We start from the raw sequence: 144,179 nt of genomic DNA, 5'->3' as shown, positions 1-144,179 counted from the left end.
CAAGCCTTTCTGAAGGGCCCACTGAGCTCTCTGAGGGTGATCTCCAGCCTCCACTTCCAAACAGCATCTCTGCAATGAAATTGGAAAAGTGGATCTGGAACCTTGGCACGAAGATCCCCCACCCCCAAGAAGATAACAGCAGACTCCAAGAGGAAAGTGCTTTTCTCACCGAACCCCAGGTGGATACAGGCATGGAGAGGGAGAATGTGGAAACCAGCTACACATTCCATACCACCCCAGGAAGCTCCATGAAGATTCCTTAGGATTTACCACGACAGACACCACTATAATTTCTTCTATCCTCCACTTAAAGACACAAGCCTGATTCAGTTCCCACCCAAAAAGTCTGGGTTTGTATCGCTGCTTGGAAACCAATGTCTTCTCAAATCGTGGAACACTTAACTGAAAATGTCTCTATTTCCTTTCACTAATTGATTCACAAACAAGATGGGATTAAAAGCTTCTAAGTTCTGGGAGAAGGGGTGATGAAGGGGTCGGGAGTGGCACAGGTGAGAGAATCTTCCCTAATCTAATACAGTATTGACTCTGGACCTAATTTCTGTTGATGACTTGAAAAACAGTGGCTTTGGGACACTGTGATTTGGGGAACAATAGTGTCTATCAGGTGTTGGTTAGCGTCTTTTGAACCATCTGGCCATTCATTTATTCATTCCATAAAAACGTAACAAGTGGTTAGCTTATTTCCCAAATTATACTAGGCTCCAGAAATAGTGCACTTAATGAGACATGGTTCCTACCTGCATTTGGGCTTGCGGTGTAGAGGAGAAGGCAGATACTAAACAAAACTGAAAGGCAGGTGTTCAATATTTGCAGTTGGGTGCTATGACGAGTGCATAGAGCTGTGGGAACACACTAGAGGAGAGTTCCTAACTTCTTCCAGCTGGTAAAGAAAAGGCCACCAAAGTGATTCTCCTCTGGGTGTCCTGGGTGTAAATGACTTTCTTTCCCATGCACTAGTTTTCTCATATAAAGTTGAGAGGGCTTAGAAGAGATAAACTCTAAGGTCTCTTCCAGCAATAAGATGCTGCAATCATAGTCAAACCTCCAATATCATATTCCAGGTCTTTTTCTGCAAGAGCAGTTTGAAGATTTTGTGTGTGTGTGTGTGTGTGTGTGTGTGTGTGTGTGTGTGTGTGTTTGTGCGCGCGCTGGATGGTACGTTCTTCTGATTCATAGTGAACTGTCACATGCTTCAAAGGTGCCAGCTCAGAGAGTGGTACCCTCTCATTTTCTCCCTGATGTAACCAAGTACATTAGCAAGACCCCAAATTATTCTCCTTAAACCTTTCATTACCAAAATAAGGGAATGAGTAAAATACAGATATGTGCAAATAATCCCTACAGTTTCCATAGTTTCCACAAGTGGTAAAAACACAAGTGACCTCCAGTTGGTGCTGCAATCTGGCTTTTTCAAGACTTATTTCTGTTTTCCTCCCCTATTGAGATTAGAAAATGAAAATACTCAATTCTCAGGCTCTTTTCTAGGTAAGGGTAACTATACAATGCAGTTCTGGCCAGTGAGGTGTAGTTAGAATTCCTGGGGCAGTAAGAGAACTTCTTGGTCCTCTGCATTTCTTATTCTTCCTGCTTGGAACAAGCCCTTGATGGCTGGAAATACAGCAGCCATCATGAAACCAAGAGAAAAGAAAGGCATCACTGAGGTTGACAGAGCAGAAAGGGAATGAACTTAGTTCTTTGATGACATTTTAGAGAACCTGCCTCAAGCTTAGATAATCTACATTCCACCAAATATTTTAAATATTTACTGGATCTTTGGTTGTCAGAGATGAACATAACCCTAACAATAACAATAATAATAATACTGATTATATATAGAAAGGTCATATACGGAAACCTCAAGATGGCCTTGGTGAACTTAGCAGCAACCCCCAAATTGATCAGAACATCTTATTCCTTGGTTCCAGTGGTGTAAAATCTTATGAAATATTTCATAGAATTTTATCCTCTAGGTATAAAGCTTCCAGGACCAACTGTATTAACCAAGATGAATATACACTTAATTTTGAAAAATCCAGAGTTATGATCACTCTAAATTCAATGATGAGGTACTGTGATTCATTCAGAGAGACAAAGGCAGACTGAAAATACATATTTTTAAAAATATAAAGCTGCCTCAAGCTGCATGTCATGAAGGATTTTCCTAAAGTCGACATTTCTCATACTTAAACATTTTCAGAATATGTGAGGTTCTTTGTGCCTTATTAAACCAAGTGTTTTGAAAATGTCACCCCTGGAGCCTCTAAAGTCAGACTAACTAGCTCAGATCTTTCTTTAATTCTTACTGGCTGTGCAATATTGGACAATTTACTGAACTTCAAGAATGTTCAGTTTACTCATGTGTTAGTTTGTGTTTCATGACTATAATGAAATACCTGAGGCAAGCTAACTTTATAAGCAAAAGAGCTTAATTTAACTCACAGTTTTAGAGATTCAAGGGCATAGTACTTGCTTGGGTTCAATTCTGACGATGGTTTTTTTTGTTTTTTGGTTTTTTTTTTAACTGTCAGAGTTCAAAGGTGGCACAAGACACAGAGAGGGTACATCTGAACTCTGCCCCCTCTTCTTATAAAGCCACAGGATTCAATCACGGGGTCTCCATCTAATGACCTCATTGAAACCTAATCACATCCTCAAAAGCCTCTACTCGGAACACCATAGTTGGGTTCAGTTTTCATTCTCTCAATTCCATTAGTGTATTTGAGATTAAATGCCTGCACAAGGGTAACAAACCATATTCAAACCATAGTGCTTCATCTGTAAAAAAAAAAAAAAGAGTAATAATGCCAATTATTGCAGAAGACTAGATTGTATACAATTAAATTTTCCAGTAACTGTTAACTGTTATAATTACCAAGGAAGAAGCTTTCCCTGAAAATTTATGTTTCATTTTTAGTTGATATAAAGTTTCTTTCTTCATGTTTAAGTTATATCAGGTCTCTTAGTTCATTTTCTGTTTCTATAACAAAATACTCAAGGATGGGAAATTGATAAAAAGTTTATTTGGCTCACAGGTTTGGGAGGCTGTGAAGTTCCAAAGCGTGCTTCTGGCATCTCTTGGCAGCTGATGAGGGCCACATGCACATCTTAACATGGCAGATAAGTGGAAGAACAAGAACAAGTGGGGTCATGTCGAAGAAACAACTCATAAAGCTCAGCTTTGTTTTTTATAATAACCCTGCTCTCACAGTAACTAATCCTGTCCAGAGAGAGTGAGAATCTGGGGGAAAAGCATTATCCCTCTTAACTTCTCAAAGGCTGCACTTCCCAACACCACCGCAGTAGCAATCAAGTGTCAATATGAGTTTCAGAAGCGACAAGCCATATTTGAACCACAGTGATGGGGAAGAAGTCATCAGTAATACTTTTGATAGATGATATATAATCCTACCGGACTCCTTGGATTCCTTGGAGCTCCATGAAGTCAAGGAACATTTTTGCCCAGTGCCAAGCACAGTGTGTTTGGTACATAGTAGGTACTTGATAAATACTTCTTAAATTGACTGAGTACATGCTATGGAAGGAGGCAAAAGGAATTCCCTTTATCTCTGTGTCTCTTTATCACATTACATATCTGAGGGGCCAAATATAAGAACTATTTTTTAGATCTTAAAGTCCCCACTGTCTCTGAATACTCACTTCTGAACTCCCAGGTCTTTTTAAAAAATTTTAGTTTATATTTCTAGTACAATATTATTTGTATTACAAACAGATCACAAATTACTTGAGTTTTCTTTTGTTTACTTGTTAGTTTTGTTTATTGTGTTCAAGTGGGGTATCCGTGGTATGGGAATTCAATTTAAGCCCTTGAATTATTTATTAAAATTAAAATTTCAAGCAGGGACGATCACAGCCAAAACAAGAAATGGATTTCATCAAGTCTCAAGATGACTATTTTGTACTTCTGCTGACCCCAAGAATGGAACTAAGCACTTCGTTATCAACAGATGAATACTTTTGCCTTCCAAAAAAATGAGACGGTCAACAGCAGGTCTTCCCCTGAAGTTTTAGCTCGTAATTGACTAGCATGCATTGTCCACAAAACAAAACATCATTAGAAGTGAAAATGTAGACTGGTAAATTTTATAAACCCAGTTACTCTGCCTATATGTGGCAAAAGAGGTTCCATGCTAGATGGATCTGCATTATTGGCAGAATTAGTAGTTTGGGATGCATGTTGAATACAGAGCAAGTTAAACCACATGCAGGTTCTTTTCTGTGAAGTTTTTTTTTTCCTAAAGTGCTCAGGCAACATTTATAAGCAACCATGTTATAAAACTTATTAATATACTTATGTTAATGTCTGTATCCATATCCTTAGATTTATCTCTAAGTCCTGGTTTCTCAGCTGTAAAAGGCTCAAAGTTTCTTTATAAATAAATGTATTTGAAAGGTTATTTATATTGTAATAATAGGTGTATTAATGTCACATCATAACAGCTTTTCATATCTGAAGTGCATGCCTTAGGACACTGGAGGGAAATTAATTAAACCAAAAAGGAATGCTTCTAGCATGTCATTATTTTTGCAGGAGAATAAATGGCTTTGGCTGAATAGCATCTGTAAATAAAAGACACACAAGATCTCCTCCTGCTTTCACTCACAAAGATTCATCTCATTAAAATAAAACTAATGGATGCTTTTTAAAATTCTAATTTCCACAATTATCCACTTAATGTTGTTAAGACTTCCAAAGACACTGAACTAATTTTATCATTTGAAATCCTTTCCTTTTATGTCATGAAACATTTAAATGTCCCTGTGCTAGTCACTGTGGGAAACAAGAATAAATAAGATATGTTTCTTAATCAAAGAATGGTCCAAATCAGAGATAAAAACATGTAAAGATGAATATATCTTGACAAATGTTCTACTGGATTTTACATAATGAGGAGTCACGGAATCTTAGAGAAGGAAAAACCTTATCCTATACCTGGAAGGTATGAAAGTGCATCTGTGGGAGACTTCTCCAGATTCTCATGTTAAAGCTGTGCTTTTGTCCTGTTGTGTATGATGTAATGTATGATGTGTCGAAATACATTCTACTGTCACGTATAACAAATTTAAAAATTTCTTTTAAAAATCGAAGGGAGATGAGTAAAGAGCCCAGGAGGAGGGAGGAGGAAAAGGAAAGGGGAAATAATAAGGAATGATATTGGCCAAATTATATTATTATATTGTGTGCATATACAAACGTAACAAATCCCACTGTTATGTTCAATGATAATGCACCAATAGAAAATATGAGAAAAAATGTACAAAAAAAAAAAAAAACCACCTGTGTTTTCACAGGACAATATGTGAGAAACCGCTCAAATTCAGTACTAAACTACATGGAGAAACAAGTTGGGGCTGTCCAAGAAGGGCCTTGTATTCCATGCTGAATACTTCAAACTTTATCCTGGAGATGGTAGGAAGCCATTGAAAAATTTTAAGCCAGGGAGTGGAATTGTCAGATTTCCTTGTATGTAGATAAGAAATTTGAAGGGATGAATCTAGAAACAGAGGTGCCAGTGAGGAGATTATTATAATATGCTAGGCAAGAATATTTGCAGTCCAGATAAAGGGTTGTGGCAATAGAGATGAAGGTGGAGGTAACAGAACTAAGAAACATTTAGGAAGTAAAATCACTGGGGCTTGGAGACTGGTAAGATTTAGTCCAGTATGTGAGGGGAAAAGAGAAGTCTCAGTTGACTGACTCCAAGGCTTTTGGCTTTAGTGATGAGGCGAATAGAGGCGCCATTACCTGTGTTAGGAAGACAGGAGAAAAAGCAGATGTGAGGAAACTAATGAGTTTTAAATGCCTAAGGAAGTCAAGGTCAAGGAGTCTGGTGCCCAGGTGAGAAGGCAAGGTTTAAGAATGAGATTTTTGCATCATTAATATAAAGATCATGGTTGAAGCCACCAAAGAGCTGAGTATATATGAGGAGAGCCTGCAGAGAAGCGACCCAGGAGCTAAACTCAGAAAGCATGGATGTTGGAGAGCAACTGGTATAAGATGAAAGGGAACTGTCAAGTGAGGGAGAAGATCCCATAAGCCCAAATTCAGAATTTCAGTAAGAAAATATATGGAGGAGTCTGTGTGTATGTTTTTTATTTCTAACACCGGAGTCCCATTTAGATACTTGTAAGACAACAGTATTCACCATCTTTCCTGTTTAAAAGAATTCCTGGGACCTACCTTTTATTTAAAAATTCAAACTTTTGGAAGCAAACCAACAAAAGTTTGAAATTCTTGGGTTCATCTGGTTCTATAAAAGAATGAGAGCTTCATCTGCAGCTCATTTTCCTATTAGGCAGGAGGATGCCGTCATTAGTGCTAACGGCCATTGTTAATAGAAATGTTAAAAAGCTCTTTATGAAGAGAAAGATATCCCTTTACCCCTAAAGTCACTAACTAAAAATCCCCGCTATTACACAAATTGAAAACCAGGAGGCAAATCTTAATTAAAAATATTTATAGCAAGTGGAATAGCAGCTGCCAGTTTCTCTTGAATGTATTTTGCAGCTGGCCATAATTCTCCATTTCAATCAGCTTAACCAATAATCACAGCTGTTCATTAGGCAGGGGACATTTTATTAGCCCCCTTGTGGTATGTGGTACATACTGGTAAAGAAATCTTCATTATGAACGATTTTTAAGAGAACCACTCTGTGATTTGATGGATCATTGTCTGCAGGACTTTAGTTCCCCTAAATAAGTAAAAAATTTCTTTCATCTTAAAAGAGTCTCCATCTTCTGTGAAGCTCAAACATTTCTATGGATTTCCTAATTTATTCCTTTAAAACCACAAGAAAACTTTACATTAACAAAACCAGGAAAAACAACAGGAAAGGGAAGCCAGAGTTGCTAAAGAGTACTTAAGGATGAATTCGATGCAATATTTATGGGGTTTCTTAAGGGAACATGTTCTTAAAGATACTAAGAAAACTTACTGATGAATGCAAAACCCTACTGAGTTAGAACCTAATTACTTTTTTGGATCCTGGGGAGACTTATTTGGGTTTTCTCATTTGCTTGTTTACTAAATCATCAGTGTTTCTGTGTCTAGTAAGACATTCTGTTTTAGTTCACGAGAAACAGAAAAGTCAGACAAAAATAAAAATGAAATGAACCAAAGTTGCTTAAACCAATGTCACACACTATGATATGAAATCTAGCAAATTTATGAGATGTGTTAAGAAAGGGAACTGATGATTTATTTAGAGGAGATTAATAGTGGACCCTGCTGCCCAGAGCTTATTGGGTAGAGAAGACACAACACTTTTATTTATGTGGAATAAAACAGATTTGAATAGCACAGTCAGATAGATAAGAAAAAAAAGTGTTCTCTCTGGGGCTGGGGATGTGGCTCAAGCAGTAGCGCGTTCCCCTGGCATGTGTGCGGCCCAGGTTCGATCCTCAGCACCACATACAAACAAAGATGTTGTGTCCACCTAAAACTAACTAAATAAATATTAAAACTCTCTCTCTCTCTCTCTAAAAGAAGAAAATTATAAAAAGTGTTTTCTCCTAGAAAAAAATAGAAAATAGGAAATTATTTGAAATTCCAACAGAATGCACAGTCCTCCTACCAGGGAAAAGAGGAAATAAATTGTTTAATTACTATTTAAATTTCATGCTTATCAACAGACCAAATATACCCATACATGATTTTCAGTGTATTCAGAATTGCTTTGGTGCAATCCTTTCTTAAAATATTCTACTTAGTTAAAGCTATTATTTATGAAATTCAACTGATTATTAGAGGACAACTAAATTTCTAGCTTGATTCCCCAAAAGTCTTATGAATCTAACTTTTTAGTTGAATCATTTATTGAGTTATATATGTAAAAAAAAAGATGACACTAAAAATTAATACTTTTTTGTGTCTTACCTTTTTTTAGTCATAAATAAATAAGTAAATAGAAGGTATTTAGAGGTAATTACTTCCCCTTCCTATTTAAATCTGATGCTTCTGAGCATCCCTTTTTAAAACAAAATGAAACAGCCTCTGAGATGATATGTGAGACTAGACAGAGCAAGCCAGCTGCAGGAGGCTGGACCCTGGACCTGGAAACCTGTGTCTGAACCACAAGTTTCTTACAGCTGCCTTTTCACCTGCACAAAGACCCAGCTCACATTTTGAAATGGTTAATTACAAAAATCTGATTAAATCTGTAGCTGACGGTTTTCTCTTTACCAGACGTGTTTTTTTTTTTGAGGGACAGGAAATGAAATGGCTTTATTTTTATATTAAAGAGTAAAGAGAAGGGACTTTACCCAACTTAAAGGGCTTTTCCAGCTCTGATTTTCCTCTAAGGCTTTGAGTTCCTCCATATGAATTGCTGTACTAAATTTACATGGCAGGCATAGAAATAGACCGGAGGCCAAATTTACATCTTAAGAGATTCATCTTAAAATGGAAGAGAATTGGCAGAAAATAGGAAGGAAGCCAGAGCAATTCATAAGGGAGAGGAGTAACTGATTTTTATTTTTAAGATGAAAACTGGGAAATCAAAATTAAGGGGAATATGACAGAGGAATGACTTATTTATTCAATTGGATGCTTTTTGTGATTTCACTTGTATTCTTAGAATAAATGACTTATTTGATACATTTTGATTTAACCTATTTTAGTGCAAAGCAAAAAATACAAATATGGGCTTTGGAATGGCACCTTGAGCAGAAAAGATAGCAACAGAATGTCTCACTCTTTCTGTGACATTGCCCTGGACATCCCAGAGAGACTCTTCTCTGGCTGCTGTGCAATTCTCCTCAGGAGTTTCTAATCATGTTAGGACAGAATAATTAAAGTCTGCAAAGTGCAAGTGGTTATCCCAGCTCTAAGTCCATAAACACCATGAGGATTATCAGTTAAAGATGGTTCTCTTACTCTGCTGTGAAAAAATTTAGGTGGTAGAACCCAGTTGAGTTTAGATTATACCAACTTCCCTCTCTCCTACACATTCTTCCATCAGTTGTGTTTCTTGCTGGGAGAAGCTTTTATAGATGTGATATATATCTTGATTCATGAAGCTGTGAGCAAACCATAGTACAAGGAACAGAGAGGGACGTGGTTAAACCCTAAGGTCATCTCCTGTTATCATTTTGGAGTTGCAGGATGTTAAAGATTTTTTTTTTCTTTCTGTGTCCTTACATGTTTATTTTCTTTTAAAAGTTTTTTCTTTTTTTATGGCAACTTATTTATTTATTTATTTATTTATTTATTTATTTGTTTGTTTGTTTATTGGTACATTATAATTATAGAAAAAAAAAGGATTCGTTGTGATAGATTTTTATATGCACATAATTTGGTCAATTTCATTGTCCAGTACCTTTCCTTACCTTCCCCTCCTCTCTCTCCAGTTCACCATCCTCTACTCTCCTGGTCTCCCTTCTATTTTCATAGAAAAAAAACTAAAAAAAAAAAAACCAAAAACAAAAACCAAAAAAACTCCTTTTCCTTTTATTCTCACTAGCTCCCACATGGGAGAGAAAACGTGATCTCACAGCATTTCTGGAAGGGTTATCTTAAGGACTTAGTAGGGAAAAGGAGGAGGAAAAACTAAGAGGTCAGAAAGAAAAAAACAGTGTAAATCATTCCTTTGTTTTCCTTTCTTTTAACTTTTCCTTCTGGCTCTCTTCAGAGTAGTAAGAAGATGGGCTATAAGAAGAAAGAATCCCAAGAGCCTCAGTTGAAAAGAAACTATAGCTCTGCAAAGCAATTCAACCAGAAAGGAAGAAACATAATCAAATATAAGTTGATGATCGTTAATTAGCTTTCTCTTGCCCCAGTACTCTATTGTGAGGAACTTAGTAGAAAAAAATCGGAAATCTCAATTTTCCTGTATTACATATATCTTTCTTTACTCTTCAAACTAAAATTGAGACAAGCCTCTATTTTAAAAAAAAATTCTGAGTAAATTAGCTAAGTCCAATTATTTACAAAGAGAGGCAAGTGAATAGATCTGAAATAATAAATGGGCTTATCACTGTTGTTCTTGATTTGTTTTTCATGTAACTCATTCTTTGTGAGCCTTTGTGTAAGTAAAAGCTGTCTTTTACTCAATGGTAGGAAAAATATCTTGCTTTGTATTTCTGTCATGAGTTTTTAGCAGCTTGTGTTGTGTTTATTCGGTGAACAGCCAGGGGTTAACTCTTTTAAGTGAAAACTAGATATTTATGGAATATTTGACTTGTATACTGCAATTTTCTTCTTGAATCTACAAAAAGATAAAAGAAGGGGAAAATAGTTGAGGAGGGGAAGGAAAACAGTATTTTTGGCACAGACACATCTAGACTCCAACATTTACAGAGTACACATCATTTACCTAGAACAGTGCTGGGCTCTGGTTGGTAAGGAGAGAATTATAGGAAATGGAGAGTGTCAAGGAGTTCGCTTTCTATGTGGCGAGATATAGATACATCAGTTGTCTGAAAACCCAATGCACAAATGAAAATTGTTATTAATAAGAACTTTGGGAATTCAAAAGTTGAAGAAATCAAGCATGAGTCCTCATGGTGTAAGAAGACCACCAGGAAGTCTTGAGAAAAAGAAGAATGACTGGAACAAGGTTATTGTTGCTTCCTACGTGGAAGTGGAGAGGACAGTGCATTGGGTACATAAAAGAGAAAGTGAGGATCGTGGGTGAGCCAAGGGACAATAAGGAGTTGACCTGGCCGGAGTCGGGCATTTGAGCTGGTAAACAGCATAGATAAGGAAAGCAGGTCACAGAAGGGTTTGGGAGGACTTTGAAAGTCAGGTAGAAGAGTCTAGGGAGAATGAAGTCCAACACTTGTTTTGTTTCATTTGTTTTGGCCATGGGCCATTGCTAAGAGGGAAAAGAATTCTGCAAACATCAGATCTTTGATTTAGAGGAAAAATATTTTATTCAGATAAAAATAAGGGAGGTTAAATATTCAGGATTTCTTCCTTTGCATATAGTGAGACTCTTCAATAATCAATGCACCTGGATTTACTTAATAAATGTTATTGGGCACCAAGGTAAATTGACATGTACTGAAAATTTCAATGACTCTCATAATCCTCACAATTTGTGACACATTCGTGTCAGGAAGGAAGGATGGACTTTGTAGAAAGTCTGCTCTCTATGCTCAGTGTTTTCCAAGCTTGTAAATTAAACTAACAAAAGATTAACAAGAGGAAAAGTACACAGTCTTTAGTTTGCGTGCATTGAGTTGACAGAAATAAAACTCAAGAAAAGTTGTTAGACTTGGGGTTTGCATACCAATATAACAAAGGAGAGAGGGCTTGGAACTTGGAAAACACAGGGAGAAATTAATGAAAGATAAATGTTGGAGGTATGCAAGTTCATCTTGGTGTCAATTCTGCATCTCAGGTAATGAGAGTTACTCTCCTCTTCCTGGTACACAGAGGGCAGCTTATTTAAGGGAAATGCCTGCTTTTAGGCAGCTAAGGGAGGGCAGAAGACGCTTTCTGCGTCTGTTGGATCTCTCGCCTTTGGCTCAGAATAATCCTTATGCTAAAGTGACATATTGTGGGATGGCATATTCTGATGCCATTGTGGGATGGCATATTCAGGTAATGCTAAATTGATAGATGGCTAACTATAATTGCTCCCTCATGGTCACAACAGGTAAATTATAAGCAGCACTCCTTCCAAATGTAAATCCCATTGCCTTTCCACCATTTCACTCCATTTCCAGTCTGTGTCCACAGACTTTATTTTTAAAAGCAGCACTAATACACAGTTACCTATTAATATTTTTATTTTAAAACACATCTTCATATAGTTTGCTACAAACTAATTTAGAATTTTTAGTAATTTTCACCCAAATCAAGAACAAGTAATCTTTCTGTACTTAAAAAAAAAGTAAGTAAAAAAATCAAAATGTTTAATCAGTGAGTACCCATTAAAAATCTTTTAGGTGGCATGTTTCATAGAAATTATATTTTCACTAAAAATGAAAAATTTGCTATTTAATATACTTATTCAGATATATTTATAATTATATTAGCAAAGACTCCTTTTGGGTTGGGGTTGTAGCTCAGTGGTAGAGCGCTTGCCTCGCATGCATGAGGCATTGGGTTCGATCCTCAGCACCACATAAAAATAAATAAAAATAAAATAAAGATATTGGTCTGGGGTTGTGGCTCAGTGGCAGTACACTTGCCTAGCATGTGCGAGGCACTGGGTTCGAGTCTCAGCATCACATATAAATAAAGGCCCATCAATAATTAATAAAAATATTTTTAAAAAGAAAGCCTAAATTAGTAAATGTCATGGAAAATAAGTAAACTACAAAGATTGAAATAAATGCCTTCATTCTGACCCTCTTATAATCAGACTCTAAAGAAGTGATGGACACATTGTTCAGATCACTATGCTGTTTACTTTCCATGCACTCGTTTTCATCTGGCCTTTCCAATTTCCGAAGAAATAATAACAATTTGCTAAGAATGAATGGTTTTTAGCCATTTCCCTAAGTTTCCCGCAATTGTTCTGGGAATTGTGGGCTCTGTTGTCTCTCTGTCAGAGTGATTAATTAGATTTAATTTCATGCTGTTTTCTCCCGCGTCCTTTTCCTACCCCCCAAATGACTAATAACTCTTCTACAAAGTCCAAACAAATGGCCATGGTATCTAGTTTTTATTTTTGGAAGTTTTTCCCCCAGCCAAAATGCAGAGAACCTCTTCACAGACAGCAGTTTAGAAATTCCTGGCTAGGATTCCTGCCCTTAACAGCGGCACTTGATATGGCGAGATGGCCCGTTGACTGATACCCTAGGGGCATTTTGCCAGCACAAAAGTCGTCAAGGTATCCAAATCAAGAATAGGCACTGGCCGGTGATAAATGCAGACAGGCAGCCTGCAAAACAACTCGGCGAGGCCCATATCTTCTTCAGGAAGTACCTCTGTGCTGGCACTAGAGCATTAACACCACATGTCTTTTTTCTACACTTGACATTTGTGGACACTTAGAGTGTGTGACAAAAGGAGGAAGAGAATGAGAGTGGAAAGGAAGACAAGAGAGTTTATGGGTGCGGCCAGCAAACCAGAGAGAGAGAGAGAGAGAGAGAGAGAGAGAGAGAGAGAGAGAGCATGAGATGAATTCCAGCTGGGGCTCTGCAGTCCATTAGGAACCAAGCCTGACTATTTAGCATGTGATGCAAGCACTAACAGATGCCTCATTTCAAGGCCAGAGCTCAGCACAATTGGAGAAAGGGGTCAGGAATGGGCCAGTCAAACCTCTATTTGTAACCATGCCATGCACCCTCCAAAAGAGTCCATTCGTCAAAATGTCACACGGCCACCAGGTGAAACCGTAGGGTGGGAAAATAGTCACTCTCCAAGACATGGGCACAAAGAAGTGAGTTTCAGATGCCCTGAAACCAGATCACTGGCAGACTGAGGGGGCGAGAAATCACGGCTGTTGGGACAGTTCCAGACATCCAGACAAGCTTGACATAACTTGAGTAAATTCATCAGTGAAATAAAGATGTCTAGTGGTCTAAATATATGTGTGTGTGCATGGCAGGACCTCAGACTCAGGATTTGTGGGGCTGAAACTCTGCCCTGTGGCTAATTTAAGGCTCAAGGAGGTTAACAACTGGCCCAGTATCCTTTTACAGATAATCCTCAATTTCCTCATCTGTAAACTGAGAATTAAATTGAAATATACCTCATGGGGTTGTTATTCAGCCCATTTGAGACAAACTGTACAGAGCACTTATTAAATGGTAAAGTCCATACAAATGTATCATTAGGCCTTTTAGGGGGCAGCTCTCTCCTTTATAAGTTTGTCTTAACACCAATGTTTACCATTGGTACTTTAAAAACATCTATTATAAAACATATTTCATAGGTCATGACTCTGCTCTTGGTACAAAGATAGTTTTAAATGAGTAATGTTTTAGAAATCCTCATCTTGGGATACCCTATCTTCAGACTACAAGCAAAGCCATTTCAGTTTGAAAAAGTCTTTTCATTGAGTTAACCTGTAGCACCGATAGACAAATTGAAGGAAAAAGTCAGTCTCAAAAACCACCATTCATTTTTAACCTAAAATTGTATCAACTGTATGTATCTGACATACTTTGTGTGTCTTTTGGCTCAGATACAAAAAATCAAGTCCACAAAGGAAGATATTTACATTATGCTTCATGGTTACAATTTTATCTGATCTTACTATCTGAACCTCCTTGCCATTCTTTAGACTGGGCATGGCAGGGTAATCAAGCCTGGCTTGTGAAGAAGCCAAGAGGTAGAGAGAAAGAGACTCTGATGCAAGACATGCTTTCTCATCTCCAAAAGCATTTTTATCTGAGCAAGAAATTTCCCCCTATTTATTGGGTAGTTCCCCTATTCCATGAAGTGCTCAAATCATTAGGCCAGCAGCAACTATACTGTTGCAAAAAAAAAAAATACTGTAAACATTGGTGACACCATTGTCATATGAATATAGCCACCCAAAGAAGCCCTATTGAAATTTCTGACATTTTTCCAAGTGTTAACTTCTGATATATTCATTTGAAAATCAGTCTGAGTTTTTATCTTAAAGAAAACTTATATGTTATCTATTTATAAAGATTTTATTTTTCAGGAAGAAATCACTCAGAAGATTTAAAGTCTTTTCATCCATGTTGGGGTGAATTGCCAAGGTCAGACAGGAAGTCAGAATCAAACCATGAAGGAATAATCAATGAACCCAGTTGGCTTTTTAGAAAGTTGAAAACAATATAGTGGCTTTAAAAAGATGGTTCTCATATGTATATCACATTATCAGCAAAGGGTGACTTTCAAATTCTGTACCTATTTTTTTTTTTTTTTTGGTACCCAGGATAGAAGTCAGGGCATTTGACCACTGAGCCACATCCCCAGCCCTATTTTGTATTTTATTTAGAGACAAGGTCTCACTGAGTTGCTTAGCTAGCACCTCACTTTTGCTAAGGCTGGCTTAGAACTTGTGATGCTCTGGCTTCAGCCTCCCAAGCCGCTGGGATTACAGGAGTGCGCCATCACGCCCAGCTCTGGACCTATTTTTTAATCTTGGAAATTCTATTTTTTACACATTAATTCTATTTTTTCTTAACTTGCCAAAATGAACTCCTGGCAACTCATTGTTACTCATTTTGGAGAAGCCTTTATTCTTTCTCCATCCAGACCATACATGGTTTCTTCTTGTGTGTTTCACCAGAGCTTCCTTTATGAGTCTTTTAACACTTATACATTACTTTCTGGTCACTTACATGTATCAATCTCTAGTTTGCACAGTAAGGGGTCTTTGCAGGCAAGGACCCCTGCTGGTTCCTCTTTCCTAGCACTTAGTACCCTGGAAAGTACATAAAAAGTATGTTCAATAATTATTTGATAAACAAATGAATATATGCAGAAAAATTTAACTATGAGTATAAATAAACAAAAGATGTTTATGACATGTTAATGCATATCAAACCTCACAAAATGCTTGTGTATTTACTATCTTCTGTTTATCCAGGAGAACGTCAGGGATTTTGACTCAGTATTCTACATAGCATGTAGCCATAGTCACCTCAGAAAGACCTGAGCCGAGAATACCGCGTGAGGATTATTGTTGTTAATAGAATTATTTTTAGTCCTTCTGTGTAGTTGAATGCATTCCTTTGAGGGAATTTGAAGTGCTTCATTCACATGTCTGCTTAATTGTCACAACCCCATGAGCTGTGTAGGGACAGGATTATCACTTATTTCATGAATGGGGAACCTGGAAACGCTTGACACACTCAGGGCCACTCAGGTAGCTTTCAGGAGAGAAAAGATCCAGATGCTTTCCTTACTCTGGATGTTTTTATTGCGTGCAACTGCAACGAAGGTTAGCATTTTCAGAATAACCAAAGCTTGACTGCTTCAGAGAGACCCAAACAGTCACAAACCCAAGGGTCTTGTGGCTGCACAAATTAAATCTGCCACAATCAAGAACTTATTGGGTCAGATTCATTTTACCTCCTAGCATTTGGGGGCCTCGGACTCAGCATCTGTGAATCCTGTCTCAGAATGAGCTACTCAACTTGCAGGACCCACTACAAAGTAAAACCACTGACTTCTTGTTTGAAAGTTGTTAAGAATTTCAAGAAGGGGTCTGCAGAGTGTTAAACTCAGCACAGGGCCTTTCTGAGATTGCTTGCTCCTGAGAGTCACTTTGTCCTTGCTGTTCTGTCATCTTCCAGATAACTATCAACTTTTATTTAACTGCTCCTAACATCTACCTTCTCTTTACTTTTGCCAACATCCCATTTCTCTTTATCCTCTAGGCTGGCAGCACAGTGAACTTTCAAAACTGAAAACATTGAGGTCATTACCTTGTTTAAAATCTTTATAGGAGCTAGGATGTAACTCAGTGGCAGAGCATTTGCCCAACATGCATGAGGCCCTGGGTTCAGTCCCCAGTACTACAAATAAAATAAAAAAAATCTTTCAGTGGTTCCTCTCATCTCCTGTATAAAGTAAACTTCTATTTATGCTCTTTTGCTGCATGACAAACCATACCCAAATGACTTCAAACAATCACCCCTGGTTTGCTCTCAATGCTGGGTGTGACACTTCCTGGGACAAACTGTTCTTGCTTCCCGGGGTACTTGCTAGTCTTGCTTATGTATTTCACGGTCAGGTGGTGGTTCAGCTAGGGGCTGGCTGGCCCCAGATGATAGTTTACTTGGGCTCTTGGCTGGGGTGCCTCAGTTCCACTCCCCATGGACCAGCAGGCTGGCAGGGATCTCCTAAGGCAGCTCAGTTCTAAAGGAGTAAAACTGAAAGCTAGAAATGCTTCTTGAGGCCGCAGCCCTTACATTGTACAGTGTCACCTCTGCACAAATCGTGAGGCCAGCCCAGATTCATCTGAGCTGATGGAGAAGTAGATTTCACCTCCAGACGGAAGGAATGGCAGCCTCACACTGCAAAGGGGTGCAAGTGATCGCTGGCCGTATTTTACCATGTGCCATACACACCTTGCTGTGCACCCATCATGACCTATAGGTGCTGACCTCTGCTTCCCTGTCTCCCTTTGCTCTTAAAACACCACATTCTAGCCTTGATATAAGAGCAGATGTGGTCACTGAGGACTATTTTGCATCAGGCAGTGTAGCTGATGCTGTACATGTATGATTGCACTTTGTTCTCCAAACTCCCTATGCTGGAGATAAATGGGTATTTTATCTCCATTTTACAGATGAGGAAACTGAGACACTCAGAAGCTTAAGTTAGTGTCACAACAAAGAAGAACCTGAATTGGAATTCACCCTCAGGTGTGCTCAATGGCAATGTCCACTAACTCTTTTCCATACTATACAGCCTTCCAGGGTTTGATGTGCTCAAAGTGTACACACAAGCATCTGGGACTGTCCTGTGCTGTTTCTTTTGCCTAAAAAAAGCTGCTGTGTGTCTCCTTCCCTTTCTTCCTTTTTTTCTTTCAGCCCCTTCTCCACATACATGGAGAAAGCACCTCTACAACTCTTCTTGAAAGCCTTACTGGTTGCTCCAGGCAGAGTAGGGTGACTCACTATAATAACCTATGCAACTTTTTGCTTGTCTTTTTATTCTGCAGCATATGCTCTTTGAGTAGATTCTTATTTCTCTTTTTGACTGCAGGCATAGTGTAATGCTTGGCTTATAGTCATTGCTTATGAAATGATGAGAGAATGGCATTTTTTAAAGCACACTAATTTTGAGAATTCAGGCATGTTTGTAGTTTTCACTAAAATAAGCAATTAAAGTAGACGAAAGAGCCAAAATAATTGTCCCTATGACATTTCAGAAAATCTTCTGTATGTGCCAGTTTCATTAGGCCATTCATTCCTTTATTCAATTACCCGGGCTCCTTGGGGTACTTCAGCAGGGCATTCATACATATATTCACGCATTACAAAAATCGACCAGTCTAGATGGCACTGGTTCTGTTCTGCTTTGTTTTGTTTTTGTAATCAACAGGATCAGATTGACAATGTAGATTAGCTAATTTAGCACCCATTCCCAACCCTATTCTTTCTTGATTCTCTTCACCCTTGAAGGCTGGAAATACTAGATACTCACCTTCTTGGCCTCCCTTGCAGACATGAGTGGTCAGGTGGTACAATTCTTATTAACATCATATAATTTGATATATACTGGTTCGGTTTTTGTGAGCATTTTGTTTTCTTCTTTATGTAAAAGAGTAAACATAGCTGGCTTTGGATTCATCTCCCCTCCTTCCTGTGGTATCATACACATAATGCCAGGAGCTGCAGAAACCATCTTGTAGCTATGAGAAACTAGCACTGTGCTAAGAATGACAAAGTGTTAGGTTAGAAAGAAACTAAATCCCCTATGCCACAGCTGAGCTGCTGCATAGACTCCAGTCTATCTACACACAGACTCTGTGCCAAGTTAAAAAAGAGAACCCTATATGTCTAAACAACGCCTGGTCAGATTTCCTCTTACTTGTAGCCAAATTCATACCTATCTAATGTACACACTCAGTTTGACAATACAGGAGAGAAATTACCTATAAGTGTCCATGTTTGTTTTGGGGAGAACTATTTTTAGCTGAACAGCAACAGTACTGTAAAATAAGTCTATAAGGGCAGGGCTACTTGTTTTTGTTTTATTCGCTACATATAGTTCAGAATTTGGAGGAACGATTAACAGACTGTAAGCATGCAGTAAATATTTGTTGAGTGAAGACTGTAACTGTATTAAAAGTTGACTCCTGAAGTATGTGTGTCTTAGATTCCCTTCTGCAAGATGCATTCTTACCTGGACATTTTAATGGGTCTTTGAAACCTGACAAGCCGATATAGATCTTGCAACCAAAGTTTCATGCAACCTCAGAATAACCAGAAGAAATAAATCACAGGAACCCTACAAATTTAGTGCAATCTTGTGCTTGTTTTATTACAATATCAAAAAGGCCAGTTTAAGAGGATACCAGCAAAGGAATATGGACTCTCAGTTCCACAGCCATATGACATGTGCCTGCAGTCACCTGCTTCATGACTCTGGATGCCCGAATCTTTCCTGTTCTTCCTCAGGTAGGATGTTATCCAATAAGATTGCCCCAGGTACCAAAGTGTAGTCATAAGACCTTGTAGTTCATTGCCTCCTCTGTACATCTGTCCTCAAGGAGATGATGGGGGTTCATGAGGCATAGGCGTGTTACTTGTTAAACTTTGGCCTATGTGCATACTCACAGGTATTTTGTTCTTGTTCACATTCTGCATTTCTCAACAGACTTGAAATATGAAATGACATTTGGGTGAATTCAATATGTAAATAATTCAACATCACTCATCTGTCTACCTTCAACAGGTATTTTTTTAAAAAAGGAGAATTCTTCCTCCTATTGATCCACTCTAACAGAAATACTGTATTTTTAGTACTGAAAATACCTTTGAGAAAATACTTGCTGTATGACCAGTTACTTATAAGCTATGGATGTGAAAGAAATGATGTTAGTGGAAATCTAAAGAATGAGAAACAAGGTTCAATATTTTGTCAGAAAATAATTTGTCACTCTCTGGAAAAAATCATTATCAGAATCAATATCTGATTGATTTGATCAATCAATCAAACATCTCCTCCTTTTTACAGATGTCTATGAAATCTAGAAAACTAGCCCTTTGTCAGTCTTCATGATTCCCTTATATCAATAGAAAACAATACCAACTACATGACTTACGGTGCATTTTTGTGCTAGACTAGTCCTACCCCCAATGTCCAAGGAGCAGAAATTACTCTCTTAAGAACAGTTTAAACCAGTCCAACAATTTGCAAGAGCGAAGTCCAACAACTTATTCCCACTTTGTTTTTTAAAATAAAAACACATGTGATAATATGAGTTCATTTTCCATGAACATGCTAACTGCCCGCCAGAGGACATGAAGACCTTAGTTTTTTCACAAGAATTCATTCAATATTAGGAACATCTCTTAGTTTCATATTGTCTTTGGAGTTCATTTGTCTCATTTTGTCCTTCCTAATATTTTCCACTCAGGTTTCCCCCGACCTGAGGACAAGTCTATTTAACCTATCTTTGGAGAAGGTGTGCTGTGTTTACTTCTGCAAAATAGGAATAGGCTTCCTCTGCTGATTTTCGATCCCTGCTCCTCATACCCCTTCTCCAGCCTGAGGCAGCTCTGAGATTTATAGGGAAGGGCAGGAAAGAGTCAACCGCCAGGCCAGGGACAGGCAGTCATGAAATACTGGGATCAGGTGGCCACAGCTTCAGCTCCTTTCACAGGACACTGAGCAAGAATGAAGACTCAAGGGCACCTTTCAGGCGAGAGCAGAGGGGAGGATCGTCGGGGCTTGGCTGTGCCAGAGCTCCCATCAGTCACTGTTGTCTTGCAGAAACATTCCCAGCTCTGCAATTAGCTTGGCTTATGGAAGGCTGGAACCGTTTAGGATAGAGATGTGCTATGCTGCGAACTGTTTTATAACCCCGAAGGATTTAGACAGAATCTACAAAGCAATGAAAAGCATGAATGTTTCACAGATTATCTCCCAACCCTGGCTTCTCAGGAGTTTGCCTGCTCTGAGTCTGTGGCTTATGCTCCTTTGGGCACGGAGGTCGGATCACTATTTTGGGAACTGACAACAGGCACAGTCGATTTGGCTGTGTTCGTGCTCTTGAGTGTATTTAAGCATCCGCAAAATTTGGCTTCTTAATACGAAATGACACCTGATATGAAACTGTCCCCTAAGGAGGTGTCAAACCCAAAAATTCAGTGGAGAGTCGGAAGCGCAGGTTCAGCTGAGCACGCACAAGAAGCAGAGGCATTTTTATATGTAGTAAGAGGAACTAGTTAAAGTGAACTCTGGAACGTTTGTTCCACGCTTCAGTGGACAAACTATCATCTGGGGCTTGGAAGGAGGACAGAGAGCTTTCTAAAGGCCATGTCAAAAAAAAAAGTACAAAAAATATTTATGAGAATACCTAATATTTATTCAGTGTTTGTAAAGAGCCAGACACTATGTTAAGTATTTTTCAAGCATCATTTCATAGGTTCATGACTAAATTCTTTGAGGAAAGCAACATTGTGATTCCCATGTTACAGCTAAGGAAACCGAGGTTTAGAAAAACTGAATAATGAATGTTTAATACAAGTCTGTTTGAGTCTAGAGCCCCAAAGTCTTAACCAATAGATCTGTCGAAAAATTCATTCATAATTTCAAGCAAGCATTGCACTAATAAAATGAAGAGATAATAATCTGGAAAATGTGAACAGTCAGAACTATCCTATTAAGTAGCTAGCCCGAGCACAGATACAAAGACATTTATGAGTTTGCTACACATAGCAAGTAATTTCAGAATAGCCAACTTGTCCAAATGATGGCACTTCCTCTGAAATGCTGATGGTTAAACAAAACAAAACAAAACAAAACAAAACAAAACAAAAAACAGGAATTGTGCCCTTTTCATTGTGTTGCATCTTAGCCAAGACTCATTGGACTTAGGCTGTAGGACAAACCCTCTTCTTTCCTGTATTTGGTGGATTCTGATGATCTTACATTGCTGTATCGAGGTACATGCACTATCAGGAATTTTCTTAGTAAGATTTACTCTAACTCAATGATTAAAAGGGTCAGTATCCTTCTGGAGAAGCCCCAGGACCGGCTTTGGAAAGACATTTGCCAAACAGTAATGCTAGTTCTGAAAGCGCTAATATTTATTTCGCCACTAGAGAGCAGTGCTTGAAAGAATAAGGATCCTAACCCCAGGCGGTAAGGCAGCACCAAGAACTGGAACAATTGGGCATTGTGACTTCCCCTAACCCACGTGCACAGCACATAAAGATTTTATTTCTTTGGAAGAAAAAGGAGAAATAAATATGTTTGCTCTAACTTAAGGCAGAAATCAATGATGATGCTATCTTAACTTGCTGAGCACAGAGAAAGAGAAATGCCAGCAAAATTTAATATTCTGAACTGCCAAAGAATAATGAAAGAAAACATCCTTATAAATGTAGTTAAAATCCCTTTAAAATAAACTTTTAAAGAGACGATATTTGTTGAAGCTGTGATTAAATTCTCAGTAAAAAAAAAAAAATCCATTGCTATGATTTGACCATTAGAATTTACTATGGTGAACAACTTATTTTGAAAAATGCTTTGTTTTCCTTCCTTAGTACAACAGTCCCCCATATTGTGTGGTACAAAATAAAAACTCAGAAATATTTAATATTATGGAATGGCTAAAGTTCACCCTTTGATGAAGAGGTAAGCCTGGGAGTGGAGGGGGGTGGTTAAAGGTGTTTTTGAAGATGGATTTAAAGCTGTAAGACCCCCTTTGTGTTACCTGCTTAAGTCTTCAGGCAAGAGCATCACTAATTAGGTAGACTGCCAAAGTGAAGGCATTGTTGTCTTTAAACCACAATTAAAGCTCACAGTCCCAGGTCTTGACCTTTGCTTTAGATGACTCGACCCCGAGGGATTAGTGGAGCATGGGAGTTGGGTGTCAGATTGGAGGAGATAAGGAATATACATGTGAGACTAAAGAAGGACTTGATCAAAGGATACTAAACCAAAACTCACTTTTCTGGAGTCAGATCAGGCAATTCACCAATCAGCAAGGAGTGATTGAGTCCCTGCAGAGACACAGAATTGGAATATTGGCAAGTCCAGCACAGTGCTGGGTACCCCTAGAAGGTTATAAAAATTGCAAATCTTTCCACTGCCCTGAAGGATAAGTGAAAACAATCAATAAGACAAATGGTACAGGAAGGATACAGTGAAAGTGGAAAGAACTCAGACATAAGACTGGAAGAATAGAGGGTACTTCCACCCCAATTCAACAAAACAGGTCCCTTTTCCTCCAAAAGTTTACCACCTTGTGCAGATGACATTCTGACACCCAACTAGACACCCACTTCCCGAGTTGGTGGGTAGGCCTGAGGAACACTAGGTTCATTCTCATTCATTTCTGCCCTTGGCTTGAAGGGACCAGTTGAAGGATGCTGAAAGCAGGATTTCTAAGAATCATCATCATCATCTGGAAGATCAAGATTTTTGGACAATCTTCCCAGTGTGGTGCTCTGTGACCTTGTCCAAGACTAGTTAGCACTCCGTGCAACAGTGTTCCTCTCGGCAGAACAAAATGACAGATAACACCCATATCACAAGATCTATGTGTGCAGGAAATCAGAATAGAAGTCACTCTGATGCTCCTCACAGAGCTCGTTCTCTTATGCACCCCAGCCTGATCTCAGAGACTTGACTAATTAAAAAGGAATGGGCTCTCTTCAGCCTTCATTTTGTACACACAAAAAAATTAGCCACAGATAAACTGAGACCTGATTTTTCACATTCTAAAGCATCTTGAACTTTTAAAGCAGGATTAAAAACAAGAACAAACAGCCCCCTTCCTTTTATTGTTTTTCCTCAAACGAGTTTGCTGCAATTATAGAACCATGGATCTGGAAGAGATTTGGGAGAGCTTGGAGGTATCCCATCCCCACTCCTCTACTCCCATGTATAAACAAGAAAATAGCAATCGAAATGTTTTCCTTGAGTCCAGAGCAAATGTTTGGCAGAGCTGGTTTTCCAGTTCTCAGCCCTGTAGGTTGGTCAGCTGAGAACTATGAACACAAGATTAGGATCAGATACGAAGAAGATAAAGTGACTTTCAAACCATCATGTTATCCAGCAAAATTTGCTTGTTCAAGAATTCCACATTGTTTAATTATTCAGGAATATATTTATAAGAGATAATGAATTCCCAATACCAAGAGGAAAAAAAAAACTGTGTGCATGGATACTATTTATTATTTCAGTTTTTGGTCAACCAGATTTTTCCTAGTCTTATCAGAATCCACATGGCAATAATAGGTTTCCTTGTCCTTCTAACCTCCTTATTAAAATGTATTAAATTTGTTCTTCTCATATATAGAAAGATAAGGTTATTAATTACAGAAACTGCTTACAAGCAAAATGTAAAATAACAAGAGAGTCATCTGATGGTCTAGCTAAGAAAAAAACAGAAACGGTAGAAAGGAAGAAATTTAAAGTAAAACATTTGGGAATTAATATAGAATCTATATTCACAAAGAATTTAAATCTTAAGCTATCTTAACGAAAGCAGTCATATATTTTAAAAGAAAGACAATAATAACAGCCATGTATAAAAATATGCAAAAGTGAAAATCATCACTTAAAATTAAAGGGATAAATTGTTATATACAAATAAAAAATCAGCTCTGCTGTCGGGGGTGAGGGGTCAGTAGTGACATGAAGAGTGACTTCGGTGTCTGCTTCAGATGCCTGGCTTTGATTCCTGTATAACTCATCAATAAATAGATCTTTGGGCATCTTAAATTATAAGAATTTCATTTCACAGTTACGGAAAATTAATATATGGCAATTACACTGCAGGGGATTATCTTGTCTTCAGAAAGCAGAAAAAATGGAGCAGTGGATTCTATCAATTTTACCTGTGTTTAGAGCACTGCTGTTAAATAGGCAGCCAGCTCTCTGCTATTGTGTTTTCTTGCCTGTCAATCAGAGTGTTTGGAAAATGGATTCTCAACATTGGGTGTCAGGCAATAATGCCACTCTTGAGAAAAGGCCATAATCAATGCCGAATTCATTTGCATTTAATTTCTTCAACTTTACATGTCATGGTCACAGGTTTTAATTTCCTCCACAAAATAAATTAATGAAAATCACTTGTATTTGCTACAAACAAAAGGCCTCAGCCTTGTTCATCTGAAACATACACACACATATTCAATGTCTAAATTAAATCATACTCCCAAATTTAGAGGAACAGGTACTGGATATTAGGGAGCAATTATTCTTTTCTTTTTTCTTACTTTTTAAGTAGGAAGGAATTTTTTAAATATATTTGATTGGTGGTGAAAGACAAGGAACCTGAATTCATAAATCCTTATGGCTGATAGCAGTAGTTTTTGTAGAATACAATATTCTATGTATATATTATATATTATCTGTCAGTCAATCAGCCTATGTACCCATTTGTCTGCCTACCTATCTTTATGTTTATTAAGGGTAGTTTTCCAAAACCTTTTTCAGTTATAGAACACTTTAAAAATGTATCTGAAGATGTAACATTCAAAGATGTTCTGGCTATGTTTAGGAGAAGCCCACATCCAGACTAGCTCTATCTTATTCCCACTTAGGAGTCGGAAGGAGAAACGTGAGTTTGGGAAAGGGGCAGTAGTGGCCAGGGGAAGGGCCATGACCCTGCAGTGGCTGCCTTTGGAAATCTCAAGAGGAAATGCTCTCAGACCAGCCTGTGTAACAATAATACAACAGACTGCTCCAGCCTTTACCCACAGCAGTGGTACGGAATTCATTAAGATTAATTAACTGTGCATTCCCCCTTTTAAGCTATACTGACTAGAAAAACTATGGTAAAATTAACAAACATCCTAAATAATGAATCCTAAGTGTTAAATATCCCCCCCAATCCTAGCCCACGCATTAAAAAGGACATCCTCTAAACCACTGAGGACAGAATAATTCATGAAGCTTCCATCATTAGCCGTGTATAAAGGAGGTATCTCCATTGATGGTCTATATTTTATTTGCTTGCATTTTTATTATAAAGAAAACTATTCTGGTTGTTGTTCAGTATTTGTGCAACTAGCCAAGTGGTGTTAAATAACGGTTTGAGTTAGGGTTGGTTGGGGACTATAAGCTTTCAGAGGGTGGAACTCACAGCTGCTTAACTTTGGTCCTCTGCCCACTGCTGAGCATCTTCAGGTGTGTCTGGATGGCCGTGGGGCCAGGACTCTTTCTGTTACTTCCTTTTTCTCCTTGTTTTCCCTCTGTTCCCCATTCAGGCTTTATAATAAAATATTCCATATGTGGAATTTTCCTGTAGAGCATCTGTCATGCAGAAGCAATAACTACATAAAATGCAGCGGATATTTGGTTTTAGCCAAAATAATTCTAGGACACTTTGAAGCCATAAGGGTCCCATTAGCAGTACTATAGTGGAAAGTGTTGTTCTTTTTATTTTTTTTTTTAAGTAGAACTTAGAACCCTAGAAGTAGGTCAGCAGATCATTCCCCAAGAGTCCAGTTAATCCAATGATAACATTTTATAGAACATGTTAGGAACAGAAAAGATATAGATGGGTAGAGGTGTAACTATCCTCCATGATAATGCAGTTCTCTTAAATACAGCTCAACTTCAAAGTCTTTGTAGGTTGTATTTGAATTTCAGGTGCTTTCTAGATCCAGAAGGCTATTACATTGCTACTTCTGTCTTAGTAAATTTAGATCACTGCTTTGATCCCCGACATTATGGTAGTTTTGGTTTTGGTCAGCAAGCTCAACCCTAAATGGATTTCTCTTCTCACATGTATGTACTGAGAGAAGGAAAGACTAACAGATAAGTGGAGGCTACTAAAATATAATATTAGTTATTCTCAGATATTGGAGTCCTTAAAGCTTTAAACGAACACTTACTTAAGACAATTAGTAGCCCATTCATTCATTCAGTAATTCTTTCTGTAAATGTTTGTTGAGTGCCTGACATATGCAAGGCATAGGGTAGGATTGGGATATAATGAATAAGGAATATATACCTTTCTTTAGAGTTTATAGATTAGAGCTGAAGACAGAAATAAACACCAAGGATTGGTAATATACAGGCAGACAATACACAGGGTCTTGAGGAGAACAGAGAAGAGGGACCCAAAGCAGTCCTGAAGGCACAGGTGATTCGAGCTGATATGTATCATATATGATATCATAGGATATCATAGGTGATATAAGGTTGATAGGAGCTAGTTAGGGGAAGTGCATTTGAGAAGGTGTTGAGAAGTGAGAAGAAAGAGATAAACAGGCACCAGAGTTTAAAGGGCTTGGGTACTAAATTAATTTATCTGACATTGATCTACTTTTGCATTTCTCAGCCTTTGATATCCTGGTGTAGCCAACCTTTCAAAACCACAGGATAAACAAGACATGTCTTCCTGGAGCACAGCTTTTGCAAACTGGTAATTGAAAATATTTGTTACTAAAAGAGTAGAGTTCAACATTTGTAAGATAAATCATGTAATTTAAGATACTAGGTGCTCGTGGTGGACCACGTCAGGCTGTATCTCCAGGTCTGCTCTCTCCTCCACCACCCTAACCCTTGTGGAAAAGTTTGCAAAGCACACTGTGATGAGAAGCTATTTAGGAATTTTAAGCAGACCAATGACAGGAGCCAATTTGCACTGTTGAAAGACCCCAGGCTGCTAGGGAGATAATGATTTAGAGGAGTGAGAGTGAAAGCAATTAGAGGTGCTGGGAGGCAATGGCGGTCGCTGATAAGAGAAATTATACTGGCTGTAACTTGGGTGGTAGCAGCAGGGATGAAAAAAAAGTGATTTGCAAGATATTGATGTGATGGAATTAATGGAATAGTTAGTTCATCCATTTATTTAATAGACTTTTGTTGAGTGACTACCATGTTCTGGGCATTGTTCTAGGTTCAAGGCAGGAAATAACACAGGGAAGGGTCCTGTTTCTGGAGTTTATGTTCTCGTGGAAAGAGACCAATAAAAATCAAGCAAAAAAAAAATCATGCATAAATCAGTGATCAATGCTTTAAGGGTGTGTGCACTGGGTAAATTGATATTTCTTGGGGCAGATTAGGTGGTCAGAAGTGGGACTCAAAGAGTGAACACAGAATGAGGCAAACATGGTAAGTTGATGACAGCAGCGTCCTATTTTTGAAACTGGGATCATAAGGAGAAAGGCATTTTTGAGAGGGAATGAGTTCAATTTGGAAGATCCAGGAGGATATGTGCACAAGAGAATTGCTTTGGAATCTCTACTGAAAATATAAAGAGATGATAGATGATAGAAAAACATACATGCCCAAGAGCATGTGTGCACACATACACTCACAGATTCCACATGGAATCACCCCTCAGAGAAATGGGCAAGTGCTGAAACTTACAGATCAAAATAGCAGCAATATGAAATGTGGGGAGGGCCTAGTAACATCTGAGCAGGCCTGAGGGTTTGAATGGCAAGCTCATTTTGTCTTTATTAGCTTGAGATCATCATCATGGATGTGACGATGTCGTGTTCTCCTGCATTCTTAGGTATAGTCAGTCCATAGTTTGATGGTTTGATTTGGTCTGTATGCTCCTCTGCTTGTATTAGCGGACACTACTCTGTGTGCAGTGGGAGTTTTAGCCAAGGCTGGGCTTTAGGAACTACTCTAGATAGCACTTCTTCACTGTCCACCTGAACTACAAAAAGACACCTGCACAGTCCCCAGAGAGACTCCAAGTTATAATGAAACCCAGGCCCAGCAGTTCAGGGAAGCTATTAAGATAATGAGGGGGTCTGGTGTCCTTCCTTGCAAGGTCCCTAGAGCCCCAATTAAGGAATTTAAAACCCCAAATTCTAAGGATGTGTTGACATCGAAAAAAAAAACCCATTTTTTTCCCTCCTGGACAATATGAGACAATAAAACCACTGGAATGTGAAAGGAAGAAGTCCAAGAAGTCCTTTCTGGGAAGAAGACAAGGAACAGTGTATAAACAATGTTTTTATTCATTTTCCACCCGTCCTTCCACTACAGTTGAATATCTTTCTTCACCTGCTATTGCCTGATAATAATGCCAGCATTTACACTGACCTTTAGATTGGTTGTTTGGCTGGAGACAGTTTTGTGTGAGGCAGATTTAGCTGGGATATGCCCACTGGTTGATACCCAAATCATCCATAATTATAAAGGCCACAGACCTCCCTTGTGGAATCTTCCAACATCAACACTGAAGAACACCACACCTTCAAGGAAAAAAAAAAAAAAAAAAAACAACATGCCCAACATGAAAAGGCACTTTGAGTAAATGAAAGCTTCTTTCCTGATGTGCAGCTTTAAATAGGTCCTTTCATGGGTTATCCCATTACAGTAGATGAAAATGAACAATTCCTTCCCGGGAATGGGCTTACATGTTATGAGAAGGCTTAAAAACCATGATATGCCTGCCAAAGCCCAAGAAGCAGACATCTTAGGATGTTGATCTGTTAATTGGTGATTCAGGAAATGGGATCAGGAAGACTGAATATTAAGAGACCAGAATACGAAATAGATGACATATGTTATCCAAAATCCACCTTTCGGAATTAAATGTGACTTTTCTTCATGTTTGTCTTTCTGCGTTCTTCCCATCTACTCAGAGTGGTAGGAGATTCCTGGTGCAGGCCCAAATTCTGAGACTGCTTTTATACAAGTCTAGACTGCAACACCATAGGCACCCCATGCCCTAATTTCTAAGTCCAGACATGAGGGAATATCCAGTGATCAAGTATGTGTGCCCATTTGTGGGTTTTTTTTTTCCAGGAAAAATAGCAATTGGATTCTATGACTCTAATTCCATAATCATACCTTTCTAGATGCAAGATTAAATGAACGTGTCAATTTTCTTCTTAAAAATAAGATGAAGTCCAGACAGATGTATTATTGAGGGCTACTATAAATCATTTCCACATAAGGCTGATAGTTTAAAAACAGATTTAATTTGATAGTCAAAACAAAGCATTAGTTAGGTAGCATTTCCATTTAAAGATATGAAGAGATTGAAATTTTTAAAAATGTTATTTGTTTAATGTAATTTAACCCTAGTGGGAAGAATATTCCAACTTGGAATTCTTTAATTCCAAAGACCACTTGTGTGTGTGTGTGTGTGTGTGTGTGTGTGTGTGTTCCCTATTAGATCTCTTCATCTACTTAGAGGAACCAAAGAAAAAGAAGGTAGTTGGAAAAAATTGAAGAAGAACTACAGTAAGAGATGATGGGCAGTTGGTTGGCAGAGTCGGCTGGCTACTGTTAGGAGCAGGGGTGTCTATGGATTGGCTTTTGCCTTGGTGAGTTTTACCACTGCGTAATCCTGTTTTGAAATCTCTAAATCTTGCAAGCTCAAATATTTCATTTGGTCTACATTTTAAAGTCAATCCAGTTTGAGTATACCCTTCTTTTTCAAGCGTCACAACGATATGTATACAACCAGAGCAATCTTTGAATGTATGAAAGAAGAAAAACATCTTCCCCTATACACACACACACACACACACACACAAAAGGTGAGAAAAAAAAGAACAATATCCAAGTTGAGCGCACTATCATGTTAACCTGCCAAGCACATTCAATCTCCATCCATACAAAGATAAACTTTGTGAGAAGCCAAACTGTGATTAAATCAATCAAGATTTTGTATGTTATTTTAAAGTATGCCTCATCAGACTCCAATAGCCATACCATACAACTGGGAATTGATTACTAAGCCAAGTAGATCAACATCTGAGTCAGTCTTAATACTTAGATCTAACTTGTCAATGTTTGCCTCTGGTACTCCATTTTTCCTCTTTGGCTAAATAATCCCTCTTTGATTTATTTTATGAGCACAATTAATTAGACTATTGACAACACTTAAGGCTGAGGACCCATTATAATGTTTTTTTTTTTCTGTTAGGTGTCTTGAAATACATTGATTTTTTTTTAGCCATTATATGTTCACAGCACAGGCTTCAGAGAGTAGTCATTAATCTAATCCAAATCAAATACTCCAACCCCATCTAGAGGAGAGAAGAACCATTTGAGGACTTTAACTATACCAGGGACATCCAAAAAATTCAGTTTTCATTGGGTTTACCTAATAAATTAGACAACAAACCAAAACTAAGATAATAGTGATTCTACATGCAAACAATAGCTTATTTGGCACAACCGTCAATCTGATGCCTCATTGAGAAAAATTTCAAGCGGCTCATTTATAGAATAAAACTATCATTCTGGAGAAAATTTTTCTCATGAGTAATTATGCGAAATTTAAATTAAAATGCTGCTACCAATAAAATTTGTTAAATTGTGCTCTTACTCTATTGGGGCCTCAATTTAATTGTCATCTGTCTGTAAATACTAGAGAAGAATTTGCCATTGCTTTATGAAGATAATGACTGGCAGCTTTCCAAATATAATTACTCGAAGATAGGACAGCATTGTGTAGACTGCAAACACTTGTACAAAGGAGATGGTTTATGTACAAGGTACAATAAGGGCAGGATAGAGGAAATACTACTTTTAAACCCATTATAAATATCAGGGAAAGATTAAGAAAAGACAGGGCCATTGAGTTCAGGGAGGTTACATTCCGACACATAATTACAATCCCATTAACAGAGAAAAAGCTTCTTGGGCCGTAGGCATCATAGAAACCAATCAAATTTCCATCAGGCTTATAGAGGAAAGATGGATGAGAGAGATAATTAGTTACAGCAGATCACTACTTTCTATGATGAGATAAGGATGTTAATGGAATCAAACCTGCCTATCCTCAGGTTTGAGAGGCAGAACCTAAAGCAAATGGTGACCCAGAGAGCTGGGCTTACAGGTGGAATAGGCACTGGAGGGTGCAAGTCTGGAGCAGGAAGAAGTCGCTCCCTGCAACAACCCTGCCTTTGTTCTCTGCCAGGGAAATTCCCCTGTAGAATTTCTCTACGACGGCACTATTTCTTCTCAAACTCAAAATACCATTTGGAATGAAAAAAGCATTAGGCGCCTGCCAATTATTTACTCCTTAGTAGGAAAGAATTTCAACAACATTTATTTGACAAAAGATTATTTATGTGCCAGGTCCTGTAGTAGCTATTGGAGATTCAATATGGAACTAACATAGGCATGATTCCTTGTTCATTGATCTTGGAGTCTAGTTGGGGAGATGGCCATTAATCAAATAATTCCTAACTGAGTGTTTGCACGCCAAGATAAGGGCGATGCAGCAGCAATACCGGGCTTAAAAAGTATAGGACTTCATCGAGTCTGGGTCTCTGGGAAGTTCTAGGAGGAAGTGGTCATTGAACTGAAGGATGGAAAATCGTTCTGCACAAAATAACAGTATGCTAATGCTCCAACATGGGTGAACCTTGTGAACATTTTGCTGAGTAAAAGAAATCAGACATAAAAGACCACATATTGCATGATTTCACTTACATGTCATGTCTATAATAGGCAAATGTACAGAGACAGAAATCAGAGCAGGGGTTGCCAGGGTCTGGTGATAGGAGGGGTCAAGGAATGACTGTGTAATAGGTGTGGACTTCTTTGGAGGAGGATGGACATGTTTTAGACTTTGATAGTGGTGTGGTTATGCAACACTGTGTGTACTGAAATGCCACTGAGTGGTCCACTTTAAAGTGGTTAAAGTGATGCATTGTAGGTTATGTGTATTTTACCACAATCAAAAAATTTTTTAAAAAGCAGTAATTTCCAAGGTCTTCGCCTTGGCAGGAGAGAGCATGGCCCCTTCCAGAAAATGAAAAATGGCAGTGTGGATGGATGGCAGAAACAACAGGGGAAGAGAGAGACAGGAGGCTGGGACAAGAGCATGCAGGGACATGGAGGACAAGTTAGAATTTAGCTTTTATCTTACAAAAACTGGGAAGCACTGAAAGTTAAGTAAGTGTGTGTTTGTGTATGCATGTGCGTGTATGTGTGTAGGAAGGAGCATTGTCAAATATATACATATATTAAAAAGATAACTAACCGATTAAGAATGAGTGTGTGTGTGTGTGTGTGTGTGTGTGTGTGTGTGTGTGTTTTGGTGGTTTTTACCTCCAGATGTTGATTGAACCAAGGGCCTTGTGTCTGCTGGGCAAACCTCTACCTCTGAGCTACATTCCTACCCCCAACTCTCCTCCATCTCATTTTCCTTTGCTTCTTTCTTTGGAGCTATGAAATCTTACTCTTGGGGCTGGGAATGTAGCTCAGTGTATGGCATTTGCCCAGCATGTTCAAGGCTATGGACTTGATCCCCAGCACAGCAGACAAATAAATAAATAAATAAACAAACAAACAAACAAATAAACCACTGCCAACAACAAGAAAACAGAAAATGAGATAGAGGAAGGGCAATGAGCCCAGCATGTCTGTTCCCTTCTTCCCAGGTTTGGTAGGACTGATTCTGTCTGGATTCTTCTGCACAGATCTATATACAAGTATTGAGATTGGAATATGAGGATATTTTAGAGGAAGGTAATTCAGAAACTGATGTGTGAATGTTTTGTGGCAAATTCTTTTAATATGGGAAAGCAGAAAATGGATTAGCAGATATTCATGGGCTCTTATAATGAGAGTCCTGGTTGGTGCTCAATGTAGGAGTCTACCATTCTTCATGAGAGAACTATGATTGAAAGAAGGAGTGGCCAATGAAGAGCAGATCTCAGGTGCAGCTGGAACCATCAGGAATGGCAAGAATATGATTGTGGCTTCCCAAAGTTAGAAAAGTCTCAAAGATGGACCATGCTCTCTCCTGCCAAGGGGCCATGCTCTCTCCTGCCAAGGCGAAGACCTTGGAAATTACTGCTCTTTTTAAATTTTTTTCTAGACTCCAGGTCATTTGTGAAATCAGATAGGCTGGCCACAGGGACCTGGTTGTATTACATCTCACAGAACCAACAGTGTGTGCTACCTTGTGATATAAAAAAGACTATGTCTCAATTAAGAGAACGTCCTTTTGGAATAGATATGCCAACTGATATTAGAAATTTGAGTGCTGCTAAGCAGACAAAGCATCACAGGTTTTTCATTTTTTTCATTTCTGTGTTCCATCCTTTCCCATACTGTGTTTACTGAGTATGGCCTATTGTTGGACACTACTTTATGCATAAGTCTGCGAGATTAATAACTAAAATTAAGGCATCTTCTATGAAAGTTAAGAAATTACAAATCTAATTTTACAGATAAGATACACGAATATAACTTTTCTTTAGGTCATAATAACAGAACCTAAAAACTCTTTGTTTTCTTTCTAACTAAAAATCTATATTGTAAAAAATATTTTCTCAATGGAAATAGGTTTTGAATAAATGCATTTTATAAACTTAAATACCTTTTTGTTCTGATGGCATATTTCTATCAATTGCTATTTTTTTTACCCACATGATAATGTTTTTTATAACACTGGGAAGCAAGTATCAAGCAAAAATTTGGAAAAGTGGTAAAAAGATAAAGACTTTTATTTTTATTGATGTTCATGTAAACTTGTATTGTCATATTCTATAATAAAATATAGGATTTTGAGAACCACCTGATGATGGAAAAATAAATGTTCGGTGGAATCCCATGAAGCAATTTCTTTGTGATAATATTTTTTTCAGAAAGGAGAGCTGTTCAAGTTCCCATAGCAATAAAGCATCACTGCATTAAAAATTCCCAATACCTCAGCTGTCATCATGTATCTCTGTCACTGAGCAGATGGTGGGGGGCGGGATGTCCTTTCCGTGGAGTTAAAGGTTTGTCAGAAGATCAAGGAACAATCTAAATACATTTCCTATTGACTCAAAATATTCATAAGGGCAAAACTAAAAAAACAAGTGTAGGAATGAAAGAATATCCAGAACTCAGAAAGTTTAAAGATCCAAAATAAATAACAATGTCTTCAATACAATTCTATAGTTTAAGATTATCTGAGACAGTTGATTTCAAAGAAAAAGTACTCATTTATTTTATGTAATTAATTATGACTAAAGTCAATGACATATACAACAAATCTCTAATAATATATGCATTTGCTCAAAAAATTGGAAAACAAAATATACATTTTGAAAAAATAAAAGCTGGACATGGTAGCACATGCCTATCATCCCAGCAATTTGGTAGGCTGAGACAGGAGGACTGCAAGTTCAAGACAAGGCTCATCAACTTATCAAGGCCCTAAGCAACTTAGCAAGACCCTATCTCCAAAAAAAAAAAAAAAAAAACTGTGTGGGAGGGGGTGGGGCTGGAGATGTGACTTAGTGCTTAAGCACACTCCTGGGTTCAATCCCCAGTACCAAGAAAAAATAAATAAAGCATTGTCAAGAATGTTACCTCTTAGCAGCTAGAGAAGACTGACAGGCTTCTTAAAACACTTAATCTGTAATAAAGAAAAAATGAGTAAAGCAACATAAATTAGACAAAATATTTCAGCTGTTGGATCTCATTGACACTGACAGGTCTAAATTGAGACAGTAACGTTTTCTTAATTGAGTCATGGATACCATTCCTATTATCATGATCAACTAGAAAAGAGATTTTAATAATCAGGTTCATGAACCCCTACACTATCCATGAATGGTCTTTTCGGGTGAGGTGGGGTCTTTGAATTCCACATTTCTCACCAAATCTTGTGATAGATATGTACTATATCAATTGGCTAAGTTGGAACTGTTTTCCAGAACTCCTTTGTCCACAGATTGGAACAGTAGCTTTTTTTTTTTTTTAATACTGAGAAGGTGAAGGGTGCTGGGCTCTGTCGGAACTCATACGTGTTGCCATTTATCTACAGGCTCACCTTGTTGGCATGGGGCAGTAACTGGGCTCCTGCCAGGTTCTCCTGCTGGATCAGCTTCCCTCAATCCTGGACTGGATGCATATTTAGCTCCAAGATGGAAGGCACTAGTTTCTCTTTCATCAGCTCTCTGTGGACTTCAGGTGCCAGTGCCAGAGACAGAAGTAATAGCATACATCCTACTAAGACCTCTTCACCAACTTCCACAATACTCTAAGATCAAATACCTATAATGTTTAAACATATATTTATTTACCTAGAAATGTAATATATGTATATAAAACATGAATCATTTTACATATAATTGATGAACACAAAAATAATGTAGAGATGGTTTTGTTTAAACCTTAATGGACACATTGTGTATTAAAGCATTATTTTTAAAAGTTGCAGATGTAATTTCTTTAAATACACAATGAGTATAGTTTGGGAAAGATTTACTTATTAATGAGAAAACCAGCAAAATGGTAAAAATAATACAAAGAAGGATATAAGAGATCTATAAAAAGAAAGCTAAAGAAAGAATGATGGAATATGATTACTGAAATAGATTAAAAACTGGTTTGTGTGCTACATAAAGAGCAAAATACGACCTTTGAGATTATCTACCATTGGGAGAGAAATCATTTTGCATCTTAACTGGACAAAAATAATTCATATACTCTTAATTTTCTATAAGTTAAGGTATAATTTTAAGAAGTCTGTGTAGGCCCTAATCTACAGTAAAGAGTAAGTCATACAGTGATATCCAAGAGTCAGATGTTTCTTAGACTTTCAGACACTATAGCAAAACTTGGATATTTCACTGTTGTCTTTTTTATTTATTTTAGGATATTTATATGTATTTTTTACTGTAGAGAATAGCCATATTTTACATTAAAAGGATTTTTTAATTTTAAAAATGGTGAGAACCACTGAACAAAAGAGTAAACTAGAACTGATCCAATTCACATTCTGCAGTTTAAAAAAATAACATAGCTGTTTAATCCTGGAAGTTCTTACTTAGCTGAATTTTTTCCCCTTCATTTCTAACATCAAAATAAAATTGCTCAAAATTTCCACATTTTAAATAACCATAAAATCAGGCCATTTGCTATTATTTTAAGCAACTATATTTATTTTACTTTAAATAACAATAGCCCACATTTACTAAGGGCTTACTCTGTGGCAGGCACCTTTCTGAACATTGTCCCATTGAAGCTTCTGAGCCCAGTGGTGCCGTCCCTGGGGAGGTGCTCCAGAGGGGCGTGAGCCCAGAGAGCTCAGCTCTAACCAGCGCTGTCTGCTGTCTCTCCTGGGAAACTCCTTGAAGGATACATGTGTTTATTACGTACTACATATTTCACGGCCTACCTCCTTCTAAGGGGCTTTTAATGTTCCATCTACCTCTTTTCTCTTGCAGTGTCACAGTTTTAGATGTTATGACTCTGAATTCTCTTTTTTCAAATCCCAAACAATGTTCACAGTAGGTTGGCTTGTTGGGTTCCTCCGTGGACATTTAGCTTTACAAATTGTGCCTCAAACAGAACTGCTGCCTCCCTCGACCAAGGTCAAAAATAAAAACTCATTTCTGTGTTTCATGTTGTGGGTGATGTCACCATGAAACCCAAGCTTTTTTTCCTCTTCTACCGGAGCTGGGTACAGGGTACAGAAAACACTGATTTTAGTTAATGATAAATAAAGCAGAACATTGTTCCTCCCCTAAGATAGTTGTATGATTTATTCCCTTTCCTCTGAAATTTTTGATAAAATGCCATCCTCCTAATGGGACTGCTTGATCATCTCTCCAACGCCTACTGGGTGGCCCAATCCTCCCTATCCATCTCCATTTTTTTTCTTTTCTCTAGCACTTACCAAACTGCTAACACCCTATACAATTTACTTATTTATTATTTTACTGTTATTGTCAGTTTCTTTTCATAAGAATGTCAACTCCATAGGGCAAAAAAAATTTTTTGTTCTTTGTGTTTACAACATATCACTACTACCTAGAACAGGGCATACAGCTGGCACTATATAAATATTTGTTCGATAAATAAATAAATCCATTAATAAATTTTGTGGAAGAGCAAGCACAGCTATATTATAGTATGAACTACAAAACTCTTTTGAATTGAAAATGTCAAACATCAATGAAATTACTTAGATTTTTTTTTCTTTAATTTGGTGCATATTTTTCCACTGAAATAAAAATTAGAAAGAACACTCTTACTATTAGAAAAAGGCAAATCAGCATCCCTTGCAGTAAATACAAAGCAACCCTACCAAAATTCTGTCATTATTAACATAAATATAAATAGACCATCTAAAATCTGCATTCCAGTAATAGCACACATCCCATACAGTGAGAAATACCAGTTTAAGAAATTGAAGAAGATTCTAGATTAGGTTACTCACTTGCAAACCTGGAAGAGATTGTAGAAACCAGCTCACGATAGATATGCACTGGAAGTCAAGAGGGTTTTGGGTGACTTTGTTTTTAGCCCCACTGTAATGTTGGAGACCTCCACCATCTTTTCATACAGCCATTCCAGGACACTTACTTGGGTGCTTGCTGCTTGTACCTGTTATAATTATGCAGATCCTCTCTGACAATTACTTGCTTCTGAGTTTTGTTTCTTTTGGAGCCTACCTTTGTTTTTCTGGCTCCTTCACTCCCATAGAGCAGACTCATCTTAAGTGTCACTTTTTCCATGATCTTTGTGTTTCTCTTGTACTATTCATTTCTATTCTTTTGTATTATAGCGCTTTATTTTTGTAACTGTCTTATTTTATTGCGTTTCAGCACAGAAACAACGTTATTTAAAAATTTCCTCTCGGGGCTGGGGATGTGGCTCAAGCGGTAGCGCGCTCGCCTAGCATGCGTGCAGCCCGGGTTCGATCCTCAGCAGCACCACATACCAACAAAGATGTTGTGTCCGCCGAGAACTAAGAAAAAATAAATAAATGTTAAAATTCTCTAAAAAAAAAAAAAATTAAAAAAATAAAAATTTCCTCTCTATACCTAGCAATAAACCTTATAAATAGTTTGTGCTCAGTGAAATTTTTTTGCAGTGAAATGAATTGTGTCCTTCTTACTTCTTGGGGACAAAGCCCTGGAAAAGGTGATGCTGGTGGTCTTTCTACATTATGGGGCCCATCTGTTTGCTTTCACCTGTTTCCCACCTGCTGTCATTACTAGCACAAAACTCCATCTGCTACTTCTCCACCTCTTCCAAGTCTGACTTGGCACTAAATCTGTCAAACTCTACACCAGAGTTGCCTAGTCAGCATTACTTTTCCTTAATGATTTTTTACTAATTGCTAACATTCTGTTTTATTTTATTTGCCTCTTGAGGGTATCTTTGAGATATGAGTAAGGTAACTAATACTGAATCAGGACAATCTGTCAGAACTATTTGAAAAAAGCATTAAGCGACCATTCAGGTTTAGAAATGAAGTGGGGAGCTACAGATGGCAGAGCGTGACCTTGGGAGATCATTTCATCTTTCTGGTTCCTAGCGTCCTTGCCTTAAAGATGAGAGGATCAGGTACCATGTCTCTTCCAAATGTAACATCTCTTATAGCAAATATCCTTCAGGACATCCTCGATGCTATGTCCTTCACAAGTCTTTCCTGACCTCTATCCTGCTAAAATGAACCCTCTGATTCCTGCAGTGCTTAATTCTCTTCTATCTCACTATGACTCCTTGTCCTGTACAGTAATTAGCTGTGCCTGGCTCTATTATATCAACCCCTTCCAGTGAGCTATGGGTTCTTGAATATAGTAACAAAATCAATAATTCTCCCAAATGCATAGCAAAGTTCATTGTAGATGATATGTGTGGTATACAATAAATATTTATTGATTAAAAATGAGTGAATGAATGACCTGGAAAAATATAACACCATGATACTTCTGTGCTGAAAGAAATTAGGAAAATGCTGTGGAATGGATAGAATAATTAAAGAAATTTGAGCACAGGTAAAGAAAGTGACTCCAGAAAACAAATGCAATGCTTAATTTAAACATTATAATGCTCTTAATGTGCAAATATAGAAGCCTGTGGAGAAGATGAGTGATGGAAAATTCTGATTCTAGAATTGGATGCCTGGTTTTCATCCTGATCCTGATGCTTTGTATGACCTTGAGAAAGTTGTGTAACTTTGTCTCAGCTTTACATCAGTAACATGAGGGTGTCTCTTTCACTGAGTTATCGTGAGAATTCAGTGAGTTCCTGGTACCTATTAAGTGCTCGATAAGTATTTGTCCTTGCAACAGGTACTGCAATGGTTTAATATGTCTTGTCCTTTAGCACACAAAGTGGTATTAATGGATGATTTCTTCTAGAAGCACTGTTAGCTTTCCCCAGGTTTTATGACTATTGGATAAGTCCTACTTACATCTTTATATCAGTACAAAAAAATCTTAACTTAAAAATAGCTAAAAAGCACTGAGGCATTTTAAAGGTGACCTGGATTCTTGCTCATCCAAAGCAAGTTTATTTTTTGTAGGGTGAGAATACTGCAATATTTTTCTGTTTAAAAAACTGACAAAGTATGAGTTGAACAGTATACTTCTTAATAATGTGTGCACATTAGAGAAAAAAATTAATGAGTGCTATATTAGCTCAGGATGTTGAAATGAAAATACCACATATGATGGGCTAAAAATGTTTCTTTCTCATAGTTCTGGAGGCTGGAAAGTCCCAAGATCTAGACACTGACAGATTTGATGTCTGCTTGGGTCTTGCTTCCTGGCTTATAGATGGCCATGTTTTTGGTGTGTCCTCTTGTGGCAGAAGGGACAAAGGAGCTCTTTGGAGTCTTTTCTATAAGGCACTATTCCTATTCAGTAAGACTCTTCCTTAGAACCCAACCATCTTCCCAGAGCCCCACCACTAATTACCACAACATTGAGGATAAGTTTTCATATATAAACTTTGGGATGATGTAACATTTAATCATTAGCAAGCATGAGCATTTTCTCTTAAAACTTCAGAACAAAAATTCTACAATATTTTTATTTCAGAAACAACCAAATCATTTTCCAAAATCTGTCATTTAAGATTAATTCCTTGAGGATGGAGTTGGTGATTAGATTGTTGGCTTTGTAGTTGGACAAACCAGGGAATGCTTTCTAGCCACGTGAAACTGAACATTACCTCACCTTTCTGAACCTTAGCTTCTCCATTGATGATAAAAGAATAATAACATAACAGCTTCCTGACTCAAAAGGTCATTGTAAGGATTAAGTAAGATTACATAAAAGGCACTGGATATATTGCATGGCAGGAAATAAAGGATCAATGCATAAAACAGCTATTATGATTTCTAAAAACCCCTCTTGCAATTATTCGAACAAAATGGTTCACTTTAAGTTCATTTAGAAATACTGCATTTCATAAAGACGTTCCAAGTTTCTACAATACGAACTGATTGAACAATCAGAGGAATTTTTTTATATGAAATACAAAATTTTTGAGCAATGAATAGTCTTTTTAGTAAGGTGTTACATATCCTGAGATAATGATACCAGCACAATCAAGTCTCAATGTCACCTCTCTTGTTATTGAAAGACTGACAGGCCACAGAATTGTTATACTTCCAGAGTAACAGGAAAAACATTCTCTCCCAGGCAAGGATATGGGAGCATTCTGGAAGCCAGTGGCTCTCCACTGCTTTGCCCAGCTGAGGGAGTATGACCTCCAGCAGCACCTCTGCCTGACAGGATCCAGAAATGAAGGGGCTTCCCGGAGGTGAGCATTCGCCTTCGCATTCCTCTTCGCATTCCTCTTTGCATCCTTAACTGGCTTCACTCCATTGACCTCTGCAGGATCCACTGTAGGAAAGCACGTGAAAAATTCAGCTACGCCACACAACTCAGTCACAACACAAGGTGACTTCACAGGTAACTTCGGAAATAGAGGAAATGATATCCTAAGGGGTTGGGGGGAGTTTTATAAAAGAGTTATTTTGAAAGCACGTTGATGATTTAAGATCCTAGAGTGCCATGATGAAAACAATCTCATATCTGTTAATGAGGAGAGAAGCAGTCTCTGGTTCGGGTGACCCTCTTGAGCTCTGCTTTACTTCACAGCATCTCCCTGACAGCTCACGGAGCTGTGTACACCTATCTTTTCATTTCTGCACAGAAGTCATGCTCAGAAGCCCACAACAAGCTGTTTTAAAATGCCCAGGCTCCCAGCTGCCATTCTAAGACCCAGCAGCTCTGTAATTTCTTCACATATTTTCATCAATGGCTCCTACACATAAGGAAGCCTTTATGAGTCTAAGGTTATCATAAACTTTTGTTCTGAAACAATCCATTACCCATTATCAGCTCCATCACCTGTTCTTTACTCACAGAAGGAGAACATAGAGAAATGTCATTAAATAAATGGGAAATTGCTAAAAAAAAAAAAAAAAAAAAAAAGATCAAGCAACAATTGCTAACCATGAATTAAAGTACTGGAGTAGAACTGTGTCTCATTCTTATTAGGTCATTAACCCAGAGAAAGCCAAGGAACATGAAGAACCTTGCAACTTTAAGTACCATAACTGCTTAGCACTTAGTTCTCTCTCTTTTCTCCCTATCTCCCTGTCTCCTTCCTTTACTCCCTCTGTTTCCACTCTGTCTTCCTCTATCCTTCATGTTAAGATTCTATTATTCAAATGACAAACACAAACCTTTTGAGGAAAAGAAAAAAAAGGGATTCTTCTACAGTTGTGAGAGCTATTGTATGATTCTGGCATCACATAGTACCACTGAGTAATATAGCCACTCTGATAGCTCATCAAGTAGTTAGTTGGACTGTAGATACCATCTAGTGTGAATGACGAGATCTTTATGAAGAGGATATTTGTCCTTCATTACTCATGAAGATATACAAAAATGGGAATACTTGAAATTGTAAACTGAGTTTATTTCAGGATTTTGGAAAGTTAGAGATATGGATGAGGTACAGTTTGGCAGAACTCCTTCATCAAGGACAGAGGGGTCTTGGAAGAACAACTCATTCTGAGGATAAGCTGGGTCCAGAAGGTGGCTTCTAGGAAAAGGGGCCAGAGCACCCGGGTGAGGATAACTCTGGGATAAGATGGTACTTGATGCTTGGTTATCATTCCTTTCCCAGCACTCATAGACTTATTTCCTGAGAGGAGCCTCCCCGAATCCACAACTTAAACTGTGCCTTCTAGATTATTCTCCACAGTATCTGTAATCTTCCCTCCCGGTAAAATTATGCATTAGTCAATGTGTTTACCAGTTAATGGCTACTTTCTGTGCTTGACTATAATAGCTCCATGAGGCCAAGTACCTTGTGTGTTTTGTTCTATATTCTGTCCTCATTACCTACTCCATTCATTTTTTGAATGAATAAGCCAATGAATGCATAAGTACTAGAGGAAATAGAAGTTATAGCAAAGGGGAAAATGAAGATCACAAATCAGGTACATTGAGCACAAGCATGAACATTTCCATTAGCTTCAATTATATTAATAAGGGCAGACGTGACGTACGTTTTTGCAGATCTATGTCTCTTAGGTACCAAACATCAGGAACTTTCTCTTAGACATCAATGCTATCAGCAGCAGCTAAGATGCTGTCGCTGAAAAGGGGGAGGAGGACTTAGCCACTTGTGCTGTTGATAGGACTGAGAGAAAGCAATACAGGAGAAAGAGCTTAGTGCTTCGGAGAGAGAAAATGGCTAAGAGGATTACATTTGGAGTTCACATCTTGTAATCCCCTAGGAAACTCTCAGAACTGTTTAGGACATTTTTGAGAAAAACTCAAATCCCATTTTCATAAATTCCTTTGAGATTTACAACAATACTAAAGAGAGAAAAATAGTTTATCAGTGTTTGAATGTTTTGATGTGTATACACATTTTGGAAAGGACAGAAATTCATTTAAAATATTCTCATAAGGACAGAAATTTATTTAAAATACTCTTGTAGTGGTTACTTTTGAGATTACCAGCAATTCTATTTATATCCTCTTTACCTGCATTTTCTAATTTCCCCCATGGAATAAGGAATTCTATGCATAAAAACAACTTGAGAGTTAAAGATGTGCTTTCTTGTGAAAAGTGCTTTTCAAAAAAGGAAAAAACAAATTATGCTTATTTCAGCATATTGTTTTGAGGAATGGAGGAGAAAAAAAAGAAGTAAAAGAAGACAAAAAGTCACTTATTAAAGGGTATGATGACCTCACAAGGTGACATGAAAGCACAGCTCCTGCTTCCTGCATTCTTTCCTGCAGGTGAGCAACTGCACTCTTAGCTCATGTGAAACAGGAGGCAAGTTCAGATCTGTTCAGATCTGGGATTTGGGCTCTTGTAGTAATCCCTGTCCACTGCACAGAGAGAAGAAATGAGCACATCAACACTTCTGTGAGGAGCCCTTGCCTCCAACTTTGCTGTTTCCTTTCCCGTAAGACTCCTCTGTTGACAGCACTGCAGGGCAAATTTGAGCCACATTGGGATTCGGGGCAGACAGAATCATCAGCAATGTGTCCTAATAGACTTTCATGGTCAGACTTTTATTGTTGGTTCCATAGGAGAGTCTCATTTCTATATACTGAAAATGCTGAAAACATTAAAAACAGTAGAACAAAAATAAAACATTCCTGTTCATTCTGGGTTTTGTGTTTGTTTTTCAGATTTGTCTGCTTTGGCAGCTACCAACGGTTCTTCCTTAAGCAGAAAATAAAGGTTTTCCATGGCAAAACAGTGAATATAATAAGTGGAAAATGGAGTTGACTAATGAATACTAATAGGTAGCTTTCTATCAGGATTCCATAGAAATAGCCCATTGAAAGCACCTTCTTCCACTGGGCAACACAGACATGACTGGCAGCCACCTCTTTGCCTTTGCCCTGCTACCTCAAATATGCTCTTTGAGGCTTGCCTGGTTGCTCTGTCTATCCATAGGTATCTGCCCACTTTTGATTATCTCCTGAAAATTCATTTCTGTTGAAATGGATAACAATTTGAAGGTTTGAAAAGTAAAGAGAAAACTGCTTAACAGTTTCTCTTAGTGAAAGAAAAGTCAAAGAATGGCTATGCCATCCCACTCCTCTGATTTGGGCTTTCTCTCACCTTGTTCTAGTTTCAGTGGCATGATTAAACAGTGTCAGCCAGCAGCAACAAGCAGGAAAACAAACCTTTACCCAGGGCCCATTTTTTACCAGGTAAGGCTCTGGCAGAAGAATAATTTAGGATCCTTAAGGGCAAAACCTCAGGACTTCAAAACAAAGTGATGAGAGCCGGGTGTAGCTCTGTGGTAGAGCTCCACAAAAAATAATTAAGTTAAATTTAAAAATGCAAAGTTGTGAGTCACTGAAAGAAAGGAAGTGGATTTTACCAGAAATAGTTCCCAAATCAGATGCTCTCAGTTTCTCATCGTACTCTGTGGCCTTCTTCAGAATATTTCCTCTGCCCACAAAGTGGCTTCACATCCCAATCATAAAAGTGTCATTTATCCCTTTCTTGGTCTTTTTGGGAATCTCCATACTGCTTTCCAGAGTGGTTGTACGAATCTGCAGTCCCACCAACAATGTACGAGCAATCATTTTCCCCATATTCTTGCCAGCATTTATTATTATTTACATTCTTGATGATTGCCGTTATAACTGGAGGGAGACAAAGACTTCATATAGTTTTGGTTTACATTTGTCCCTGATTGGTAAGAATGTTGAACATTTTTTCATATATTTGTTGGCCATTTTCAGTTCTTCTTTTGAGAAGTCTCTGTTTCAATCATTTGCCCATTTATTGATCGGGTCATTTGTTATTTTGGTGTTAAGTTTTTTGAGTTCTTTATGTATTCTGGTTATGAATACCCTGCTGGAAGAGTAGCTAGCAAAGATTTTTCTCCCAATCTGTAGGCTCTCTCTTCGAACTCTTAGTTATTTCCTTGTTCTGCAGAAGCTTTTTATTTTGAGAGCTTATTTTGAGGTTCTAGCAGAGGAGAGCAGCTACTCATATATCCTTGACGGTCCTCCTGTATGGGGGAAAGTTGTCCTCTTCAACCTAACATGCAGCTTTGGGAGGGATTCACATGGAACACTGAGGGAAGAAGGGGACACCTGCCTGGCCAGCCAGATCAGCCAAAATCAATGCTGGGGATCAATGGGATGACAGATATCCCAGCCAGATTGTCCTCACACTGAAGAATCTTTTTATTTTGAAGCCATCCCTCTTATTGATTGTTGGTCTTATTTCTTGAGCTTTGGGAGTCTTATTAAGGAAGTCGGTGCTTGTTCTGCTATTTTAGAGTGTTGACCCCATGTTTTCTTATCGTAGTTGCAGTGTTTCTGGTTTAGTTCCTAGGTCTTTGATTCACTTTGAGTTAATTTTTGTGCAGTGTCAGAGATAAGGATCTAGTTTCATTCTTCTACATGTGGATATCCAGTGTTCTTAGCACTATTTGTTAAGAATACTATCTTTTATCCAACTATGTTTTTGGCTCTTTATCAAGGATCAGATAACTATACCTGTATGGTTTTGGCTAATTTTCTGGTCTATTCCATTGCATATGCCTGGCTATCCCACTCTTTGATATTTATCCAGAAAAACTAAAATCTGCATACTATAGCAATACATGCACTCTAATGTTTATAGCAGTGCAATTCATAATAGCTGAGTTATGGAACCAGTCCAAGGCCTGTTAGCAGACAAATGGAGGAAAAAAATGTGATTATACACACACACACACACACACAATGGAGCTTCACTCAGCTATAAAGAATAAAATGATGTCATTTGCTGGCAAGTGGATGGAACTGGAGAACATCAAGCTAAGTGAAATAAGCCAGGCTCAGAAAGTCAAGATTGGGAATGTTTTCTCTCATTTGCAGAAGCTGAGAGAAATAAGTAGTTTTAAAAACGGGGATCTCATGAACATAAAATGGAGAACAGTAGAGTATAAGAAGGGAATTGAGAGGAATGGAAGAGAGATAAGAAAGAAAAATAAAATGGACTAAATTATATCATACCTATAGGACTATATCACAGTGAATTCTGTTTTTATGTACAACTATTCTGCACCAATTAAAAATAAACAAATAAATAGATGATCAGAGAAAGGGATCTGGCAAAGGAGAAGGCAGGGGAAAGGGGAAATACTGGGGATTGAAATGGAGCAAATTATATTATATGCATTTATAAGTATGTCAAAACGAAGCACACGATTATATATAACTATAATGCACTAATAAAAACAAACATTTCAAAAGTGTCATCTGTTGATAATTTGCTTCATAATATCTCTACCTAGTAATAGCTGGAGACCTAAAAAATAAATAATCTCCATGGAGAAGAGGGGAAGATTAGAATGTACAGAGAGAAGAGGTGGAAGGGAGCATAAAGACCACATCTAATTATCATGCAGAGAGACTTCAGGGCAGCTTTGCAGAATGACCAAGTCTCTCCTGTCCTACCATTCTTGCAATACCTGGGAAATTCACCGGACAACTTCCCCAGCTCACCTGCAGCAGTCCTAGGCAGAAATAATCATTCTAACTTCGGAACTTCCATAGTACTTTGATCTTGCACCAGAAACACGGCTATAAATAATCCAACTCATATTACAGTTAGCTGTGCTCTCGCTAATGACAAAGCGGTACAATGCAAGCTCTTCTGCTAGGACATGTCTTATCCATTTTGGTATTAGCAGATTCTAGCCTAGATTCAGATACTCAGGAAGCTTTAATAAACAACCTTGAATGATATGATACACTGAAGAGCGCTTAAGTGATGTTTACTGTCACAGGGTTAAGTAATGTTAGAACCAAGACTAGAACCGCACCCCTGCTTCCTGAACCTGTCTTTCAACACTCATAGACGTCTATTGTCTCCTGGGAATTAAAGCTCTAATCATGCCATTTTCCTGCTCAAAAGCCAAACAAACAAAACCTAAATGGTGCTCCATCACCAAAGAAGTTTGGACTTCCCAACAAATCTGCTTATCCCTAGTCTTCTCCATTTCCATTTTGCTTCATAAACCAAAATCCTAGCTAGAACCTAGAAGAGTAGATAGCATATTATACTTGCTTAAAAAAAATCTGTTGAATAGTCTCTTTTCAAAATATTTTTTAAACATTGTTTTTAGTTGTAGGTGGACACAATACCTTTATTTTATTTTTATGTGGTGCTGAGGCTCAAATCCAGTGCCTCAAGCATGCTAGGCGAGTGCTCTTCCTCTGAGCCACAGAGAAAGGGAATTGATAGTGAGGTTGTCACTATAAAATTATTTCTGCATAAGAGAAGTTATTCTCAGCAGTTATGCTCAGCAGTCCAAGACTCTAAAACTTTTACCTTGGAAATGAAGAGCGTAAAATATATCCAGAGTACTTTCATATTGAAAATTCCCTTGTTATATTCTGATTTGGGCTAATTCTGAGAAATCCAGTGGATCACTAATCTTGGCAAGACAAAAATAGAGAGTTCTTCTCACTGTGAAATCTCATTCAAATTTACTCAAGTAGTGTCTCAGTACTTCTATGAGACGACTATAAGTAAAATAAGTATTCTCATATGAATAAACCCTCAAGAAAACTGCATCCAGCTCTGGGTGATTTTGTTCTATATTAGAGATTTGTTTTCTTTTATAAAATGTTCACTCCCACTGAAGTAAGAGCACAGTGTGGTAATTTATCATTTACTAGCAGTTTGGATTCTTTCCCCTCAGCACAGATACTACCTCTCCAAAGTTGGCAAAATGAATTACATATACTGTTTCAGTTCCAGGCAGCTGCTGAAAAAGAAAGGATTTGAGTCCAAAGAAACCCATCTCTTTATGAATGGAGCAGATTTGGTTTTTAGCCAGTAAGGAAATTTGATGATTAAAAAAAAAAATTACCTGCTTGGGAAAAAAGAAAAACATTTCAAGTTGATACATGTTCTATAATCCATGGCAAAGTGTAAAATGTAAGGTAGATTGTCAAGATTCCAATATTGTGCACATACATTTTTTGCAGTCTAGAGCCTTTTCTGAGAACATCTGGCAAGACTCATTTCCTTTCCCTTCTTCCCATTTAGCAGTAAATCGTGCTGTTTCTCATTTCCCCAGCCATGTGCCCCCTCAGGGAACTAACTGTGGCGCTTGGGGCTTAACATGGTGCTATTCTTACGTCACATTTGTGTTTTCACAGTTGCCCTTGGTGCTGCGACCTCAGAGATGAACCAAGGATGGGAATTACCAGCCCTGAAATGATATCACTTGAGGAGGGGTTTCCTGGAGACGCTCAGATCCACCCAGAGAGATGGAGGGAGTTAAGAGAGGCTTTGTTTATGAAAGAACAAACTGTATGTATGTGGAAAACCCATGAGAGGAAAATGGAATTCTGTGGCAAGTCCACACCCTTCCAAACAGTCAGAACCCTGACGCTCTAGCGGGAATGTCCAGATCAAGGATGCAGGATACGAGTTCAACATTGCTGAGTTACAAAAGCATTTTTAAGAAGAAAAAAAAAATCCCCTGAAGGGATCATTCAACACACATGCAGGCAATCTTTAGCACAGACTGCCTAGGAGGATTGCAGAGGTTAAGGGCACCAGGTGGTGACGAGATGTGTGTGTTTCAACAGAGCCTTCAGGAAAGCAGTTAAGAGCCGAAGTGAGGTGGGCCTCTGGCTAACAGATGCACAGTTCAAATGGCTGCTCTACTATGGCAAGGGAGAAAAAGGACGGGCAGAAGGAAGGAAAGAAGGGAGGGAGGGAGGGAAAGGGAGAAGTATGTGATCCTGTGATGTGAAATCTCTCAGAGAGTCGTCCTGATAATGTGATGTTTCAAAAGCATGCATGCTAGAACAACTACACACACACACACACACACACACACATACAGACCCACCAAGAATGACAAACTCAATGGTCACCTCAGCAGATGGAGTTCTTGAACCCTTTGATGTTATGGAACAGTCACAAGATAACACAAAGTAAATTTCCAAGTTTTAGAAGAAACAACTGAATGGACTGAGCTTCACAGCAGGACAGGGCAGGCTCCCACTCCCACCACATCCTAACACTGTTAGGAACACGCTGTTAATGAGCTTTCACCACTGTCTGAATATGCATATAGGTTTTCTTAAAGTTTCTTCCAGAATCAATAATAATGAATATTCCACATTCATACTACATAGAAACTAAGTGAATTGCCGGTTCAGGGAAATGTTTTCCACACCAAAATCCATATGAAAAAGGCTGATTGGAATTGAGTTCTTGAGTGGCTTAAAGACTAATGGAGGGCTGGGGTTGTGGCTCAGTGGCAGAGCACTCACCTGACATGTGCGAGGCTCTGGGTTTGATCCTTAGCACCACATAAAAATAAATAAATAAAATAAAGTATTAAAAAAAATTAAAAGGATTTGGCTTGTTCAAAAGTAGCTATATATACATAGAGCTGCCCCTTAGGGTTGGGTAAGTTGTGCAGTACACAACCTGCACAGCCATCTGGAACAGACTGTCAATAAAGTGGTGAATGTTAGGAGAGAGAGAAATGTTTCTTCCACTTGAAAGACCAGGAACAATGTCCTGAGAGAAGTGATGTGCATTGGTTGAAAGGATTTAGACACACGGATGTTGGAATGGTGGTAGAAGGAAGCTAGAGGAAACATCTGTCACCTGTGGCCCAGGACCACACTGACCTCAGGCCAGCATGATGTGGTCAGTGTGCACCTCTGCAGCCTGACTTCCTCAGGAGACTCCTTTTTGTATCTGCTGATGTCCTTACATGTTCTCTCCCACCCTGCCTTCTTTTCTCAGCTAAGCCACCTCAGGATCTCAGCTTAGGCTGTCCTGTCCATCACCCACCTTCTGTCCCAGCCTGGAGCAACGACCACTCCCACACATTCCTGTAGCCCCAACTGCTCTGTCACACTGCTTACCACATGTGTTTTGGATTTCTTATCTAGATCCTCCACAGAATTACAGGTTCAAGAAGGGCAAAGACTGTATTTACCTTGTTCACCACCAATTCTCCCACAATAACAACGTGCATGATACCTGATAGATGCTCAGTAAACAATTTTTTGTATTGCTTACATGAAGATATTTTGCCACATTAAATTAAGGTATGATTTTGAGAGAGATAGACCTGAGTTTCATATACTGGGATTTCTGTACAATTTAACATCTTTCAATGGTACGTTTATTTTAATTAGAAAGAACTAAATGATTGATGGTGAGATTGCTTATCCCTTTAATTTTTAAAACTTTAAAATTTTTGAACATTTGGGATTATTTTTCAACTAAAGAAGTAGATTTCCCTCTATTCTTATTAATCACCATGTGGCAAGAGTTATGAGTTCCAATTATTTTGAAAGTACAAAGAGCATATGAAAGGCTAAAAACTCTCACTTCATTCCAACTGTATCCCCAGTCTGAGCTTTGGGGATACAGTTGGAATAAAGATGGGGTGCAGCGTAGAGAAGAAAAACAGGTGAAGAAACCATGATTAAGAGAAAGATCTGGGGGCTTCTAAGTGCTTTGTAGAAAATAAGATGGCATTTGTAGCAAGAGATTGGGACGAGAGCCTACTGTAGGTATCAGAGAGGGTGTCTCTGAGGAAGATTCATTTAAGCTGAGGCAAGGATGATGGGAAGGAAGCAACAAGAATTTGGGGAAGAATGCAGAGGGGACTGGCAACCTGAAGTTTTAAAATCAAACTTCAGATATTTTACTTTAAGAAAATGTGTGTTGTTTAAAGCCAGGGAGAAGGATAATCTAGGCTTCTACAGTTTTCCCCTTCCTGCCTCCTCCCCATTCCACAAGTCAAGTGTGGTTTGCTTTCAAGCATCACCTCATGTTCAGGGGGGCATGAGAGGCAGGTAAAGGAATGCTACGGCTTGAATGTGTCCCTGCAAAGGTCACGTGGTGAAAACTCTGTCCCCTGTGCAAGTGTGGAGACTGAGGCCTTCGAGAGGCAATGGGTCATGGAGGCGCTGTTCTCATGAACGGATTCATTCCATTATCTCCAGGGGCTGCTTGCAATCCTGAGAGTAGGGATCCTACCGAGGATGAGTCTGGCCTCCTCTCGTGCTCCCTCCCCCACTTATGTCTTCTGCCACATCATGACATCAGACCAGCCCTTGGATCATGACTTCATACAGTCAATTAAGTTCCAGAACTTTGAGTTAAAAAAAAAATGTCTATTCATTATGAATTGCCCAGCCTGTAGTGTTCCATTATAGCAGCATAAAATGAACCGTGGCAGATGGAGAGCTTTAAGTTTCCTTTGAAATTCCATTTCCTATGTGTATACTACTAAAAGACTCCCCCCTCTTTGTCTTCCAGCCCTGAACCCGCCAGCCTTCTTGTTTGTAAACCGCTGAAACTGACCCTGCTTCACTTCAGATGAAAATGAATTATTGGAAGGATATGAGGATTTTATTAACATGATGAAATGCTGGAGAATCAAGATTAAACACTGACAAAAAATTGGGAGCCTAGCAAGCAGTCAATAGAGCCAGGACCTTACAGGAGTTCCTTCTCAGGGTACAGAGCAGAGCATCACTACTCCCTGACATGCTTTACTAGCACCACCATGATGGCTGCTGACCACAGGGGCTGCCACTCACTGGACCACTATTGCTTCCAGGAGTAATCTTTCCATACTCTTTTGTCTTCATTTCCCTCCCTCCAGGTTCAGATTCCTTGGCAGAAACCAAGGAATCCAGTTGGCCAGGTCTGGTCACATGCTAACCCTTTCCTTTTCTCATTTAGAAAATGAGCATGCCCAATCTATCTCTAGGTGCTACTGTCAGATTTAAATTAGATAACATAGAATATGAAAGTAGCTCTTATGGACGCTGTTGTTTTTTGCTCCTATATTGAGCCCACAGGGTTCTTTTGGATGAGCAAGGTAGCTAGTTATGCCTTTATTCTAATTCTAATTGTTGCTATTTTTATTCTCTCATTTCATCTCCCACCCCACCCCCCTTTGTCATTTCTTCTGTCTCCTGTCACATTTTCTTTAGTGAATGTTAATATTCAGACTTTTAGGTTGGCCTTTGATAAATATCACTGGCCAATCTGAGGGTGTTCTTTCAGTCTATGGCAAAAGAATGTTTCAGGCATAATTATCAGGACTTTCTTCTTTCCTGCCAAATGTTCTAATTGATGGCTTTGTTTTGTTGTTGAAGGAAAAATAGGTATTCTATTCTCGGTTTTATTTTATTTATTTTGTATTTCTAAGTCCAGAATTAGCCTGGAAATCTGGAGGTTCCAGAGGGTGACTTTCTAGAACTGAGTTTTTCAACCTCGGCACTGTCGACATCTTGGGCCAGGTAATTCTTTGTGAACAGGTCTGTCTTGTGCATCGTCTTATGAGCCAGCCGGGACCTTTCACAAACTGTGAGTCTAAGGAGAGTCTTGAATGTTAAGGGACATCAGAACCATCTTGGGAACATACTAAAAAAAAAAAAATCCTGACCCTACCCTCAATATATGGCTTTGAGGATGAGCAATGTACCCTAGAGATACAGTCAATTACAACCAGGCATCTCAGTTAATTCTGATGCAAAAGTCCACTATCATACATTGAGAAAGATTGGTTTAAGCCTCCTTCACATTCAGAATATAAAGATTTTCTAACTTACTGTTGGCTCGCAGGAGTCACATATATCATCAGAAATGACACACTGGGGTCTTCACAGGCTTGATCATGATCCCGAGACACCCTGGAGAGCACCAGGGATGCACTGCAGCTTTCTATTTAGCTAAATTTGTAGTTTTGCTTCTAGTAATTAGATGATGTGCCGCTGGGAATTAAATAGCTTGTCTTAGGAGCCAGCTGGGACTTTTCAACAGATAGATGTTTGAAGCTGTGATGCTAGAAAGATGTTTGAAGCTGTGATGCTAGAATTTAATAATACCTACATTGGCTATAATAACCCCTGCTGTCTTAAAAAAAAACAAAAACAAAAAACAAAAAACAAAAAAAAAACACCTCTCTACCTCTTCTCCCAAATTTGGCACTTTACTATATCACCTGGTCAGGTCTGTCTTGTGCATTGAAACGTATTGCAGTCCTACTGGCTGCCGGTATCTCCCCTCTCCTCAGCACCAGTGAGACAACCAAAAAACTGTCCTGTTTGAGAGCAGTTTATCCACGCTTATACTGTAAGTTATTTATATTTAGTCTAGATACTCTGGATTATAAAACATTTGTTTTATGAAGCTTTTCATCACCGTGAGCAAATGTCCTCCCATTGAATTTGGCCTGTGAAACATGATGATAAAGAAAACATGGAGTCTTTTCAAGGTAAGAGGCTCCTGGAATTTATTTCCTAGACTTGGAAAGCCTTCGAGTGCTCCTTAGTGGCTGTTATGGGACAGAGCAGTCCAGTAACCAAGGTACAAGTGCAGCCTCAACCTCCAGGGCAGCAGTGGACAGGACTGTAGAACCGAAAAGTAGCCCCTAAATGACTGCCATGGTCTAAATGTAAGGTAATGAGGGGCCAAGGGGTGGTGGCGAAAATTGGAATAAAAAGAAATAATTGGAGACAAAATTGCAAAGAAAGACTAGCTAAAATTTGTCCATTTTCAAAAGAAAGGAAAGAGAATGCAAAAATCTAAAAGCATTTCCTTTATGAAATCTAGGAGACTGTTAATATACCAGTGCCATTAATAACATTAGAAAAATCAGGAGGGCACAGGGTTTAGGTCTAAAAATGTGATTTATTAAATTTGAAGGGTCAGTTCAGCTGGAAGTGTCCAGTTGGCTCATGGAAGAATGGAAAACTAAACTCAGGAAAGGGTGTGGGAATCTGCGCCCAGATTTCATTCCACCGTGAAGAAGCACGTGTATTCTCTAAGGAAGGGAGCATGAGAATCGTGCTTCCTTAGATGGCTAAAAAGAAAAGCTTCAAAAATACTTACATTCAGCAGATAAGGAGAGGGGAAAGGCGCTGGCATCTGAGAAGCCAGGCAAAATGCCGTGACGGTGTGAAGGAAGTTGTGAGACAGAGAGGGCCATTTCAAGGAAAGAGCTGGTCCGCTGTGTCAGTGAAGTGTCTAAAGATCCAGGGGAAACTGGAGGGAGATGACATGTTGATGAGCACAGTGGAGAGGAATGAAAGCAGCTTGTGATAAGTTGAAGGCAAATTTGAAGGAAGATCATTTGGTGACAGTCCTCCAGGGATGGTGCCAGTGACACCTTATATTTCATCTCCAGCTCCGCCTGAGCAGATGGCACAAATGAGAATCCCTCCATGAGAGATTTCATCTGGATTCATAACCTCATCAGTCCCATTTCCTTATTTGCCTCCAGAAGGGCTAGAAGCAAACTCCATCTGCATTCCCAGAGGAGGCAGAAGAAGGCTCATTAGCAAAATGTTTGAGATAGCCCCGCTTGCAGGTTAATTAAAAAAAAAAAAAAACAACAACTTTAAGAATTAGCAATATGTTATATGGTACACTCTGTCACCACCACCAATCCAGGATTTAGTGCTTCATGGTACAGCTTTATTTTCAATGAGATATAGTTTGTGTCAGAACTTCTAGGTTTCAGCATCTTAGAATTAGCTATTAAAACTAAGATTGATAAAGTTATTTTCACACCAAATATTAAGATGGGTTATTGTTGTATGTGTATACGTGACTGTATGACCAATGTGATTCTGCAACCTGTACACTCAGAAAAATGAGAAATTTGATTCAAATGTATGATATGTCAAGATCATTGTACTGTCATGTGTAACTAATTAAAACAAATGGAAAAAAATAAAAAAGATGGGTTTTCTGTAAGAAGTGGAAAATTACACTTTCTTAATTTTCAAATTTAGCAAACCACAAACCAAACCTTTTCAAAATAATAAATCCCTATATTACACCAAAGTCCTCTCTATTCTATCCCAGAAGTTTGAAATAAAGTTCAAAATTAACACATTTTATTCCTATAAAAAAACTTCGAATTTCCTCTTGATGTATTGGCACTGCTCCTTATTTTATGTTTATGTCTTGAATTTTATTATTGCTGTTTCAAACACTTTATTACATTTTGCTCTCCTGTGTGATGGATTAGAAATAAGTGAAGAAATAAGACTACAATTTGATTAATTACAGTCCAGAGGTTATAATCATGTCTTCAGATTAATGAAAGTAATTCCTTCTGTTACAACAGAAGTAATCCTTCTATAGACATAATTTTTTATGCATGGTAATAACCTTGCATTTTATAGTGTTATATCTGATTATAAATAATGGAGCACTATTTTGAACTAACCCCCATATTTTTACCTTAATTAAACCAAACCAAGCTCAGGAACATGACTGGGCTTCAGAAATTATCTAGAATAATCCAGGTTCTGTCTGTGTTCCCCTTTGCCCTTCTATTTTGTTGTTTTCTTTTTCTGAAGACTGGTTTCCTCTGTTACTCAGTCAACATATGAGACAGAAACAATAGCTCCCTGATTCTGTATCTTAGAATTCAGCCATTATGGGAGACACTAAGATGTTTTCTCTCAGTTTTGATTTTAAAATTCCTAAGGAGAGGTCTGGCTTGGGTTTCATCAGTTGTCCATCCTTACATGAACCAAGGAGTAGGTCTAGAGAGGCAACAGGGATTTTTGTCACAACCTATCACAATGAAGAGGGGCCATGGGCTCATTGAACAAGATGGCTGCCCTGAACTGGTGGCCATTTTGATGAGGAAGTAGTATGTGTATGAGGTCACCTACACAGTGATAAAATAAACTACTGATCTTGCCACGTATTAAAAAATAATCATATTTTTTCTTCAAAGATTACGAACATGACTATTATTATTTGAGAATGTTTAAATAATTTTATTGAAATATGTTTATCAGGGCTGGGGATGAGGCTCAAGTGGTAGCGCGCTCGCCTGGCATACGAGGGGTGCTGGGTTCAATCCTCAGCACCACATACAAATAAAAAATAAAGATGTTGTGTCCACTGAAAACTAAAAAATAAATATTAAAAAAATTCTCTCCCTTTAAAAAAAAATAAATAAATATGTTTATCATTTGGATGATGTATAAACTCACTATAGTTAATTTTAGTTGCCTACTGGGAGACTCCAGTAGAAAATCAGCTGAGTTGGGGGACACATTTTTTTCAAACTCAAGATAGACAATGTTATCTAATCATTAATTGATGAGGAAGGGAGTTTGGGGCTTAGTGTTATTATAGAGTTGCATATTTGCTTTTCCCTAATGCAGAGAACAGGAAGTAAAGACTTACATTCCCTGCCTCCCTGGAAGCCATACATAGCTCTGTTAATCCATTGTGATGAACAGGACAGAAGGGGGAGTCTAAGAGCACTACCCCTCTGCTTTTCTTCTTCCTGCCTAGAAGGATATCTGAGGTGTGTCAGCCACCCTAAGGGTGGAGTAGGATAAGAAGAGAAGAGAAAAATCCATGGCCGCTTATGCTTGGATTTCCTGCTGTGTGAGGCAGATACATAACTTGTGATCCACTCTGTAGTGTTTTTGTGGAACTCACAGCTGAATACCACTCATTCCTAACATCAGAAAAGTGGCAAATAGAAGGCTAAGCCTTGGGACCTCAAGGTGGTCAACTTTTACTGCAAATCTTTTTGCCCTTGTGATAATTAATTTTATGTGTCAACTTGACTGATCCACAGTGTGCCCATATATTTGGTTAAAAATTATCCTAGTTGTCTGTGAGGAAGATTCTGAATAAGATTAACATCCTTTGACTCCATATACTGTTTAAACCAGCTTTCCTTCCTCAATGAATGTGGGCCTCATCCAGCTAATTAACCTGAAAACAGCAAAATGGCTGAAGGAAAGTCCTCCTGCCTGACAACTTGAGTAAAGACAGTCTCTTCCCGCTTTGAGACTAGAAATGAAAAATTAATGCTTGGGTCTTGATCCTGTCAGCTTTCAGTCTAGAACATAACACTATTGGCCTTCCTGGTTCTCAGAATTTCAAAAGTAGACTGGAACTACATCATCAGCTCTGCTGACTGCAGGAAAGCTTGCTGACTGCTGATCTGGGAACATCTTCACTTTCATAATCATGTGGGCCAAATCCTTCTCCCTCAGAGATGTGCGTGTTCCCCATTTTCTCTGAAGGACACTCCTCAGTAGGTGTGGTAAGCTAAAAAATAGTCTTTGCAAAGATGTCCACATCAGAATCCCCAGAACATGGGAATATAGTATCTTTGTAGTTAAAGGGAACTTGCAGGTAGGATTAAGTTAAGGATCTCAACCTGGGAAGATTATCTGGAGAAACCTAATGCCTCTTAAGGCAAGGAGCCTCTTAAGAAGAGGTAGGAGGGACAGAGACATGGGAAGAAGATGGAAGTACTCAGGTGGAGTTGGGAGAGGAAGAAGAGGCTACAGTGCTGACTATGAATGTCGAAGAAAGGACCTCGAACCAAGGAATGCAGGTAGCCACTGAAAACTGGAAAAAGCTAAGACAAGGGACTCTTCCCTAAACCTCCAGAAATAAGGCAGCCCTGCCTGTGGACCCAATTTCAGACTTGTGACCATCATAATACAGAACAATAAACCTGTACTGTTATAGTACTAACATGGTGGTAATCTGCTAGAGGAGATGTAGGAACCGAACAGAGGGGTTTTAAATGACAACAGTATCAACACAATGGGACTCCTGTATAAGTCCCCAAGGAGTCATGCAACCTGTAATCAACCCCCACATCCACTCAGGACATGCAGGGGCAGCCTAAGGCCATGCCCTTTTGGTAGTTAAATTTTCTTTTCTGAACTAATAAGAATAGTAATGTAGACTTAATGGCAAATCTGAATTATTTTATCCAAAATTGACTTTGAACTTAGCTATCCTGAAGTTTTTGTGATTAGATGTATATACGGAGTAGAAATTTCGTTCATGTGACATTTAATATAGAACTCTGTGAACGTATGATTAATTTTTTTGCAGATCAGATATTACCTCATTATCAGATTTATGGAAAGTAGCAATGTAATTATAAAGTAGCTATTTTCAGCACACTCTGCCAGGTTATTTCTCTGCCAAATCATTATGCCCTAGGAAATAGCACATGGTATTATTGAAAACAAGTTGAGTCTCGTGAGCAATCGGTTCAGATAATTGCATCTTTATTATTGACAGTTCCCTTAGGAATTTTGGGTCTCGAGATCTGCTCTGCTCTGGGACTGCAATTCATTTAAGGTTTCCATCCTGAGCCAGTTTTAATTAAAGTGTGCTCCTTTTCTCTTTAGTATCCCATAGCTCATTTTTCTTAGCAGGTCATGGTTATTGTAGAAATCCAGCTGCTGAATTAATCTTCGACCCCCCCCCCCCCCCGCTATTTTTCTGTCATTTCAAGGAACCTCCCCTTGGCTTATAAGGTCAGCAGTTTACTGAGCTAAATAAACATAAAACTGTGCTTTCTTTTACACAAAAAGAAATCCAAAAATTGAAAAGGAAAAAGAAAAGGAAATTAGGAAGGAAGGGAGAAAGAGAGAATAAGAGAAAAAGAAAGTGGGAAAGACCTGTAGACCAGTCAGTTTCTCAGTTTCTACGTTTTAAAAAAATAAAACTGGCATTTGCAGACATTCATAAGCCGACACAAGTTTATGACAACAATACTACCGCTGTTAAATGAATTTAATGTCCTAAATACAGATGGATGTTCAGATCTCTTCATTGAAATTAGAACTGTCTTGTGATTATTATAATAGGCACATTTCTGGAAAACTCATAATTTTCATCCCCTTTCCAATATGGTATTCTAAATTGCCTATGATTATTATTTTATGCACAAGTGAAATAGATTATTGTTTGTAAGTGAAAACAAAAAAAAGTAATAAACAAGTCTACCATTAACTGCTTCTCTTGTTAGATGTCATTGAGGGACAACTTTGTTTTGACAATCCAGGTCCCCCCCTCACTGTGAGGTTTAAAAAAAAAATTAAAAAGCGTCTTGTTGTTCATCTAATGATGTAATAAATATTCATCAAGTGTTTTCCTTGAGAAAGGCCTAGTCCAAGACACTGCCTAGAACACAGAATTGTCTGAGATGGGCTTCACTTTCTGATCATGGACTGAATTAATTTATAAATGCTGACTCTCCTCTTTCTCAGGATCTCAGAGGCCCTCCCACCCATCAGCATCTGAAGAAAAGGTAGTTGGTTAAGAAACACCATATAGTCATGAGATAATTTTAGAGACAAATAAGACAACAGGAATAAAGAGAAAAATAATATCATAAGATACATTAAAAAAAGTGTAAAGCCAGGCACAGTGGTGCATACCAGTAATCCCAGCAGCTCAGGAGTCCAAGGCAGGAGGATCTTGAGTTCAAAGCCAGCCTCAACAATTTAGTTAGGCCTGTCTCAGAAATAAAAGAGGGCTGGGATATGGCTCAGTGGGTAAGCACCCTGGGGTTCAATCCCTGGTACCGGAAAAAAAGGGAAAAAAAAGGAAGATATGAAAGAACCTGACAACTAATTGGCCATACAGATAATTATGAAGGTAAATTTGTAAAACTAGTTTGTCCTTTAATTTCTTTAAAATACATATGACTATTTAAAAGCAGAAATGAAAACAGTGTCTTAGGGACTGGAGTTGTAGCTCAGTGGTACAGTGCTTGCCTTGCATGTTTGAGGCACTGGGTTCAATCCTCAGAACCACATAAAAATAAATAAATAAATAAATAAATAAAAGATATTAAAAATAATTTTAAAAAACACTATCTTAGGGAGTTTAGTATACATAGATATAGATGTATGTAAAAACATGAAAGCTATACCATAAAGGAATGAGTGGAGAATGGATAAAGGAAAGGAATCTCATTGTTGCAACACTGTTACATTAATGTGAAGAGGTATACTATTTACTTTAGGCTCTGAAAAGTTAAAAATATGTATTTTAATTTCTAAAACAACCACTAAAAATTAATGCAAAAGGTATAGTTGAAAAGACAATCAGTAAATAAAAATAGAATTCTAAGAATTATTGATATAAGCAATAAGAGAAAAGAAAAGAAGGAACAGAGGAAAGAAAAACAGAAGATATGCAGAAAATAAAACAACCCTAATCTAACCTTATCAATAATTACATTAAAAGTTAAAGGATAGCATAGTTTATTAGAAGGCAGAGATTGTGCTGGGCGTCTTTGTGGTATGCGCATGCCTGTAATCCCAGCGGCTCAGGAGGCTGAGGCAGGAGGACCGCGAGTTCAAAATCAGTCTCAGCAAAAGCAAGATGCCAAGCAACTCAGTGAGACCTTGTCTTTAAATAAAATCAGTGGTTGAGTACCCCTGAGTTTAATTCCTGGTTGCCATCTCACCCCCTCCAAAAAAGGTTGGAGTTAATTGAAAGCAAAGCAAGATGCAATTATTTTCTGTCCATACAAGATACATTTTAAATATGAAAATGTAGATAGGTTTAAATTAAATAGATAGGAAAAGGGAGGGTATGTATACAGAAAAGCTGCAGTGGCTGTTTACTATCAGATAAAATAGATTTTAAGACAAAAGTGTTATCAGATTTAAATAAGGAAACCTCATACTCATAAAAGTGTCAGTCCCTCAGGAAGATGCATCAATTGCGCGCGCGCACACACACACATACTTTAGGGAGGCTGATGCAGGAGGATTGCAAGTTCAGGCCAACCTCTGTTAACTTAGCTCTAGGCAACTTAGTGAGACCTTCTATCAAAATAAAAACTAAAAGGGCTGGAGATATGGCTCAGGGATAAAATTCCTCTAGGTTCAATCCATGAAACCAAATAAATATATAAAAGGGCAACAAAATACATGAAACAAAGATTGACAAAGTTATAAGGAGAAATAACTCTACAAACATGGTTGGGGACTTTGAAGACCACTCTCAGCAAGTAATAGAACAAACAGGCAATCGGTAAGACTTTAGAAAACCAGACAACATCATTCATGACCTTATTGTGATTGCTGTTTACAGGTCAGGATATACAAAATCTGCTCAATAGACACTCTTTTCAAGTATACCATAGTATGTTGAAAAAGAAATCCATATTCTGGGCAAAAACACAAGTCTGGTAAATTTCAAAAGGATTCAACTATTCAGAGGGTGTTCTCTGACCACAATACAAAATAAATTAGAAAAAAATAAGATGTCTAGAAAACCTCCTAATATATGCAAATTAAACAATATAAGGCTAAATCAGCCAGAGGACCAAGAAGATCTCACAAGAGGAATTGGAAAATACTTTGATTTGAATAAAAACAATAACAAACAAACAAAGAGGCTGGGAATGGAGCCTAGTGGTGGAGAGCGTGCTGAGCATGTGCAAGGCCCAGGGCTCAATCTCCAGCGCCACAAAAAAATAAAATAAATAAATAGAATAAAATAAAAAAATTGTTGAGCACAACTACAACAGTGCTTAGAGGAAAATGTATGGCTTTAAATGCTTTTATTACAATACAAAAAAAGTCTAAAAGCTAGGACTAAAGATCTACCCTGAGAAACTATAAACAACAAAGTATAAGAAAAGCATACAGAAGGCAGGAAATGATAAAAACAGAAATCAATAAAGAGAAATACAAAAGATAATAGAAGAGTAACGTCAAAAGTTGGTTCTTGGAAAAGTTCAGAAATATTTATAAACAGTAGACCAAAATTAAGAACAAAAAGAGAACAAATGATCAGTGTCAAGGAAGGAGGAATGCTGTATAATAAGGTGAGCCCAGAAGAGCAGTGGAGGGTTTTAAGAACTTGAATCTGACAACAGGGAAATTGAATATCCAATTGGAAACAAAATAGAATCTTAACCCTCTGCCTCCCACCACACAAAACTCAGTTCCAAGCCAGGCTCAGTGGGGCACGCCCTTAATCCCAGAGTTTGGGAGGCTGAGGCAAGAGGATCACGCTTTTAAAGCCAACCTCAGCAAAAGTGAGGCACTAAGCAACTCAGTGAGACCCTGACTCTAAATAAAATACGAAAAAGGGCTGGGATGTGGCCCAGTGGTTAAGTGCCCCTGAGTTTAATTCCTGGCACACACACGTACACACAAAATCAGTTCCAAGGAGACTTTATACTTAAGTATGACAGAAAAAAACAAAACAATGAAGTTTCTAGAGGGAGACACAAGGGAATATTTTCATGATCTAGCTACTTCTGAAACAGGAAACAGAAAACACTAAACATGTAGAAAAAATAAAAAATTTTGTATTACATTAACACTGAGAAAGACACTTTAAGAATATGGAAACAGGAGATGATATTTTTGAAACATAACTAAAGAAAAGGTTGTATCTAGCATGTGTATTTTAAAACACTTGAATTTAATAGGAAAAAGAACAGGCAGCATGATAAAAGAATGAGCAGGAGATTTACATTAAATTGGTATTTTTTTCAAAATAAAATATCCAAATGGCTCCAAAAATGACCCATGAACACAGGAAAATATATTCAACTTCATCAGGAAAATGCAATTAGTATTGTATTGCGATACCATTATAAACCCACTAAAATGGGGCCGTTAAGAAGATTGATAATACCAGGTGATTGCAAGGATATGGAACAACAGGAATTCATGCTGCTGACAGGAGTATCAATTCTCACAACCACTCTTGAAGACTGTTACCCACTAAACTTGAAAATATGCAAAACCAATGACTCACCATTTCCACTCCTACATTCATATGAAATATAAATGTATGCACATGTGTAGCCAAGAAAATTCATAGTAATATTATTGCTTAGAGTAGGCAAAAATTAGAAATATCTCAAATGCTCATATACACTGGAATAAATAAATGTGGAATAATCATGCAACTGAACAGTACACAGCAGTGAAAAAAGAATTAATCATACCTACTTGTAACAGTAACGATGAAAACTCACAAAATGTTTCATAAAAGAGATTATATGCAAAATAATATATTGCAGACACACAGCTTCTAAAAAAAGGTAAAAATCAAACTATAATGTTTAAAAATGCATTCCTGAGGTCAAAACTGTAAAGAAAATATAAGGAGTAATTACTATAGAAACTAGCATAGTGACTATTTTTGAGCTGGTTTCGATTGGAAATATTTAAGAGAGGGGGTTTGAGGGATGTAAGAAATAACCTAGGAGGTGATTACACCAGTGTTCTTCATAATAAACCACCGAGCTGTGTTCTTTACTTTTTCCACTTTTCTGTGTATTTGTGTATTATTTCTGTGTATTATTGCATAATGGAAAAAGAGACCAAAAAATTAAAAAGAAGCCGAGGAAGTCTTTCAATTCATTTTTGAGGGCTACAAGAAGATCAAATGGAACCACAGGGGGAAGAGCTTTACCATTTGATAGTTGCAGGTCAAGCACAGCCTTTGGAAGAACAGGGTCAGGGAAGTGAGTGGGGAGAAGAAGTCAAAGAGCCAGGAGTGAAGAGTTAAAGATGAGCAGGTAACAAAGAGAGTAAATTCCACTTATTCCACTTTGGAAGGAAAGAGAGAGAAAAAAAAAAAAGGCAAGATGATCACAAGGAAGAATCATGTCATTTTTAAAAAAATTATTTCTTGGCACATGTGTGTGGTGAGAGGGGTGGAGGGCACATCAGTGGCACAGGGAGATGAGACAATGGAAAGGGAACTTGTGAGAAGCATGACGAGGCAAGGTGATGACCGTTGAATCAACATCCCCTACTCTGTGGCCGCCAACCTCCCACCAGGTCACATGGCCTCCTGCCCTTTGCCCCAACACCAAGCAGAACATACAGGAAATGAGTGGAAATATAAGAAACCTGAAGGCAAAGCCAATTCACGACTCACACTCTCCATTTTCCATCACAGCCCTGCCCCTAAGGGTGGACTGCAGCAGAGAGGAAGGTGGGCGTTTAACACAAACATCCTGTAATAAATTGTGCTAAAGCTTTGAAGGCCTGAGCACAGAATGTCTTGCCTACACCTGAGACGGTCCTAAGAAGCAAGGAGAGCCGAGACCCGTTGGTGGAAAGGCAGCTGGGCAAGCAGGAGGCAAAGATACCCCCAAACTAAAGGACAGACAGGAGGAATCAGCGACAGCCGTGTATTGCACAGAATGGTGACTGCAATGAATAATAATGTGTTGTATATTTCAAAATTGCTTTAAAAAGTAGATTTTAGTCATTTTCACCACAAGAACGTTAGCATGTGAGGCAACGCATTTTTAATTAGCTTGATCTAATCACTGCTTTATGTTAAACATTTGTCAAATATCATATTACACCCCCCCAAATGCATAATTGTTATTTGTCAATTAACATTCAAATTTGAAAAACAGAGACAATGGTGAAGGGAAATAAAGCTAGTTAGTGATTTCCCCTATGGCAGATACTGGGGTTCACCACCCAGACTCTCCCTCCATAACCTTCCAGAGCTGAAGCCCCAGTTTGCCCAGTACTGCAGGGGCCGGCAGCCCATGCTGAGTCCCTCCCTCAGGACTGCCTGCAGCCTAAGGGAGCCACTCTGCTGAGGTGCTGACCTTCCCAAGCACAGCCTGTGCTCCATGATGGGCCTGCTGGATACAGGCTGCCCTTATAGGACACTGAAGGACCAGAGGTCCCCACAGAGTGCAAGGAGGCCTGGGCTGGGATTGCCACCCAGTGTCTTCTTTTTTATCACGGTTTCTCAAACTCATCCTAGTGACATATTGAGCTTTTTATGGTGGCCAACCTGTATTTAGCAGTGTCTTTGGTCTCAAGTAAAGGCCAGTGTCTCCAGAGGTTGCTAAATATATCAGTGTGCAAAATCCTCCCCAATTGAGAACCATGATGCAATTCTGCTCCCACAGGTGTTGATTCTAAGAATATCCCCCAATAAACATCCTTCTGGAAAATCACTGGATCTGTGGCACACCCCATGTGTGGTTCACTCAATAAACACAGTGTTTATTGGTAAATTATACCTGTGCTTCTATAATTATATTATGTACTCTATAGGGGAAAAACAAAAACAGTTTAGGGTGAGACAAATATAAACCTAATTGGTAGTTCTAGCATTTTCCCCTACTCCCCAAAGGAATGTTTATTAGTACCTCTCCAGGAACCTAAACCCGGTTGTGCACACCAGTGAGCTGGGAGGGAACAGAAGAACGTAGGTGGGGGCACAGTTCTTAGTAACCCTTGAGTCAGGGGGAAAAGGGAAGAGAGTTTAAACAAGGACTTTGGGGAGCTGTATCCATGGGAGGCAAGATAGAAAAAGCCAACAGTGTCTATCCAGATGGCATGAGATAGAGAATAGGTATAAATAGGTATCCGATAAAGAAGGTTCTGGACAAACAAAGGAGTAGACCAGGCATGTCTGCAACAATCTTTATGAGCCACCCATTAAAATTCCTATTTAAAAAAATGCAACAAAAGCTTAAAAGCTGCCAAGCATTGTAAAAAGAAAAGATAAGGAGAGACCATCAAACAAAGGTCAGAGGGAATTTCTTCTGATTGTATCCTTATGGGACTAAAGGTAAATTCTTGAACTTCCAACACGTTCTTATATCTAAACTGAACTAGGCCATCACACACTGTTAGGAGCTTATTAAAATAATATCACACTGCTAGAAAAGAGGAACATTTTTAGAAATTTATGCAAAAATCAGCATATGATTGTGTAAGGGATTTCATTTTATTATCAGTCTGTTTTAGAGGAAGTAGTAAAAACAAATGACATGGAGATTTAAATAAGTAATAATGTTGAAAACTATGCTTTCTGCATTTGCACATAAGGCCCAAATTTCTAACCTTTCCTGGAGCAGCCCTGAGCTTTTCCTGAGAGAGTTTCAGAGAGACAATCCACAAGTCCTTAAGACCAGGTTCCTCAAGGATGGGGAGCTACCAGCCTCTGTGTAACCCACCTTAAAGCATGGGACAGACAAGCTCTTTCCTCAAACACTGCAGTGGATGTGAAATGTGTGACTTTGCACAAAAAATAAAGAAGAAACAAAAAGTTCAAGAAATGTAACTAGAATAGTTTTTTTTTTTTAACTAAAAAACTGGGATAGTTGAAAAACAAAGCAAACAACAACAAAAACAAGATTGATAAGCTTAATTACCAAAAAGTAACCCACAAAAAAATACTAACATTTATTGTGAAAAGTTCTAAGCAACCTAAAAGCCCATTGAAAAATTATTTAATCTCAATTTAATTCTCCAAAACAGACTTGCAAAAAAACCTTGTAAATATCATAACCATTAAAGAAACTGAGTTATCATTTTTAAATCTAGAGAGAGAGAGTAAATGAGCTGAAATGGATTTACAAGTGAGCTCTACCCAGCATTCAAAAACCAGATCATCCCAATCTAATTAAAATCCTTCCAAAAAGTGAATATAGTAGGAATAAACATTTTCCAATTCAAAGTTTTAGGAAAACCCAAAGATGTGGAGGGCCAAGCTGCCAAGAAAATGCAAATACAAATAAGCATACTTTAAAAGCCCCAATTGCACTAGTAGGCAACATTTAACTTAAAACCACAATTAGATGCCATTTTTTCTTCTCAAATTTGCTTATTTTGTAGGTTGTACCGTGAAAACTTCTAGAAGATCAAATTATTACAACTTTTATGGAAAACAACCAGAGAAATTTGGCAAGATGAATCAAAGTCCTTAAAACATATATATTTTTACTATAATGATTTCTATTTTAGCAAATAATCAGAAGTGTGGACAGATAGGGATATGTTTATTACAATATGATTTAAAACAAGAATAATGGATTTATATTAAAACATACACTTATGCAATATTGATTAAATCTATTCTAGCACATGCATTGAAATGAGTGGTTGACACCATATTAATAAAATGAAGGCCTGAAGTAATTCAAAGACTATTTAGTGACACAGAAAAAAATATAATAATATACAATATTATATATACACAGTGAAATTCAAAACTGGATATGGAACATAATCCCAAGTTTGTACAAGACACACTGAAGAGAAAGACACAGAAGACATCAATGTATTTACAGAAGTTATTTTTTACATTGCTAAGATTGTATCTGATATTTATTTTTTATTCCTTTGTTTTCCCAAGTTGTCTACAAGTATAAGTCACTTTGTAACCAGAAGAAAAACAATAAATATTGTTTTTAAGTTACCAAGTGAACATATCTCTGATGTGGAGGGTTGTAATTAGAATAGGTGTGAAGTGGAACTAATATGAAAACTTTGACGTCATTTTAGGAAACACTGCAGAAGAATTAACAAGAACAATATAGAAAGCACAAAATATTTGGAACTGGAAAGACACAATTTACCCTTGGGTCAGCCACATAATATTTATGTCTTATTTGGAGCTTCCTTATCTACCAGCTACAGATCCTTTGTGATCTGACATTGATAAGTTAATCTACTCAATGTTCCTGGAACAATATCTAAAATAGAGTAGGTTTCATAAAAGTTAGGACCTGTCACCGTACTGAAACCCTAATCTTATGCTTTGGCCTCTCAGTTTTGATCTTTTGCCTAAGATCATATTGATGTTGTCATTATTTTATCTTGTATAAGGGTCTAGCATGTAAGGTAGATTTAAAATGACATTGGATATGACTAAACACAAAAATACCTCTCCTCCAAGCACAGTTAGTTAAGAGAGGAAATAATTCATTCAGAGAAGGCTGGAAAATATGTTAGCTGAATTGACAAGTATTTGACTGATCTCACAAATAATTTCATATAGAAGTCAATCTAGTAGTATGTAGAAATGATTAAAGTGAGTCAATTTCTTAATGAGATAACACCCTAATTACCCATTTTATTCTCTATTGGGAATGTTAAAAATGAACAACAAAAAAAATTCACAATACGTTGAAGGGCAAAGTAAAAACGTTTTCACTCAACTGTTTCATAAATTATCATGTTACCATGTTCTTATTGAACATTAGAGGTATTAATAGAATCAATAAATAGTGATATGTAATCAGTATTTACTGTTGATAATTTTTTGTTGATTTTACTGAGTTGATTATCAAGAACTCATGGGAATATGAGGCACCATGTTTCCAAAATACAGACATATTTAAATAGACACAAAATACACTACACATTTGTACATAAATATTCTAGATCTTAATAACTGTTTGCACAATGGTTTTGCATTGGCCTATATTTTTATCATCTCAAGTAAACACTGCATGCCATGAAACCTTGAATTAACCAAGAAAATAGTTTGGTGTGAAAAAAATAAATGTTGCCTTTTCTGACATTGTGTTCTGTTTCTATCAAAGTGAAAAAATCGAGCAGCAATGTTTGCCTGCTTATTCTTTTCAGCTGAATGGAATGGAAAATTACAGAAAAATTGAACAAAGAAACTGCCTTGACCTTCTCAATTGCTTGGAAATGGAAGTATTTATTCAAGTATTTACTTGGTGGCCCTGGCTCATGGTGCCCTTGAATTAATAGAAGTGCTTTTCCAGAGATGTTAGATAAGCAGCTCAAGGCATATGCTTTCTTCACTTTGCCTCCACTAAACTTCTACATCTTGGGCCTGAAGGAAAATCCTTTGTAGAGTCTGTTCTATCTCACCTGAACTCCTGAAGCAGGTACCAAACATGTTTGCTGGTTTTCACCCTGATCTTTTTATGATCCATTTTCCATGGAGCTCCAAAGCCATTTTTTTTAAAAGTGTGAATTATTTCCTCTCTCTTCCACAAGTGTTGTCAATTGAGCTTTGAACCCCACTGAGAGTCTACAAGACCCTATGAGATTGGTCTCTATGTGACTTCTTCTTGCACCACTACCCCTTTCCACACCTGGTCCAACTACAACTGTTCAGTCATAAGTCCAGTCCTACTGGAGAACCCTTGCTCTGCTACTTATTCTGCCCTTAGACCTTCCCATGGCTGTCTATTTTTTGCATTCAGGCCTCAAGTATCATTTTTTCAGAGAGATCCTCTAACCTTCTAATTCTGCTCACTAGTTAGTTACTTTCCAATAGGTCTATTTGTATTTCCATACCACTTATCCCTGGCTGACACTATTTTATTCACATATTTTCTTATTTTATTGACTTTCTACTCACTGAAACTTTATCTCCATAGAGGCAAACAATCACATTCCCTGTTGTATTCTTCACCCCTAGAACAGTGACTAATACATAGTTCTCAGTCCATAAGTATTGTTTACGTGAACAAATCAATTCATCTGTGCCACTGGTCAATCGGGATTTCTATTTGCAAGCAATAGAAACTGACTTTAGTAGACTGCAGCAGAAAGGTATGGTAGTTAATTTTATGTGTCTGGGTCACCAGGTGCAGAGATATTTATTCAAACATTATTATGGATGTTTCTGTTATGGTGATTTTAGATGAGGTTAACAGTTAAGTTAGTAGACTGAGGAAAGCAGAAGTTCCCCCGTCTCCTCTGCCCAGTGTAGATGAGTCATCTAATCAGCTGAAGTTCTGAATAGAACAAAAAGACTGATCTCCCCTGTGAAAGAGAAGTTTTCTACCTGATTGACTTTGGGATACTGTTTTTTTCCTTCTTTGTCACTTCAGTTGAACACTGAGTCTTCCTGGGTCTAGAGTCTACTAGGTTTCAGACTAGACCTACACCACCAGATACCCTGTGTCTCCAGCTTACTGACTCACCCTCCAGAGCTTGGTACTTGTTAGTTTCCATAACCACATGAGACATTTCCCATTTTGCGCGTGCACACACACACATACCTGATTTGTTATTTCTCTGAAGAACTCTAAATAAAACAGAAGGATATCAAGAATCTCACAAAATAGTCAGGATAACTCAAGAAATAAGGTTAGATCAAGGCTATAAGGCTATAATGACCACCAAAATAACATGAAGTAACAGTCTTGCCAGAATGATGCTACTTCTAGTGGTGCTGCTAGTCACAGAGTCATGGCCACAGGACATCCTACCAGCGTTACTACCACCTCAACTGTTACTTGGTGCTAAACTCTCACTGACTCTGATTCTTTCTTTTTCTCTATGCTTAAATTTCCTTGCATTAGCAATCTTGGCCACATGTTCACAACCCTAATTGAAGGTAAATAATGAAAAAATAGTCTCTAACCTTTGAGGCTTTGTAGTGGAAAGTGGGTCCTATCTCCATAAAATCATACACTGTGAAAAGCAAACCATTGCTTTTTATATTTTATGATTAGTCATGAGTTGAAAATTCATTGGATCTTGCTATGCCCATAGCAAATCTTTACTTAACAATCCTTCTATTCTCTCCCTGATAAATATTTTCTAAGCCAATGACTGGTTAAAAAAAAAAACTTGACCAATCTCTCCACTGGTTAAATTAGCCTCATAAAATATAAAGAGCTCTACAAAAAATCCTAATGCGCTCAAGTGTCAATAGGTAGCTATAAAAGAATGATGAAAAGATTTACCTCCAAGGCAAAGCCAAGACTTCATAACCACAAAATCTCCTTGGTGAGCACCCATTCTCAATGGAGAATCCACTGAGATTCCTGACCCAGAAGTTGCATTCCCTGGCTGAGTGATCACAGATGGGTCTCTACATCTTGATTCCTTTACCTATAAAATGAAAATAATAATAAAAGTATAATAAGAATCTTATATCACTGCCTCACCAAAGTTTCCTGGGGATGAATAATAGGCCAATACATGAGTAAGCCTAGGATAAAAGATGTGCAAATAGAAGAAAACATCAATGTTATTGTTTAAGTAGCAAGACAATTTCAATTGAAGGTCATTCTATGCTAATTATAAGAGTTTCTATCTCAGTCCATTTTGTGCTGCCATAACAAAAATACTTAAGCTCCTTAAGCACAGTGATTTATTTTATTTACTTTATTTTAATGGTAATGGGTAATGGGTAGTGGGTGGAGGGGTACTAGGGATCAACCCAGGGCCTTCTATCACTGAGCTGCACTCTCAGCCAGAGACTGGAACAGAATTTTTATAGTTTTTTAAAAATTTGTTATTTTTAGATATAAATGACAGTAGTATGAAGAACAGAATTTTATTTTCTCATAGTTCAAAAGTCTGGGAAGTCAAGATACCAGCAATTAGGTTGTCAGGTGAGGGCTGGTCTCTGCTATTAAGATGGTAATTTATTGCTGAATCCTCAGGAAGAGATGAACACTGTGCTCTTACATGGTGTCAGGCAGAAGGGCAAGTGAGCCAAACACTGTGAAACCTCCTTTATAAGGGCCTGAATTCTATTCAGAGGGGAGGACCTATAACTTAATCAATCATTTCTTAAAGGCCTCTCCTCTTAATACTATCACATCTCAATTAGGTTTCAACACCTGAATATGGAAGGTGATGTATTTAAACCATAGCAGCTACTATTTATTTATCTCTTGCTATGTGCTCTTAACATTCATGTGCCTTCATTCTTTCATTCTATCACCCTCTGACAACTTACTAAGTATAAGCATCACTCATCTATATACTCTCAAGGCCCTCTCCTTCCTTGTTGGCCTTGTGTTTCATATAGAGAAATTCCATCTAAAGTAGCTGTGTTAGTTAGCTATCCATCACTGTGACAAAATGCTTGAGAAAAATCAACCCAAAGGAGGAAAGATTTATTTTAGTTCATGGTTTCAGAGGTTTCAGTCCATGGTCACTTGGATTCATTGTTTCTGGGCATGTTGTAAGGTAGAACATCATGGTGGAGCAAACTTGGAGGCCAGGAAGCAAAGAAAGAGAAAGAAAGTGATTGGAGGTCCCACTGTACTCTTCGAGGGCCTACTTCTTCCAACTAGGCCCCATTTCCTAAAAGTTCACCACCTCCCAATAGCACTGGCTGGTGACGGAGCCTTTAGCATATGGGCCTTTGAGGGACATTTCAGATTCAAACCAACAGTAACCATACTCTGGTGTCCCTCCACAGACAAGGAAAGAATTTATTTGATTGATGAGTTTAGGGTAGAAAGGTGACCGTGTTTGTACTAATAAGTACAAATAAGTCACTTTTGCCCTATATATCATATTGGCCATTTTGTCCTAATACTTGACAATACCTGTATAGGGAATTAAATGTATATTACCTATGATTATTTATTAAATGTATACTACCTAGGATTATTTCATGCTCTGGCAGCCTAATTAATACATGGCATATTTGATGTATATTAACTGCAGGCAAACTCACCCTTATAGTATTTTAGCAGTTCTATCTTCATTCATAATGTCAGAATTATAGACTTTTTGCACCTGTGATCCGTTAAAAACACATATTCATTTTACCTTGCTAGCATGTAAGACATGGAAAATGTGATACATAAAGAATAAACGGAAGTCGTGGTGCTCACCATACAAGAGCAGCACAGTGGGCAGACTTTTTTACAGGCTCAGTTCAACGGAGAACAGAAAAAAGAAAACACAAATGTCTCTGCCCTGCTCAGAAGCCGGGCCTTTGTGTGCTATTTCCTGGCAGATGAAAAGCAGAGAAGCTGCAGCTTGCATTGCTCCCTGGGGATTGGAAGGAACAAAAGAAAAGTAAATACTCTGCTTCCAAGAATGACATTTAAGTAAGAATAGTCATTCTTTTCTTTTTTGTTTCTTCTTTCTTCTTCTTCTTCAGTTATTATTAAACAGGAAAGATCAATGGTAAGAAATAATTTCTTTAAATTTTTTTTTTTTGGTTTGAGGTGTTGTTTTTTTTAAATCATATAACAGAGCTTATTTTGTGTCCCTCCTTCAAATTGTCTCTATATCTTTTGATTCTTTCCTAGTACAATTGAAATTTAACCCCTCCAATTTTTTTCCCAACGATATAATATTCCAGGCACTGCAGAGAGTACCCATGGTTAATGCTGAGTACAAATGCCTTCCCTATGTAACCTAACCCTCCCAAAGTTTCATACCCAGGACTTCAATTTATCTTACATCATATTATTGTGATCTGAATGTTTACCTCCTACTCCTAAATTTATTTGTTCAAATTCTGATCACTAAGGTGATAGAATTAAGAGGTAGGGAAACCCAGGTGATTATATTACAAGGGTGTAGCTCTCATGAAAGAGATGAGTGCCCCTATAAAAAAAAAAAGCCCAAGAGTAACCCCTCATCTCTTCTATTATGTATTGGATTTAGTGAGAAGTCACCATCTGTGAACCATAAAGTAGATCTTCACCAGACAGTAATCTACCCTGGGGTTTTTGATCTTATGACTTCTCACCTCCGAAACTGTGAAAAAATGAAGTTTTGCTGTGTGTAAGCCACCTACTTTATGGTGTTTTGTTAGAATACCCCAAACAGAGACAAGGACATATTTCCACCCCACAAAGATTAGCCATGAAGGGTAGCCAATATTTGAACAGATGCAAGGATGAATAAGAATATTATCATGTGCCACTTCTGACCTCAGTAGTATGCTCCTGGGCTCATCCGTGAGGAGTGGCTTGCGATAGTCTCCAAAGGATATTTAGAGTTATGCTAGACTGCTCAGTCCCAAACCACATTGACACAGGGGCTTCCATTGCCACCTCTGTCAGCAACCCTATTCCAAATAGAGTACATGTGCAAGAGCCACCTTCTCATTCAATCTAAAAAAAATACCTTTGCCAAAATAATGTCTGGATGCTGCATTTGGTATCCTCATGCTTTAAACTCCAGCATGTTAAGACAGGTCCCATCTCTGAACACCTTTATTTATGTTTCTTCTTAACAGCGGGGGAAGTTAGACACTGAGATGAATCATCTGAAAAGAACAGAATCTTCTTTGGCAGGTTTTGCCAAGTAGATCCACAAAAGTCTCTGACCTTAAAAATATCACACAGTCTGATGAAAAGCTCTTGACCCTGGTGTTCTTACTGTCCTATTCTTATGGGTTTTTCCTTAACCCTCTGGTTATTCTTTTCTAGTATCTTTCTGGTGCATTTCTCCCTCTTTCTTTCATTGTGGGAATTACTTGGGCCTCCAATGTTGGGTCTTTAACACTCCTCACTGCAGATCATAAAGCCAAGGCCTTACAGGATCTTCAGATTACATGAACAAGCAGGCAGGTGGTACGAAAGACAAGTCATAGACTCTCTCAGTATTACCATCATATATACAGTAAAGAAATAGCTTTTCATTGAAAAGGAAACAAATAACAACAACAAAAATCCTCAAGCACAATCTTTAGTGGCAGCTGATATTCATTGTCAGGAAGCTAGGAGGGGCCAGCTGAGTCTGTGGAGAGGGAGGAATCCCCTGTGTCTCAGCTCTAGTCAATGTTGGCTTATGGGGAGCCACACTTTGCCCCTGGGCTGAGCTTGCTCCCCCTCCCTGGAGCAATGGGGGTACTGGTCTGGCATGCACATGAAAGCTGTGCAGGGCAAGTGGCCTTTACCCTTGTTCAGCAATGGAGCCTGCTTCAAGTCCTCCCTGGGAGTTATCTAATGGGGATGGGCAACCCCCTGAAACCTGATTTCCTTGCCTTATTTGGTGAAGAACATTCCATGGAACCTCCTTGTGCACGTCCTCCCTATAAAAATAAAGAGAATCCAGGTGCAAGTGCTCTCTCCAACAGACCCTTAGGTTGTCTGTCGAGCTGTCGCTGATTCCCGCAAAAGGAATTTCTGTGTGCTCTGTGGTTTCTTTGCCGTTTTCTTAGTTATTGATACAGCCAGTTCCTTTGTACCCAGCTCATATCACCATCCAGCCAGCTGGCAATATTGACCAATAGATAACAGGACTACTAGTGAAAATTGTCCATTTCTCAAAAGAATATGAAAATCCAGGCTTTCAGTTGACATCTTTGATATTTAAAATTTTGCTCAGCATAACACATCTGCATACAGGAACAGTCTGCCTCAGAGGACCTGTCTCCATGCCAGAAATGGTCAGTGGGTTGCTGTTGGGCAACTCCTTCATTTGTAGTTTGAAGTGGTTTTCAAACTTCACAGACAACCCATTGTGGGATCATGGAATAAGTCTAATGGGCATTTTAAAATGAAATAGAACTGCACAAAAGAAAAGAAAATTGGAAACAATAGCATATATCACAATTAATAAGGGTGTGTGTGTGTGTGTGTGTGTGTGTGTGTGTGGTGTGTGGTGGGTCACTGTAAAGGTATCTGTCCCTGAGACTATAGTCCAAAGGTTTGAGTTACTGCCCATGTGACAATATTCCACTCCTTTACTGTCAATTGCCACTTAAATGCCAATGGCTGTAAAATGTGCTTCCGAGGGCAAGATTTTTGTCTTGAGCTTCAGACCTGAGTTTTCAGGTATATCATCATGCAGGTGCTCTGCAGGTCCTATAAATGCAGTGTAATAGAACAATTGCAATAATGAGCTTTGTAATCAGATCTGAGTTTGAATATTGGGATCTCAGCCTGTTTTCTTATCCTCAAGTCAGGATGGTTGAACTCTCTGAAAGGGGGCGTTGTCAGAATTTGCTCTTAAAACAGGACTTAGCACATACCAAAATAAACACTTGAGCACCAACGGTGTTCCAGGCACTGTTCTAGGCACTTGAGATTGCTGAGAAAACCCAGCCCCTCCACCTGAGACAGTGCTGCTTTCAGTAGTTTGAGAAAGGATGATTGAAATCAACAGAGCACTTCCTTCATGTGTTACTGGATACAGTAATTATTTGCAAATGTGTTCTATCAGTACCCTTTTCACATGGCCTCTTTGAAGTTTCCTAACTTATGACCACAGGGGTGACCTTCTGCTTCCTGCTGAGTGTCAGAAGCTCTTCTCTCCCCTCCTGAGTGTCACGAGCTCTTCTGGCTCCAGCTGGCCACGAGGCAGTTCTCCGAGAGGCCGCAGATGTACTCGGGTATGCGAGAGAACCGGTCATGTTCTTGTGTTGAGAAACTCGGGTGCAGTGTTCCCCAGGCTCTTGTGAATGACCCAGTGTTCTCTCCCCTTGGGAAGTTGACTGACAGTGACCACATAAACACGTACATGCGTCACAACATGGTTACAGCTGGAACTCTGCATCGTGCCTGCTGCCCCCAGGCACGATGATGATAAATATGACATTGAAGTGACACTATGGACACGTCATTTCTGTGCTTCTCTTCCCTCCTTTACTGACCTCTTTTTTTCCTATATTCTTAGCTCAGTGGATTGCATCGCGGTGTCACACTGGTGCCCAGGCCAGAGCCAGCAGATCCAGTCTGCAGACTTCATTCTGTTTCTAAAATCCATCCACTCTCCATCCTTACTGCCTGCCACGGTGTGATGCCAGCCTCTTATCACTTGCCAAGGTCCATGGCAATGTTCCAACAGAACTTCTTGCTCCCGGATCCATCCTTTTAATAGGTCCTTCACACCAAAACCACAGACTCCTTCTAAAATCGATTCTGGGCAGGTCCCTTTATCTTCTAGTCCTTTAGTGACTCCCTGTTCTTAACTGATAGAAAGTTCCTGGAAATTTTACCAGGCCTTTCGTGATCTCTTTGCTCCATTCTCAAGTGTCACCTAGTCTCAAGTTCTCTCCTATCAGTTAGAATACGTGGTAGTTTCCAATTCTTCCAATGATATCCCCTCTGGACTTCCACATGGGCCACTCTTCCCCTTGGAAAACTGTTTTCCGCCCCTGACTGCCTAAAGCTTCACATCCCCCCGACCCCACGCTTCCACGCATCAGAGGTGGAAGGTACACTGTGACCTTGTTTATTTTCTCCCCACTTATAAAGGGAACATATCTTTTTTCATTGTTATGTTCCCAATAACTAAAATGAATTGCTAACACACCAGAGGTGCCTATATTTGTTTCCTATTGCTGTTGTAACAAATTATCACAAGCACCGGTGGTTTAAAACAGTAAGAATGTTTTATCTTCCATCCTGTCAGCCAGAAGTTGGACAGGTCTCATCTGGCTCAAAGGAAGGTGTAAATGAAAGTCAAGATTCTAGCAGGGCTGTGTTCACTCCTGCGAGCTCTGGGTAGGATCTTTGTGCTTGCCCTTCCCAACATCTAGAGGCCATCTGCATTCTTTACCTTGAGGCCCTCTTCTTCCCATCTTTGATATTAGCAAGGTGAGGTGAATCCTTCTCATTTTGCATTATTCTGACCTTCCCTTCCATGTCCTCATTTCATTTTTAAGGTCCCTTGCCTGGATAATCTAGGACAATCTCTTATTTTAAGACCTTCTGATTAGCCGCCTTCTGATTAGCACCTTCATCTGCAACCTTGATTCCTCTTTGCCATTTCAGGTAATTATTAAGAGGCTTAAGGGATTGGAACATGGTCATCTTTGGGAGGCTATTATTCAGAATACAACAGCCCTCATATGAGGATGTGTGATTAAAATTCAGGGGATCATTATGGTGGCTGCTGCAGTTGATGGATGTGACACTTGTCTGCCCTTTATTTTCTTATGGCAGTGGTACCTTCATATTTCCAGGGGAACTCCTCTTCCCCTCACTTCACAGTCTTAGTGTGTATGAGTTAAGGCAATGCTAGTTGCTATAACATCTACTTTCCTAAATTTCAGTTGCTTAGGTAGAGTAAGTTTCTCTCTTTATTCCTGACATTCACTCTCATTTGTGATGTTAGGCTAGTGATGTCAGCTAGTAAAAATTAATTAATAATTAAAAATGGTGCAAACTCTATATTATTACCAGCACTTTGTTAAATAAGATGTATCACTTTCAAATACCTTAAATTCATTAAATAGCTATCACTAACCCTAAAATCTTCCTTCTAATTTCTTCCACATAACTCTACAAGAAAAATACTAAGAATTACACACACACACACACACACACACACAAACATGCATGCACATACACATGAAAAATATTTTCAGAATATAAATTGGAACAGAAGAAAAAAAGAATAGACTAGTAGAGACTGTAAGTAGAGACTATATTTGAAAATATGATGATGATAAATGATGTCGTGCTGAGAATTATCTCTTTAATAATACTACCAATTCTACTTTAGGTAAACAATAGCCATGTAAAAATGCATTTTTAGAGTCATTTAGAGTTAGCACCTTCATCTGCAACCTTCATTCCTCTTTGCCATTTTAGAATCATTATATCATAGAATATACTACCCCACTTTAGAGATGCAAAAATTGAAAGGCAAAGTGGTAATCACCACGGTCACTACCATTTGGCTATTTAGAAGCAGCACTAGCATGCAAATCTGGGTATAAACAGAAGAGTGAGTTTTAGAGTATCAAGGAAGAAACCAAGCAGCTGAACAAAGCACAATTGTTAATCGGTGTTTGCCTTATATAGAGGCCAGTCTACAAAGTTTTTCATCATTTATTAAATGATTTGAATAAGCATAATGAACTGAAATTTTTTCAGGCACAAAATATTTAATAATGAAGGTGTGTATCATTAAAGGCAGGTTACTTTCCACAAAAGTGAAATTTGGGCCTCTGACACATGAAAAATAATATTAACGTAGATATAAAATAAAAATGGTTAAGTCAAATCAGTTTAAAAGCATATGAAAGAAAATTACATTATTTTTTTTACATAGTCAAATTTTTTTTTACAAGATACCCTGAAAAGGTATTCATAACTTTTTTTCTCCTGAAATTTAGAATGTAATTAATGGTATTTCATGAACTTAAAGATAAAAGTGGTGAATACAGAAATGCAACTTGTCCAGAATTTTGAAAATTATAAAGCATTTTACATAAGAATTCAGCATAAACTTTTTTTTTGTCAGTCAAAACAAGCAAAGAGAAAGAGCAAACACTTTAATGAGAGGAATATTTCAAGGCAAGCTATAGTCAGTTATGATTTTTTAATATCTCAAGCTCAATACCAAGAACAGAGATCACAAAATTGAGTAATAATGATTTGTTTTTATCTCTTATGGTATCAGTGCAATGGAGAGAAGGGAGGTATATGAAATGAAGGAAAATCTAGATAAAATTTAAGCCATACCTATAATTTAGGAATAATCATTTTTGTGTTGCTTTTATAAAAACTTATGGGTGCATTATAACTAAACATGTCCCAGAAAATGAAAATAAGGTAATAACAAAGAAATAACAGACATAAAACCTTTTCTAGTAAACTAGAGCCATTTTTTTTTCTCAGCAGGGAAAAAACTTTAATTGAATTTTACCTTATTAGAAAGGCATTGTTTCCTCCATAGTCATAAAGTATATTTAGGGAATATCAGGAGCTATAATAGTTGGGGGTATTCTATTCTGTAAGTACCACAATCTACTGGAGTTAATTTAGGTAGAAACTAAATTTATTAAAAAAAATATTAGATAGCTCAGAGAACTTGGGTGGGCTGGAGAAATACTCAAGACTAGCCTCCTGGAACAATTCCAAGAACTACACTAAAGAGCTGACCAGAGCAGAGGGTTACCATGACCCGGGCCACCCCACACAGCAGCACAGCCATCCCCAACCTGTTCCTTCCTATGCTTCATCCTCAAAGTTAAGTCCCAGTTCTGCCTGGGAGTCAAAACTAAAATGGATGCCTACAGCTTTGACAGGAGGGAGTGTACTAAGGGATGCAAATTTTATTCAAACTACCCTAGGATTATGGAGATATAGAGAAGAAATTCAGAGCACGTGGGGAATTTGGTAGGGAGAATCCTTTGCTGGCCCCTCCACGTCTCCACTCCTTGGGGTTACACCTACCATTAGTCAAAAGCCTTAAGGGGATGTAATTCAGGACCTTAAATAGTTTACTTTGAGTTAATTCAAGGGGTTATTATCCTTGGTGGGCTTGAACCTTTAAAAGGGAATATGCCCTTTCTGAGCGATTGGAAGTATGAGAGAGTTTTCCTGCAGATCTTAAAGACACAAAGTCTATATGTTTGACAGCTAAAGGAAAATGAGTTCTGCCAATCACCAGACAGATTTGAAAGCAGACCCTAAGTCTAAGATGAGACCCCCAACTCCAATTGACACCTTAATTTTAACATTGCAAGTCAACCTTGAACAGAGAACCCAGTTACACATTGCCCAGATTTCTGAATGAACTATATATAACTTAATAAATTCAGTTGAAAGCCACTAAGTTTATGGTAAGTTACTATGTAGCAGGGTAAAATAAATCCAGGCAGCTCTGGACAATAGGTACCCACAGGTAAAATGTATAAATATTGGGATGGTAAATTATTAATAATCTTGTCAAGCATTTTCAAAAAGAAGATTAATTATGGCAGAGGTGATTTATATTTTAACTTGAAACCATTATTAATGTCTCTTTAGATATTGTTATATGTTTACTCTCCAGTATAAACTGAGATTTAGAAACAAAAAAGATAACATTCGTTAAACAACATTTTCATACTACAATGCATTATCTGAGTACTTTATCTAAGAGATTATTATGGTAAAAATTAAACCTGTTTGATTTCATAGCACAGTGAAAATATTTATCAGGAAATAAGGGTTTTTAAAAAGAGGGAGAATAAGCAAAGTGATATAGAGGCTAATCAACTTTCTGATTGAGGAACCATTAATCACATGGTTTTGTACGATTTACACTGTGACTAACTGGCATAACCTTATTAACCATGAGGTTTAAAAGCAAAACCATAAAAATAGATATGCTCTTTCTCTTCTCCCTTAACAGTTTCTTTAATGACATTTAAGAAAACATGATCACAAGTCTGAGAGCAAATATTGAATAGGATTTTTTATTTTATTTTTTTCAATTGGCCGAAATCACTTAGTTGGGGCTCTTATTTTGAAAAAGAGGTAAGTGGTGCAGATATCAAACTTGTTCACCCCTCCCCCCCAAAAAAATAACCCTGAAACAGTATGAAAAAAATATAGATGTAATGGGAGCTTTCTGGTAATGATTCACACACATAAGCACATACACCAACTTTGATGGCTGAGCATCCTATCTATATGACAGTTAATGACGTTTTTGAGAACAGCATAGTGATTTGTGATCATTGCTCCTAAGCAAGACATGCTAAAAACTACTGCATCTCGAGATAAAAGCACATCTATACTTTGCTCTCAGGAGGCCCTCACTAAACAAAGACTGGCAATGATAACTGGAAACATGTGGCTATTGAGCCCTTAAACATTACCTATGCCAAACTGGGAAGGGTTATAAGTATAACATACACACCAGATTTTGTTCAAGGGGAAAAATAATTAATGTTTTATATTTATTACATGCCAATTTTAAAATTATTTTTCATATATTAGTTAAATACAATTTATTAACGACATCAATTCGTTAGTTTCTTCCTTTTTAAAAAATTATGATTCCTTAAAAAAAAAGGGAGAATAAGCAAAGTGATATAGAGGCCAATCAACTTTCTGATTGCGGAACCATTAATCACATGGTTTTGTACAATTTACATTGTGACTAACTGGTCAATATTATAGATTATTACGTGCATATAAAATAGTATAGTTTTATAATTTATGAAAATTCCATGCCTTTGTTTAGAGATTCTAGTATCTCTGATGGACTTCTGTCTTCCTACATTATTTAAAGAAAAGCATATATCTTTGTAGAAGAATCTAAGATTATGTCCTTGTCTACACATGGACTAATGAAATTATCCCTGCCAAGGCTCTGGTGTTTTTCATCATCAGCCACAACACTTGCACTCCTGGCTCTGGGATCCAGTGTGAAAAGAGCAAAACCTCCTTTGCAGACTATGTCAGATGCCCCATAAATTCCCTGCAGAGACTAACTGCAGACTATGACAGCCCTTTATTTTCATGTACCCCAACATGAGCCAAAATACGAGCTCAGGGACCAGAGTAGCTTCAACAGTTAGTTTCCTATTTCCAGACACAAAACTGTTAATAGTTACATTTATTTTTAATAGAGAAGTAACAGAGAAATCAATTGTAATTGGCTTGTTTTGCTCTCTCTTCATATCCAGGAATTTTCATCTCATAGTAATTAATAGCGCTAACTTTGGGTCAGGCCCAGAGAAAAAAATCATTCATTTTCAGGGGGAAGATGAACAAATACAAAATCAAAAAACAATGGTTAACAGAGGTTTTAAAATACCAATATTTCATTTATAGGAAAAGTTATCTTATGAATAATAGGAGAGGCCACACAGGCTGTCATGTGGTTGCAGTCCGCCTGTTGTTGCCGGCAGTTGAGGGCAGGGGGTATCTATTTCTATCCAGAGGGAAGTAAAACGCCATTTTATGTTTATGTAGATTATCCCAGAGCCAGGATGCCCACTTTTCATTTCTCTTCTCAATGCAGGATTCCTTAATTTTCTTTATACCAATAGTAACCTGAACCAGTCTGGGGTAGGATCAAGAAGGCAGCAAAGAAAAAAAAGCTGAAATGGAAGAGAGAAGATCAGAACTGAGCGAAAATCATGTGAATTATCACAATGAAATTCCTCACTCTCTTTAGTAATGAACAGTAACTCTTTGCATGGAAAAGCAGGAGGACAGAGAAAAGAAGACACTTTTGTGGTTATGTCAGTAGTTTATTTCCCTGTGATCCCGTCACACTCCTCCACCCATCAAATATGTGCCTTTGGGGTTTTACAGGGAAGAAAAATAGAAAAGAAAAACTCAAAGAGAATATCAAATTTGACTACCATCTACTTCAATTTTTGATATTTTGATCTCGCTGTTGTAATATAGCATTTTACTTTGGCTTTGTTTTTTATAAGACCTTTGAACGGGAAAAGAAGTTACTAACACAGACATTTAGTGCTGATTCAAAACATGGCCATTTGGAACAAAAAGTTACAAATAACTGAAACAGATATTTGTTGTACTTGCCATTCTGCAGTCATTTCCACTTTGTCAACAATATCCCAGCTTCTTCAAGCCCTCTAGGTCCTGTGGTCTGGATGGGGCGGGCCACACCCCAAGCTCCTGAGACTGCACATACAATTGCAAATTGGTCAGTATTGCAGTCTCAGGGATATGCATGTTTAAGTTGGATAAGAATTAGAAATTGAGACTGTTTCCAACTGTTTGAAAACTGTTTTTGATGGGAGATGTGGTGAAGGATTGATATAAGTGTAAATTTCTAAAAGCCATATTTCAGTATTTGAAATCAACCTGCCTAAAAATGGAGGAAGTTGATCTGATAGATGAAGTACTGACATATATTCCAGGCCTAGAACTCAAAGCAAAGTCAGCTTTACTTCTGGGATTTTTAGAAATGTGAATCAAAAAATCTCCTAGACCAGTTGGTGTTTAATTTTTTTTTTTTTTACCATTTGCTACTGAAAACATCCCAACAGATATAGTTATTAAAATCTCTTTAGTGATTTTTGTGCATTATATTGAAACTAGCACCAAGAGGATCAAGGGAACAAAACTCTTCAGAGTGCTGCTACTATAAAACTATATGCACAAATTACATGAGCAATTTTTAAAAGAAAGCCTAGTCTCCAGGTACTTAAAATAAAATCTAATCCTTAGTGCAAAATGTGTGTTATTTTGTTCTGTTAGCTGTTAGAATGCTAGAGCACACAATAGATTGTTAAACACCCTAAATAAACAGAATCAATACATTATTATTCAAGCAACTCCAGCCATTTTTATGAGGAAATTTTTAAAATTTATAAGCCATGAGTATATTTATTATTATTCAAAATAAATTTATATGAAAAGATAGGGGCTCAGAATGTGTGGGTATAAGTGGCAAGCATATCACCCTCTCCAGTGTCCCTCCCATGCTCTGGCCTCAACCCCTTTTCCCAGCTGTCCTTGGATACCAGCCTTCAAAAATCATAGCATAACACAAATCGATCCAAATAGTCCTAGTTTGTTGACCATTTATCAGTTCAATCATGATATATGTCATAAACACATTACAACATCTCAGACCTAATGACTTTCTTACAAGTTCCTATCCTATTACCCTTAACTAGAAACCCAGCCTCAAACCCCAAAGAATTTAGGGTGAGTCTAAAACTAAGGACTAGTTAAAAGCTCTTAATGAAAATCAAAAATATTGAGATATTCAGAACTGTGAATGTCAGAGATCCTGAACGTCTCTCATCACAAATTTTCATTATGGTATTGTTTGATTCCTCAAGCTACCAAACACAACATGCTCATAGATGTTAAAGAGAAAAAAAAAAGTCTTTTGGAACTTTTTGTAAGATTCAGATTTAAGTATTAGGGAGATTATAAATTAGAGAATTCATAGTGAGAATAGTGTGCGAACTACACTACTACAACAACATTCAGATAGTACCTGATTAACTATACCCCTAAGTGATAGGTTTAATGAAACAACAACAAAAAAATCCCTATCACTTGCATTTCATTGTGATACAAACTCTCCACAATCAATCTGGCTCCACACTAATCTCAGTAACCTGGGAACAGCAAGAGAGTGTGAAGTTGGAGGGCTCAAGGTCATTGCTAAAGAATGTTAGTGGGGAAACAGAGACTTGGCCATTTGTAATGAGTCTAGTGCATAGAACAATAGAGCCAAAGGCTTACTTGGCTGTGTTAATTCTCCTTGTCTCCACTCCCAGCGCCATCCAGCCCAAGCACTCCTCCCCTCCCGACTGCAATTCCTTCTCCTTATGTCACTTCCACTGCCCTTGTCACCACCCACTCTTTTCCCACTGAGCTATTTAAGATATGAGAATCAGAGTAGCTAATACAATTAGAGCACCGTATTTCACTGCATAATTGTTGCAGATTTTATGCCTTTTTTTTCTGCCAAAAAAGTGAGATCTAACCATTGTATGAAACTTTAAAAATAATGTGCCAGTATTACTTAAAAATTATTTACTACTAAACCATCTTTGTTGCAAGAGTAGGATGAATGGTATATTCTTGAATATATGTTGATGCAATGATGATGATTACGCAGTGAAATATAGCTGTTAAGGAAGGACAAATGACCTTATTTGTCCCAAATTAAAGGAAGCCTCCAGAATGCTTCCAGAAAATACACATGCCTCTACATAATCTGGTACTCTAAGGATTCTCTCTTGATTATATGGACCCTCCACTCATGTACCTGCAAAACTCTTTGTCCCCCTACCACCAGCACTAAAATATTGACTAGTAGATATGAATACAAATCATATGAGTAAATAATGTTAAATAATGTGAAATTAACCTCCAGTTATCCACAATATGGACTTCTGATGATCAATCAATTTGTCTAATAATAAACAAGCTTTTTTTTGTGTTACTACTAATTTTTAAGGGCTATTAACACAGATGCCTCTTAACAATATTGAGAGGAAATTTTTGCCTGTTAAACAAGTTCAGTATTATTATAAAAATTCTTGAACAGATGGTTAATAGCAATTAATCATCACATAATATTGATTGTGGAGCCAGAATATGCAGAAGATAAAGAAAGGATAATCTGAAAACATTCACCTCCAGGAATGAAGACATGCAAATTAGGGAACAGCAGAAAGTTATTCAGTTCGACATTCAATCAATGGTATTAATCGAACATCTATAAGCCAAGCATTGCATTAGGCACTGAAAACTTGCATCACAGAATCAAAGATCTCTCTGTGAGGCATAAAAGATCTAATTCCTCAGTGGTCCAATCTTGTGATTGTGTTTCATTTAAATCAACAAAACTTTTTATGCTTTCTTTCCATTACTCACAAAATTTCTTGAGTGACCCAGGAGAAATTTCATTAAACTTTCTAGTCCTTTGCTATATGCAGGTACCCTGAAGCTTCTGGGAATATCTTGCATTTTGCTATAATAGAAACCTCCTTCATTCAGTATGTGAATATTTAATAATTACTCTATACATAGTCCTTCAAAATTTTATTTCACAGGCATGCATTAAGGTAGCACTTTCTCCATTCGCTATCTTCTTTGCCTGTTCTCCCACAAATATTAACTAGATAGTGCTACTCTGAGGGGGAAAAAGGAAACACACAAACAAAACCCCAAAAGTCATCAAATCTATAATGTCAAAAATCATAAATTGATGAAATATATATGGAACTACAGCTAACTATTAGAAAATGAACATAAAAGTTAAATTTATAAATCTTCAAGCACCATTTAAGCTCATCGTTATAGATTTTTACGATTCTTCTTCTGCTTAATATGTTGGGGGAGAAACAAATATGTACCAATAAACAAACAAAAAATTCTAGAGGTCTGTTTTTATTCTTTCAAACCAGGTCCTAAAAGGTCTGAAATCAAATTCAAACATGACTCTGAAGTAAAAAATAAAAACTAAAAACAATTCATTGCATGTAATGACTTTGCTTTAAAACACACCAAAACTAGATGTCGATTATGAAGTAATTCTCAAGGCATTTTAAGAATACCTTCTCTCTTCCAATGGAGCAATGTGGTTATCTAATTAATTCAGGTGAATAAACATTATCCTCTATTTGATATCTCATTAGCCTGACATAAGCTGGAGCACACTGTACTTTATCATTCAAAGTAGACTGTTGGTTTTTTTTTTTTTGGTGTAAAATGATAAATTTTAGGAAATGGGGTGCATAATGGAAGACTAATCGCTTCAGAAGAGATGTGCATAACTTACACTCTTATAAATTACTTCTGCCTGGGCTGCATTCCAGTCTTCCAGAAGAATAATTACTAACAAAAGAAAGTCTACCGAATGCAGGAAAAGAAGCATGAACACTGTGCTCGCCCCACCCCACCCGGCCCCCACCACCCCAGGCACATCCCAGCCTTTGGTCAGGATCCTACCTGAAATAAGGTCCCCCCCCCTTAAAAAGTCATTTCATTAAAATTCATACTGCAACTGAAGGTATGAGTGGAAAAAAGGGTAGTGTGATGATTCAGATACGTGGTGTCCTCTAAGAGCTCACAAGAGCAAGAAGGTTCAGAGGTGAAAAAAGGTTGGGAGGAGGTGGATCTCAAGAAAATCGACGGAAGATCATTAGTATAAAGGAAAGGGACCAGGGAGAGGAAGGAGGGAAAGGGGAAACACTGGAGAAATTGTACTGTGTGCATGTGTGAATATGTAACAACAAATCCCACCATTATGTACATCTAAAATGCACCAATAAAAAAAAAGTGGTGCAGAGGGGAGAAGGTTCAGAGGTGAAATGATTAGATTATGAGAGTTAGAACCCCATCAGTGGATTAATCCACTGATATGGATTAACTGGGGGTAACCATATGCAGGTAGGCTGTGGTTTCAGAGTCTATATTTTATCACTAGTGAGCAGAGCTCTCTCTTGCTTCCTGTGGCCCTGTCCTGAGCTGCCTTCCTCTGCCAAGCTTTTCTACCCTGATGCTGTTCTTCACCTAAGGCCCAGAGCTATGCAACAGGCAGACCACGGACATCATCGCTGAGCTCAAATAAACGTTTCCTTCATCTACATTGTTCTTGTCAGGTCTTTTGGTCACAGTGAAGAAAAAGTTGACTAAAACAGGTAGTGAAAAGAACACAGAAAGAAAATGGAGTTCTACAAACCACTTAGTAAGAGTAGAGCATTCAGAATGCCTAGTAAACTAGAGCAGTCAGGTACAGTGAAGGAAAATTTTGCAGGTTTGTGTGCAGAAAAGATTTTTCAGGACATTTTATTAATATCCTTTTATTAATGTTATAGGTGCCAAAAATCTAATCTTCCTTGAGCTTTTATGTTCAGCTTTATCCTAACTGAAAATCAAGTAAATAGTTACAACCATTTGTTAAGGGGATTTGAATAATGTCAGTTGGTTTCTACTTACAAACTTAATAAACTAAACACCTTCAATTATAGGCATTGTCTATAAATTTAATATATTCTATTTACTTCTAAGTTAAAATTTCTGATCAATAAACTTTTCTAAAATATTTATGCAATTTTAAATAAATCAAATTAACCTTATGAATATGATGAAACTTGAGTCCCTTTAATGTTCTAGTACTATAATATTAATAATATTTATCAAAATCAATTATCCAATTATACATTTGAAATCAAAGTTCTATGATCATCACTCTTAAATGGTAGACTTCCTCAAATATATAAGGTACTAATTATGCATAAATCTTAACAGAAATACTAACACTAAATGGTTATAATACTTTTAGATATTTTCATACTAATTCTAAATATTCCCATAGCTAATTGCTGCTTCTTTTTAGGGGAAACAATTGCCTTCTCTATTAATTAGGTCACAATCAATCAGCAGTTTGGACTAGGAATGAAATTTGCTACTTTAGACATTCAGGCTAATTCCTACCACCTACTATTTAAGTGGTTATTATTTGAGGACTCATCACAAGCTCAAAATTGCCCAGTGGTTAGAAACTTTGACCTAATCTAATTTTTAACCTAAAAATAAAATTGACTTCTTACTACCTACACCTCCGGAGTCCAAGACACCAATGCTATCTTTATAATCCCTCAGCGTTGGCCATTTCCTCCTTATCTATACTATCCCTTCTACCATGTCCCTTACTCTACTGTATCTTCACCAGTTTTCTTACCACTTTGGGTACTTGCCCGATACATTCCTACCTTAAGGCCTTTGTACTGGCTCTTCTTACATCTTGGAATGCTGGTTCTCCCACCAGCATATGTGTATGTATATGCCTTGCTTCTCGATAACCTTTAAGTCTTTGTTCAAAAGTCACTTTCTCAAAGAGGTCTACCTAGCTCAACCATCCCATTTAAAACTGCAAGTCTTTCCATTTATTTTCTCCATATCACTCAACACTATCTAAGTACCAAATATTTAAATTATTTACTTATTTATCACCTGTTTACCCCAAAGCTCCCATGAGAGATGGGATTTTTTTTTCATGTTTGTTTAGTACTGAATCTTCATCACACACACACACACACACACACACACACACACACACACACACACAAAACAGTGCCTTACACTGAGAAAGTACTTAAAAAATATTTGCTGAACAAATGAGTGGAATGAAAGAAGCTGCTAACTTCTAGATCCCACAGAATCTTTGTTCATCTTACTGTTTTTAGAGAGAGAAGCTTCATGCTTTTAAAGAACATAAAGTTGTCCAAACAATTCAGCAACAAGTTCTGCAGGCAATGTGCATATTTGCAAACAGGCTTTCTTTTGCCTCTGTGCAGGCCTGGGATGACCTCTGATTGTTTACAGTCATTACTGATGGTAATTATTCATGTTCAAAAGTATCATTGCATTTCTTTAAAAAAGGTTCCTTCATCAGAATTTTTACACTTCAAAAATCTGCCTTATCCTTTAATTAGTTTAAAGTGGTAACTGAAGTTTATACCCCAGTGTGATTCATTCAACTCTTTACTGCAGTCTCCTGTTTTCTCATTTGTTCCGTTAGTGAGGCTGAGAGAGGAAGAAATTATTTTCTTATGATGAAAGGTCTGAATAGATAATTAGGTCAGTCAATTCCCAGAATGCAAAGGCTAAGTTTTCTTTCTTGGGTATGCATCACATATTTGCAAACCACAGCACAGTTAGTTATCAAATATTCTGCAAGTGTTCCCACGTGGAACTCCCTCTGAGGGTGATCAGAGGGACTTGGTGCAGATCAGAAAGCATTTTGCCCAGATGTTTATTGTGCAGGAAGGGACTCTGTGAGGGCAATGTGTCCTTTATCTTCCTTTAATACTATTAATATAGGAACAGAACCAAAGAAGAGCAATCCTGCAGCTCTCCTTGTCCTGAGGATCTAGAAATCTGCTTTACCTCTTTCATGAGAAGTACATGGCTGTGGGCTGTGTGGTAGAACCGTTTATTGTTGATCTTCTTGTACCCATATTCATCTTGTAGTAGTACAAATGTTCTGCCCTGACTTGTGTTATACTGGGGAAGGCAAATTGAGCTCCTTTAATAAACATATTTCTAAAATGTCCTATATGCTAAACCAACAAGGCACTTCTTCTATCTCCAAGATACGGGCTCAGTATAGAGCCCCACAAAAGCACAAGCCTGGCCTCAAAGTAATGACCATTGGCACTCTTGAGGAAAAGGTCAGGCAGAATCTTGGGGTTTTCAAAGCCATATTTCTCTTGAATGATGTTTGACTTAAACCCCCAAAGTAGAGACACAATATTTGAATGTATATAGATGCCACATTTGATGACAGGAGCCTTCTATTCTTGGTAGGAGATAAGCCAAAGAATGGATTATGACCTTGTGGGTTGCTCTTTCTGCAGTGAGCATTAGCCAATCTGTTTCTTAAAGCTAAACCCTAGGATTTTAATTTTAGTAGAACTTAAATGTTGGTTCCCATAAAATGTTACTATTATTGAAAAAAAAACAAGAAATTTTCTGCTCTTAAGAGATGAATATTTGGTTTCACATCTAGATAGACATACCCTTATTTTGAAAAAATGATTTGACTTGGCCCTTCAGTTTCACTGATATAAATGGAATATGGATCTCTAGCTTGGGGGAACTCTTTGAGGTCATCATTTACTGGAATGCAGATGTTAAAAGAGAATCAGATGTTCTATATCTCCACTCTTCCATCTGCTTTATGCTTTTGTATACGTGGCTCAGGGTTAAAGCTCCCTAAGTTTGATTAAAGATGGAACATTACAGCTGAGGGAGATGGAACATCCAGAAATGTTATAAAGGGGAGGTACATGATGCAGTAAGAATAATAAAAGGAATTGACTCAATTTGAAACATAAGAGATGACCTCCCCAAAGAAGAAATATTTAAGCTGAAACTATTTACAGGACTAGCACATTCTTTGGGGAGGTCATCTCTTATGTTTCTGGATGTTCCATCTCCCTCAGCTGTAATTTTATACATATTTTCTGTAGTTATTAGATTAATAATATGCATATCAGCCAATTGACTGCATGCTTTTTGAGAGTAAGGATTTAATTTTGTTAATTTTTAAATTTGTGTTTAATTTTGTTTTTTGTTTATGGGGAGCTTACATTTGTACTGTTAGCACATTTGTCTGCCATGGATGATTCTTAACACATACTTACTGAATAAAATGCCCCAAACTTTCGTAAATGCCTATCCTAGTGGTTTTTTTTGTTATCAATGAGCAGGGGAGAAAACCAGATAACACTGCAAGCTTGAGAGACAGGTATAGTCTGGAGAATTTAAAAAAAAAAATCATAAAAAGACTCAAGCAAGCAAAAAATCCCTCCCTCTGGCCCCCAGGATCAGAAATGTAGAGAAATAACACAGGTTGTTTCACTTGGCCCTAGAGAACAAAGATATACCTGAGGATTCTGAAGCCTTGTAGCATACAAAGTGCCTGCAAAGATGTTACTATTACAATCTTATGAAGGAGTCATCAGACACTAGATAAAGTCAGACCTTGTGGGTCACAAACCTGGTAGTTCATCAGGATTCATAACACACACACACACACACACACACACACACACACACACACGTTACTTTGGTTTGTCTGAAGTGGAGGTCAGGAGTCTGCATTCTAAAGACATCCCACACCAATGCACCCCCATTCTATTCTGATATATAACCTGATTTGGAAAGCACTAGACCAAATACCTCTTAAAGTATTTTTCACCCCTGCATTTATATGAATCTCTAAAAATGTAATTGGGATTTTCCTCAATAGAAGCCCTATAATCTTCAAATCAAGTCATGGATTAATTATTAATTCTTCCATTCAACAATGATCTGTTGCAAACTGTTTTAACCATGAGCTGCCTGTAAGTACATGTATTCATTAGGAGTGAAATGAGGTTGGGCTAATACAATTACCTCTTTCCTTCATGAAATTACAACATAAGATGGTTAGAAAAAAATCAACATCGCCAAGCCTTCACAAAGCATTAGAAAGTTCCCCAAATCACATACAAGGAAGATACTTTAGACCAGTTGTGTCTCTCCTACCTTCCCCTCTATGAGCTGTGATCTCCTTTCTTTTTCTTTTATTATTCCCATATCTGTGTATTTATAACTCCTTTCCACAACTTTAAACAAGCTAATTTTCAGTCCAAATATGTATCATGTACATGCACTCTAAATACAGCAGGGGTTTAATAAACAGTTTCAATGAATGAATCAAACAAACAGAAGAATGACTGCTAGCACTTCAAAATGATCTCTATTTTGTGCTGAAAGCAGGAGGAATCTTTAAGGCATTTAAAAAAAAGCAAGAGAAAATGAATCTAAGCAAAGAAAGATGCAAGGATGATGAGGGATGATGTAGCACAGGCCTTCTATGGTGGGGTGGTATAAAAACAGCAATCACACTGCAAATAGAGAGGTGGCAATTGACTCTCAAATTTAAAGCCAGGGGGGTACCTCAATGGCCTTTGAAGTCCAATGCATAGTTCACCTTTAGCAAGTGTTGGAAGTGAAAGGTAGAAGGAAGGAAGGTAGAGGCAGATGAAAGTTCATCAGAAGTCCATGAGAGAGTTGGTGTGGTAGCAGGACCTTTCCAAAGTCATGGGCTGGAGGGAGAGGTACATTGGTCACACACTGGAGTTGAGTGATAATGTCATTCTATCCTATGACCCACAGGTCTTTATCTCTACCAATCTTACTGTGTAATATTACTTTATATTTTAAGGAGTGCCATGAATCATCAGTTAGAGATTACATGATGTTTAATATTTTCATATTAACAAGGCAGAGAAGATAGTCACAGATTCTTTATATGAATTATATCATTACAACCTCACTCCAAGCTAATCATGTATATACTGCTATCGTTTCTTATTTTACATTTGGAAAACCAGCTGTTAAGTCTTAGTAACCTACAAGCCCCAATTTAATTTATAGTGTCTGCCAATTTCTATGGTACAAATGTCACCATATTAGTCAATTTCCAGCCAGCTACATGATGTCACAGAACATGGAATAGGCAAGGGTTGCACAACACACTACCACATGGTATCTCCACACACATATGCAAGAGATAAAAAGAGCCAAGAGCATATGGGAAAATGTGGCAAAATAATTGGAAATAATGGGTTTGGAGTAATTATATTTTAAACAAAATTGGCTTAATTGTGAATTAACATACTTCAATTTTTAATAGCATTTGTGTTCAACAACCAGCTCTCAAAATCCTTGAAAAGTCAATGATCAGCTTTCCTGAGCCAGTATCAGCCAGGTCTACCACACTTCTGTCAGTCCACTGAAATTTGGAAGACATTCTCATTTGCGACAATTCAGTTTCTAACCATTCTTGAAAATAGTATGTTTTTTTTTTTTTTTAAATCTTCTCTCTTAAGTGAGGACTGGATCTTATATTTTAATTTCTGTTCCCAGAACCTTCAGGAAATCCAGGTAGTGGGGCATGAAGTGATCAGTCCATGAAATGGACATAAACAGATGAAGGATAAGTGTCACCAGAAAGCAATACCTATGTAAGAATCAGTATGTGGCAATAGAAATCAAACCATTTTCAAGTGGACCCAAACTGTATCTAAAGACATATCTAATATACCTAGAAAAGGCTGGAATTCATCCCAGAGTGCCACAGTCTGGCTGGGCACAAATCACGAGCCACTCAAGCAGGAACAAACTTTATTTCTGAACTCCACCAGCACACTCCACACACATCCCTGGGAACTCTCCAGAACACCACGCGGCCCCTTCAGGAACCACCAACTGGAAATCCTTCCTCCGGCACTTCCCCAACCAATGCGAACTCTTCAGGAATCCCCGTGAGAGCTCAACGGGAACTCCGAGAGAACTCAAAAGTCATCATCTTAAAGGCTCACCAGCGTCACCTCTCAACCACTACTTCTGGCAAAAAATGCCATGCGTCATCCCCACTGGGCTGTGGCCCTCAACATCAGAGATGGAGGGTTTTGAACCTGCAGGACAAGGTATACCAGTGATTGCATTTGACACAGGAAGTGGACCTTGAGATTGCCACCCCTACATCCAGGGCCCCTTTCTTACCTGCATTGTTCTCATGGAGGGAAAATCCAAGAGCATTGGGGGATGCTGATTTTAATCCTGGCTTCAAAAATAGGGCATACTCTAACAAAATCAGAGTACTGATACCATCTGGCCCCACATGCTCAGGCAACCAAACAGGAGAAAGGGTTTGCTGATTCTTCAAGAAGCAGAAGTATGCAGACCTGGGAGTTAACAGCTGCTCTGCTGGGACCAGAGCACAGCAGCTTTAGCATGAAGCTGCGCCTCTTGATGAGGCAACTATGCCACTGAATCAAAGCAGTCCTGATGCCTAATACTTCTGGACTTCCAGTTAAGGGAGCCAACAAATCTTCATGGCTTAAGCCAGCATGACTTGTATTTTCTGACAGAGCATTATAACTGATAAAAGCTCCAAAGTAATCAGGGAAGTGCTCATTGACAATGGGACTGGGAATCTGCCTGGGATACTAGAGGAGTGAAAGGTCAGAAAAGGTTGGAGGAACTAATGAAGGCTGCATATGTTACCCACAGAAGTGCTTTTGGAGAAAATACAGACGTGGCAGGTGAGATAGAGGATGGGCCTTGCCACTTGCAAGGAAGGTGTTGTTGGTTGCACAAGGATGGGCAAGGACCAGCTGAGCACGGTCTGCCCTTTCCCCTGTCTGACTGCTATGGAAAGGAATTCTTCTGTTTCCTGGTGAGTGGCCATTGCATCAGCTTGCTGTGCTGGCCTAGTGTCTGCTTCTCAATCAGACATGGTAGCAAAGTGAATGTCAACTTACAAAAATAGAAACCAAGTAAAGGAAAGTACTAAATCACCCCTGGAGGAAAAAAAGGGACATAGAATGAATAAGTCCAAGGTGATGTACAAACAGATCAAAATCAGAGATATATGCTATACTCAGACTGGAGAAGCTGTCCCTCGATATTCTATAGCAGCAACTGAGAAAGAGAGAAGGAAGAGCCAGGGCCCCAATATCTACATCAAGGGAATGATCCCAATGACATAATTTCCTGGCACTAGGCTCCACCTCCTCAAGGGCTCCCCATGCCTCCTGTGTGAACATGAAACAGCAAATCAAAAACAGTGAAATTATGGCATTTGCAGGTATGTGGATACAGCTAGAGAATATCATGCTAAGCAAAATAAGCCAAACCCCCCAAACCAAAGGCCAAAATGGGTTTCTCTGATAAGCAGATGCTGATCCATAATGTGGGGGTGGGATGTAGGGAAGAATGAAGGAACTTTGGATTGTGCAGAGGGGAGTGAGGGGAGAGGATGGGTTGTGGGGATGGGAAGATCAGTGAAATGAGACGGACATTATTACCCTATGTACATGTATGATCACACTACTGGTGTAACTCTATACCATGCACAGTCAGAAGAATAAGAAATTGTGCTCCATTTGTGTACAATGGATCAAAATGCATTCTACTGTCATGTATAACTAATTAAAATAAATTTAAAAATAAAAAGGAAAAAAAGAGAATAACAAAAAGTAACATGCATGAAAATCTGGAGTTTAAACAGTCAGCTCCTCAGAAGTGTGTCACTCTCTAGTTTGTAGGAGGAAAGGAGAGGAAGATATCTGAAATCACCCATAATAACCAGGTATTTGGCCGTAACGTGTCAAAAACTCAGTCAGATTTTCTGAAATTATTTATGATTATAGATTGTTCAGCAACAATTTCATTTACCTCAGCCTTTGCTGACACTTTTCAGATGTTTGCCTTTTGAGAACTCCCCCAGCATTTCCTCCATTCCCCATTAAATGTATCTTCTCTGGTGTCCTTTCCTTCTTTCCAGAAGTCTGGAATTTTTTGTAGAAGCCTCATAGGAATGTGATCCATAGCTTTTTTTCTACCTTTCAAATGCCTGGGACCTGGGAGTTGCAAGGTCAAGGCCATGCAGAACATAAAAGCCAAGACCGGAATCAGAGGGCCCTGAATCCTGGAGACTCATCTAGTCCCCTAGTAGGTTTGAACCTCTTTGCACACCCTGGAAAGAATGGAAATGTTTTCTAATCTATTAAATACTTTTCTTCTACAAATATAAGAGGAAATGATTGTTAGTCTTTTTACATTATGACCTACCTCTCTGTAAGAAGAATTTGAAAAAAATAAAATAAAAAAATGACCTTCAGAGAGCAAGGTGTCATAATGGAGGGAGTGCAGACTGAAGTTAGGTAGAAACAGGTTTGAATCCACTTTTACTCAACGATCAGCTCTGTGACTGCCAGCCAGTTATCTCATCTCTCCTACTCTTGTATTCCTCGGCCATAAAAGGGGGCTACTGATACTGCCATTTGGGGATTAGGAATGTTATGTGGATTAGGAATCATCTACGAGAAACAATAGCACAAGGACTGGTACAAAACTACTATAGTTCAAACACTTGGAAACCAGTGTATGCTTCCAACAGACTAGATGAACCTAAAATACTTTTCGGCACAGAAATTTCCTGTAATTGTATACACTGTCTGTGAATCAACTTATGAATCAAGAACAATGTATTTAAAGTCATCTTATTCTAGCTTAAAAATAAATTCTAATAAACTGCCTCAAAAAGGGGGAACAATCAAGCTTTCCATTAAGACAATTTCAGTAACCACAAAAGCATACAGAGCTAGACAAAGGAAGATGGGACTATTCTTTCCACGAGTGTGTGACTCATTTTCAACTCAAAGACACTGCACAGGAAACAAACGCTCACTTACCACGAGGCTGCTCAGGCCTGCAGGAATGCAGACGACACCCCACTCATTTTTTGCACATTCAGGCAAAATGTTCTATCCTTCCTCACTGGACTTTGTCCCATTTTTGCAGGTGTAACTTTTATAAGTAAGCCTGAAAAGGAAAAAAATAATGTGTCGTTTGGGAGTGCATTCAAAGCCCATTAAGAGGACACATTCACTTGGATTTCTCTTTAACCTTCAGGCCACAGGACAGCCTCCCAATTGTGCAAGAGAAGCAAGGGCACAAAGCCAAAAACATCAGAAAATGAATATGATACTTCAAAAAAATGTCTGAAAAGGACAGGTGTGCTTTTCAAGAAGCCTTTTCCCTTGGTGGCTTTAGCTTTTGTGTGCAACCCGGATGTAGCTGATAAACCAAGGCTCCCTGACTTTGCAGACTGATAGACATAATTTTCATCCCATATACGGGAAGATAATGCACCCAATGGAACGGACAGTTGTCCCTGTGTTATCAAGCAGCCATGTTCTCTTATTTCACTAGCAAATGTGCAGACAAACACACATTGTTGCAAATGCAAGGAAATAACTAGCTTTATTTGAAACATAAGCCTTCTCATTCTTTAGAGCAGTATTCAGGCAATGGGGATACCAGGCACCAAGATTACCTTTTCTCTCCAGCCTCCAGAACACTATGATAGCTAATATGTTTCGGTGTTTGAGCAATTCTGATCCCAGCCGGGCAGTTACTGGGAAGGAATTGTCATTATAATAGTCGTCCCATAAAAATTAGATCACTTCATAAAATAGAAATATTCAAAATGGAAACCCTTATTTTGGCTCTCAATTTTTCCTCTTTCCTATGTCTTATGCAAAATAAAAGGCCAATAGGTATTTATCAAATGAAGAACTACCAAGAGGAAGGACCGTCTTCTGTGGAATTTTGATGCCTTTCTACCTTAACACTACCTGGTTTTCATTTCTCACACCTCATTTCTTTGAGATGAGAAAGTTTAAACAGAAAGTCATGATAAGTCACCAATATCCTAAAGGAAAGAACAGATTCAGGAACCAAACTGTACCCTTTGCTTGTCCCTTCATGTAATTTATTTCTACTTTCAGTTGGAAAAAAAAAAAACCCTCTTCCAGATATTTCCTCCCATGGAATATTTGTATGCTGATATCCTCTTTAGTCATCACTGAGCTAAGCTGCAATCTTTTAATCATTTCTCAGAAGTCGTTTTCTCCCATCTGCTTAATCATTTCATTTGTTTCCGATGCCACTCACCGTGCCTACACCCCTTATAGTTTTGGAACCTACAGCACAACCTTTCAAGGAACCAGAGGAAGGCCCCACAGCACTGAGCCCTTGGTAATAGCACGAGTCCTCACATGTAAGTCTGTATGCCCTTGGATTCTTTAACTACCTCTCACCTTATAGTCAAGCTGCAATCTTTCCATCTTTCAGAGTTCCAGAGATGGCATTGTATCACAGAATAAAGCGCACAAACTTTTGATGCCAAGCACACCTGTGTACAAACCCTGGCTTCCCTGTTTACCACCTATGTAACCAAGGCAGCTAATCAGCTTATCTAAATCTCAGTTTCTTTGGTAAAATAGTTTGGGGAAAAGAGTAGCTAAATCATAGGATTCTTATGAGAATTAAAGTAGTTAATGTACATAAACAGCCTGTATACCAATATATACCCTGTATATGTTACACCTAGTACCAGATATAAACAGCATTCCCTCCAATCCAACATTAAAAGAGTTAAACCAATTTCTTTCTCTCTTACCCCACTGCATTTAATTTACCCAAAATGTTTGTTCAACTTTAAAAAAAATTTTTTTTTTTCTAAATTCATCCATTTCTTTCCCCTGATCTGAGTCACAATTGGATCAGCTACCACCTGCCCTGAACCATGTCATTTCCTACTAGGACCATTGCAATAGTCTCCTGACTCATTCCCCTGCTTTCATTCTTGCCTCTTATAATTCATTCTCCATACTGTAGTGATGTCATCTTTTAAAACATGAATTGGCCCCATTCACTGCCTCGCATAAAACCCAGCATAAATTTACTACACTTGGAAAAAAAATGCCAAAAATTTTACCATGAGCTGTAGGTCTTTTTCTGTGATCTGTCTCTGTCAGTCACTCAGGTTGTCCCCCCTCACTCTTCCATCACTTATTCTGCTTTTAGCCAGATAGAACTGTTTGTCTCTAGAGCTCACTTAGCTTATCTAGTCCCAGGAACTTCGCCCTTGCCATTACTCTGAGTTTGCAGGTTTTTTTCCTCAACATTTCAAGTTGCTGGTTTCTTCTCATCATTTCAGTTCAAGACCAGGTGTCGACTCCTCCAAGAAGCCTCCCATGATCACCAGGTCTCGTCTTGTCTCTCCTTCATACCTACCCCAACATGGTCAGTTTGTATTACATTACTTTCTTCTTTTCTTTATGACACTTATAGTTATTATAAATTACCAGATTTATTTGTTTGCTTCTAGGATGTCTATCTCCCCCAATAGAATGTCAGCCCCAGGAAAGAAGGACCTGGCATGAAGCAGGCACTCAATAAATATTTGACAAATGAGTAAATTGGTATGTTAAAGACCATCCTGAAGATCTGAACTCTGTCATCCTTCCCATAAACATGAGATCACCAAACAAGATATATAAATCTTAAAATGTTCCTGCTAAAATTTAATATCTTAGCCCTAAATTTTACATAGGCAGAAAACATTGGAGCATTCTAAAGTGGTTTCAGAATAGAGTGCAATTTAATCCCAGTTTTGCTATTTCCTACCCAACTGTGTGACCTTGGAAAAGTCAGTTAACATATTAAAACTGGCTTCCTCCTCTAAAAAGATAAGGATGATAAGGATAATACACACACAGAAGAGGGTTTTGTGAGGATTAAGTGAGCTAAGCCTTTCGCCCAGTTCCTGGAACATTGCGGACAGTCAATAAGTAGTGGTTATTATTATTATGGTTATTGTTATTACAGCAATTAATTCTGGCACCATACTTTACAAAGAACATTGACAAACTGGGATGCATCCAGAAGAGGACAAACAATCTAGTGAAGGGTCTGGAAACCACAACTTGTGAGGAACAATTGAAAGAGCTGAGGATGTTTACCTTGGAGAAGACAAATTTTAAGAGAAACATGATAGCTTAAAAAAAAAAACCAATGAAAAGAACTGCCTATGGGAGAGGAATCCGATTTATTTGAATTAGATTTATTCAAAGTTGTTCGAGAACATGCAATTAGAGCCCAAGAGTGAGGGTTAAATCTTAAACTCTTCATGATCCCCAAACCAAACGGTCCATAATCAAAAATAATATTGAATTTCTACCTGTAAAAGTGAAAAATGAAGTTGTGGTTATACAAATTTTGATTAAGGAAAATATATAGTATATGAAATCATTTCCAATTACCCGAATGCAGACTTGTTGTCAATATGATAATTGTATTTCTGTCGGTGGCAAAAGAAGGACGACTATGAGACACAGGCGTATTTTCTGTGATGAGAAATAAACAACATAAGCCACAAACACATAAATGAAATGTGCTACCCTACCAGCTAGTAGGTTTCCTGTCACTCCAAATGTTAAGGCAGAGGCCAAACAACCTCTTAGAAGAAATGGCACCTGAGAAGTGATGCATCAGGGAAAGCAGGAAGTAGAGTAAACCCTGAAAAGACCTGAAAGCTTTATGATCGTAGGAAACGCATGGCTGATTGTGGTAATGCAAAATAGTCCTTCTTTTGGTAGTAAAGTAGACATTAATCCCCTCAATATCTTCATTTTTCTCTCAGTTAAAATATTTGCTCCTTAAAGACCCAGAGGGCTGCCTCTGTGGGTAATGAAGGCATGTGCCATCAGGTAATGGAGTGTCTGCCCACTATTTTTCTTCTGCCCCCGCAAGGCCTGTCAGCCTCTCTAAACCTCATTTTCTGCATTCCTCCCTGCAAAAGAAGAACTTGCATGCCTTCTAGCTCTAAAAGCCTATTACTCACGTAGATTATTATTATTATTTTTTTTTGATAAATGTAAGTTTGGTCAGGAATTAGAAGCCACCTGAACTTTGTACATAAGGAATTTCCAAGAACACTAACAAGGAAATAACTTTAGGAGAATGTTGGTCCAAATCAGGGAGTGTCCGTTTTCTATGCCAAGTTCAAAGATTAATAAATGATTCCTTTTGTATTTGGATGACTGAGAAACTTAGAACTGGAAGAAACAGGCATCCACAGTGGTATTTTCCAGTAAAGCCTCTGTTTATACACAAGATGTCATTCAGTAATCAGCCATGTTGCTTTCTTTTTTTTTCTTTTTTTTTTTATTGGTTGTTCACAACATTACAAAGCTCTTGACATATCATATTTCATACATTAGATTGAAGTGGGTTATGAACTACCCAGCCATGTTGCTTTCTTATCCTTTGATGGTGAAGATGCTCTCCTTTGTGGTGGTTAAAATACCAAGCAGAGTTTTCAGACAATTTTCATCTTTGAAAGACCAGTAGAAGGAATGTTGCCATTTTCAAGCACCGAGAACATTATCCGATCCTCTCTGGAGGTCAACCTACTTCTCATTTTATTCCTCAGATGATTTACAGCAGTGGCCAAAACATGCATTTCTTTCCCACTGACTGACAGGGTGTGATAACTCAACGAGGCAACAGGGATACACCAAGTCACAAGAGCACAGCACTCAAGACTTCATGAAAGACACAGGGATACAGAAGACTGGAGAACTGCCTCATTCTCTTCAAATCCTTGGTTATAATCCACACAGACCATATTGTGGGAACAGAACAAAGCAAGCCTTGCTGTGCCATGCTCCTCCCGTGAGCATGCTCTGTGCCCTACACTTCCGATGAAGGAACCATTGTAACTTGACAATGGTTAAGAGGCCCCCACTCTCATATCAAGAATTGTCCCAGAGTCCCCAACACAATGACCTCAAGCCCAGTTGTCTACCACTTAAATGGAAGATAACTTTTGCTTTCAGAGTTTAGAATTTTTTATTGTTAATATTTTTATACATGAGGAGAAACTCATGATGTGGAGTTTCACTAGTGATATATACATATATACCTAAGAAATAACCACAAGAAAGGGATCCTAATTAGAATAAGTTATACTCCTTGTATATGTGTGTAAAAATACACCCCACTGTCATAGATTTATCTAAAAAGAACAGATAAAAAATTTTACAAGGTGAAATGCCCATTTGCAAAATTAACCATTAAAAAAGGAACAGTTCATATCATTTAGTGCATTCATAATACTAGGCAATCATCACTTATGCCTCGTTTCAAAACATTTTCATCATTCCAAAATAAAATATTGTGCCCATTAAGCAGTTACTCCTAACTCTCCCTGCTCCCCAGTTCCTGGCAACTAATAATGTATACCTAGATAAATCTATTCTGGATACTTCATGTAAATGGAATCATATATGACTTTTTGGTTTTGGGAGATAGTCTCTCTTTTTATTTAATGTATATAGTGTTTCATTTATTGATCTTTCTGATGAAGTATATTTTTATTTGTTCTTTTTAGATATACATAACAGTAGAATGTATTTTGACATATTTTACATACATGGAATATAACTTATTCTAATTAGTATCCCATTCTTGTGGTTGAACATGATGTAGAGTTACACTGGCCACATTTTCATATGTGAACCTAGGAAAGTTATGTCCAATTCATTCTACTATCTTTCCTATTCCATCCCTCTCCTTCCCTTTATTCCCTTTTGTCTAATACAATGAATTTTTATTCTCCCCCCACACACCTTATTATATATTATCCGCATACCAGAGAAAACATTCTGCCTTAGGTTTTTTTCGAACGGCTTATTTCACTTAGCATGATAGGCTCCAGATCCATCCATTTACCAGTAAATGCCATAATTTCATTCTTCTTTATGGTTGAGTAATACTCCATTGTGTGTGTGTGTGTGTGTGTGTGTGTGTGTGTGTGTATCCTATTTTCTTTATCTATTCTTCTGTTGATGGGTATCTATATTGGTTCCATAGCTTGGCTATTGTGAATTGGGCTGCTATAAATATTGATGTGGTTGCATCACTGTAGTATACTGATTTTAAGTCCTTGGGTATAAACTGAGGAGTGGGATAACTGGGACAAATAGTGGTTCCATTCCAAGTTTTCTGAGGAATCTCTATACTGCTTTCCGTAGTGGTTGTACCAATTTGCAGTTCCACCAACAATGTATGAGTGTACCTTTTTTTCCCACATCCTAGCCAACATTTATTGTTGCTTATGTTGTTGATAATTGCCATTCTGACTGGAGGGAGATGGGATCTCAGTGTGTTTTTAATTTGTATTTCTCTAATTCTAGAGATGTTGAACATTTTTTTCACATACTTATTGACTGATTGTATTTCTTCTTCTGTGAAGTATTTATTCAGTTCTTTTGCCCATTTATTAATTGGGTTATTTGGATTTTTTTATGTTAAATTTTTTTTGAGTTCTTCATATATCCTGGAGATTAATGCTCTATCTTAGGTGCAGGTGGCAAAAATTTTCCTCCAATTCTGTAGGCTCTCTCTTCATATGCTTGATTATTTTCTTTGCTGTGAAGAAGCTTTTTAGTTTGCTACCATCCCATTTATTGATTCTTTATTTTACTTCTTGCACTTTAGGAGCCTTGTTGAGGAAGTTGGTTCCTAAGCTGATATGATGAAGAACTGGGCCCACTTTTTCTTCTAGTAGGCAGATGGTCTCTTGTCCAATGCCTAGGTCATTGATGCACTTTGAGTTTTGCTCAGGGTGAGAGATAGGGGTCTGATTTCATTTTGTTATATATGAATTTCCAGTTTTCCCAGCACCACTTGTTGAAGAGGCTGTCTTTTCTCCAAAATAGTTTATGGAGCCTTTGTCTAGTATGAGATAACTGTAATTATGTGGGTTTCTCTCTGTGTCTTCTATTCTGTTCCATTGATCTTCCAGTCTGTTTTTGTTACTATAGCTCCTATTAATGACGTTACTATAGTTCCAATATGACATTCTTCATAGAAATAGAAGAGGCAGGCATGAAATTCATTTGGAAAAAATAAGAGGCCCAGAATAGTCAAAACAATCCTTAGCGAGAAAAGTGAAGCAGGAGGCATCACAATACTAGACCTTTTAATAGGAATTTATTGGAATTTTAATAGGAACTGCATTAAATCTGTATAGTGCTTTTCATAGTATGGTCATTTTGACAATATAAATTCTGCCTATCCAAGAACATGGGAGATCTTTCCGTCTTTGTCTTCTGCAATTTTTTTCTTTAGTGTTCTATTATTTTCTTGTAGAGGTCTTTCACCTCTATTGTTAGATTGATTCCCAAAGGTTTCTTTTCTTTTTTTTCTTTTTTGAGGCTATTGTGTATATGGGATAGTTTTCCTAATTTCTGTTAATTCATCATTGATGTATAGGAATGCAATTGATTTATGGGTGTTAATTTTATGTCCTGCTACTTTGCTGAATTTGTTTAAAAGTTCTAGATGTTTTCTAATAGAGTTTTTTGGGTCTTCTTAATATAGAATCATGTTGTCAGCAAATAGGGATAGTTAGTCTTTTAACCATTCCTAAGTACATACTTTAGGAAGAAGTCACATTTATATAAAGAAATTATACAAACATCATCATATTCATTTGCCTAAATAAATATTTAAGAGCTGGCATTTGTAAAAAATTTAAAGTGCTTTTAGAAAAAAAAAACCTATTAGCTACCTTTGTACTTAAAAGACCCATATTTAGGATAAGGGTGATAGAGAAAGGGAATTGACAGTCAAACAGGAGAGCCCACGAGCCTTCTCTCTCTCTCTCTCTCTCTCTCTCTCTCTCTCTCTCTCTCTCTCTCTCTCTCTCTCTCTCTCTTCCTCAATCAGAAGTGTGGCATTTAAGGGAAGCTTGGAACTTGAAGGTTCTGCTTTGCTCATATCAAGGGGTGGTACTAGTATTGGTTAGGATCCATGATTGCAGGATCCAAATTTCAACTGAATTATCTGAACCCTAAAATGTGGAAATATATTTTGGGGATGCAGGGCTCATGACATGTAGTGGTAGGACAGAGCCCATGCAAAAGAAGAGTTTAGGGACATCCCCTTTCCATCTTGATTTATATCTCAGTCCATTAAGGCTTCTCTATCAAAATTCCTCAGACTAGTTTGCTCATGAAAAATTTCCCACAGTTCCGGAGGATGGGAAGTCCAAGATCAAGGAACTGGCAGAGTGCCTGGTGAAGACATCTCTCTGTAACTTCACATGGTGAAAGGGACTAGCAATTTTTCCGATGTCTCTTTTATAAGTGCCTAATTCCATTTATGATGCCTTTTGATCACCTCATCACTACCCCAAATTCTCATCTCCAAACATTAATGCCTTGGGGTTTAGGATTGCAATGCAAAAGTTTGGAGGGTGACATAAACATTTAATCATGGAAGATCCTACTATGCATTATTGATTGATTCTCTGATCTCTGTTCACATGGAGGGCAAAAGATGGCCACCTCACTGTTCTCAATTTTATATACGTGTCCTAAAGAGGCAGTATCACATGAAGCTAAGAATATGGGCTCCAGAGTCAGAGGTGACTCTAAATACTAACTCTGCCAGCTACTGGCTGTGTGACATTGGGCAAATTATTTCACCTCTGGGGCCTCAGTTTCCTCATCAATAATAGCATTTATAAAGTTCTAAAATTAATTTGAGAAAACACATAAAGATCAATGTTCATCACATAAATCTTCAATAAATATTAATTCTTTCACGTTACTGTTATTGTTATTAAAGAGGCTAGTCCAAACTGATGAGTCTCCGTTCCAAATACAGATTTCTAGGAAAGAGATTCTGATTGAGCCAACTTGGGTCAGGTGCTTGCCTGAAGTGAAGAGTCATATCTGAGAAAGATAGCTAGCAGGGACACAGGAGTGGGGAGATGATCTTCAATAGAGCCCAAGAGAAGAGATGCCCTGAATCAGAGAGAAGGGGTACAAGGTAAAAATCAAGGCCCCTGCTCAGCCTGAAGACAGCAGCCTTTGGGCCAGGGTCTCAGAAAGAGAAACATGTTACAGATTTTGACCCTAGCTCAAGGACTCTCTTGACTGATCTTTGGAACTTGTGCTTACTGCTAATTTATTTCAGCTGGTATTGATTGGCTCATCTCCTGTGTTTTGAAATCATTGTTTACTTTTTTAAAATTACTTGTTTATTCTTTTATTCTCTCTGACTTTAAAGTTTATCTTAATTGTTTTTAGCCCACGGTTCACTTGCTGCCTTTATTTTCTGGCGTATTTGGGAGGATTTATCTTGGGGGGATTTATTTATTTATTGGGAGTCATTAATTTAACCTACTCTCTCATATCAGTTTATCTTTAACTGTTCTATCTTATTTCATTATTTTATTGCTATTTTTAAGCCTTTTAACATCTACAATTTTTGGTTTTCTGAAATACTGCCAATGAAAATGTGATGTAGGGGTTCATCTGGGAAGAGGTCTTTTTTCCTTGGAACATGTTGATAGATACTCATTTCCACTTTACGCATCCTATAGAGGCCCCCAGTCCCAGATGCTCATCTATGCAAATCTCACCGGAACTCAGCATAATTCCCCTTTAAAGTTTCCTCTGCTAAGAGTTTTATATTCAATTAGAAAAACAGAAACTATACTTTGTTTCCTCTCTCCCTGGATAAAGTACCTGAACAAACTGAGTAGGCAGTGAACTCTATTCCCCTGGAGAACAAAGCTCACAGCTTTGCCTGAGTATTGGTGAAAAAGGATATGCCATTCCAGATGAACAAGGCCTCGTCGTCACCAGAGAGCTGCAGGACTCAGTCCCAGAACCTCTTCTCTGTCCACATTCAGTCCTTGTTGATCTCTTAGATACCATCCACATGCTGAAAACCTCCAAATCTGTATTTTCAGAACCCAGCCTCTCTCCTGAATTCCATGAAACTAACTTCCCACTTGATATCTCAACTTTAATATCCAATTGGCATCTCAAATTTAGCACGTTCAAAATAAAACTGCTGATTCCCTCTCTCATCTCTACCTCCTATAGAATCAGCTCACCCCGAAGTCTTCCATCTCAAACAGTATTATCACCATTCTTCTAGTTATATAGGCAAAAACCTAGAAGTTATCTTTTATTATTCCTTCCCTTCCTTTTTTTTTTTATTAGTGCCTTCCTCTTACAGCCTGTCTCCAAGCAATTAGCAAGTCTTGATGGTTCTACTTCAAGATTCCACCGCCTTTTACCTGGCAGTATACTGCAGTAGCACACTAAGTGGTTATAAGAAAAGCGAAAGTGTTCCTATTTTCTCACTCAACAGTCAACACTTCGGTGTGCCCAGATATATGTATGTAGATTTCACTGCACACCAAGTAAGCAGTCTGCGGCAGATTCTCTAGCAGGCACCTGTGTATCCCAATTCAATCTGAACCTGTCTACCTGGAAATACCATCAAGTTGAGGGCTTGGTCCCACAGGACTTCCTCCAATTCAGAGGCAAATTATAAGTAATAAGCTCACAAATACAACTGAATGATCGGCAATAAATCAGTTCCTACCATCTTCTCCTTGGGTTTAATTAATTTGCTAAGGACAACTCACAGAACTCAGGGAACATGTATGTCTACTGCTTTGTTATAAAGGATATCACAATTGGTACAGGTGGATGCCACATGAAGAGATAGACAGGGGGTGGCATAAATGGTGGTGTGGAGCTTCCATGTCCTCTCTGGATGCACAATCCTCCAGGAACTTCTACATATTTAGTTATCTGGAAGTTCTCTGAAACCAGACCTTTTTGGTCTTTATGGAAGCTTTATTATATAGACATGATTGACAATCAGTGATTGACTTAGCCTTCAGTCCCTCTTCCTGCCCCACAAATTTGGGGGTAAGGAAGTAAAAGGTTCCAATCTTCTAATCATGCCTTGGTCTTTCTTGTGACCAGCACCCATCCAAAGCTACCTCCAAACTGCCACTCACCAGCCAACTCATTAGCACTCAAAAAGACAGTTACCACTCTGGAGATTCCAAGGATTTTAGGAGTTCCATTCCAGGAAATGGGGACAAAGACCAAAACACTATGTTTCACAATAACATACATGCTTACTGGTCTTCTTCCTTCCATCCCCTCTTTCTAGAATCTACTCAAATTATAGCTGGAGTAATCCTTTAGAAGTACTTTTTAGACCATATCATGTTCCTAATAACCCTCTAAAGATTCCCCATCTTATGGAAACTAAAATCCAAACTGTAGATTGTGGGCTACAGGGTCATGCATGAGCTCCGCCAGCTCTTTACTCTCAAGCTACCTATCTACCCCAGTCCCTCCCACTTCCCCCTGGTTTAGTCCACTTCATTCTAATGCTTCCTTGCTACTCCTCCAACAGCAATCATGCTCCCTCTAGAAAGCTCTTGTATTTGTTCTTCTTTCCTCCCGAAATTCTCCTCTACTATTCATGTGATTTAATCCCTCCTGTTCTTATTTTGTGCTCAAATGTCACTTTATCATTTCATATGAAATCATACCCACCCCTTCATCCTACTTTAGTTTTTCTTCATAGTACTCATCACCACCGGCCACAGTTGTTTTTGTATGTGTCTTCCCCAACTAAAATGCAAGTTCCATTAGAAGAAAATATATTTTAAAATCCGTTCCCTGCTGTATCCCTATTATTTAGAAAAGCGCCTGGCATTAGAAGATGCTCAATAATTGTTCGAAGACTTCTTTAATGATTAAAGAAATGACTTTAACTATCCTAATATAATTCAAGCAACATTTCAAATATGTCCATGGAGCAGGCGGGAATTTAAAAAAAAGGGAAAAGGGAGGCACCCGCTGACTTCCTGTTTAGTCCTACTGTATGCTAGACACTGTGCTAGATGTCTCTTGTAGATTGTTTCTTTCTATTCTGAATTTTGTCAGCTACAGGACAATATTGACTAAGCTCTATAAGATTTTTCTGAAATTTCTCTTTAACTATTATCTTTTTACTCACCACAGTACTTGCAAGAGATGTAGGCTTCAGAAAATAAGTCTGCTAAACCTGACATTGTATATTTTTCCTCCTGGAGATAAGGAGGAAAGTGTCAGGAAAAGGTGGACTCATCATCTTTACCATAGTTAATTCAAGATTATGATATGTGTCATGAAAAAGGCTATAAAATATTGTGGATATATAAGGAAAAGAGGAATTATCTTTAACATATAGAACCAAAGACCACTTTAGTAAGAAGTTAGCATTCGATCTGGGCCTCAAAGAAATAACAAGCTTGTAAGCTCAAGTTGGATATAAAGCAAACTGTAGTACAAATAATAGCAAAAAAAAAAAAAATTCTTTCTCAAAGTAACTGAGGTGTAAAAAAAAATATGACAAACATTATTAAATATACTCCGCCATCCCTCCTACTGGTATTTATGCCCTTGTGCAATACTCTCCCCTTGAATGTGGGTGAGACCTATACCTTATTTCTAGCCAGTCAAATAGGGTAGAGGTGGGCAGGATGTCACTGCCATAATCAAGATTCATAAAACTGTGACTTGCGTCTTGCTAGCAGACTCTGTCACCTTTTCAGCTTGTATTCTTTGATGAACCAAACTGTCATGTCAAAAAAAAAAAAAAAAAAAACCCATGTGTCAAGAAGCTGAGGGATTCTCTAGCCAACAGAGAACAAGGAACTGAGGCCCTCAATCTAATAGCCTTCCCCAATACAGCCTTCAGACAAGGCCTAGGTCTTCCATTGATTCCAGCTTTGTGAGGGAGCCTAACTCAGAGGATCCAGCTGAGATGTTCCAGGATTCCTAACTCACAGAAACAGGGAGGTAATAAATGTGTATTACTTTAAACTGCTACATATTAGCAATTGCTACAAAGCAAGAAATATATTCATTCAGTTAGGGAACTAATGAAAAATTTGCATTTTCCCTTAATCTTTGTTGTAAGAAACATTTTAATTTGTAATTTAAGATCCATTTAATAAATATTTATTGAGAATCTTCTTTATGTAATTGTTGTTGTCATGGTTGTTATAAAGGCTGGAAATATCTCTAGCCTCAGGAAGTCTGGTGCAGGTGGGTAAGATGTACTCATAAATAACTATAAAACAAGGTAGAAAGTACTAAGCCACCAGGATCCATCAAGTATTCATGGAGGAAGGAAATTTGCATTTGGTCTTGAACAGCAGGTTGGGCATATAAGCAATAGACTGTATATAAGCAGACGCATGGAGGTTAGGGTTTGGGGGTACGTACAACACACAATAATTACTTTGACTACAGAGTAAGCCACATTCAGAGTACAGGATACATGCATGTAGAAAAAATTAGAGAAGGAGGTTAGGAACATGTTGGGAAGCTTTTAGCCCTGGGCAAAGGGCTAAGAGTTGGTACATTTTTTTAAAAAAACATTGTTCAAACTCCATTGCCAAAAATAATATGGTCTAAATTCCTTTATGAAATCTTCCTCATTCTATAGCTGATACTTTTAAAAATTGAGCCAAAAGTAAAAACTTCCTATACTTTGATCATGTCCCAATTCATTCAAAAATTCATGTGCATTGCGTCATCTCTGAATGGTGCACTGAATTTTATAATGCAATTTGAAGGCCTACATATCAACAAAATTGAGAGATTGACAACATCTATAAAGTATTGCGTGCATTTTTGCAAGGAGTGAATTATTTTGTCCAATCTCTTTGTTTTCAGTATTAAGAAAATTTTAAAAATTCCACCTTTTTTTTAAAATGTCATTTACTTAGAGTATTCTAATTTCTTTATCAGAGTTTGGAAATAGGCCACATGGCTGTAAAATATACATGGATGTTTGATTTAGACACCACTCTGACTTGTCATTTCATTGATGGTAGCTGAAAAGGTACTTGAATAGACAATTTTCATTTATACGTTTACCAGCAAGTAATCACTTGAAAAATTCATTAAAGAACATCTTGAAATTAACCTTCGCTAAAGGCCCTCTCTACACAGCCTCTGCCAGTGAAAATAATTATTGTAGAGGTTCTCAAGGTGTTCCAAAAGTTTTCTGCTCACCCAGCAAGATATGGCTCAATTTTTAGTCTTTTATGTGTTACTTTAGAGAATAGCACAAACTTATCTTCCTCATCTAACGGTAAAAGTGCGCTGAGATCCTTGTACTTCAATGGCTCTTTAAATACCCCAAATAACACATAGCCAAGTAATCCCCATGCTTTCAAAATATCAAGAAAGAGTGCTTTTGGTCTTGTCTCTCTCAAGTTTGCGTGTATCTCATTATACTCCAGTACACATCATCAACCTTTTCAACAACCACATCACCATGGCCATACCTTCCCAACTAAAAACTGTTTACAATTCAGTGTTACAAGCTGATTTTTGTTTTTTTTATTGATGACACCCAAGTAGCTGGGAGGGTCTTAATCAGGGTTGGCTATTGATATCTGTGAAGATGCAGCTCTTCCATCTTGAGAGGCAGTCCACTTAGTAAAGTCTGCATGACCACCTGAGGGCGGAGAAGTGGGACCCCTTAAGTCCCTTGAGGATTTGAAACTACTTGGCTTTTTCTCCATCAGAAGAGTCTCTAGATGAAAGAGAGACAGTGTGTGCTTCTTGGAAATAAAAAACAAAAATGCTCTTCAAACACAGAGCCTGCAATTTCCATTCCTCATTTTCCAATGAATATTCAAAATTCTTTAGTGGTTTATTCCTGTAAATATTAGATATATAAAAAACATAATTTATTTACTTAAAATTATCTTGTGAGTAGAAATAACTTTGAAGTGCTTTAAAATGGCAAGTTCCTTGATTCATTTAAAGTGACTTTATAATACAATTGACATTAGAATTATTTTTATAATAAATCTGCATAAAACTTATAATTTGATTTTTTAAAATTATGATTTGTACTACTTTAAATTTTGCATATATTTAATAAAATGATACAGTGACTAAAGGGCTTTGAGACCAGTTTTGTATCTATGGGAAAAGAGCAAAGAGGAAAGAAACTTTTAAATTTAAAATATAGTAAAACTCATAGAGTTGTATGAATTTTTTAAATCATTAATTATTTTTTATTAAATTTGTGAAGCAACTGAGCTTAAGGGTATTGTTCTTATTTCTTTATTCTTTAAACACATATTTCTATTTCATTATTTTCACTGCTTAAACTAAGATTTATTTTTAGTTCTTGACTACCATATTCTTGACTACCCCAATTCTCTTTTAATTTTGGTCTTCTCAAGACCAACAGAATATTTGCTTTTAATTTTTGTCATTTACTTTCTTCAGAATTTCTCTATATATGAAGCTGAAAACTCACCTCACTCATGACATCCCATAGAAGACCCTCTCAAATTTAATCTACTCTCTTACCTACAATACTCATCTGTAACACGTCATTTTTTATCCTTTGTATCAGAAAGTTCCACTACTCTTAGAATTATACTTTAAAATATATGAGAAATTGGGCTGGGGATGTGGCTCAAGCGGTAGCGCGCTCACCTGCAATGCATGCGGCACTGGGTTCGATCCTCGTCACCACATACAAATAAAGATGTTGTGTCTGCCAAAAACTAAAAAATAAATATTAAAAAATTCTCTCTCTCTCTCTCTCTCTCTCTCTCTCTCTTAAAAAAATGTTATAAAATATATGAGAAATTAACTGACCTAGTGTAGAACAAAAAGGAAGAATTTTACACTATTACATGAAGATTTTAAAGTAATATATAATCTTATTTGAGCATGGAAAACAAAGTTAGAATATTCAATATTTAGATCTTGGAAAACCATCAACTTATAATTTCTTCTGCACCATTTATCGTTACTCAAATGTCAAAGCATTGTAATTGCAGGCTTTAAAAACCAGCAAATGAGCAGAAGAGCCCACTCCTAAGGGTATGACAAGGAGACTGAGATCAATATTATGCTATTACTGCTAGGTTTGCACATCAGCGGATACATGTGAAGCAAATGTCAAGGAGCCACAATGGAAATCAGCACACTTGGCAAATAGTGGGCTTTGTCTCTAAAATGACAGTAGTAGGTCCTAAATACTTTACTTTCTTGAAAACTGGCTAATTTTCATTTTGAAAGGTCAAATTTATCTTTTCCATTGCAGATTGCATAATGATCTACTTCAGACCAGAAGTCAAGAGTCTAGTATCAGTTGCTTATGAAAACGTCCATGGCTTCAAGTCCTGACACTGCTCTGCCCAAGTGATGTTGGGTTAGCAAAGCCCCAAAAGTTAATGAACACAGAGCTAGTACTGTTCTGAGCTTCTGGAGTAGAGTGTGAGCTGGAAGGAATGATGGCTGAGCACAATCCAGAACTAAGCAGTTTTTTGAAATCGAGTCTAAAGAATCTCAGGTCTACAAAATAATTTTATTGGTTAGTTCTTCCGCATAAGGTCTAAAGGTGCAGACATAACCTCCAATCTACTTCAGAGCAACCTAGCGCTTACCCTAGTTAGTATCTTATCCAAATAACCTGTCAAGATATATTTATTGAGTTGCTGGAGCAGGATTATGGCTTCTCTCCAACAGTAACCTGTCCATCATCTTTGTTCAATCTTTAAATCAATGTCTTACATTTATTGAGCATCTACTTTGGTATCTAAGGTGTCAGATGTATTATTGTACTAAGAAGTGGAATTGTAACAAAGGTCTTGAATATCTCTATCCTACTATGGATATTACACTTGCACAGTGTTTTTTGTAAACTACCAAGAATATACATTAATTCTACTTATCATTATACTCTCACTGAGCACTTGTTCCATTTTGTAGGTAGAAAAATAAAACCATAGAAATTTTCCTGAATTTGCATATGTTCAAGCACCTGAGCCGTTCCTTGAACCTAGATAGATCTTATCAGGTCAAATAATGGCCATCTCTGAGGGCTGCTTTCTAAGAAGACCTTCCTAAATTTAAAGTTTAGTTTGCTCAAAAGCCAAATGGACTTCTGTCATTCAAACTATAAACTATTCTTGAAACTATAAATGTTACCTGCAAACTCTTGAAGAGAAATTATGTTCTTCTGTTTAATTAAATAACATATGCAACTCATATGCTCCCAATGAATGCCTTTTCCTTTAGGTAGTTTTTAAACTATTTGTTTTAGAGTCAAATTATTAAGTCTACAGTTAATTCCATAACATTGGCTTTAGATGTGTGACTTTAGATAAATTACATTACTGCTAGGCTTCTGTCTCCTTATCTATAAAAAGGGGTAAATGGAAAACATTCACACAAAATGTTTAGAATAGTGTCTAACACATATTAAGCCCTCGATAGATCTGATTTTTCTTCATATCGCCTCTTCTCTTTTTTTCCAGGCTATCTTATATATTGAATATACACACATGATCTAAGTACTGAAGATGGTCACAAAGAAAAAAGGCTGATACTTATCAAGAACAATTCACACAAAAATAAACATTCAAAGATTTTTCCTCGTGTAGATTCTTGTCTTTTTTTATGTGGCTGGTTAGTGAGTAAAACTTTTCCTGAGTTCATGAATAAGCATAGCCCTGGAATAGTATAAAGTGGTTAAAATATCTTTCTTGTTCTTAGTCTCCAAGTTCCCCACAATAGTAGCATATTTGTAGACTCTTTCCTCCTCTCCAAAATAAAGCCTGATTTTAAGAAAGACTCTAAACTGTGTGAAGAAGTAAATGAATTCACTAACAATTTTAAATTGATGATTTTAACTTATTACAGTTTGAAATATCCCTAGAAATGCCTAAAGGAATCATGTACTTCAAAATAAAAATCCCCTTTAAAAATCCCTAACACAGGCAATATCTCTGGTAAATGAGAAAATGGTCAGCCAGGGGCAGTGGAGTGTCTCGTCCTCAGGGAAACAATAGAGTAATGCCTTAAAGTAGCTCTAACAGAATTACTAAATTTGGAAGCTATGGTATGGTCAAGGACTAGAATAGGGCATTCTTCTTTGTTACTGAATCAACATTTCTTTTAATACCCAGTGTGATCAGTGAAACAGAGATGAATGTCCAGATTAATGCTGAAAATGAAAAGCAGCTTCTTTTAAAAAAAGGTTACAGCAGAAAAAGCTAAAAACATGACTAAGTCTTCAGTTCACCAACAAACCTGCTAGTTTCCCATTCTTCAAAATTCAGAATCTCTAACCTTGAAACTTCTTTCTGCTCATGTCTCTTGTCTCAAGAATCTTGACAGTTGCACCTGGAGCTCCAAGGAAGGCCTCCTGAAGTCCTGAAAACTGGCTGCTTCTCCCTTTGTCCACTTAAGTACCAACCTTAGGAGCTCCACGAAAACAACTGTAATAGAACATTAAGTGGATTTTCCTGGCGTCTCAGAATTTTAGCAGAAGCCCACACACTCAGTTATCATGGGCCCAAATCAGGAGTGAAGATCATTAGTTCAGAGCTGGGACATTTTGTAACTCTTGACTCTTGAGTCTCTGACACACTCAAAGGTGGAGTTTGGCTCATCATGTCTATGTTAAGAAGGTGAGTAAAGAAGATTCAGCTGGAGGGACTTGGTAGGGTATGCACTCCTCCGATGCATAATGGAATAGGGGAAGAGCTTCCACCTGCCTACCAAACAAACCAAATGATAGGGGGCTCCAGAGACTCACCTGAAGAGCTACAGTTGGGTCTACTGAAAGTTAGGCCACACAGAATGTTGTATGAGACTCAAATATGAAAAAAAAATGTAGACATGAAAGCCTGAATCAATGTCACTGAGAGCAGAGTGAGAAAACAGGGCCACCATAGAAGTTAACGGTGTCCCCACCCACATGGAACTAAAGTGTAGGTTTTTGAGAACCAAATATGCATGTTATGGAAGGGATCTGAGCTTTAATCATCTTCAAAGGGACTCTGATTAAGCCTCCTGGAAGTGTGAAGTGAGACCTATAGAAAGAACCCAAGGAGCATGGATGGACCACTAGAAGTCAGAGACTGTGAAGAAAACTATAAAGGGCCTATTGTAGGAGACGTTGCTTATATCAGGCCCTACAGATGGGCAAGTAGGGTGTTCCCGATTACTCAGGAAATCTCACCGTGAGCCAGTATCAGCATGATCGCCTTGGCAGAGGTAGAGAGCCAAGAGAGCTGGAGAACACCTTTTCAGTGTGTGTATTTCTCCCACTTTGCATCCCCTCCCCAAACCCAGGGAATCCACAGGCAGTCAGCAAACAAGAAAGGAGGCAAGAACTGAGAAGAAGAGCACGAGAGAACACCAAGTTCACCTTTCATTTGCAGTTTTAGCCAAGTTGAGTTGGGGTGAATGAGAAGAGAGATTACAACTTGTGTATGAATGTAGATTTCACTGTTTTAGTACTTAGAAATGATTGTGACTGTGACAGATGGAGTCTGCCTGACAATTTACCCAAGGGAAGGGAAGGGAAGACAAATTCGGCAGAATGAGTTTAAAGCACTGGGAATGAGAGAGAATAAAGTTGCTATCTGCTTGCTTCTTTTCAAGTCAAATTCATGTAATGAAGTGTTATTTTGTGTTTATGTACACTTCTGCAATTACTATTTGGGGGCTAAAAATTACATTTCTATAAATGATAATGGGAATGGTGCCTTATGACAGCTTCAGTGTGTCAGTCATTGTGCTAAATGCTTTTACAAGCATTCTCATTTGAGCTTAATAATCACCTTAATATATTCATTAAACTCACTTTACAGTTAAGAAAAATAAAACCTAGGTTAATGAACTTGATCAAGCCAAGTGGATTTTCCTGGCGTCTCAGAATTTTAGCAGAAGCCCACACACTCAGTTATAATGGGCCCAAATCAGGAGTGGAGATCATTAGTTCAGAGCTGGGACATTTTGTAACTCTTGCTATCTGCTTGCTTCTTTTCAAGTCAAATTCATGTAATGAAGTGTTATTTTGTGTTTATGTACACTCATACAGCTAAAAAATCTCATACAGCTAAAAAACTATGAAAGAAAAACTTGAACGCAGTGAGTCTATCTCTAAAGCCCAAATTCTTTTTTTCTTTGTTTATTTTAGTTTTTTTATTGGTACATTATAATTATGCCTAACAGTGGGATCATCATGCTATATGCACACATGTGCATAACAATTTGGTCAATTCCTTACTTTCCTTTCCTCCTCACTCCCCTGGTCCTCTTGCTCTACTCTATTATATTATTATTATTATTATAATTGTTAATTAGTGCATTATACATATGGGAATCATTATGGTGTATTCATATGTAGACATAGCATAATATGGTGAATTTCATTTCCCAGTACTTCTCTGGCCCTTCTTTTCCTCCCTTCCTCTACTCTATTGTTGGTCTCTTCCTCTATTGTTGGTCTCTTTTCCATTTTAGTAAGATTCCTTTTCTTAATTCCTTCTTTCTCCCCTCTCCTCTCCTCTCCTCTCCTCTCCTCTCCTCTCTCTCTCTCCCTTCTCTTCCCTCCCTCCCTCCTTCTTAGCCTCCATAAATGAAGGAAAACACTTGACTCTTGACTTTCTTGAGTCTTTTTGAGTCTGGCTTATTCCACTTAGCATGATATTCTCCCATTCCATCCATTTACCAGCAAATTTCATAATTTCTTTCTTCTTTATGGCTGGGTGAAACTCCATTGTGCATATATTTTCTTTATCCATTTTCTGTTGGTGGGCACCTAAGAGGATAGCATAATTTAGCTATTGTGAAGTGTGCTGCTGTAAACATTGGTATGCATGTATCACTATACTATGCTGATTTTATTTCTACTGAGTAAATATCAAGGACTGGGATAGCTGGGTCATATGGTAGTTTCATTTCTAGTCATTTGAGGAATCTCTGTACTGCTTTTCAAAGTGTTGTATTAATTTGCAGTTCCACAAACAATGTGTAAGTGTACCTTTTCCCCCACATCCTTGCCAGCAATTATTTGTATTCTTTTTTTTTTCAGTACCAGGAATTGAATGTGGCATGAGCCACATGCCAGCCCCCCTCCCCATTTTTTTGAGAGGGTCTCTCTAAGCTGCTTAAGGCCTTGCTAAATTGATGAGGCTGGATTTGAACTTGCAATCCTCCTGTCTCAGTCTCCCAAGCCACTGGGATTACAGGTGAGTACCAACATGCCTGGCAATTATTTGTATTAATGATGAGTGTCATTCTAATTGGAGGGAGATGAAATCTCAGTACGGTTTTGATTTGCATTTACCTGATTCTTAGGGATATTGAACATTTTTTCATATATTTGTTGACCATTTCTATTTCTTCTTTTCAGAAAGATCTGCTTAGTTCATTTACCCATTTATTGATTGGGCTATTTATTACTTTGGTGTTAAGCTTTTTTGAGTTCTTTATATATTGTGGGTATTAATTCCCTATCAGAAAAGTAGCTGGCAAAGATTTTAGCCCATTCTGCAGGCTCTCTCTTCAGACTCTTGTTTCCTTTTTGTGAAAAAGCTTTTTAATTTTATGCCATCTCACTTACTGATTCTTTTTTAAAATATTTTTTGATTGTCTAGGACCTTTATATGTGGTGCTGAGAATTGAACCCAGGGCCTTACACATGCTAGGCGAGCACTCTACCACTGAGCCACATCCCCAGCCCCTTACTGATTCTTATTAAGGAAGTTGGTACCAGTGGCAAGATGTTAGCATTGACCCTATGTTTCTTGTAGCAGTTGCAGAGTGTCTGGTCTAATTTCTAGGTCTTTGATCCACTTTGAGTTGATTTTTTTTGTGTGTGTGTGTATAGGGTGAGAGATAAGGATCTAATTTCATTCTTCTATCTATGAATATCCAGTTTCTCCAGCACCTCTTTTTTTTTTTAAAGTTGTCTTTTTTCCAATATATATTTCTGCTAAGGTAGCAAAACAAAGGTCAAGAATCAGATGAATTTAACTATGTGAATTTGTCTCTGTGTCTTCTATTCCATTGGTGCTCAGGTCTGTTTTTATTCCAATACCGTGCCATTTTTGTTATTAGAGTTCTGTAGTATAATTTGAGATTGGGTATTATGCCTCCAAGGGTCACTCAGGATTTCTTCAGCTATTCTGGGTCTTTTGTTCTTCCATTTAAATTTTAGGGATTTTTTTCCCCCTAGTTCTGTAAAGAATATCTGTGGTATTGTGATGGAAATTGCATTGAATCTGTAGATCACTCTTGGTATTAATTCTGCCTATCCAAGACAATGGGAGGTCTCTCCATCTTCTTGTGTCTTCTTCACTGTATTGTGATTTTTATTATAGAGGCCTTTCACCTCTTTGGTTAGATTTATTCCCAAGTTTTGTTTTATTGTTTGAGGCTATTGTGAATGGAATTGTTTTTCTGACTTCTTTCTCAGAAATTTAATCAAAAATTGGAGTGTAGGAAAGCTATTGATTTTTGTGTGTTGCTCTTGTATCCTGCTACTTTTCTGAGTTTGTATATCACCTATAGAAGTCTTCTGGTGGAGGTTTTTGGGTCCTTTAAGTACAAGATAATGTCATCAGTAAACAGAGGTAATTTGACTTATTTTTTTTTTTTCCAATTGATGTTCTTTTAATTTTCTTCTCTTGACTGATTGCTCTGACTAGAATTTCAAGAATATACTGAATAAGAGTATTGGGAACGGGTATCCTTTTTCCTCCTGATTTTTCAGGAACTGCTTTTGCTTCCAGTTTTTCTCTATTCAGTATGGTGTTGTAAAGTCAGAATTATTAATCGGTATGTTTCCCGAGTAAAATAAAAAAGGTGGGGAGAGGAAAATAATTTTTAAAGTTAATACTTTTAGTGTCTACATTTCTACCCATATTCATTTTATCACATTATTTTCTATTGAAAGTATTTTAAAAAATCTTTCACATTCTACATTATCTAGGTACTAAAAATAAAATTTTCATCACTGACTGAAGAAAATGTTCTATATTTCTGCTATCCAATAAAATAGTCATTACCACATGTGACTGTGGAACACTTAAATATGGCTAGTACAACTGAGGAACTAAATATTTAATTTAACTTCAAATTTAAATAGCCACCTGTTGATAGTGGCTACAGTACGGGAATAGTCACATGTAATACAACAGTCATATCTTGATATGTCCGTCAAACAAAGTCTGGTATGTCATAAGTCACGGACACACAATGGAGACTCTTCTTGCCTGAAGAAGAAAGTTCTAGATCAGGAAGGAATAAACTAGCTCATTTCAGCTGCAAAAGCCTCTTAACAAAATCTGCCTAATATTTGGGATGATGCCAACATTTCAAAGATTCCTTGAGATACAGTGATTAAGGATTTCCAATATATTTTGGATGTTCTTTTGGAATCCAAACTGATGGATGTTTTGTACACCAACAATTATCAAAAAAACACTTTTCATCGTTAAAAAAAATCATAACCCAGTGGTTGCACTATAATCAAGCAAGAAAAATATGATTCTAAATAGACTAATTTTAAGATGCAATGCCCAAGTTTTGTTTTCCAAAATTTTGTATTTTTTTCCATTTTGGGCAAGAATTTCTTTTTTCTTTTTCTAATATCCAAGTTCCAACCATTATTCAAAGCCCTGTACCAGCCTCTTTACCATGAATCCTTTCCAGATGATCTTGGCGTCTTTTGAATACACAAAACAATCATGCCTGAACTACTGTGTGTTATATAGCCTTTATCCTATGATTCCTACAATACTCTTTATTCTTGTGTTTATTTCTGATTGACTATGTTGGTTTCACCTGTTCTAGCCTGGTGTTTTGCATTAAAAGACACATTGAAATGCTGATCAATTGACAAAGTTGAAATATTCACAAATGGAGAACTGGCCAGCCAAGGAAAAATTACTATTCCAGTTATCTTTGCTGCATAACAAATTATCCCCAAAATTAGTGGCATCAAACAATCATTTTATTTAAAGATTGGTCAGCAATTTGGAAAGCACATGTTGGAGCTGGCTTTGTTTGACGAGGATAGGAGTCTCAGATGAGAAGATTAAAGCTGAGAGTAATTCAATGGTTGAGGCTGGAAATATTTAAAGATTTGGTCACTCATGGGTCTGGTTTTGGAATGACTCAAATGTTAAGACTGCTGACTGGAGCACCTATGTGTGGCTTCTCTGTGTGACCTGGCTTTTTTACAACATGGCAACCTCAGAGCAGACAGACAGGAAGGATTTCCACTATGAAAATTCCAGCCAACCAGGTAAAAACCTTTTCTAACCTAGCCTCCTAGTGTCACTTCAGTCATCAATGACCCAGATTCATGAGAGAAGAAGCATGAACCTTACACCTCTCTGTGGGAGGAATGGAGAGATCACATTGTCACACAGCATGTGGGAGAAGTAGTGTTGCAGACATTTTTGGAAAGTACAACTACAATGTTTAAATTCTTTGGAAAATGCAAAGATAAGGGCGGGGGAGGGGGGGACACAGTTCTACCATATAAAAGGGTTTAGGGTTTGGATATGTTCTGTGACCAATTGTTCTGGAACTAGATGGAGTTCATGACCAAAACATCTTGTTAATAACAACAGCAATAATAGACATCATTTGTTGACATATACTAGAGAATACTAAGTGCCTTACAAGCATTTCTTAATTCTTCAAAATAACTTATTATTATCCCATTTTACAGACAAGAAAATTATGCTATAGAATCCTGAGGGAACTTAGCCAAGGTGAGTGGAAGCAAGAGTGGACATCATCCATATCTGTCTGATTAGAGTCCAAATACTTAACCCTGAAGCTGTACTGACTCTACAGATGACATTGTCATCTCAAAGGATTCAGAGACTTTCAATCCAAAGGCTCTATGTGAAGACCAAGTCCAACTGGACAGTGTTACCTTTAACACTGAACCCTCCTAGAGCTTGTTATATTGCTCCCAATGTGCTGCAAACACAAGTCATTCTGAAAGCTTTGTAAGATTATTTTTCAGTCTATTCCTCTAACCACGGCTTGGTCATAATTGCTTCTGGAATCTGTTTTCATCAGCTCAGCAGCATCCTCTCTTGTCTGTAACAGCAATGTCAAAGCAGCAAGCAAAAATACATCCAGATTTTTTTTTTTTTACCTTCTAAAAGCAACTTTTGTTCTGTTTGAATCATACTTTAGGACTCTTCCCCTGTTCTGAAGTGAATGCATTATTGCATGTATTTGGAAGAAGTTTACTGAGTGCCTGGATAATGCTTTTCTCCAATTTATGGGGAAGTACAAAGTTACTCCTTCTGCCAGAATTTTTTTTCCCAATCTAATTAAACAAAAATTAGCAAAACCTGAGATACCCCCAAGGAATAATTAAAAAGAAACTGCCAAGCCTTTGGAAAATAAAATTTCCAGATAGATTTCCCTATAGCTATGCTTATCAATTTGCAGAAAGCTAAGAATAAATATCCTAGTAGTGATTAATGGGGCCTGAATGAAACTGCACATATATACAAAAGAGCCCATTTAATACACTAATAATGGAGATACATTGTGGATCAACTCTTGCACATTTCTCTCCTTGGAGGCTCAAATGCAGCAATGAAACTAAGCAGGTACTTGAATGAAGTGATTTTTCCCCCTGAAAAGGAATCATGTTTCATTCCTCCTTTGCCAATTCTATTTTATTTTGCCAGATATCTATCTCTTGTATTGCACAAGAACAGAAAGCCACAAATTGCCTTAAGGCAGGTGGTCTATCTTTGAAAGATGCTAATATTCACCATTCTTGGGAGATCTAATGATCTCCCAAGCTGTTTAATTGAACTTGGCCTTTTTTTGTTTAGCATTAGGAAGGGAATAGAAAACTGCCTTCCCTGAAGCCTCAGCATGGGGGAATAGGTATTCTGAACATCAACTTAAAAGCCAAGAGACAAGAAAAACACATTCCGGGTAGCATAACAGCTGCTGAGCGCCACAGAACACAATCACTAAAACCACTGTGGGTAGCTGTGGGGTGAAACACAAAGAGCCTTCAGCTAGTACTGGCTCCTGGGTAGATTTTAAAAATTCCATTCTAAGACACCGTGCAGATGTCTCGAAGTAGAAGGCTCACATCTGGAGCAATCACAAAATAACTGAAATGGAAAATGCAGGAAAGACAACCCTGCTTGCAACAACCACTGAACTAGAGTAACCCATGAAATGGAAGGATGGACTAAGAAGTATTAGTATTCTTTTAGAAATTTAATAGGATTATGTATAGAATACTTATTTCTGATTTTCTAGACTGGCAGAATAGAAAGGCTAAAGGGAATCTTAAAACTTTCTGCATAACTCCTCATTGTCCATTTTACATTGTTTAATAAGAAGAAAGATAAAAAGTAGGCAAATGATAGTGTGAACAATACAGCTACCAGTCTCATAACTCCTGGGCTATTGCTCTTCCCATTGTACTTCTTAACATGTATTTTTATGATGATGCAGTTACTTAAATGCAATTAAATGTAGGAAGCTTAGTGTCCTAATGTTAGCTACAAGGTGACGATAAAAGCAAGACCAAACCTCACACTCCAACTTTCTAGTCCTTCATTTTTCCTACTGATGAAGATACCTCAGGGTGAGAGATAGAGAGGGAGAGAGATGGAGAGAGAGAGACCCTATCTATAGATAGAAACATGCTATATTTCTATACTGTAAATTCAATGATTATGATTACTGAATATTACCAAATGCAAATACGTGTTATGTCAGGTTCCATATTCGATACTTTGGAATAATGCTCTTTTATAACAATCTCCTTGGTGAAAAATAGCCCATGATAGAAAAGAAAACAAAACAGAGGAGTTGGGAGGGCAAGAGCAGCAAGCTTTCATAAGTGGCAAATTTTTAAATCAAACAATCAGCAAACAACTGTCTCCGTTTTTTTGTACAATTTTAGGAAAATTATAACTGACCAAAGGAAGGAAAAGTTTCTTTCCTTCATTTTTACCCATGACATATTTTCCTAACCATTCCCTTTACCCCTTTCTCTTTTTTTTCAATTAATTTATTTATTTTAATTAGGTATATAGGACAGCAGAATGCGTTTTGATTCATTGTATACCACCTCTTTCTCTTACCAGAGCAGGAAAAGCTTATTTTATTCATCCATCCATGTGATTGTCCATTCACAAATATTTATTGAGCACCTAATGTATGTCCTACACCTCACATGAGCCCAAATTATGTGAGGTGTAGGACATACATTGAGGAACAAGACATGGCAAGGGATCCCCAAACTAGTAGAAGACGGAGACAAAATTAAAATGGCTTTTACAATAGGGAGAAACAGAACCTTGATGGGAACAGATGCTTTGGCCACCTTGAACCCCATGGGGGACGTCAGTAGAAAAGCTCCCAGAGAAAAGTACTCTAAGCTGAAACCTAAAATAGTACAGGGTGAAGAGCTGGGAAAAGAATGTTTGAGGGGGCAACAGATGTAAAGGGTGAAACAAAGCATTTCCTCTTCCAAGAACTGAAAGGAGCTGATGGAAGAGAGAGCAGGAGAAACGGTGGCAAAGGTGAGATTGACTCGGGAGACCAGGTCCACACCTCCAAACCCCAGTAGCCCTGATAGGGGCTTGAGCTCAATCTGAAGGGCAACTGAAGGTCAATGGAAGGTTTCATTAGGAAGGACATGAACAGATGCAAGTTTCAGAAAAATTGCTCAGGCCAGTTAGGGAGCCGATTAGGAGGTCGTCACTAGAATCCAGGTGATCTCAATTCCATATCTTGATATTGTATTCTTCTTCTCCTATTTCAGAGATACGGGTTCCTGTGGACCATTTTAAGGCATAAGCGAGCAAATGTAGTCTTGTTTTTAGGGACAGGTGTTCCCAGAATTGCATGTCCCTGAATCCTATCAGCCTTCTCTTCCTTTGAAGACAACTCACCATGGGGCTGATTTGACTGATCCTTTACCTTCCCTCTGTAATGGTGCTGGCTCCAGTCCTTACCCCAGTCAAGAACATTCTTTTAGATCTTTTCCCCAGATCTGATGTATTTTTCTTCTCCTTCAGCCCTAAGCTCTCTGCACATTCTATTAACCCAGGTCCCCTTTCCATCACCTCTTATTATTCTGACCTCTGCTTTCTGAAATAGAAGCTTGACATAGATACATTCTTTTCACTGACAATGGAGGCATTGATCATGAGTTAGTGTAATATATTTAGAAGTGCTCCTTGCACTTATGCCTATGAATTCATCTTTTTTCCTTTGAGCTTATACATTCCGCCTGAGACCCCTGCAGGGTCTCTGCATCTGTATTCATTGGCCTTGAGCAGCATAATCAAAGAGCTCCTCTTGGCAGGGACATTATAGAAGAAAGTTAAGTGTCAGCAGCAGAATGAAATAGATGAGCTCTATTCTACCAGAGAGTTGTTTCTGAAAAATGTGCATCATACTTTGAAGATTATGAAAGTAAATCTCACATGATTTTAACCAAACTTGCATTCTACCACAAAAAGACATGAAAATAGCTTTTAAAGAAATGGGTTTTGGCAACATAACAATGGGGAAAAAAACCAGAGTGTTTGGGGTGATTAACTCATGTCCTGGGTACCTACTATTATTAAAGTTAACATGAGTTAAACTAAATCCCTAAACACTTTGCCTCTTTGATGAAAACAGCCTACACTGGATTTGAACAAGCCCCATCTGGACTGAGTTTTCAGCTCTCAAAAGTGGTATTATTTAAATCCACAGTACTCTGGGAAATTTAGACACAGAATATAGCTACAGAATATAGTATTAATATACTTCAGAGGATGGGAGTGAAGTTTCCCTAGAAGACCAGTGGCATTCGTGATGTCGATCATCTCACAAAGAGGTCAATCATGAGAACATAAGTTTGAGCTTGGGAGATACATCTCATTCCCTGGAACAAAGAATATCTTTCTGTTTTTTAGATTAGGAACTTATCTCAAAACACTGAAGCCTGGATACTACAATGGCAATGGCAGTGACAGTGTAGGAGGTCCCTGGCTAGCAAGAGTGAAACAAGGACCTGCACAATAAGGAATTCTAAAAGGGTCTGGGATAGAAGCAGCAATTTTATGATGTTCCATATAGGCTCTACTTCCTTACCAAAAACAATTCTAAAAATGCTCAAAATCCTAAAAACCGTAAAATGGTAAAATATAGTTTCTAGCCTCTGTTTTAGGAAGGGAAATTAAAGGAAAAGAGTAGGCCCCCTAATGGTACGCACAGCTCCAGGGGAATTGTCTGTCCTTTCACAAGAACAAAGTGGCTTTGACAGCAGCAATTATGCTAGAGAAAACTGCACCCATACAGTGATGTCTTTACAGAGGCAGTGCAGTTGCAAAAGATAGCTGCAGATAGATTCTGGGGCAGCCAGCAGCCAGCTGGTGTGCAGAATGCCACCTGAGTGAGCATAGCACCTCATGAGTCAGACCACACCATCCACATGTGGTTTTGACCATTGCAAAGAGTTTCTGTTCTTATTCCTAGTCTAATTTATATCTGTGTAGCTGGTACAAGGGTGCATGTCTATAATCCCAGCAGCTAGACAGGCTAAGGCAGGAGGATTCCAAGATCAAGGCAAGCATCAGCAATTTAGCAACTTCGCAAGAACTTGTTTAAAAAAATAAATAAATAAAAAATGAGCTGGTATTGCTGTATGTATAAATGTGGCTGTATAACCATTGTGATCCTGCAATCTGTACACGTGGAAAAATAAGAATTCATACCCCATTTGAATCAAATGTATGATATGTCAAGATCATTGTATTGTCTTGAGCAACTAATTTAAAAAAAAAAAAAAGAGAGCTGGGGATGTGGCTTTGTGTAAAATGCCCCGGGTTCAATTCCTGGGACTAAAAATTAAAAAAAAAAAAAAAAAAAGATGTAATAACTTACAGATGTGGTAGATCATTTAAGGCAGGAAGGAGAAGAACACAGATGTTGAAATATACATTTACAAGAAACATTAAAAAAATCCACAGACTATATGTAGCTAATCAAAATATTTACACAGCACATGAAGGAACCTCTAGTTTTATGAAAAACAGTGATAGAAGGGAAACATTTTACTAATAATATGAAATGTTTTTATTTTTTAACAAGAATTAAAGACTGTCAAAAAGTGTTTTATTTGAGAGGAAAGACTAGGAAATACAACCTAAATCTTTTCTCCCAACTCATATTTTAGAAACAAAAACACGAAAATTGTGTAAATCAGACACATTATGTTTTTAAGAGAAAAGTGCAAAAAAATTCAAAATGATAAAATAAGGAATTTTGTTGATGTTGCCACATGTAGTTACATTTAAGTCTGTTTTTTAAGGCTTATTTCGTTCCCCCACTAAATATGATAGATATCATTTTAAATTTCTGGTCCCTTAATAATGCTTTTCGTTACATAATTGATTTTCAAAAATTGAATAGAAAATACCATTTGGTAAATGATGAAAAGTCAAAATGTGGGCTGGGACTGTGGCTCGCCTAGCACGAGTAGGACCCGGGTTCGATTCTCAGCACCAAATAAATATAAAGGCATTGTGTTGTGTCCATCTACAAAAAAGATTCTCTCTCTCTCTCTCTCTCTCTCTCTCTCTTTTTAAAAAAAGTCAAAATGCATTTTTATATAAGTATTCAAACAACAAAATAATTACAATAACCTTATAATTTATCATCAAAACAAAAACAGGTTTGAGAGTAGAAAGGGGCTCCTAATAACCACTGTATCAGAATAGTCTATAAAATTCAGAACTATCCTGAGGAAGATGAGACTTTTGATTTTAATTCTTCAAATCTAAACTGTAATCATACATTGACCTATTTTTAAATTTTTAAAAATTATTTAATTATTACACAATACAATGAGTTGCTTTTTAAAAACTTGTTCGTGAACTAGAGTTAATGAGACTATATGTTACTATAGAAAGGGGTTAAGGCAAAAAGGGATATTTTAATCTAAGCCCTTCACCTCACATATGAAGGTCCTGTGTCTAAATAGGCTAAAGGTCACGACCAAGGAATGACGTCTTCTGTAGTTTGAATCTGGAATGTCCCCCAAAGGTCCGTCCATGTGTTAAAGGCTTGATCACAATTCTGTGGCTTGGGGGTGGCAGTGGTAGTACCTTTAGGAGGTGGGGCCTTGAGGAAGGAAGTCAGGTACTGTGCCCTGAAACCGTCATTGCTTTGCTTCCCACAGCTTTGAGGTAAGCAGCTTCCATTGCCACATGCTCCCACCATGACGTACTGGGCCATAGCAGACCCAACCAGCCATAGCGAAGTGACCAGAGACTGAGCCTCTGAAACTGTGAACCAAAATAAACTTTTTCCTTGATTAATTCGATTTTCTTAAGTAGTTTATCACAGTGACGGAAAGCTAACTAACCCAACATCTAAGCTAAAAGACACTTTGATGTCCCTAAATTATACTATTTCCTAGATGACAAATGGCAAATCTATGACCTTGATTAAAAGAGTGAACCAAGAAGTTAAAAATATAATTTTAAAAACTACTTCACCAAGTTCTAATAGCCAACATGAAACAATGGGTATTTTTAATAAAATCATAAAAATAATTTTCTAATTATTCTAATTTTCCTTATTCTTTTATGAAACATATATTAACAGAAATTCTTTCAATCTCACTAGTAGAAAAGTTTACCAAGGGTATCAGAGTGGGGAGAGAAAGGTCTAGATTGGTGACCTGAAAACTTTCTCATCTGGAGAGAAACAGGTTCTAAATAACAAACTGTCAGCCAGCAAGTGCATCCCGATTCAGCCCCTCTGATGTGGTCCACGTAAGCAGCAATGGCTGAGCAAGAGAGAATAAATATACTGAAAGAACAATAATCTTGTATCCAGATCTAGAAGCTCCAAAATCTGGATAAGAAGGACCAATCCAAAGTAATAAAGGAAATCCCCTTCTCTTGTAGAAATAGTTTATTACAATAATATTGAGACTAATGCAATAGTCTCTGGTGAGTAGACTTTCATTCCCATCTATTTGCAAATAGTAACAAACCTTAAGAATTCAGTTAACTTCAGAATACTTGCACAATTTTGGAGAGGGAGGCAATGGAGGTCTTAAAAGTACAGAATATTCTGCTGACGGTTAGAAGAAATATCTTGAGGAATTAATTGAAAAAAATAAAATATGATTACTTTTGTATTCCAGGTAGGAGATATCATTTGTACTAGTTTTCAGAAATGTCATTTTCATTACACTTAAATTTAATTATATGAAATACAATGAAGATAAAATGGTAACTAGTAAATGTGGACATTACAGATCATTTATATACATAATTGAATGATTACTACATAATTCCCATATATTAGCTGACAAATTAGAAAAATAAAACAGAAATAAGCATTGTTATATCTGATTAAAGAAATAAAGGCAAGATGTGAGAGGAATATGGAGAAAAGTAAAATATAACAGTAATGACATGGGCAGCGAATGATAGCATGCTAGGAAGAGAAGTTCTCCTATTGTTATTTAATGGTAGTTTTGCCTGTTTCAATTTATTTTTTCTTCACAGTAACATTTTACATGCCTAGTATACTTCTATATAGGAAAGAACACAGGATCTAAAGGCAAAAAAAAAAAAATGGACTCAGATCCACTACTGACCTTGAACAAATCACTTTTCATCCTTGTTTTCAAGTAGAAACACTTTATTCACAGGGCTTGTTGAGAGAAAGAAATATGATGATTATGTGAGTATGTTCAACATATAGAAGGCCATCATACATGCTAATTTCTGTCTAAGAATCTTTAAAATAATCTTGAGGAATAGTCAAGAATCTTCTTGGGAAGAATGGGTAGAAAAATAAAGAAATATTAAAGGTAGTATGGAACCTTGGAAAGTTTTGTTATAAGTTAGCAGTCATTTAAAAGAGCTCATTAGCATTTGATAACCTTTTGCAGTTGGCAAAGTACTGTTCTAAAGGTTCTATTATTATATGGTAGACAAGTTGCAATTAACAAAATAGGGAGGAATGAAAACTCAATCTATCAGGAAATTGCCAGTTAGCAGGACAGGGATTAAGAATATAATTGTAGTTTGAGAAAATGCATTAATAATTAAAAAGTCAAGATGGCCCACCCCTTAGAAACTCATGTAACAGGGAATTTATAATAAAAATTATAGCATTTATTAGCTGTGAGAAGAGAAAACTTCACTCCTGAGCATGAAGACTTCTAAAAGAGGACAGGCTACCTGGTTTTCCTACCTGGAAAGATTCCTGTCCTTTTACTCTTTAGTCTGGTCATTACTCTTACCACTCTCAGTCCTCTTTTGAATGTTCTATGGGACCAAAATAAAACCATACAAGTAACTGTCCCTGTACTAAAAATAACAATAACAAATTTAAAAGGAATCCAAGTAGGAAATCAGGACTAGATATATATATAAAAAGATTTCTTAGGACAAATTAGAGTCAGCACTACCAGCATGTTTATTTTATTAGCAATTACAAAATCTAGAATTTATCCTAACAAATTTCAGAAGTCTCTTGTGGTTGATTTAAATATGTTCAAATAAGTCTCACAGATACCACTTAGTATCTGTTGCTTTTATTTACCTCTTTCAACAACGGTGGCATCAACTCCTGAAGAAAAGGCATGATTAGTGAGAAGATAGACAAATCATTTTTGTAAATAAATCCAGCAAATCACACCCTCCCCAATTCTCCAAGTCAGACTTAGGCTGGTTCAGCTCACTCTCTAACAGACAGAAAAGGGGCAAAATCTTTATGCTTAACACATCTTAAGACATTCTAGAATTACTAGAAAATTGAATCCAATAGCACATTAAAAAGATTACTACACCATCATACATCTCAGGGATGCAAGGATGGTTCAACATGCACAAATCAGTAAACATGATACACCACATTAACGACATGAAGGATAAAAAATAATGACTGTCTCAACAGATGCAGAAAAGGTATTTGATAAAATTCAACACCATTTCATAATAAATAGTCTGAATGAATTAGTAATAGAAGGTATATACATCAACATAACAGAAGACCATAGGTAAAATAGGCAACAATCAGTAATATATTGAATTGGGGGAAGAAAAACTCTTTCTAACATCTGCATACCTACTTTCACCCCTTTCATTCAACAGAATATTGGAAGTCCCAGCCAGAACAATCAGGCAAGAGAAAAAAACAGCATCCGATTGGAAAATAAGTCACAGAATTGTTACTGTTCACAGATGACATAGTCTTATATATAGAAAGAGTTCATCAAAAACTATTCAAACTAATAAATTTACTCAGTAAAGTTGCAGGATGCAAAATCAACATATAAAAATTAGAGTTACTAGAGTTGCTATTTGCCAACTGTGAATTATCTAAAATAGAAATCAAAAAAGCAACCCTGTTTACAATAGCTACAAAAACAGAAACAAAACCTTAGGAATAAATTAACAAAAGAAGTGAAGGATCTCTATAATAAAAATGATAAAACATTGATGGAAGAAATTCAAGAGGACACAAAAGAATATCCCATGTTCATGGATTGGAAGACTCAATATTGTTAAAATCCTTGTGTTGTCATGCACAGTGGTGCACGCCTGTAATCCTAGCAGCTTGGGAGACTGACCCAGGAGGATGGCAAGTTCAAAGTTGACCTGAGCAAAAGCCAGTGCTAAGCAACTCAGTGAGATCCTGTCTCTAAATAAAATACAAAATAGAGCTGGGGATGTTGCTCAGTGGTTGAGTACCTTGTGCTACAGGAAATCTATAGATTCAATGCATTCCCAAATACCAATGATATTCTTTGAAGAACTAGATAGAATAATCCTAAAGTTTGTATGGAACCAAAAAAAGACCCTAAATAGCCAAAGTAATCTTGAACAAATAGAACAAAGCAGCAAAAAAAAATTTACACTACTTATCTTAAAAATTTACTACAAAGTTCCACTAATCAAACCAGCACGGTATGGACATAAAAACAGACACATAGACCAGTGTAACAGAATAGAGTGCCTATAAGTAAACCCACATATCTATAGCCATTTAATTTTTGATAAAGGTGCTAGGAACATGTATTGAATAAAGAACGGTATTTTTAATAAATTGTGCCAGCAAAAGTATGTATACACATGGAGAAGAATGAAACTAGACTCATAGAATGAAACTGGTAATATAATCTTATCAGTTATAAAACCAACTCAAAATTGATTAAAGATTTAAATATAAGACATGAAACTAAACAAAGAAAACACAGAGAACTGCTTCAGGACTTTGGAATGAGCAAAGTTTTTTGAACAAGACCCCGAAAGCATAGGAAACAAAGCAACAATAGACAAGTGGTATTACATCAAATTAAGAAGTTTCTGCACAGCAAAATAAATAATCCCATCAGAGTACAAGACACCTACAGAATGGGAGAAAATGTTTGCAAGAGATTAATATGCAGAATATATAAAGAATTTGAAAATCTCAATAGAAAAAGAAAAAATGTGATTTAAAACCACCTAGGCAATATACCTTATGAAATATTTCTCATAAGAAAATATACAAATAGCCAATAGGTATATTAAAAATGTTCATCATCACTAATCATCAAGGAAATGAAAATCAAAACCACAATATGATATCATCTTACTCCATTAAGAATGGCTATTATCAAAAAGACAAGGAAAACCGACTCTTACACAGTGATAGTGGGAATGTAAATTATTACATCCACTATGGGAAACAGTATGAAGCCTCCTCAAAAAATTAAAAATACAACTACACATGATCCACCAATCCCACAACTAGATACATAATATCTAGTGAGAATGAAATCAGTATGGCAAAGAGACATTTGTATTTTCATATTTATTGCAGCCCTATTCACAATAGCCAATAAATGAAAACATCTGAAGTGTCCATCAATAGATGAAAAAAGAAAACATGGTACATACACGATGGAATATTACTCAGCCATGCAAAACGAAATCACATCATTTACCTCAACATTAGAGATCATAATGTTATATGAAATATATATATATACATACATACATATTGAAATAAGCCAGGCACAGAAATCCAAGTACCACACGCTATTTTATTCATATGTGGAATGTAGAAAAAAATCAATCTCATATAAATCAAAAGTAAAATGGTGATTACCAAAGGCTTGGGGAGTAGGAGTTAGGGGTATAGTTACCTAGGAGTAAGAAGTTCTGATATGCTATTGCACAGTAGGAGTAAAGATACAAAGCACATACTGTAATTTCAAAAAGTTGGAAGAAAGGATGGTAAATGCTTTCACCATAAAGAAATGACAAACATTTGCAACGGCAGATGATTTAAACATCACACAATTTATACATGTATCAAACATCACATGGTATCTCATTAATAGGTATAATTTTATGTTTCATGTAAAAATAATTTTATGTTAAAAATAAATTTTTAAAAATAAAATAATCAGTAAAATATACATTCCAGGAAAGTAACTCCTTTTTTTTCCAAATGTGTAATTTTCATATTTTTATAAGAAATCAGAAGGTCATTTTTCTTTGTTCTTCTGCTGTCTTTAATTTTGGGAGCTAAATAGATCCTCCCAGACCCTGGACTAAAAATCTGTATAGGACACATTTCAGAAACTGGCTTAATAAAATAAAGGGTTAGTTACATAAATTTAAGTAACAAAATATAAGTCTAAGCTGATTTGAATACATCATAAATTATCATTCCTTGTTCTTCCACATACAAAATTCCTTACCATGCCCCACTTCTTAAAAGTTCTGTTATATCCCAGTGGGATCCAGTTGGGGACCATGACTTAACACATGAGCCTTTTCAGGACATTCTAGATCCAAACTATAGAAGCACTAATTTTCAGCATTAGTTTTCTAGGGCTTTTGTAACACTAAACCATAGAGAGGGTAGCTTAAACAACAACAAAAAAGTATTTTCTTATGGTAAATCAAAAGTCAAGTTACTGGTCAATTAGGTTCCTGGAGAGGGCTATCATCCTAATTTGTCCACTGCCTTATCACTGTGCTCTCACGTGGCAGAGAGAAGGCATAAGCACACTGGGGGCTCTTCCTTTTCTTACCAGGGCACCAGCCCTATTAGACTAGGGGCTTAATCTTAAGACCTCATTTAACTTTCTTACCTCTTCACAGGTTCTGTGTCCAAATACAGTCATATTGGGGGGCTAGGACTTTCAACATATAAATTTCAGAATATACAAATATCAACATTTTGTTTAAAAAATATGCTTTAAATGCGTGTATTTACTTTAAATATATCATCATCTTCTAGCTTCCATTGGTTCTGTTGAGATGTCAACTCTGAGTGTAATTGTAGCCCATTTTGAGGTAATTTTTTTCCATGTCTCCATCATTTTACAGATGATCTTTATGTTTGTGATCATCGTCAATTTTACTAAGATTTACCTCAGCAAGGACTTCTTTCTATTAAACTTGTTGGAATCCAAATGTTCCACTTTGGAATGTCCTTAGCCATTGCTGAAATATTTCTTCTGTCCCATGTCTGTCCCCTCTTTTCCTGGAAATACAATTTGTTCACAGTTTAGACTTTCTCATTCTGTTCTCTGTGCCTCTTACCTTTGCTTCCATATTTTTATCCTTTCCTCTGTGTTTCTTTGTAGAAACACTTAGTAATTCTCTCACTATTTGCATCTAAACTAGTGTTAAACCCATTATTTGGTTTTAAATTTTGTTATTTTTTTTCTTCTGGAATAATAAATAATTACTTTTCTATTTCATAAAATATCACTTGATGAACTGTAAAAATTATGAAAAGTTAAGTTGCTAAAATTCTTTTAAAAACATAAATAACTATTCTTTATTATTGTTCTAACTAAAAAGCAACAAAAATCTATATTCATTATAATTATAGTACTCTTATATGTATGTGTGTATCTGTGCGTTCATAGTAGAAAAGACCAAAAGAAAATTTATCAAATTATAAATATTGATTTTATTTGGAAAGTGGGAAAATAGAGATTAAAATATTTGTCTTTATATATTTCAAATATTAAAAAAGCATATGTCAATCAATTTTAACACTTTAATAATAAGCCTAGTGTAAAAACATGCATTCATGAATAAATATAAAAAGTGTAGTCTTTCATTCTCTTTCTTTTCTCTTTCTCTTCTCTCCTATGTTCCTGAGATGATCACTATTATAAAATTAGGGTACAGCCTTTCAGGCCTTTACTAGTGTTTGCTTATGTGTGTATGAATATAGTTGATATATATGTTTATTTTTCCGATAGGACAAGGCTTCCACTCAGATTTACTAAAGAGTGAAGATGTATGGTTTTAATCAATTGAGAATCGTGTAATTGTACTTGCCATAATTACTCACTTGGACCAAAACAGAAAGAAAGAGAGGAAAAAAAAAATGAGTGGTAGGCCTGAGGAGCAGATAATTCTACAATGAAATTTTTTGCTTGTGCACTGATAGATTTCCAGAGTAAAATTGTAAATTGGATGGAGAGCAAAATAAATTTATTTAAACTGCTGGATAAAACCCATTATTAGATCAAACTAACCAGTTTGTAAAATTTTATTAAAATAGAGTTGCAAATATCAACCTATATCTCATATATCAGGGTAATTATCATGCATCAAACATTTGTTCAGCTGTATTTATGCACGCAGGTGTTTTTAGCAGGTCATGATGTGCAAATGCTGACTGCAAATTAACTCTTGTTCTCGGAGTGTGTGTGCAGAACCCTTTGGCGTTCCATGACAATGCCTTGGATGATGCAGGAGAACTAGTGGGGATTGGGTCTACAAAAGCCTGGACGTGAAGGTAGGAGAAAGTGAAAAAACTGAAGCTCATGGTTCCATGTGAATTGTACTTCATGCATTCAGTTTCAAGGGTTAAAGTCTCAATAAAGACAAGATGACATCCATTAGCTTCATTAAGACCGCTTCTCTTCCACTGGTTCCCTTAAAGAGGACTACTTGACCCTTGGCTAATGTCTTCAGCTCTTAAGGAAGAACATCTTACAAGAAGGGCCAAACAGGGCCTTGTTGAGTTTTTTTGGACCTCAGTAATGCTGCCCTTAAATTTTACTCAAATGGTTGAAAAAATCTGTTTTTGACAAATCTTGTCTCCTAGAATTAACATTCAAATATTTTCAGTTTCTTGTGACATCACTAGGGTCAAATTGTGTGATTAGCTTCTATTGTTACAAAAGCCCTAGAAAACTAATGCTGAAAATTAGTGCTTCTATAGTTTGGATCTAGAATGTCCTGAAAAGGCTCATGTGTTAAGTCATGGTCCCCAACTGGATCCCACTGGGATATAACAGAACTTTTAGAAGTGGGGCATGGTGGGATAAACAAAAACTGAGAAAATTCATTGCTGGAAGACTGATTGTAAAAGAATATCCAAGGGCATTTTTAGTAAAGAAGATATAACCAGATGAAGGGTATAAAAAAAAAAGAAAAAAGAATAAGAAGTAGTAAATAAGTTGTGAGTAAATATATTTGAATATTGATTGGTAAAACTAACATCAAAGAATAGCACTTACATGGAGGTGGTGATAAATGGCATTAAAAATGCTCTAAGATTATTAAACTCCCCAAGAACAGGTTAAAAATAACAGTATTTAATTTTGATAAGCCAAGGATGCATTTATAATCCTTTAGTTAACACTGACAATACATAAATTTTAAGATTTTAAAGGATAAGAGAAATGGAAAATATTAAAAATATCAATCCAAAAGGAGGAGATAAGAAATAAAAGGGTGAATACAAAGAAGATAATAAGATGGCAGATTTAAATAAAAGTAGATCTGAAATAATCAAATTTAAATGTAATTATTAAACATACTAATTAAAAGATGGACTATTAAACTATATTTAACAGACAAAAATCAACTATATGCTATATAAAAGACATATCTGAATACGAGAATTCAGAAAAATAAGAATAAAAGGATGGGGTGGTAATTAGTATAAGATATATTCCATGCTTATATAAGACTTCAAACATTAACAAAGAAAATTCATATAGTTAAATATAGCTAAATAGATTTTAAGATATAAGTAAGTAGATTTTAAGAGCAACATGTAATAAAATGATAATAATAACAAAAGTTTTAGAGGCTCAATTGCAGGAAAATGGAACAATTCTGATTAGAACAATTGATACACACAACAACATAGTTCAAAATACATAAGCATAATTGACTGAAGTACAAAAGAAAGAAAGTCTAATTCAAATTTTAATAGTAACACCAGCAAAAAAAAAAAAAAAAAGAAATCCAACTGAACCTAGAAAACTCTACAAGTATAAGAAAAACTAAAATGGTTGTTGACTTATGCCACTGAGCTTTGGGGTGGTATGCAATAATACAGAAGTCATGTAAGTTCCACTGCCCAAGAGTTAAGAGTATGCCTCTCAGAACTTGGTGTCTGGCCCTTCCAGTTCCTTAGTGCTCTCCTAGGACGTGATGGACACATGAAGAACTGTAAACTTACATAGCACTTTCTGGAATAGTTGCTTCCCAGCACTTACTGTTGTTGATCAACAATTATATATCCATGAGATGGCTAAAATTCATAACTTTCCTATGTACATATATGAATATCCCACAGTGAATCTCACCATTGTGTACATTCACAAGAATGGGGTGGTAATTAGAATAAGATTATATTCAATGCTTATATAATTATATCAAAATGGGCTCTACTGTTGTGTAAAACTAAAAAAGAACCAATAAAATAAGATTTTTTTAGAAAAATGGCTAAAATTAAAGAGGAAAGAATAATATCAAACAAGAATTATTATGCATTTTTAGTAAGCATATAATTAAACAAATTTAGAAGCCATTCTAGTATTATCCACTAAAGATAAAAATATTCATACCCTATGTCCCATCAAGTCCACTCTGGATGTAGACAAGTACATATGCATTGGATATATGTATAAGAATATTCATAGTAGAGTTATTCATAATTTCCCCAAACTGAGAACTCCCAAATTTTATGACTGTTAGAACAAAGAAATAGAGAATATTCCAACAATGGAGTAGTATAAACCAGTTAAAATTAATTAATTATGTTACTTGCAAAAACATGAAAAAAACCTCATAAATACCTCACAACTTTCAGCAAAGAATGTCAAATATATAATAATGTGTAATTCCTCTTGGAAAGTAGTCATTACTAAAGCATATCATTTAAAAGTATACCTGTGGGCTATAATACTCCAAAAGAAAGTGAAGAGAGGCACTACAAAGTCAAAATTGTGATAATCTCTGTCAAGAAGAATGTAAAAGATAATAACAGGACAGGAGATGAAGAAAATCTTTTTGAAAATCTGTCAAGGTTCTACTTCTTGAAATAGAACATTTGGGTGGGTTATACAGACAATCACTTAAAAATAATTTATTGAGTTGTAACTTTTTGTTTGTTTTGTGTTTTGTTTTGGTTTTATATGCATGCTTTATAATTTTTTAAATGTTTGGTATAAATAAATAAATGAAAACCTTTTATGAAAATGTATAACCTTTCCTGCTGTGATCTAAAGAACATGGCACAGTAGCAAATTTAAAGTTCCTTAACACTCTGGTGATGGCCCACATTCTTTTTTGAATGTGTATCTGCTTCCCTTTCTAAATCTGTCAGTGTAGGAAGCAAAAATTTAATTAATATAAAAATCATTTAAAAACAGATGCTGATGTAATAGAACATTTAGTTTTCATATAAAACACTACATAATTCACTTGTAATTATTTATCCAAAGCAAATAAAGGCATATGTTCACAGAAAGACTGACACAAGAACACTCAAAACCACTTTATTTATAATTGCCCCAAACTTGAAATAATACAAGTGTAATAACATAATTTGCAGTGTATCTACACAACACATTGAAGAAGAATTTGTAGTGTATGCAAAGAAATACTTTCCAGCAATATGAAGGATTACACTACCAATTCACCCAACCACAGGAATGAATCCAGTGACTTGTTGACGACTGGATCTTCAGGGTAGGGAAAACCGTGGTACGCATTACTGACCAATTTCCACGAGGTAAATATTCCCCCCAGAGCCCATGACAGCTACCAACTGGAAGTCAGTGAATGCAGAGTTGGGAAGAGATGAACACCACTGGCTCTCCACCTCAACTGAGCTGGCTTCCAAATGCTGCTGGATGAATTTCACAGTTTTCTGATTTAAAGAAGGCCAGGCACAAAAGAGTACGCTTTTTGCAATTTCAGTCCTATAAAGTTGTACAGAACCAATATAAAATGAAAAAAAATAAATAAAGTGGTCCCATCTGGGGCATTAGTGGATTTCCTGGGAAAAAACAGGAGGAAACTTTCTGGACGGAAATATTCTATACTGTGGTAAGTCTGGGTGATACACAGGAATATCCATTTGTCATAACTGTACAGGGAAGACTTGTGCATTTCAAAACATACAAATTTTTCTTTAAAATGAGCCATAGAAAAATAATAAGATGAATCATTTTGAAGACAGTGAGTGAAAGTATATATAAAAATACAAGAAAGATAGGAAGTTGATGATTACTGAAACAGGATGTTGGGTATATGAGAACTTATTATATTAATCTGTTTACTGTATATAGATTTAAAATTTCCTGCAAAAAGCATAAATGGATGTAAATTCACAAATTTTTCTATGCAGTATGATGACTTTTTCTTTATGCAGGGGTCCTCTTGTGTCTTTAGATATGCATTACCCCCTATATTTCTGGTTGTTTTGCATTTATAGTAGAAAGACAACTTAAAAACAAATGTAAAGCCATCTTATACATAATTTTAAATCGTTAAATATTTTTCCCATACAGTTTTTCCCTTTTACATTGTTTTATCTATACATAATTGGAGAGGTTTTTTTTTTTAGTCACCTTAATTTATTGTGTCTTTCCCTAACATTAAATTTAGCTGCCATAAAATCAATAAACCTCTTTCATTTTAAATTTATGTAATTTTAAAGCATGTAATTAAAATAATAGTATACTTGGTTCTTAAAGATTTTGGAACAAACTCAAACCAAACTAAAACTCAGTTAACCCTTGATAAGCAAATAAAAACTCTACAACTCGAGTGATATGCAGGGAAACCAGGGTATATCAGAATACTTCTTAACCGTTCTCAAGCTTGCTGTATTAGGTGACATCTCCCATTCTCTCTATCAAACACATCCACCAATGTCCACAACTATTAGAGTCCTAGATTGTCTCATAGAAGCCTGTTAATCTATAATTTGCCTGAATTATGCACTATTGATAAATTCATTCTTAACTAAAATGCGTATCATGCTGCCTATGGAAAAATGTATTTTGAGTATCCACTTACACACATTTCCACTTTCCACTAACAGCAGTTTTACCAGCATTGACCCCTTAGGACATGAGGAGAGATTTATCAGTAACTTGCAAACTTGGTGCTTCTACTTAAGTCACAACACCAAACTCTCTCAATAATCCGAAGAAGAGGCAAAGATGACGTACTTTCTAAATTAAAATTAATTGAATTCAGATAGTATGAATTTCAAGAAAACTGATATAAAATGAAAAATAAATATTAAGAGTTGTCACCTTGCCAGGAGTGGGGGTGCATGCCTATAATCCCAGCAGCTCAGGAAACTGACGAAGGCGTATCGAGAGTTCAAAGCCAGTCTCTGCAATTCAGTGAGACTCTAAGCAACTTAGAGAGACCCTGCCTCTAAATAAAATATTAAAAAGGACTGGGGATGTTGCTCAATGGTTAAGCACCCCTATATTCAATCCCCAGTAGCAAAAAAAAAAAAAAAAAAAAAAGAACATTCACCTTGAGGGATGGTGGGTAGTTTACAGAAAAGGGATATGAGTGAATTTTATACATATGCAAAGAGTATCCACCCACAGGGACTTTGGAGCAACAATCTGATATACTCCTAGGAATGGATGAAAGGAATAAAGAAAACCAGACCCAGCTCTATTTATCTGTTTATCTAGCCTGAACTCACCTTGGACAAAAGATTGTTTGTCTGTTGTATTGTTTTACTTCCTGGAGAGGAAGTTAGAATATGAATAAAGAATGATTTTTTTTGTTCTGTAAGAAACTATGGTAAGGTATATTCTGGCCAACGGATTGCCTTCAATGGTTAACAATGAGCCTTCCTCTTGGTCCTTTAAAAGTCAAGAGAACAGGACAGAATAACAACTCTGTGACTGACAGATCCACAGAAAACCTCTGAACACCTGTGCAGACTGACCCTGAGGCCAGTAGTTCCATTCATGTGCACCTTTTGGAAAATCTAGGTAATCTGACCCCCTGCATTCTCTCTTAAGGTTAAGAAAACTTAATTTCATATACAATAATAGAAAGAGAGCACTTAACTTGCACCAGGGATTATCTCATTTGAACTTCCCTGTAGACCTGGGAGTAAGGGAGGAATAATCATTATCCATATTGTTAAAAATGGTGAAAAGTTGCTGGGATAGTTTGAAGAAGAATCCCCAGATTGCCTAGCTAACAAAAACTAGAGCCTGGATTCCAACCCGTGTGATCTGACTCCAGGGTGCACAATATTAACCACTAAGAAGTCAATTCATTAATGCAATGTAGAGAGTTGGGGGGAACATTGGCAAAGTACGATTATGACTAGCCAGCAAGCTAAAAGATGTAGCTAATAAATTCTGGCCTCAACCTGGCCAGTGATCCAATATCTCTAAGAGATGATAACAAAAATGGTCTGATGAAAAAAAAAAACTAGCAGAGAAATTTTTATGTCTATATTTTATTTAGAGACAGGGTATTTTATTTATTTTATTTATATAAACACATATAGACAAACATGTGTTTGCTCCTAATGTACTTCCTCTGTCTCAAGGACAGGAGGCAAACATGTCTGAATTTGTAAAAAAATGAAAACAAAGTCGTAAAATAAATGATTTCAATATATACTATGAGGCGTTTAAAATCTGATAATTCATGTCTGATGCAAGCAGCATGAATATGTAATGGTACACATTTATTTCTTCTGTTTTCTTCATGAAAGCTGGGGCAAACATGATAATGTTCTAAAATGCAAGAGAATGCTGTTAAAAAAAATTCAGGCATCACCTCTTACTCTGTCTTCCCCCTTGGCTGGAAAAAAATGTAGAGTTCTTTTTGAACCGGCCAAGAGGGGAGATAAAATAAAAATACATTTTTCTATCTTATCAAAAAGTTAGAAAGAACAGACCATATAAACATTATTGCTAAACACAATGTTCCAAGACCCTTAGGATAAATAATTACAGAAATAGATATCTTATTGTTTAAAAACAACTCCTTGTTCACCATCTTCAGATATTTTTCTCCTGTGATTAAATGTATCAAAGTATTATAAGAAGATAATAGCATAAATAGTCACATGAATGTGGGCAAGTCACTAAAATTCTTATCTAAGAAGCTGGTGTCAAGGCTCTGACTCTGAATTCTCCTCGAGTCTTATGTAGGTCTCTACTATGGCATAGTTGAGATGAGAAGGACAATGAAGAGATTATCCATATGTTCATTCAAATTCCTCCTTTCACTTCTCCATTCTGCATAGAGATACCTACGAAATGGTAGAGTCTGAGCTAAACGAGGCATTTGACATCTCTGACAGTTTGCCTCTAGCAGTGTGTCTGAGTTTTGAAAAGTCATTAGACTTCAGTGTTATGTATTCCAAAGCCCCATGAAGCTGGAACTGTTGTGATAAATCTTGTAAAAAAAATAATAATCTCATTTGAGTAGCAATAGAAAAAAGAAAGAAAAAAGGCCTGAATAACACTTACAGGAAGCTCCAGCTGATTGGAAATAAATGGGCTCTGTCCTCAGCAACAGCTGCAACAACAGCAGGCTGAGCCTTGATAGGTGGACAGGCACAGAACAAACTGGGCTGGGGCCTGGAATTTCCCGAAATGAAATCTGAGAACTGTTTAGGTTGACCTTTTCTCTCTCAGCACAGTTGACCCCTAAGAAACAAGAGATGACACATCCCAAAGCGCACTAAACTTTTACAAGGACATCTCAAAAAAAAAAAAAAAAAAAGAAAAGAAAAAGAAAAAAGAAAAGAAAAAAAGAAGAAAGAAAAGTAAATGTTGGAAAATCATGGGAGTCCTCTTGCAATGCTGGGAGAATAACTAGGTTGGCTTGACTGCCTTATATTTGAGGAACAAAGAAAGAGATTATTTAACAATTATATATGCTGGGTCTGTTATGGAATGCTTAGTTTCCAGAAAACAGATTTATCTGACGATTATAACCAGGCTTTCTATGCTGCAGGACCCACTTCCACATAGCAGTCAGGGTTACAATGACATAAAACAGAGCACCATGAACTGTATTTAGAAAGGCTGATCTGGGTTTGTGTGTGGGGGATTAGTGGCAAGAAAGATTGAAATGCAACATGAAGGGGGAAATACGTTCTTTTTCAATAGCATGACAGCCTCAACAGTGATTTCCAGAGAATTGAAGAAAGAATTTTTCTTAGCGGAAAAATCACTTAAGTGAAGTCACTTCCTGGTAAATGCATAAAGATACACCTTAAAACTAGGTTCATCGTATAAAAAGTAGGGCCATTCTGACACCCAGCCTCTCAGTTGTCCACTTCCATCTAGCCTAACATAATGGACCTAGTAAGTTGAAATATAACTAGAAATACTTATGCTGGCTATGACTGTATCAAGTCACTCTGTCCTTGCTTTGCTCGGTTGGATCCTTATAATAGATTCTTAAGTAACCGAGTAAAAAGTATACCCCACTTTCACAAGCATAAAAGAAATAAGAGCTATCATGAGGACAATCTAGTAGGAAGTATATAGAAATGGAATTCTTGAGAATTACATAGTTGGGAGAGAACTTGAAAGTGGTTTGACCATAAAGTTTGGAAACAGGCAAATGCTTGCATTTGTCAGTGCTAAAGAATGCCTTCAGTTGATGAACGAAGAGAAGACCATCCAGAGTATTCTAGAGGGTGGTGAACCACCTCCATGGCACTAGGGTGGTAGAGTTGGATGTCATACAGAGACTGATACAGATGCTACAGCGCATGCCATGCTCATTGAAATTTTGGACTACACCTTGTGAATGAGGGCAACACACTGAACATACCACATATGATAATAAGATAACATCCATGAACTATTCACACGTATTTTCCTGTTTCTGGGTTTTACTGATACCCTGCAAATTCCTCTTCCATTGAACAAAGCAAGTAAACGTGTTCTGACCTCTTCTGGATGTCCAGGTCAAAAATCTTATTGACAATATGAGTAGAAGATGTCAGCTCTTGAAAAACAAAGAGGTGTGTGACCTCTGTAAAACTGTCCAGAGAATGGACAAGAAAATTAATATTCTTGTCATCCATGCTGTCAACTAGACCTCATAATGGAAACTGCCACACATAAACTCCATTTAACCCTTATGAACTTGCAAGGTAGTCACAGTGCCTAATCCTCATTACCACCCTGTAAAGTGCTTTGTAGGCTACAAAAAGGTCAAGGAACTGGGATTTAACTCATTTCTTCTACTCTTAAAGTTAATCACTTCTTCTCCATGCCACATTATTTATACCAATTTTGCAAATGCATAAAACGGGACTGTAAAAGGTTGAAAGTTTGCCTAAAATTATAGAGGCCATATATGACAAAATTGACATTAAAACCTGGGACTTTCTGATTTTGAAGTCCCATGTTCATTTCTACTGTACAGCAGGATTTTTATATGTCCTTTTAAAACCAAGGATAAAGAGGGAAGGCACAAGAAAATCAGGAGGGGACTTGAGATCTGAGTTTTTATGCTAGACAAGCAT

The 144,179-nt window shown here is 37.3% G+C and overlaps 1 long non-coding RNA gene across 1 annotated transcript; it reads right to left on the bottom strand.

Annotated features, from left to right (window-relative positions):
* Positions 1 to 34,386: 34,386 nt before the first annotated feature.
* LOC120888267 (uncharacterized) lies at positions 34,387 to 142,225 on the bottom strand. Its single transcript, XR_013440443.1, has 6 exons — positions 142,162 to 142,225; positions 96,519 to 96,648; positions 70,564 to 70,711; positions 37,708 to 41,131; positions 35,314 to 35,537; positions 34,387 to 34,896 (listed from the first exon to the last, which is right to left on the bottom strand). It is a non-coding gene; the product is annotated as an uncharacterized LOC120888267 (long non-coding RNA).
* Positions 142,226 to 144,179: the final 1,954 nt, after the last annotated feature.

Source organism: Ictidomys tridecemlineatus, chromosome 6, assembly GCF_052094955.1.
Source record: "Ictidomys tridecemlineatus isolate mIctTri1 chromosome 6, mIctTri1.hap1, whole genome shotgun sequence".
In the NCBI taxonomy this organism is placed as follows: domain Eukaryota; kingdom Metazoa; phylum Chordata; class Mammalia; order Rodentia; family Sciuridae; genus Ictidomys; species Ictidomys tridecemlineatus.
Note: the sequence above shows the minus strand (reverse complement) of the source record. Positions and strands in the feature narration are given on the sequence as shown.